Here is a 118,051-nt window from a genome sequence, read left to right as displayed (position 1 = left end):
TGTTACAAAAGATTGAGAGAGCAAACACCAGGTTGAGCAGAAATTAAAAAAGCCAGGGATGAGAAATATAAGGTTACGGCTTTGAACAAAAGCAGAGCCCCAGCATAAAAGGGGTTTTTGTAGGTGGATGGCATTCTGAAAGGCATCATTCAATATTTAGCTGCTTTTTACTGTAGTTTTAAATCCCATGCTTATGAGTTTATAGCGGGTGGCATGGTGGCACAGTGCTGAGTGCTGTTGCCTCACAGATCCAATTCTGGCCCCCAAGTTGTTGTCTGTGTGAAGTTTACACAGTTTCCCCATGTCTGTCGAATATTCTTTAAGATTCTCTGGCCTCCTTCTCTCAAAGACATGTAGGTTAGATGGAATGGTAAGTGCAAATTTGTGTGCATTTGTGTGGACTCTGGTCTCCCCAGACACTGAATATGGTCAGTCTTTGACATCCTCCCAAGCACAGTGAACCACTTTTGCTGAGGAAAGATTAAATCACCAGCTTGTCAAATGTGCCAGGGAACAAGATTGCTGGAACACATTCTCAGCTGCTGTTTAAAGGCCCTGGGAGAAGGGAGTTATTGCTGGTGCCACAAGCAGGTGTTTAGAAGAGTAGCTGACACTATTTGTAGTGCCTTAATCCAGAGAAGTATCTCCTCCATGCTGAACAACCATGTCCTTCGTTAAAGCAGGTCAAAAGGCACAAAATCACCAATGGAAGCAGTCCAGGGACTGGCAGCTTATGGTCTGCCTGGGGACAAAGCTCAAATTTCCTGAGATCATCTCTGTGAATCTCGATGATCATGCTTAGGTCAGCCAAAATTCTGCATCAGTGTCATCCAGGCTCCATGTACTTTTTGGTATTTGAAATTTAATTTTAGAAGCAAAAACGAAAAAACGTAAATGAAAGGAACATGGTGTGGAAACAAATAGCAGTCATAAACTTAAAATTACAAATACTTTTCTGGATTTATTTGTGATTCAAATAATAAAAGTGTAAATGCTCAAAAACAACAAAACAGACACATTTTCGTTGTCTGAAACCAGAAGTACTTTTTCTTCTGCACGATTTTTGACAACATGTGCGAACAGTCCTCCTCACAACACAATGATTAACGGTCTTGAAGTTACACTGGCATCAGCAGAGGATGGACCATTGCGTTGTCTTTCAGGACAGTAAAATAGTGTCACTCCGGGACGAGGATATGACTACAGAGAAACATCTTTCAGGTAAAAATGCAAGCTTTGCAAACTTTGCTTCATTAATGTAGCAGTTCTTTTATGGACGTTATTGTTGTTACTTACTGTACACACTACTGGGTGTTTTCTCGTTCTCGTTTCTTGCATTTTTCTTTTCTGATGTGTGAAAGAACAAAAGAAAAAAGTTATTGTTTTGCATTTTTCATTTGTTCCTTTTAAGTATAAAATCAAATAAGTGTCTCTTTTTCTTTTTTAAATATTTTCTGAAACGAAATTTCAAATATCATACAGTACATGGACCATCCAGACAGGTGGTCATGCTTAAACTGACAATTCCCTGAGAACTCAGGATGGAACTATCATGGACTGGCCGAGGAGTGCCACAGCAAGGGGTGTGTGCCCATAGAGGTAGGATGTAGTGAATTTGCTGAACAATCCCTCTGCATGGTCCTTAATCAAGCAGGCACAATAGGTGTCCTTAAGGGGATAGCCATTAGAAACATCACACAGGAGGCTGAGAAGGCTTTGTGATGGCTGTGAATAAAGCGGAGTGCACCATGGCAGAAAGCTGCTTAGACACAAGTTGGGGCCTGATCAGCCTCAGCTGGGTTGCCAAGGCAAGTGTGTACAGTATGTTGTTCAAAAGACCCAAAACACACAATGAGCCCCCTGGGTAACATTTAACATAATAGTTTTATTTTGTTACACAATAAATTCCTTGAAATACAGTCCTGTGAGTCCCAATTTATGAGTAGGTTGAAAACAAAAGCAGCCCTGATTAGTCACATTTGTTCACTTTCCCACAGGTCTGATGGCTCTAAGATCAATTGGAAAAATAGTGAAGACGCTTGACATGCAAGCCATTGCCTTCATGGTGACATTACTTTAGTTATCTGCATGTCTTTCATGGAGCATGCTTGTGAAGACCAAGTGATCCTGGTGTAATGTGTTCATGTCACATTCAGCGTTTTCTCCTAAAACATCTTTTTCTTGGTATTAATGGGTTGTCACAAAGATGAGTCACAGACATCATAAAGGTTTCGGGCAGCCACCCATATATTGTTTCCCAGCTGCGAAACTGAAATACAGTAATCCCTCGCTATATCGCGCTTCAACTTTCGCGGCTTCACTCTATCGCGGATTTTATATGTAAGCATATCTAAATATATAACGTGGAATTTTCACTGCTTCGCGGGTTCTGCGGACAATGGGTGACTGTGACTTTTCAATTGGTTTGTCCAGTTGATTTCATACAAGGAATGCTATTGGCGGATGGCTGAGAAGCTAACCAGTCAGAGCATGCAGTTAAGTCCCTGTGTGCTGATTGGCCAGCGATGGAGCGACAAATTTGATTCTGCGGCGTTAACCAGGAAGTCTTGTCTCGCTCATTCAGCATCAATGTGTTTCGCTGTGTAAAGAGTTAACTTTTGAGCTCTTTTGTGTTTATCTTTGTGTATAGTCAAGCCCTTCATTATGGCTCCAAAACGATCTGCTCCTGCTACTGCTTCAGGGTCCGTGCCCAAGCGCCAACGGAAGATGTTAACAATTGCCAAAAAGGTAAACGTTTTGGATTTGTTGAAGGAAGAGAAAAGCTACACCGCTGTAGAACGCCATTAGGCATCAATGAGTCCACGATTCTTTTTATTTAAAAAGGAGGAAAATAATGTAAGATCTACGGCCGCAGTGTCCTTTTAACCAGGGTGCAAAACTAGTTGTAAGTGGACGTAATAAGGCAGTAGTACGGATTGGATTCTGCTTTAGGGATTTAGATTGAAGACTGCTGGAAGAAAAACAACGGCGGTGCTACACGATCGCCTGAAGAGGTTCCTTTAGAAGGGCTGTAACGCTCTCCTTTGTTGTGCAGTAAAATTAAACTCATTGTTATCGGACAAGTCGTCGTGTCATTGTTGGTGAGTAACCATAATTAATTTTCTACTTACAGTACTTAGTACATGTATGTACGTTTAGTGTCACTGTACACACATTTACTGTATACAATTTTTCTTGCATTGTATGTATTTATTGCTGGTGGCCTGTCTGTCGTAATGTCTGTAACATATGTGATATCGGAGACACTCAATATCTTTAAAATAATATTTAGGTTTTACTGTATATAAACAGTGTGTTTACATACATAATTTCAATGAATCTTACCTAATATCTAAGAGAATACAAAGGGTTTATGCTGTATAACTGTGCGGGGAATATTTATAAACAGTGTGGGAGAGTTTATAAGGGCTTAAAATATATAGAAATAACCATACAAACATATGGTTTCTAGTTCGCGGATTTTCACCTATCGCGGGGGGGTCTGGAACGCAACCCCCGCGATCGAGGAGGGATTACTGTAAATTGAACAGAGATGTTCACAGGTTTGAGTCCAAAATAGTACTGAAATTATGGATGTAAGATGACTGCTTTAAAGGCTGGTAAAGGAATTGGCATTATATGGGCCAGAACCGGAAGTGACATTGTTGGGACAGGAAGTGGCAGCATCATTGGCACCAGAACTGGAAGTCATCGGGACTAGAAGTGACGTCGCCATTGGCACCAGAACCCTACGGGATTTTCCATGAATGGTCTGCAAGAGATTGAGAGAGACAGTCAGCGCACCCCGCCACCTGCTGGTCTGGCGTGGAATTACTATCATTTAGGCCCTTGTCTCCCAATCGCACGTATGTGACAGGGTGTACACCAATTTTATGGTAATCTTCTTTTTTAGATGGATTTTTTAGAAAAAATCTTATTTTTAATGTATCAGACTGTCTCATCTGGTACTTGTAAGCGCTAAATACTGCAGAATACTGGCAGGTAATAAGAGGAAGAGGCATAGTGGGGAGGGTGACAGGGGCAGCTCATCGAATGTTGCATTAATACAGCAATATGGGAAAGTGTGAAATATCTGAAGACAAGGTACCAAGGAAATAAATTAATGGATGCTCAGTCAAGCAAAGCCAGTAGGCTTGAAGCGACTAAGGTGAAAGAAACAACTGTCAACACAAGAAAGGCCATGCAGGGACAAAAAAAGTGGTGAGTGAGGGGGGTTCAAGAGGCACTGACATTTAATCTGTAAGAGAAGGTGTAGTAAATTAATAAATTAATTCTGTATAATCAGCCATTGTCTGATATTACCAAGATGGTCCAAGGTGTTGGAATGATTATACCAGAGTTAAGAAAATTACATTAAAAAGAGCCAACCAGGCAAACATGGGCAGAGGCTTAAGACACCTTTTAATCTGAGACTGTTTATAGACAGACATGAAAAAGAAGCCATTTTAATTAGCTTTAGTCAGTGGCAGAAATGCAAAGAAGTTTAAAAGAGATGAGAAATTAGAATTGTTAGAAGTAGCAAGGCTCGATACTGAAAAATGAATGAGGGTGTTGCAATTGGTGATTTTTTTTGTGTATTCATTATTGTTTTTTTTAAGGTTTTGTTCATTGGCTATTACATAGATATAATCATAATATTGCTATTAAGTTTCTGGAATTACATAAATATTTTCATTATTATATTTTCATTTAACTGCAAAACCATTTTGTTTTCCCTCTTTGGTGGCACTATTTTGTCTAACCTGTGCTATGGTGCATGGTGTGGTTGTTGAATGCATTATTCCAGATGTCATGCATTGTGATATCATCAGTGCAACACTTTAAGTAGCTTGTGTCGCATTTCTTATGCATTTGAGACTGTGAAAATAAATAAGAGAAATCACATCCATACTACTACACTTTCATTTAAAAGTGTCAACATACCGTAAGTCTCCATTTTCACCTTTCATCCACACTGCCCTGGTATTTTAAAACGGAGACTTTTGAAAGTGCTCTCCAGACCCGTATACTTCTGAAAATGGCGCCTCGGGGTTAGAGACAAACACTTTTGAAAATCCAGACTGTAATAATGCTCATGCTTATGATTGTTTATGCTCATCACAAAGTCCCATTCCCTGACTGGTTATCCTTCATGGAGGAAAACCATATTCCATTGTTGAAAGTTGCTTTCCATGTCACTTGATGTGTTGCTCACCAGAAAGGCGAGGCTCAGTCTCAGTCTTCAGAATGACCAACTTTATTGATCAGCTTAAAACAGGAACAGCAAGCATATTTATTGAAATGGGAGCTACCACTCCATGACACACAGACACAGCAAACAAGCAGTGACTTCATTAGTCATTCTGCTTTGGCTCCCTCCTTCAGTTCAGGCAGAGATAACCCTCCTTGTCAGGTTGGTTCCGCGGCTGTGGATCTGCAACTGGGATCAGATCGTCCTGGAGAAAAGGGGACAAAAAAAAAGTGGTTCAGGAAATCGGCCGACTTCAAGTACCCCCGGATTGGCGATAGGTCTATGGCCAACGGGCGCATTGTGTGGGGGCTGCAGACTCGGCATTGAGGCAGTGAGCCTGCCGCTGTCTAGCAGGCGTGTCACAATCTAAATCGTGTTTTATACAATTTGAATGCTGCACACATAAACAAAAGGACAGTAATTTACAGATGGATACAGTTCTGCGATAAATCCAAAAACCGGTGGTGCTACCGCTCCTTGAAGAATTTTTCCTCCAATGCATACATGCCCAGTGTAGGCGAACATCTACATCTTATACGGTTTTGATTGTTTTAGTGTGGACAGAGGTAATTTCAGAAACGATGTGAAAAGTATGGTGTGGACAAAGATAATTTTTTATTTGAAAACTCTGTTATTAAATGGAAATGTAGCAGTGGGGACATAGCCTAGGAGTGTGTTTGGTATGGTCTTCCTGCTGTTCTTGCAGCTTTTAATCTTCTAAATAATGTAACTTACAGTAAATAAATATCCACAGGATGAACAGTTAGCATTTGCACCTTTCAGCAGTCAGGTCTAAACCTAGGTTTCATTTTTTTTGTCATATGTTTGATTTAATGTTTCACAGTAGGAATCGTGTTCACTGGCTGTATTTATTTGTTCTACTGTATGTTTACGTTTGATGGATGTGTTTTTATGTTAATGTGTTTTTAATGTTGTGTTTTTAATGTTATGTCACAATCGCTCTGTAAAACCTGTTGACAAGCCAAATTAACATCTTGGGACAATACATTTCAAATGAATTGAAATGAATTATTCTTCAATTAGATTATGAATTTGGGTTAGAGTTTAGGTTTTGGCAGCAGAGTTATCTATTTCCTGCTTTTGACTTTCAAACTTCTAAATTAATTCTTTCTCTAGCAATTTGATTGCTAGTTTTACTTACTGTAGCTGAGTGTTCCCTTATTATTTCAGAGCTGGACAGCACAGCCGTGTTTTACAGCGGTAGCTTGTTGATGTCACCTGATTTCAGCATCACATATAGCAACATTACTGTTGTCATAAACAAGATGCTGGCTTTCACAAAAATCTTTACATAAAATTGGGGAACCCATTAAATAAAAAGGTGACACAAAAATTAGTATTAAACATTATAATTCAATAGAACTGTCATAATAACAGGTTATTATACACACAGTTGTGTGTGTTTCATGGTTATTTCACATAAAGATTTGGTTTATATGGTTTACTTTTTATTTTAATCCATTTTGACAAAATTTATTTTGGATCACATCTTGTTTTCTTTGTTTACATGATGCTATTTGGAGGTGTCATGTGACCGCTGTCATCTCATGGTTGACGTCATTGAAGTGACATTTAAAAATGACATTCACAGCCTGCATTATCCCTTGGTAGATATACAATGAACAATACCAAACTGAAACATAGTTAGTTTCTTTCAACTAACCCTCAATTCTAGTTTTGTGTTTCTGCTTTGAATTTCATTTTCCTCCTTGCTTAAAGTTAACATCTGCCATGCATATGCAGGCATCCGTGTCCCTGTGCGATCTCTGGGCAAAAAGAATAGCAAAATGTTCCCTTCCCTTGCCAGAGAATTGATAAAACATGCTAATTCACAGGAAGGTATGTTGGCTTCCTGGCAAAGATGGACTGAAGCCCTTACCTGGCCGGCAGAAGTAGGATAGAACGACAGGGAGAAACAACCCAGCACAGCTACTTACTCCCCAGACATGCTAGTTGGCAATCTCCCTGGACTATGCTACATGTGCAAACAACCACAAAGCATGCTAGGAACTGGAGTCCCATAGAGCAGCTATGTCTGGGTCCTTGGGTGCCTCCAGGGGGAGCTGCTGGGATTAATGATCCCTACTTTGTCTGACCCAGAAGTGCTTCTAACAGGCTATACCCTAGAACCGGAAGTACTCGTAAGTCCAAGATAAAAGACTCATCTAGGTAAGTTCAAGTCGGGTGTGAAAGACGGACAAAGCTTGCCTGGGAGGAGTGGAAGGAGAGAGAAAATGATAAACAGAAGAATTGTATGTGATGTTTGTGATGTATTTGTTCAAATAAACCTTTCTGTTTTACCGGGACATGTACCTGTGAGGTTGTGTCTGGGATTTCGAGTGCTGCAATGCCCCCTAGTGGTCACACATTGTTACTCCTTTTTCGATTTTGATTGCTATTTTTAACTTCTTACTCCTTGCTCTGCTTGGCCATGTCTCTGTTTCGGTTTTTCTGGATTATTTATTCTCACAATAATCCTGTGTTTTAAAATGTATTATTATTATTATTATTTTTATTATTTTAACAACAATAAAAACAAATGACACAAAACTAAGCATGAGGCTGACTAAACAAAAGTAATATTCCGAAAAAATAGTAAAAAACAATTTAGTCCAAACATTTAAAATATTCTGAAAAAACAGGAAAAAACTATTTGCCCCAAACAATTATACGTCCAATGCAATGCAAGTTTTGGTTTATGTTTAGATTTACAGAAGCTCATTTTCTGTCACACTAATTTTTTTTAGACAGCTGATAAATCAATTTGAGACTGGTGCTTTTAAACCTGAAAGAGGCAGCTGGCCTTGGGTGCAGTAAATAATTGTTAGGATGCAAACGGATATTCTTTAACGACAATGTGTGAACTCCAAGTGTGGCCTGAGATTAGTCTCCAGTCCAGACAATGTGAAGCAGGTGAGAAACTGGTGGAATAAACACAAGGAAAGAGATCCATACACATCCTCCCCAAGTGAGAGTTTTCCAACCATTTATGAATACTATTGTATATTTAGATGACATCTTCATCTAGGTCAAGATCATTATACAGTAGAATTATTGACATACATTTTTACCAACTGGAGCTTAGGCCAACAAAATGAGCTGCTCAAATTCACACAGTCATGGGAATTCAACTGGCAACTTTGTGGTTAAACTCCAGTGCCTTACCCATTTATTACTGATTGCCCCATTGACCATCTGGCAAAGCTTCAAAGAGATTCTCATACCTCTCGGGTCGGAGGCAGGATTGAGGAACATCAACATCGAGTCGATACCAAGCTAGATGAACTTGCAGAGAAACTGGAATCTATTGAGTCATTAAAGTTGGACTTGGACACCATTCAGGCTTGGGCAGATTTGTGGTAGATGAAATGCAAGCAAATGTAAAGTATTACAGGTAGGAAGTTAAAATTTTAGTTTTGAATACACAATGAGAAGTCTGAAACTTAAAAGCACACCGTATAAGAAGGACCTTGGAGCCATAGTGGATTTATCACTATCAACATCCAGACAGTAGACAGAAGTAATCGAGAAGGCTAATATGATATCAAGGAGGTTATGCTGAAGCTTTATAACACACTGATTGGACCTCACCTAGAGTACTGTGTCCAGTTTTGGTCTTCAGGCTAAAAAAAGACATAGAAGGAGCGCTAGAAAAAGTCCAGAGAAGAGCAACTAGGCTGATTCCATGACTGTAGTGGATACATTATGAGAAAAGATTATAGGAGGTGAACATTTCCAATCGGAGAAAATGAAGATTAAAATGAGACTCGACTGAAGTGTTTAATATTATGAAAGGAATTAGTGGCGAGAATCGAGACTGTTTTTTACAATTAGTTCACCAAGAACTTTGGGGCACAACTGGAAACGTTCAAAGGGTAAATTTTGCAGAAATATTAGGAAGTTTTTCTTCACACAGAGAATTATAGACCCATGACACAAATAACCAAGTAGGGCAGTAAACAGTATGTTTTTAGGGACTTGACGTTGTTGGAACACAGGACAGGCATGACAAGCTTTGTTAGGCTGAATGGCATGTACTTGTCAAAAATTTTCTAATGTTCTAAAGTTGTGATGATGGAACACTTTATTGTCTGAGGGATTAATATGGAGGTTGGCAGCAGCAAAAGAAATTCTTGTGTGATTTGTTGCCTACATGGTGTACATTTGTGGATTCAGTTTGATGAAACGGTAAGAGCTAGAACAGATGGATGTTAGGATAAATTGTATCTGTTCAGTACCTTGCTTTTTTTGCCCCTACCCAGCAAAGTGGTCCCACTCCAGTGTGGTACGATTCCAACATCAGCAGGTTTATAGTGTAGCTTACTGTAAATCTTGATGTAAGACAAATGAGAAGGGTAGGTGAGGTCTGCAAAAAGCTGGAAGCTTATAGCAGGCCAAGCTTAACAGATCAGATATGGCATTACATAGTAATTGAGTGAATGTATACAAACATGGAAATGGTGATGAAACAAACTATATCTACAACAAACAATAACATTAAAAAACTCTCCTGCGGTGACATACAGCTTTACATTAAATTAATTCTTCTTTTGGCTTTTCCCGTTAGGGGTTGCCACAGTGGATCATCTTCTTCCATATCATACTGTCTTCTGCATCTTGCTCCGTCACACACACCACCAGCATGTCCTCTCACACAACATCCATAAACCTTCTCTTAGGTCATCCTCTTTTCCTCTTTCCTGGCAGCTCTATCTTTAACATCCTTCTCCCAATATGCCCAGCATCTCTCCTCTGCACATGTCCAAACTAATGCAATCTCGCCTCTCTGACTTTGTCTCCCAACCATTCAATTTGAGCTGCCCCTCTAGTGTACTCATTTCTAATCCTATCCAATCTCATCACACCCAATGCAAATCTTAACATCTTTAACTCTGCCACCTCCAGCTCTGTCTCCTGGTCTCCTGGTCAGTGCCACCGTCTCCAACCCATATTACATAGCTGGTCTTACTACCGTCCTGTAGACCTTCCTTTCACACTTGCTGATACCCGTCTGTCACAAATCACTCCTGACACTCTTCTACACCCAGTCCACCCTGCCTGCACTCTCTTTTTCACCTCTCTTCCACAATCCCTGTTACTCTGAATTGTTCATCCCAAATATTTAAACTGATCCACCTTCACCAACTCTACTCCCTGCATCCTCACCCTCTGACCTCCCTCTCATTCATACACATAATGGTCTGAAAATCGTTTTATTAAAGCAAGAATTATCTATATACTGTAAGTATAAGATAGAATGTCTGTCTGTCTGTCTGTTTGTTCTCTATACCATTATACACATTTTGAGCAAGTTTTGCATAGTTACTCTCTACAACTATACAGACAAAATAGACTACTTTGGAACCGGAAATCTTGACTCTGGGGGTTCCAGTTTTTTTATTTTCCTGTGTTCTACAGTGTTCACACCAATGTCACCTGCTGGCTCAGAACAAGTGAAACATCTGAACAGATTAAAGTCAGAATAGCAGACAGAATGACCAGAGCTTAACATTACTTACCTTGGGAGGACCACAGGTCTATCTGCTGTCGTATAAAATGGAGTATTGAGCACTTTGTATGGGAGTGTTAGGTGAGGCTTGATTGAGAGTGGAAGTACAGTGCAATACAAATGAAAATCAAAGAGTTGTTGTTTAACTCAGGTCTTGCCTGCTTTTCTTCATAATTGAAGCACCATGAGTCAAATATGACAGCTTTTATGCAAGGAGTTACCACAATTCTGAAAACTAATTGGACCCAAAAACAACAAATTCTTGACTCACAAGAGCAGAGACATTGATAGAAGGAACTGTGGATAATGGACAGAACAGCTAGCAATAACAACAGGATCACCATTAAAAAGAAACCACAGAAGTCTTTGCTTTCTTTCCTTAACCCATTCTACAAATATACTCAGGTAATGCCAGGCACTTTGGCGAGTCTAAAATATAAAAATGAACTGGAATTGTATATAGACAAAAACATATGATTCTATAGCTGTAATAAAAATCTGACTAAAATATGAAAATGTGTATGCAAGTAATATAAGGAAGTTGTTTTGAATGGTAGGTATGTGAGTCCCAAAAGCACATAAGTCCCAATACTTTCAAAATTGCCCACTAGGGGGGATTACCATCTAAACCCAGGCTAGAAACAATAAAGGCCTTGTAAAATCGTTAAAAAATAAAAGATTTGTTTTTAACAAAAGCTCTTTACAACACAAAAGGAATTGCCAGAGAAGGCAAGGCAATCCATAGTAAACACAGCCTCAATAAAGAATCTCAAGGCAATGTCAAAAACAGAGCACAGGTTTAGAAATCCAGGACATCACAATTAGCACAAGAGAAACACTAGTAAACACTCCACTCCCTAGTGCACAGGTGTCGAACTCCAGGCCTGGAGGGCCGCAGCGGCTACAGGTTTTTATTCTAACCCTTTTCCTAATCAGTGACCTGTTTTCACTGCTAATTCACATTTTAATAGCCCTGTTAGAAGGATTCAGTCCTCTGAATTGATTCGTTTCCTCATTAAAATGCAGCCAAACAAAAATGAGATGTGAAACGAGCCATCAGATGACCGGCTAAACTGGGGCTTCAAACTCCAACCAGTTTCTTAACGAGAAGCCAATTCTTGCTGTTAATTAAACTCGTTATTTAATTCCACGGCTTGTTGTTGCTCTCATTCTGCCACAGCTCACATTTCCAAAACTGTTGACTTTCTGTTTTTCAGAAGCAATCAGCAGCAACAACTGGTCACTAATTAAGAAGATGGTTAGAATGAAAACCTGCAGCCACTGCGGCCCTTCAGGACTGGAGTTTTACACCCCTGCCCTAGTGCAATCGAAATGAACCGTCAGGAACTATGGGAGAGCCTTGAGATTTATAGATGGAAGGCATTTCTTTTGGAGACCACCCACACAACACAAAGAACATAACACAGGCATTTTATAGTCACAGACAAAAACAAAGAATAATGCACATAATAAACAAAGAAACATTAACAATGATAAATGGCACAAAAATGAACAAAACAGACAAGAAACACAACTTTGAACCCAAGCCAGGGAAGAACTATAAAAACTTCTGGCCAAAAAGATGAAAAATAATAATAATGATCAAATTTATTAACACAATCATTCAAAGAGGAGACAAACACAGACTTGATTACAAATAAATTTAACCAATAACTTTCATAATGATCTGGACTTTCTTTTTTTTTTCTTTTTAATTTATTTATTTTTGTAAGAGAAATAATGAAAGTAGCATTTGGGAAGTTTTAGAGGTCAAGGAGTTTAATGGTCTGGTCTGCATTTATGAAGTCATTAGTTTAAAAATATATCTTCCCAAGGTATCAGTTTGGTTTTAGTACCAAGGATTTCATTTGTTTGCTGTTTGTAATGCAGAATTACTAGGATGTTGCTAGAGAGTGTCCCAGAGTGTGTGACGTGTGATGTAATTACCACAATGGTATACAGATCAATTTCACACACTGAAACCTGGAGGTTGGCAGCAGAATTGGCACTCCAGCCACCATAAAAACTTCCCATTGGTTCCATTCCATCTGAACTTGTGTGGTGCTGTGGTGTCACCAATTGCATGTTTGCGCTCAGGTTCTAATCTGGGATCCTGAGTTGGTTTATCGTGTGGTGGGTGTGGTAATGCACTCTATAAGTGTGTGCTCCTAAACTCTCCTCTCCTCTCTCTCCTTTACTGGCCAAAGTTTGTAACAAATTCATTAGATTAACCTCTATTCTCATCATTGTTAAAGAACTTTCTGAATATGAAATGTTTTCCGTTCTTCAGCTTTGATTTTCTTCTTGCTGTTTAGCTTAGGCTACGTGACATATTCTGGTTTTGGACTCTCTCGCTATGTCCCTCGATTTACAATTTTGTCTCACTTTCTGGCTGTTGTTTATTTGATTTTTGTCCTCCTGGTTTTAACCTTGACTCTTTAATACTATTACATTCCATCTTCTCATTTGATCCTACAGTGCAGTCATAACAAAAAAAACAAAAAGGAAACAAAACCAAAGTCTGCAAAAACAATTTTTAAAGTAAAAAAGCAAGAGGAAATTTTTCACAAGCCAAAAGATCAAACACAAGAGCACTTAGAGACAAAAATTGATCTAATTTTGTTCCAGTAATGGTTATGTGCGGAAAACTTGGATCTTTGACAAGACGTCAAAAGTTTGTTCATTGAGAGGATAAAACCTCATAGATTGTGTTCAACAGACTTTGACTTCTAGTTTAGTTTCTTAATAGCTGCTTTGGCATTAAGATTTTCTGTGTTCTGACCATAACTATGATAGACTATTTTATCGTTAAGGGAAATAACGTTTGTCTCTGCCAAGCTCCAAAGAAAATTCAGTTTGGCTGGATCACTCCTTTAATCCAATCATCCTTAATAGAAAGATGTTAGTTTTACGTGACTAAAGAATCAGCACAGAGCCTAGAGACATTAAGAAAAACATTAGCACATTTTTGTTTAGTTTTAGATAGCTTTTAGTGCTTGAGCTGCGACATATCATTCAGAATTAAATGGACATACTGAATGTTGACACAAGGATTTGGAGTGCTAATTACATTATCACGTTTCAACATTATTGGAGTAAGTTACTCCCTTGAGACAGATTTAAGATCTCTCAACATGTTCTTCACAAGGTCTCCACTCATTTGTCAAACTTATCCTTATCTCCAACGTGCTCACTGATCTTTTCCAGCCCTTCACCAATAATGAGTCAGGAATCTGAATAGAAGCTCCCTTTTCATTTTTAAATTAATTATTTACTGGTATTTCTTGCTATTGTAATGATTTGTGTCTTTGCACTGTATGATGTTGAGTTTTCATTTAACTATATGACAACTAATAGAACTTAATTGAAATAATTACTGTAAAAGAAAGATTAACCAGGATTGGATGCTGAGGATTTTGCATATTTGCCATTTGTTGCAGTTTAACTTTCACATCACAAAAATGTGCAGGATAGGCTCTAAATTAGGATTGTATGAGGGACAATACTTTTTCTACATGGTCCCCAATTTCGGGCACCACAATGTTTGGGACAATTGGCATCATAGGTGTTTGTGATTTCTCAGGTGTGTTTCATTGTTTCATTAGATACCTCGGCCTGCTGATACCCTTCAAAGTCTGTAGTTGCCATTGTTCAACATGAGGACAAGAGCTGTGCCAATGAAAATTAAAGAAGCCATTATGAAACTGAAAAACAAGAAAAAAAACATTACAGACACTGGTAACACCTTAGGATTAGCTAAATCAACTGTGCGAAATATCATTGAGGTAAAAGAATGCACTGGTGGGCTCAGTAATTGCGAAAAGGCTGGCATACCAAGGAAGACATCCACTGCTGATGACAGAAGAATCCTCAATATAGTAAAGTAAAAGCCCAAAAAGCCTCTCCTTCAAATCAGAAACAATCTTCAGGAGGCCGATGTAGATTTGGCAGAGATGACTATCAGCAGAAGACTTCATAAACAGAAATCCAGAGGTCACACAGCAAGATGTAAAGCACGCAGTTAGCAACAAAAACAGGGTGGCAAGGTTACAGTTTGTGAAAATGTCCTAAAAAGACCTGCAGAATTCTGGAGAAAGGTCCTGTGGACAAAAAAGTCAAAGATGGCAAGAACAAAGTTTGGAGATAAAAAGGAACTGCCAAAGGACCAAAGTAGACCACCTCATCTGCTGGTGAGGGTGTATGGTTTCTACAGGTACTACTTCTCTTTTTGGTGATGGAACTGCTGAGAGCAGTAGCACAATTAACTCTGAAGTGTATAGAAACATCTGATCTGTTCAAGTTCCAGTAGATGCCTCCAAACTCATTGGACGACTCCTCATCCTATAATAAGATAATGATCCAAACATCATGCTAAGGCAACACAGGAGTTATTCAAAGCAACAAAACAAAACAATTCTTGAATGGCCAAGCCAGTGACCCGATTTAAATCTAATTGAGCAGGTCTTCCATATGATGAAGAGAAGATTTAAGGGGACAAGCCCCCAAAACAAGCAGAAGCTTGGCAGAGGACCATTAGAGAAGATCCTCAGCACCTGGTGATGTCTATGAATCACAGACTTCAAGCAGTCATAGCATACAAGGGATATGTGCAACAAAGTGCTAAATATGGAAACTTGTTAAGGGTAAATTTCACACAAACATTAGGAAGTTTTTCTTTACACAAAAAATGATAGACACTTGGAATAAACTACCAAGTAGTGTGGTAAACAGTTAAACCTTAGGGACTTTTAAACTCAACTTAATACTTTTTTGGAAGAAATAAGTTCATAGGCCATTGGGCTGAATGGCTCGTTCTCGTCTAGTGTGTTCTAATGTTCTAATGATGGCTTTAATAGAACTGCCACTGCTGTGTGCCAAACATTATTGAGCCCTGAAATAAGGGGTGCTATGTACAAAGTGTAATTTCTATGTGGGGTGACCAAAACATATGTACTGTATATACCCTTATACTGAAGTCTGCAATGTACACTTTTATCATGCCTGAAGTGTTTGACTTCTAATTTTAAACTGTGGAACAGAGGGGCAAATCAAGGGGAAATGTGTCTTTGTCCTAAGCATTATAGAGGGCACTGTATATGTGATTTGTTTGCTATGTTTATGGACACATACTGTCTATATTTATAGTCACATACATCCCTATATTTATAGACACACACTGTATATAAGTAATGTATGCCCATATGAACTACAAAACAACTTTCGAAATCTGAGTATCCAGAGAGAAACTAGAAGACAAAGCTATATCTTAAGGATAAGAACGTCCCTGAATATTCCCGATGACATTGGAAGTATGGTCCTGTATGGAATTGCATTGTTTTTGTAAATGTTGTAAATTATATTGGATTAAGGCGTTCAAATGGGGGCAGCTACCACACACTGCTGCTGCTGTCTGTTTGTCACAATGATTTATGATCCGAGTACTCTCTTGCCCAAAGTCATTGACCCATGATGCCTAAGATCTTTTTCTCCAAACTAAGCCACCTGGATACAGCTGTACAGCCAAAAAACTCAATGACTAAAAAATGATGTTTTTCTTGCACCAAATACTATTATTATGATAATAATATGCTCCTTTATCTCTACAGCAGATTGCATGCTTCAAGTTAAACCACCCTTAAAAGCCAAGCTAAGTGTTATTTTTTTCTCTGATGTTTGTCCTCTGCTACCTGTTTTGGTGTGTGGGTGTTTTTGGGCCAGTATTAGGCTGGGAGATAAAATAACCCATTTTTTTTTCGGGGAGTGTGTGTTAAAATACCCTCTTAAAAGCCACTTATCATTTTTGTGAACAAAATTGGACGGAGTGGCTCAAAGTCAGAAATCATCCCCTTTTGTCTCTTTTTCATTGTGCTGTTCCCATAAAGACATGGGGATAACATGTTTCCTGCTTCTCATAAATAATCCACAGATGCTGTTATCATAAGTACAAGCGCTAAGATAAGTGGCTTTTTACGCACGCCAGGATAATGTCTGCCTTCTCAGATCCATAAAGGTTTAAAGGCACATAATGGTTGTGCAGCTGTTTTGAGGCATTATAATTTTCAATGCAATAATAACACTTGTGTTTATGGCACATTTCTGCCAGCTTGCACTTGCATGTGATTAGAGCGATCATGTCTTGATGTTCATACTGCATGGGATCAAGAACAATGATTAAAACATGGGGACACAATTGGACATCAACATCTTTGAACTTATTAGGAGAAATAGCACTGACAATGGCATGCATTGCTAAGTTTTAGGATGTTACAGCTGCAACTTGGAAAGTGAGTTTTGAAAAATCACCCATCCATCCATTTTCCAACCCTCTGAATCCGAACACAGGGTCAAAGGGTTGTGCTGGAGCCAATCCCAGCCAACACTGGAACCAATCACGGGCAGGGTGCCAACCTACCACAGGACACACACAAACACACCCAAACACCAAGCACACACTAGGGCCAATTTAGAACCGCCAATCCACCTAATCTGCACGTCTTTGGACTGTGGGAGGAAACCATGCAGACACAGGGAAAACATGCAAACTCCACGCAGGGTGGACCTGGGAAACGAACCCGGGTCTCCTAACTGCGAGGCAGCAGCGCTACCACTGCATCACCGTGACGCCCTCTTGAAAAATCCTTCTATATAAAAGCAATTGGGATTGTCCTTCCGTCCCGTGAGTGCTACGCAGGCGCGGATTTTCACACACGCCCCGTCCATTTTACAATGCACGATGGGATTTGTAGTGTCAATTTTCCAGGTAAAAGATGATTTTCTACTCCAGACTGTGCGATATCTTCTTCTTCTTTCTTACTATATAAAAGCGGTCGGGATTGTCCTTCCGTCTCGTCAGTGGAAAGCGTAGCAGTATTCCGCTTATCACAGACTTACTACTTGCAGCTTGCGGTACGAAGCAACATGATGTGAGCAGAGTTCTGGTGCTCCCATCTTTCACTTGCTTTTATACGCGATGCGCTGCAAAAATAGACAAAATGATGTCTCTGGAAATAATTAATGTTGATGGAGTACAAATGCCTCACCGCGTAGTAAATATCAGGGGGGTTCAAAAGGGCGACCTCAATATAGAAAAAAAGTTTAAATTTCATCACAAAAATAACAGAAACTACGAGTATTAAAGTAATAACGCTCAAATGCAATATAACCAAATTAATGAGTTTGTATAAAATATCAAATTGATCTACATATTGAATTGCCTTAAGAAGTGGTCAACTTAAAAGTCTGTCGCCTTAAAAGGCGGGTCAGCCTAGTAATATGATAATAAAATAATTTTATATGTTCGTGTTTAATCTGAAATGTTCAAGAATTGGGTCGTCTACATATTAATTTGACTTGACAGTTACTCCAATGATGTTTATTAAGAAAGGCAATTGCCTTTATCGCTGCCTGTAGTTGGGAAATGACCAAGCCATTGGCATGAATGTGGAGAATACAGAGATGCGGTGAGTGTTTTTACCCACCAAAAGATTTCCCCAGTGAAAATGTATGTGACGACAAAAGCAAGGTTTATGTACAGATCCTTGAAGAACATCATGTAGACCTAAATATGGTGACTCCGAAGAGCAAATGGCAAAAAATTTAAAGGCGTGTTGCGTACAATTAAACAAAGAAACGCCCACACTTAAGGTGATGTGCACATTCAAACGAGGTGATGCATAGAATTAAATGTGATGCCGCACAATTAAAAAAGGTGACATGCACAATTAAAGAAGGTGACGTGCACAATTAAATGTGGCGTGCACAATTAAACAAGGAGGTGCGCACTTTCAAATTAGTTGACGCATAGAATTAAATGTGGTGCCGCAAAATTAAAAAAGGTGATGAGCACATTCAAATGGGCTAATGCGCAAAATTAAATATGGTGCTACGCAAAATTAGAAATGACGCGCTCACGTTCATATGGGTGACGATAAGTAAAAGTGTACGGAAAGGGTAGGTACCTTGGCAAAACAAAATTAAAACACTGATTGGTGGCAACGTTTGCATGTCAGTCCAGAGGGGAACTTTCCAGTTAAGTTGTGTGTTAAGTGCTCTCCATTCTCGTTGAGTGAGGTAAAGTCAATATAGCATTCTTTTTTCAATTAAATTATTGGCGATCATAGATCCTGATGAATTTAATGATGGTGTACATTAATAGGCGGACAACCATTTATTTTTTTTCCCATTCCCGTACTACCAGCAGGGCAAAAAGGTGGCAGCTATGGCAGTGACTAAAGTGTTGGGAAATCAAGGCATTTTCTAAATAAGCAAGATTCTGAGAAATTAATTCATGCATTTATTTCTAGTAGGATTGACTACTGCAATGCGGTGTTCACTGGATGTTCAAACTGTTCTTTATACAGCCTCCAGTTAATCCAAAATGCTGCTGCAAGAAATATTACAAGAACAAGAAAATCCGAACATATAACTCCAGTTCTTAAATTCTTACACTGGCTCCTGTTTAAGTTTAGGGCAGATTTTAAAATCCTCCTTTTAACATATAAAGCCAAGGTACGACTTACTTGTCTGAAATTATCAAGATTTACAAAGCAGAACGTCCATTAAGTTCTTAAGATGCCGGTCTGCTTATGAATCCAAAGAATAATTAAATAACAGTGGGAGGTCAAGCTTTTAGTTGCAGGACCCTAAACTGTGGAATGGTCTGCCTGGTACTATAAGAGATGCCCCTTTGGTCTCAGCTTTCAAATCCTGGTTGAAGACTCACTACTTCAGTTTAGCATATCCTGACTAGAGCTTCTGATTAACTGTACAGACTGCATCTCTGTTGTCAGTCATTAGCATTAAAACATAAGTAACATGATAGTTATAATTTGTTACTAACCCTCACCTATTCTGTTTCTCTTCTCAATACTTAAATGGGCACTTGGTGCCACGGCACACCTGCCAAGTTGTTTTGCCAGCCTAAGGTAAAGTCATCTCTGATGGAGGATCGCAGGAATCATCGGGTAGAGGGGTCCTTTCATTGAATTGGCTGGACCAGTACTGACTCAGCTGTGGAATGGCCAATAGAAGGAGGCAGCCAATGTCTCCAGGACTCTGAACAAATCCAAATCATATTATGTGATATCATCTACTGTTGAATTCTGCTCTGTAATGTAATATTTCTATTATATTGTACTTAGGATTACTTGTGTTCTGTTCTGAGCATTGTATTGTATTTACCCCCTTTTTCTGACACCCACTGCATGCCCAACCTACCTGGAAAGGGGTCTCTCTCTGAACTGCCTTTCCCAAAGTTTCTTCCATTTTATTTCCCTACAAGGGTTTTTTTGGGAGTTTTTCCTTGTCCTCTTAGAAAGTCAAGGCTGGGGGGCTGTCAAGAGGCAGGGGCTGTTAAAGCCCATTCCGGCACTCCTTGTATGATTTTGGGCTATGCAAAAATAAATTGTATTGTATTGTATTGTAAAGGGCTATGTATGGATTAAGTTTGTTGAGGCAATGAAGAATGAAACCTTTTGATAACTCTGGAAGGTACTGTAGGTGGAATGTTTCCCAGTTTTTTCTCCGCATGTGAGGGGATGTGGGGGATATTGTCGAGCGGCTAAAAGACCACTTTGAGGAACACCTTAATCCTGTGAATATGGTCCTCCAGTGAACAGGCAGTGCCATTGACTGGGTTTGGCCCATCTCTGTTGCTGAAAATTTGTCACTGGTAAGATTGCTACAGTGGATAATATCCAACTGGCAATGCTGAAAGCAGAGGATATTGTGAGGGTGTTATAGTGGACTTGCCTCTTCAATATTGTGTGGAAGGTGGGGACAGTGCCTCAGGACTGCCAGGCTACGGTGATAAATCGGAACAAGAAGATGTGTTCTTGTTAGTGAGGAATCAAACTTCTTAGTCTCCCAGAGAAAGTCTATTCTTCAGTACTAGAAAGGAGACAGCCCAAGAGCCGAAACTCAGATTCAGGAGTAACATTTCAAATTCCATCTTGAGAGTTTGAAATTCCTGTTGTAAAGAAAAAAAGCAAGACAAAGTCAAAGATTTGGGTTGTGTTTCTGGACTCCATTTCCAATGGAACTCTGGAGGTGTTCTAATCGGGTTTAGCTATTAGGAACACTGCCACCTGCCGTGTGGGGGAATGAACTGCTCCTGGTGAGTCAATTTTCCTGGTCCTTCCATCATGGCCTCATGGCCGGGTATGAAACCTTCTTTTATCTCAACCAGGATTCCTGCCCTCTCTCTAGGGCACCCACAGTGTGCATGAAAGGTACTGTCATACCTATGCACATATGGGGACAGAGTAAGGACTCTAGTTATTGTAATTCCTCACTTCTCCATGGGTTTTCACTGTGTCCTAATGCCCTTTCTCTTCTCTCCTCTGCAGATCAGAAGACTGAAGGCTATAACACCACTTATGTAACTTCCAGTATCTGCCTGTCTGGAACTGCCTTTTCCTGTCAGAGGGACTTGACCGGAACATCCAACATCTTGAGATAGTTCAGTTGTGATTGTTTCAATTCCATTATACAGAGTCGCAAGGGTGGTGTCCCAACTCTTTATTGTAGTCTGTCTGTTCTCTTACAGTACCAACTAACCTCTTAGGTTCTTCATTTAATGGAGGATAGGAAGAAATGTCAAGACCATCTCTACAGTTGCTACCTGTAGCCTCTTACCTGTTTCACTGTCCTTATTGTACCCTGTGTATTCAACCCTAGGAACCTCTAATGACAGGCTGCTTCATTGACTGAAGCTGCATTTACGTGCACTCCTTTACTTCTGCCCAGTTTTATCACCAATAAAGGGTTTCACAAGACTCTCCTCTCCTGCTAAGGGTCTGTAGCTAGACAAGGAGTCAGCAATCTTAACTTCTTAGCCACACCAATAGTTTTGGATGGAGTCATTGATTCAGGCTTTCGCTCAAAAATTTTTTTTTTGGATTAAAACCAATAGCAACAAACATGAGTGATACAAAGTACCATACAATCTAGGTGAGTTCATGCAGTCTTCATGCAGTCCCAAATGACAAACGTCAAATGGCCTCTTTACTTTAGGTGCAAATTATATATCCTTAATCAAAACTGAAGAGAAAAAGATTTCTTGCTGATGACAGACATCCTTGGAAAGTGTCCAGTGGCAAAACAGGTAGAAAACTCCATGAAAGTATCTGAGCCTCAACTCATTGCGTCCATTTTTGCAACTGAGTTGACCTCCTTAAAAAAGTGTCAGCAACTGAACTGGGAGAAAGCTTCATTTCTGTAACAAGAAGCAACCGAACTAAAAAAAGGTCTAATAAAAGGCAGCTGCTCTCTTATTGCCCACAATGAGCTCCTGGGTTACTTGCTTTCATCCCCGTTTGCTAAGAGTTTACAACAACAACATTTATTTCTATAGCACATTTTAACACACAGGATATAGCTCAAAGTGCTTTACAAGATATTAAAGAAGTAGTTACAGGCAAAGAAAAAGCAATTTAAAATTAGATAAGAATAGTAATGCATAAATAATGTTTAAAAAAGATAAGATAGATATACTGTATAATTAAAAGAAATAGATTCCTTAAATTTAGAATTATTTTTTAAAATATCAAAATGACAGTCCATTGGTGAAGGCAGTTGGCCAGGACAGAGGGAAAAAAAACACCAATATGCTCCAGTTAGCTGGTGAAAAAAAAATTGGAATGGTTTCCAGGTAATAAGACAGATGATGGATCAGAAAGTCCTGAGCATCAGGGTCATCTAATGCCCTATAAATGTAAAGGTTTTTCAGAACACAAAAAATGTTTATGAATCCTTATCAAAAACTCAAGGTTATTTTACAATGGCAATCAAAAGCTGCACTTCTAATTAAGCAAAATATTTTGAATCCTACTTTGCCTTCCTGGAATGCATTGCACTCCAGATCATTTTGATAAGACTTTGATGCTTAAGATCTATCACAGTGGTCCTCAATCACGGTCCTGGAGGGCTGCAGTGGCTACGGGTTTTCATTCCAGCCAGTGTCCTAATTAGAACTCAGTCCTTGCTGATAATGAAAGCTGGTGTTTAACTCTATGCCTTGTTAGTACTTTCATTCATCAAATACAAATTTTAATTACTTTGTAGATCAGAGGTCCTCACTTACAGCCCTGGAGGTCTGCTATGGCTGCAGCTTTTCACTTTAACCAAATTCTTAATTAGAACCCTTTTATTTACTATTAAAGCAATATGTTTGTTGGGTTTAATTTTAGTTCTCTTGCCTGTTACCTTTCAGAACACTTAATTTCTTATTTTAGATTTTATCAGCTGCATTTAAGTTTTAATTGTTGTCTGTTTTCTTAATCAGACATTAGTTAATAATGACATGCAGATTATCAATAAACCAGCAGCTCTCCAGCTAACATGCTTATAATGAAGTATCTTTGATACAAAATGTTTAGAAATTAATAAGAGGGGGATTGAAGGGACCATTAAGTTTAAATCTATACTGGTCCACAAAACCCATGGATAACGTTCTCACAGAAGGAAACTCAACAGTGCAATTCAAATTGCTCTTGGATGAATGCAAGCATTAACTAGCCAAAAGGTTCAGTACCAAGTTTTATTAGCAGCATTGACTGCTTTCTAATTAGAAAACTACTTGAAATAAAAACCTGAAGTCACTGCGGCCCTCCAGGACCATGATTGAAGACCCCTCGTCTATCACCTGAGGTCTGCGGGCTGAAAAGGCTAAAGCATCACCCATACACAAGGTACGTCAGCATTTGTGTCCATTTCTTTCACCATTCACTTTGATAGTTTTCTTTTAATTTGATTTATAAACATATATAAATGGCGTTGTATTACTTGATTTTTTAAAAGACTATATTTACATAATGTTTCCTAGTAAAGATATGCCCACTAAAGTGTTAAGGACTCTTCAATCATAAGCCAAGCCTTGTGGTTCGCAGTATTAGGTTTTTGGTTGCAAGCGTGAGAAAAGCCTAAATGTAAATTCTCAAATTAATCTTATAATCAAATTTCAATTCATGAGGCAAGCTGTGTCAGGTACAATGCAGTAATCAAGCCTAGATGGGCACAAGTCCATTGCAAAGACCCCTCTCTTCTTGCTACTCAAAGAATCAAAGAAACATGGGAACTAAAAACTTTTCAGATACATAAACCTGTTTGGAAGAAAACTGGAGTAACAGGAGAAAAACTTCACACATACTTCTGGGACACAGGGAAACTCCACACAGACTCATTTGGATTTAGGAGACCAAGATCCTTGAGGCTGTAGTACAAGCCACTGCGTCACCATTCTGCCTTTGACACAGTTGCCTGTTGCAACATAATGTTGTATCCACAGGACTTTTCAATTAATAATGAAAGTCAGGTTCAGCTTTAAGGAAGAAATCTAATGAATTGATCTGTTTGAAGTGTCAGAAGTCACATTTGTAGCTGAGAACTATAAAGTACCATACAACGGTCACTTGAAGAGTAGATGCAGAAAACATTGGCATTTGAAAGATTGGCATCTTTAAAGATGCCAAATAGGGTAATGAAACTTTTACCCTTGCCCTTTAGTCCTGCTGGTTTAATTGATTAAGTATGAAGGTATAATTTCTTTACAATGTGTGGTGGTTCTCCTATATTTGTATCTACTGGAGTGCCACAGGAGATCAGATCGGGCAAATGAAATGGCCTACACTTCCAGCTTCTATGGTCATCCCTACAACCAAGCCTACAGCTTATCCTCATCCTATATGTATGTCTTCTGCCATGACAGTCATTTTGCCTTATGGGTCTTCCAAGAATGATTGTGCCTTCAAAACTCAATTCAGACCTGATGAAGTCAAATGATCTGTTCTGTGTTGTGTCAAATACCTGTTTGATAGCAAATGTAGATTGAAGCCAGCTAGCCTAACAAGTTCAAAGTTTGTATTCATTGGTGTAAAATACTGTATATTCAAGCTCTACAATAACCCATATTCTAGTTTCTGAAGCAAAAGGCAACTGGTCTTGGTAATGGAGTTGCTTAAACTTTAATCTGACTGGGTATCTAGTTGATATCCTTAAGGTTAAATCAATCTTATTTATAGGATTCATTCTCCATTTATTACAAAAGAAATTCACAAGTTTGAGTTCTTGTAGAGAAAAATACTAAGCTATCCCTGAATGTAATTCTCATGGTTGCCTGGCTACAATCCACTTGGATTATTGGCATATTTTAAAATATGGTAAAAGGTAGATATTGAGGCCATGGCAATGCAAACTGCCTGTCAAAGGGAACATTTTCACTTTCAACACCTGCTTGTAAATTCCATGCTCTTAACTTGAGGCTACAGTGTTTTGAGTCAAGTTGGTTCCCTTTGTCCAGTTATAAATTCATACACGTAGAGATAGTTTTCTAGTCCAGAGGATGCAACTGAGGGTTTCCCCCTACAGGATAGTCTAGAGCAGAGGTTCTCAACGTCAGTCCAGGGATCCCCTGTGGCTGCAGGTTTTTTGTTTCAACCAGATTCCTAATCAGTGACAACAACTTATAGCACTGATCTCATTTAATTAGCTGGTATTTTTTTTTCCATTTTATACATTTTTACATTTATAAGACATTTATAAATATTTCTGCTTTTGCTATAGATTTAAATGCTTAACTCTCTTGTTGATTTCATTTTACTTTGCCCTTTCTCTGTACAGTTTTTTTTTTCCCCCTTCATTGTATCTTAATAATGACAATTTAAAAAGAGCAGAGCAAACACCCAGGCAAACAACACTGAATAATCAAAGGCTACAGCTAATTTAGAGTCAGACCCACTAATTAGTAAATAATGGATTAATTAAACAATTAGAACACCTGGAAAAGTGGAATGAAAATACTGTTAAAAAGAAAAAATTACATTATTCCTATATAACTGCTTGGTACATTTTATATAGATAAAAGTGTGCAAACTGACGACATGAAAAATCGTGTTTGCGCCGAACTGGAATCGTCCCCGCATAAATCAGTCATCCAGACAATCTGAATCTGCATAATTAGATCTTGACCACCCTATACATTAAAAACCTTGGTGTCCTCAAATCACTCATGTTTAATTTATCGTTAAAGCACTTGATATTTGGAGTCAATTAGTTGACTGACTGTCCAAGTGTTTCACTTTTGATCTTTCTCCAACAGGGAAAGTTAATTACTCATCTTTTCTGGTCGACAATCAAACACATAATCTAAGATCGTTTAAACTGGGCTCCCTGGATTGACCAAAAGATGCAGATGACATAGGCCTATTGCTTGGTTCCATTCTGATTGTGCTCTCTAGAGTATGGTGGATGCTACTATGAGGTCACCATGTTTAGAGCACAGGCCAGCACTGACCAAGGAACACAAAATCCTTATGTGAAAGGCCATTAGCCTTTTCTTCCAGATACAACAAAGGTTGGTGACTGTTCAGCAGGAGTCCAAGAGATGTGGTTACCACTTGATAGAAGCAGGAAAGAATTCCTTGTTGATCCACCTGTGATGTAAAGATTAAGGTGAACCTAGAACTCGGTGGCATTAAATCTGCATACAGTTGTAGTTTGCTCTGTGTTCCAGGACCACCGCTGTAGCCTAATACTGACTTACACACCAGTCACTCAGGGGTAAAGGCAAATTATTGTCAAATGACCAGTTATTGGAAAGTCACCATCTCCTCTTGAAGCAGGGGTGTCCTATCATGAAGACTGAGTATTGACCTTTTTTACTGGGCCTCTAGATCAATTGAAAATAGTGGGTAGGTTGTCTTTCCAAGGAAATGGTTATACTGAATGACTAGTACTAAAATTTAATGAATTTTAGAAGGTTAAGTAATGCAATTGCACTAACTTGTAATTGAGCATAGCTATATGCTGACTCTAACTTTAAAGTTCGTTGGTTATACCATACTCTTCTAAATTTGTCAGACATCGGTGATGGCTAAATTGGTTCAGAATTTGAACTGTGCTATTTGTAGTGGTGTACAATGCACATAAATTACTGTTTTGTAGAACTGCTTGGTCTGGCATGTTAAGGAGGGTATCTTGCTAGTCCATTTTCTTATCTGGGTTTTCTAACCATGTCCTTGATAGGTCAAAATGTTTCTTAACAATTGCTCCTACAGCTGTGGAACTTGATAGTGGACTGATGTTGCAGCCCAGGTTAACACTTTTTTAATGATCCTTTAGAATTTTGTTTTATGGAGTACATTACTAAAACAGTTTAGTATTCTTCCTCTGGTTAAGTCTAGTCTGACATTTGATGGTAGGACTAAAATTATACCCAAATTCAGAGGTCATGTTTGGATCTTTTTGGGATGTTGGTTTTTAATGTGACTAAATCTGGTCCTGTGCACTCTGAATTACAGTTATTGTGCCTATGCGCTAGATCCATGTTAATTCTCCACTGGGTTTTCTTGCCACACTTCTGCATTTATAGCAGTTATAGGCTTAGCAAAGCGCTGCCTGTTCTTTTTCTGTTCCAGACTTAAACTGCTTTTTTTTTTTTTTTGGTTCAAGTGCTGAACTGATATGCTGCCTCAAAAGGAATACGTGCCAAGGCACCAATTTGATTTAAGATTGGAATGTAGAATGTTACTGTTGTGATAATGACCATTTAATATTAATCCTGTCTTTCATAGATGAATATCACAGTACTGCAAACGTCAAGCAGTCTGTCCATTGTGGATACAATCTGTTGTAATAGGTAGCAAAATGGATCGTCACGTGGCAAGACTTGTCAGGTGTAGGGAAGCTCCAAGTAAGACTCAGTTTACAATTGGCATTAGGACATATAGTGGTCTAGACACTGAGATTTGGCTTTATTGTAGAATGGCAGACCTGTATACCAATTCTATGGGAACACGTGGAGAGGTGCAGCTGAAGTGTCTTGTTCCTGACCTGGTTTTCCATCAGGTCACAGATCTTACTTCACAATGGTTCTTGGAAGGACCGTCTAATAAATGGATTGGTTATGAAATCCTTTAAATTTGATAGGGTTTGTATTGCCCAGGAACAAGCAAGTCCAGTCTGGTGTAGCTGGCATAGCCCCAAGTGTTTGTCATTCTAAAGGTTGCTGTGCAGGTACTCAAGTCTCCCACTGTTTCTATCCTATGGACCGTAGGTTTCCATTTGGAAATGACTCATTTCAGACACGCAGCTGCTAAAGTTCATTCTCCTTTGCCTTCCTGATGTCTAGTTCATGGACACCTTGCAGTCTATCAAACATCCTCCATAAGCAGACGTGGACCCTGGCAGCCTGTATGTTTCTAACCACTTATATGGGCCTGTATTCCTGATTGATTTGTCAATGAATCTGGTGTCCATCTACATGCTCAATGCAGTAAAATGTTCCCAGGTGATTGGGGAGACTTCACTCCATTTGGCTGATGTGTTTGGGCAAATATACAAGTATCGTCAAGTGTCAGGCCAAATCCCGAGACATGCTCCTTCCAGTAAGCCTTATTGCTAATTACTTCTCCCATCATTCTGGCCCAAGTGATTTGGTTTTGGGCACTTACTAAATTCTCAATTCAGCTCCCAATATGCCGCTATTCAAAGGGACACATACCAGCATGGTGGAGAATAGTCCCACTGTACTATTTGTCATCTCTTCTGGGGCTGTGGGGAGTAGTTCAGACAATTGCAAAAGGTATGTGGTATTTTTGCCTAATCGATTGTGAAAGGATCCAGCACTGACTTGCATCTATTAGCCATTCTATCAAGGTGGGATGGATGGCCCTTCTACAGTAATTGCATTTAAGCAACTGTGTACTATATAACCTTTTCAACCCAGAAAAATACCAGAATCGCAGTTAGTCTATGGATTTAGCAATAAGCGGTAAAAACAACTCTTGATTTTAATAAATTCCTATCTAATAATGTGGAAATAGGGGAGATGGAGAATTGTGTTGCATGCAGGCGTGGCTTAAACTGGATGTGTGGTGTAATGCTATTGTAGGTGACGGCTACACCACCTTCCTTGCGTACATGGAAAAGTCCCCCTCAGATATTTGTCGGGTAGCAAGATCTACCTGGAAGTGAAAATGGTAAACCGACCTACTCCAGAGGTGGTGCTGTTGGTGCACTACTGCATTGCATATCCTAGGTCTTCAGAGAATGTCTGGGTACTGATGTACAATGGGTAAGTGGGGTAGTTTTCCCTTAGCCTCCAATATCTAACTTTATAGAATTTTGATGTTATGCCAACAGCAAGTTTACATTCTGATATGGAACTGTCTTGCTGACAGCTTTCCTAATGCCCTGGATTATGGTACTGGCCTTCAGGTGGAGGATCACAACTGGAAGCCTGTGCCAAAGCATATTAGATGCTTTAATATAACCGCAGTTTGCTTTATTGATGGCAAATCTTCTAGTTGAGGACTGTGGAGGGCAAAACGATACCCTTGTATCCTTTTCTCTCTTCAGATTTACTTCATGTGCTCAACGGAGATTTGTTAACACCAATCATCCACTTTTGTAGACTGCTTGTCTGGGGTTGGGCCACAAATGTTGCAGCTGTGTAACTGGCCTCTGTACTGTTTGGCAGTTTCCCAGTCAGAATGGGGAAGATGTTGTGCTGGTCTACATTTTCTAGGCAGACTCGTGTGAAACAAACCATAGCAGGCAGTGGAAACATTTTGAGAGCTGCGAGTTCCAGGTCTCTTGTGCCCTTAACTTCCATTCTGATCTGAAGACGGAAAAGTAATTGAGTCTTTCTCTCTTTCAGAAAACTTCAACTGTGGTAACAGCTGATTGTCTAATCTCTTCAGCGGATTGTCTCATATCTTCAAAATCAAACTAAAACTGTGCAACAAACTTCTGTGGTAGTGAATGTTCTTTAGCCTTGAAGCACTGGTGGAAAAATATCACAGGAAGCCTTAATCTATTGAAATTAAATGGCAACATTTTTCTGATTAAGCAAGCCATTTTGTTACCTTAATCATAAACCAGCAGCCAAATGTCATATGAAACATGTAGCGTTAGCTAAACTGTGTATTTAGGACAGGTGTTTACCAAAGTTATCTAGTTGTGGGTACATGAGAGAACACACAACCGCTCTGCACTCTAATGTGGGATTGCAAGAGTAAACCTCTAAGGTTCACAAGCCTTTGCTTTTCTTTCGGTCACAGTCCCACTTTAGTTTGGGGATGAGAATCCTGCCAGCCCTGTCCACATTCAAGATCAGCTTGGCTCCTTGTATTAAAGGATGAAAATAATTCATCTGATGAACCTGCAGGAAAGTTTGAAGGGGAATACATCCATGACCTCCTCTCTAAAGTCCTTAAATCTGGCTCTTCCCATAAATTGGACTTCTCAGACTTTACATTTTGCTTTCTGCCAAATTTGAACTAAACCGGAGCATTCTTGAGATGTTTGCCTCATGGTCTTTGATATGTTTGTCAAATTCAACCCCATTCAATTGATCCAATTAAATATCCAGTATTAAATTGCTTTTGCTGTTTGTGTATATTGAAGTTTATGGAAAATGATTACAGAAAACCAACTCTTGACCTATGATATTTGAGTAATCACATCTGAAATTAATGTAGTCTATAAACCACTTGCAACCTCCTGGTATCTGAAAGCTGCCTTGTTATCATCACCAATGTGCTGTAAGATGTAAATCTTCTATTCCTAAATGTCCCTCCAACAACTGTCATCAATTGATGGAACAGAAGCTAGAGGTCCCTGAGCTGAGCACTAACTAGATCCATTGTTTCTTTAGTGGTAGATTTCACTGGTGGACTTGAAGAAATCTGTGCCTCACCATCCAAAATCTAGAGCTGTAAGACCTGTGCCACTTTTCTGGTAATAAAATTAATTTTAGCTGCTGTCAAGAGAACTGCTTGAGGTGAAGACAGCCAAGGTTATCATACCCACAAACATTAAGCCATTAAACTGTGGCAGTGCTTCCCAAACTTGGTCTTGGGGAACACCTGTAGCTGCTGGATTTTGTTCCAATCAGATTCACAATAAGTGATGATAATTAATAACAACTGATCTCATTTACAGTAATTAGCTGGGTTTTTTTTTCTCTGCTCTTATTCTGCATTCAGAAAAGCACAGCAGTATTTTTTTTTTTTTACATTTATAAAACATTTAGAAATTGTTTTTTTTAAAGCTTTAAACGCTGAACTCTTTTGTTTTCCCTATTTTCCTCTTTTTCTGTGTAGTTTTCTTCATTTGACCCTAAATAGTGACAATTAGTTGCAGCTTTCATCATCCCAGATGTGTGGTCTGCTTTTTGCTATTTTGGAGTAAGACCCACTAATTACTAAATAATGAATTAAATAACCAAAACACCTGGATAAATAAAATGAAAATACTGTTAAGTTAAAAAAAAACTTCATATTCCCCATATAACTGCTTAGTTAATTTTAATTAAATTGCCAAACTTGGTTTTATAATTTTTACATTGACTGAAAACCAATAATGACTTGTCTAATTGGGACATGAGTCTAATGAAAAATGGAGATTGGTTGCAACAAAAACCTGCAGCCACAGGTATTAGGGAAGTGGTTTTGGGTTGTTACTCTAAAGTGAGTACTTCATTGTTTTTTTGTGGTCAAATTCTCTATCTAGAAGGCTCAGTGGACCACCTTCTTTGAGAAAGCAATGGAATGTCCTCCTAACTCCCATCTGACTAGTACAGATATGTACAATGGGGGAGCAAAGTGAGCATACACCTCACTCAGTATGTCAAATGTATTATGGTAGACTTAAGCAGATTGGCATTTAAAGAATGCCAGGTGTGATGCCATACTTTCATTAATGTGTTGTGTAGTGTCCACCCGCACCTTATTTCCACCCCACCACCCCCAACTTATTCAAGGTCAAAAGCATGCCAGTGATCTATATGTCAAGTCCTATTAAAATTGCTTCTCATGGATTTTTGTGAGAAAGATATATCTATGTGCCTACAGCGATTTAGTGGCTGTAAAAGGTTAATAGTTGATATTATGAATACGTTAATAAAATGCCTGAATGGTTTTAGAAAAGCACCTCCATTAATATATGGAATGCTCTAATTAATTAGCTTTAAATCCCTAGTTTATGGCTGGTTCTTTGCTAATGCTGTATTTTGGAGAACCTACTGTAAATAGGTTACATCATTTTTAAGATACCCTCAAAAAATACTTCCATCTCTACAATTTTCTATTTATTTCTCTAATTTGGACTTTCCATCTTTTTATTGATTTGATTGGGCATATCAATGATAATACAGAACTACAGCTCAAAAACCTGACATTGTGACAGTCTAGTAAAAGGTCACATTACAGTAATAGGAAAATCATGCACTCTATTGGGGTCAAAATTTTGGATAATAGGAAGAAGGTTAAAAGGTGTTGCAGTAAAATGTTGGGCCTTGCTGACAATCTGTGACATTGTGAAACATGCTCTCTACCCGTAAGAATGCGGTTAAAATGTGACTGCATTGCCTGTGTTTTACATTACCATTTTAAACAATTAAATCAGCTAGGTGGCACCAAGTCCATCTAATTATCTAGTATTTAACTTACAACTTCCTCTTCGTCTTTCCCACTTCTTTGTGGGGTCAATGTGCTTGATCAGCTTTCAAACAGCTCGGTCCTGCACCTCCGCCCGCATCAGACCCGTTTCCTTCAGATCTTATTTTTCTTTATTCATACACCTCTGCTTTGACCTTCCTTGCTTTCTCTTCCTCTGCACTTCCATTCCTATCACTCTTTTGCCCTCGTATTCATTATCTGTCCTCATCACACATACATACCACTTCAGCCTCATTTCCTGCACATACTTAACCTACTTTTGTTGTACCTCTGGTCTCGTGTTATTCTATCCCTTTTTTTGTACCTTCACTCCTCCATCTCAACATTTTCATTTCTGCCTCATCTAACTTCTTCTCCTGAGCTCCCTTTATTGCCCATGTCTCAGCTCTATACATAGTTGCTGGTCTTAACACTGTCTTAAAAGCCTTACCTTTTAAACTCCACCTTAATTCTTCAATCACAAAATACTCCTGATGTCTTCTTCCAGTTGTTCCATTCACACTGCACTCTATGGGTTCTCTCTGCACCTAGTTATCTACCACTGATCCGAGGTATTTAAAAGTATCCTTTCTTTTGAATTGCTTGCCCTGCAGGCTAATTTCTGAATCCTGAACATCATTAAACCTCTAATATTCTGGCTTCTTCCTATTTATCTGCAACCCTTTGAAATCCCTTCTCTATTCTTCCATCTTCATCTCCTTTTCTTTTCTGCTAGTGTTGGGGCTCATTTATACTTCACGCGACGCATGCTGCAGCGGACGCTCCTGCTATGCAAGCGTTGAAGTGTTTATACTTGCACGCATACTTTACGTAAATCTGGAGGAGTCCACCAGGTGGCAGTGTGAGATATTATCACGGTGAGAACATGTTTGGCTTCTCTGTGTTGTGAATTGCCTAAAACACCTATTAAATTCCGATAACACCTTACCGCAATATCTGTGAAAAGGATGTGTATTGATTAAATCCATCAATCCAGGGATGTGTCCATTCCAACAAGCATTGGGCACGACTGAGAAACAATCCCTGGACGAGGTCTCCGCTCATCGCAAGGTGAATACAAGCACACACACACACTAGCGTCATTTTAGCGGCACCAAATCTGCTTATCTTTGGAAGGAAACCGGAGCACAGTGTGGAATACAAGCAGGAAATACCAGCAACGTAACTCCCTGCGAGACAGCAGTGCTATTGCTCCGCCACCGTGTCACCCCCATGTGTGTAATTATTAACAGTATTCATTATTTAAATGAAATTATATGTAAAATGTAACATACACACTTGATATCACTTTCATGATGAAATGCATTAAAGTATGAATCTAAAGATTCTAAATGTGCAGAGAGTTAGGATATCATACATTTAATTTGTTCTGTGTGGTGATCTATTGCTGCTTGCCGCAGCTGTCAGGTCCAAGAAGCTCGTAGCGATTAAAAACTGGGATGACGTTTACGACGGTCTGCTTTAAAGATAAAGTAAACTACGAGGTTAAAGTGGACAATTCGAGATTAAAGCCGAAATTTCCACTTTAATCACAAAATAAACGTTTTCAACGTAGTTTTTTTCTCAGTGGTTCAAATATAACGCTATACATGTTGCTGTTAAGTTGCAAAAATAAAAAAATTAAAAAAGACGACACAAAAGATGGTATGTGAGACTTTTAAAATGTATCGTGTCATTACATTCGGGAACTATCTACATGTGACAAAGCCTCTATGCCGATCCTACGGGATGGATGCTTCGATTTGGTGAAGCAAAATGCCGACATACAAATGCATTTGTGGTGCTTTTATACTCAAGCGTTGCATATTCCCGATCGTAATGACACGATACATTTTAAAAGTCTCAGTGCCGTCTATTTTTTTTTTGCAACTTCACATCGGCAACATAATGTATAGCACTGTATTTGAGCCACTGAGAAAAAAATAAGACACGGTGAAAACGTGTATTTTGTGATTAAAGTGGAAATTTCGGCTTTAATCTCAATGTCCACTTTAACCTCGTAGTTTACTTTATCTTTAAAGCAGACCGTCGTAAACGTCATCCCAGTTTTTAATCGCTACAAGCTTCTTGGACCTGACAGCAGGTAAAATAAAAAATAGATGGCACAAAAGATGGTATGTGAGACTTTTAAAATGCATCGTGTCATTACGATCGGGAATATGCGACGCTTGAATATAAAAGCACCACGAACGCATCTGTATGTCGGCATTTTGCTTCAACACTTTGAACCATTCATCAAACAGCAAAGCGCGCACATCGATCCCCGAAGGATCTCCATAGAGGCTTGCTGTCACATGTAGATAGTAAACAGAGACTCTGACGTCACGTTCTGACTTTTAGCACACTGCGCCCCCAGACTTTTTGCTGGTACTGCAACTCGCGCAAGCGTCGCGTTAATTTCTGAGGACCTGCTCAGAGGACGCGTGAAATGAACGCTGGGAACGCGTGGCAGCCATGATTCGGACGCGTACGCGTTCTGAGCGTGAAGTATAAATGAGCCCTTACACAACACAATGTCATCAGCAAAAAGCATGCACCAGGGGGGATTTTTTTTTAAATCCCATGACTCAACACATCAATAACCAGATTAAAGAGATAAGGACTTAACACTAGAATTACCAGAGCCTATGAAAACACTCGTAGATCCGGCCCACCTTAAATCCATTTGCACCTCTCCACCAGCGTCTTTTGTCCTGTAACTGTGCCGATAAAGACAAGCAGCAAGCAGCCGGCTATTCCATCCCCCTACCGACTTAGAACGTGCACAAACTTCTCCCAGCTCATGTCTTGATTAACAGAGTTTTACAGTGGAAATAATAGATCATTATTCGGAACACACGCATTTCATGTGTGTTCCATTTCTACAATCTGTGTAAACACATTTTTAAAACAAACGCTTTTTTCATATTTTAGTAGTAAATGACAAAATGTAGGCATAAACTGTATAATGTATGAAGCCTGAAGTCCAAGATCAAATAAACACTTTCACAAAAGGTTCAAGGAAAAGACAACAGCGTCCGTGGCGTAGCAGTAACATTTGATGACTTGTAATCAAGGGGCTACTGGTTTGATCCCCACTGTCTCCTGTATTTGCTGTTTTCAGTAGTGAGCTTCTCTTATTGTTAATATTATACAGTACACAAATAGTATCTATCTATCTACACTTGGTTTGCATCTGTAACACACGGTGTAGGACTTGTAAAAGTTTTTTTTTTTTTACTTTTATTCTCTCTAAATCGGCTGCAGCAGTGATCTTCTTTAACTAGGATCTTGTCTTTACCCCAACACTGCTTTTAACCGGAGTCTTCACTCTCTCCTTCATATCCTAGACAATCCTTGCCTACTGCTCTGGTTCTCCTTTCTCTCTCTCTCATGCACCTCTAGACCTCTTTATGACATACTTTATTATAAGTCTTCTCCAAATCAATAAATAATTGGTTTGTCATTAAGAAATTTGATTGGGGAAAAAACATATTTTTGCAAAGATTGACTTTACAGACGCAATGTCCAAATGATGTGCTCTTCCTCACCAATAAAGTCTACCACTCAATTGATGATACCAGAACTATACAGATCAGTCAAGGTTACCTTCCTTGATGCGTTTACAGCCATATGAACACATTGTCTGCACTAGATCTTCTTACGAATGTAATTTTTTTTTTTCCTAAAATAGTTTCAAGTCATTTCTCCGCTTTTTTTTTTTTTTTTTTAGCAGATTTTTTTTTATTTCATGCTTTAGGAAGAGTCTGCACATACAACAGCAGCATAGGAGACAACCAGCCCAAGGTGAAATGAATGGGCTTTGCTAGGCATTTAGAAAATCCTACTTTAATTCTCAGTCATTCATTATCATAACTTACAAATCATTGGGATTGGGTGGAAATCAGAGTACGCAGAGAGAAACCACAGGCAGAAACTGCAAACTCTGCACAGTCAGTGAGAGGCCTAGTAATTGAATCCACAGAGCTCTGCAACAGCTTTGTTAACTACTAAGCCAATGTACTGCCCAAACAAGACTTGTTTTTGTTTTAGATCTGGAAAATATTAAGGAGGCTGTTTTAAATTCTTCACCTTAGAAATTTTTTTCTGAAATTGATGAATATTTATACTTTTGAAGTTTAACATTGTAGATGAATTTCCTATGAAGGTAAAAAACTGTGATCACTTAGTAAATTGGGGAAAATTAATTGCTTTTCATATTTGTAACTTAAAAAATGGTACAACTCTATACTTTCATTTTTTTTGTTGCAGTGCATTTTATATAATCAGCCACAGGGGATGCACAAACCAGTGTGTTTCTTCATCAGGAAGGGCATCTGGTGTAAAGTTTGCCCAATCAATATGCGGACAACAATACAGATTGTTAACAATGGCTGCCACCAGTACTGTTAGCCAACATTGCGCTGGGAGAAACTGGGCTACTGTTGGCCAAAGGAGAAGAGGGGGGAAGGTGTGTCTGGAAAGTAGAATTTAGGGTAGGAATTTTGAATGTTGGCAGCATGACTGGTAAAGGGATAGAGTTAGCCGATATGATGGGGAGAAGAAAGGTTAATGTATTGTGTGTACAAAAGACCAGATAGAAGGAGAGTAAGGCCAGGTGGATTGGAAGTGTTTTCAAATTGTTCTATCATGGTGTGGATGGGAGGAGAAATGGGGTAGAGGTTATTCTAAAGGAACAGTATATCAAGAGTGTTTTGGAGGTCAAAAGAGTGTCCGACAGAGTAATGATAATGAAGCTGGAAATTGGGCATGCGATGGATGAGAGAGAATACTTCTGGAGTGAGTTAAATGAAGTGGTGGAGAATGTACCCAAGAGGGAGAAAATAGTGATTAATTTCAATGGACACCTTTGTGAAGGGAACAGAGGGGATGAGGATGTATTGGGTAGGTATGGTGTCAAAGAGAGAAATGCAGAAGGTCTGATGGTAGTGGGTTTTGCAAAAAGGATGGACATTGTTGTGGTGAATACATATTTTAAGAAGAGGGAGGAACACCGGGTGATGTACAATTGTGGAGGAAGATGCACACAGATGAATTATATCTTATGCAGGAGGGCCGGTCTAAAGGAAATTGGAGACTGCAAAATTGTGGCAGGGTAAAGTGGTTTTAGGCAGTGTAGGATGCTGGTCAGTAGGATGACTCTGGATATAAAGAAAAAGAGGAGAAAAGGTTGGATGAAGACTGTGAACCAGGAAGTGCAATAGATTAGCAACGATGAAGAAAGGACAGCTATGAAGAGGATGAAGAATGGGAAGGCTGTTTGTACAGATGACATATCTATGGAAGCATGGAGGTGTTTAGGAGAGATGGCAGTGTAGTTTTTAACCAGATTGTTTAATGCAGTCTTGGAAAGTGAGAGGATGCCTGAGGAATGGAAAAATGTAATGGTACTGATTTTTATGAAAAAGGGGGATGTGCAGAAGTGTAGTAGCTACAGAGGGATAAATTTGATGAGCCACAGAATGAAGTTATGGGAAAGAGTAGTGCAAGTTAGGTTAAGAAGGGAGGTGATTAGTGAGCAGCAGAATGGTTTCATACCAGGAAAGAGTGCTACAGGTATGATGTTTACTCAGAGGGTGTTGTTGAAGAAGTATAAGAAGGCCAGAAGGAGTTGCTTTGTGTCATTGTGGACCTAGACAAAACATATGATAGGGTTTCTAGAGAGGAGTTATGGTATTGTATGAGGAAGTCCAGAGTGGCAGAGAAGTATGCAAGAGTGGTACAGGATATGTACAAGAGATGTGTGACAGTGGTGGTGTCTGCAGTAGAAGTGATAGATGCGTTTAAGGTGGAGGTTAAGACCTGACTTATTTGCAATGGTGATGGACAGGTTGACAAAGCAGATTAAACTGGGATATCCATGGACTATCATGCTTCTGGATGACATTGTAATTTGATTTTAAATCATTCCTCATTATTTCCTGGCTTTGATCCAGAGGATACAACTCAGTCAGTCCCATGGACAGCTGGGGCAACTGCCTTCATTCAAGCATGACTGTACAGTTCCTCAGTCAGTTGGCTACAAATGCTACCACAGAAGAACCAGAAAAGAAAGCAGAGAGAGAGAATAAAGATTTAAACATCCCTGAAGAATATGACAATTCTATGCATTTATAGTCTATTAAGAGTACAACTAAAATGTAGCTAAGATAAAGACAAATTAAAAAAAGTGGGTTTTTAGTAGTTTTTCGAGAGGTTCTACAGTATTAACTTGGTGTATTTATATTGGTAAAGTATTCCAGATTTTTGGTGCATAACAACATAAGACCACTTGACCACTTTTTTTATACTTGGCTATTGGGATTAAATGCAAACCAGTATTGGATGATCTAAGGTTACAACTTGAGTGTAGGGGGACAGGCACACTGCAAAAAATGATCTAAGCAAGTGAAGCATGTTAATATGACATTTATGTCTTGTTTTCCTTATGAGAATTGTTGACTTATGAAAAAATTTGTATTTATGATTTTTTTAGCGTGTTTTACGAAATCTTGTCAAGTACATTTTGCTCACCCCATTGGCAGATATTTTTGCTAAATAAAGGCAAAACAACTCCCATGTAAAGTTTTTATTTTGTGTCGTTTTGTATATTCATTTTTTGTTGAACATTCCCAGATGTAGAAATGAGCAGAGTATTTAGCTTTATACACTATTAGAAATATTTTAATTGTCAATTCTAATCGACACGTGTAACCAATGTAACTATGCTAAAGTTGCTTAGATCTCCTTTTTTCTAGTTAAGATTACTTGCTGCTGCATTAATGGCAACAAACTGATACTTTTCTTAGGCAGGAATATAGTAATCTAGTTGACTAAAACCACAAATGTGAATTAATTTCTCAGCATCTTGCAGTGTTACAAGTGATTAAATTTTGCAATGCTGTTTTAGTAAACAAATGCAGTTCTAGTAATATGGTTAATATGTGACTTAAAGTTTGAGCTGGAGTCCATGATTACACCTAAATTCTTCACTTAAAAATGGAAGTAATTATGGTATTTGAAACAAAGAAATTTTAGTGGTTGGCAATGGTAAGGGATCAAGTTTATTTTCTCTTATTTAGCTTGAGAAAGTAACAAGCGTTGAATGTCCCTGTGGTGAGCCCACCCAAACAATGGACCGCATTCTCCATGAATGTTCCTGAGGCTCTACGTGTACCGATGAAGATCTTAAGGATGCTAATGACACTGCTCTTACCTGGATACGGCCTTGGTGTGATAAGATATGATGATGAGCTTGAGAAAGTTTACTACTCATCTATTTGGAAATACAAATAAGACATTGGGACCGAGAGCCCAGAGTATCAGGGTCATCAGGCACTATTGATAAATAAAGCTGTGTGTCATCTGAAAGGCTGTGGCAGCTCACTCTATCTGGCCCAATTTCAGTATGTAGAATGAAAAAGCAGCGGGCCCAGAATAGATCCTTGTGGTACACCGTATACAATATCATGGACCTCCAAACTACAATCACCACAACTGTTAAATAAGACTGAAATCAGATTAAGACCCTGCCAGAGAGGCCCACCCATTGTCTAAGGTGATTTATAAGAATACGGTGGTCTGTGTTAAATGCTGCACCCAAGTCTAGGAAAACAAGAATAGATATGTTGCCTGTGTCTGCATTAACCTAAAAGTTATTTAATACTTTAATCTCTGTAGTTGTGAAAGAAAGGTGCTAAAATGAAAACCGTAAGTCACTGCAGTCCTTCAGGATGTCAGTCTGACACCCCTCAATTAGTGTGTGTATAAGACTATTTCATGCACATGTTTATCTCCTTCCTGCCTAGAAGAGTATTATGAGATTTTTACTGGCTGACTGCTCTTGCTAAAATCTGTCCCGGGTTCAACCAACCAAATATATATATATATATATTTTTTTTTCTCCTATTCGTTATGCCATTTGTCATAAGGAACGTCTGTGAGCTGTGCTAACCCTGACCTTTGAATGCCAACAACAAATTCTATATCACAAATGTAATTTATTTGAACAGAAATGAGGGGTGATTCTGAAACAGAGAAATGTTATTCATTTGCATCACCTTCTGATGGTGACTAGTAGTGCGGGAAAAATAAGTATGCAGCTGAATGGCATAATGGGCATTTCAGACAAATTTGAGTTGAATCACAGCCCAGTATTCTGTAAACTGTAAGTCATGGAGATGATTTGTATATGAAAGTTAAACAATCCCTTGGTGTGTTTATTCTGTTTCTAGACTATATATCACTCTCTTGTTTGAACCAAAAATCAATAAAGAGAAACTTTAAATCAATCGTTTTTATCAAATGTCTAGGCATTAATAATGTAAATCGCAGTGGAGGAGGTGCTCTGAATTAATAACTCATGATGGCATAATACCTGTCTCATACTGATCTTTAGCAGAGGTCTCAACAGAAAGTGTTGAATCTGGTAACTTAACAATTTATGTGAAAGTGCATTCTTTGGACCTACAGTGTAAATCTGAAAGTAGTCCAGTGTTCTCTGTCTTTAAGGTTCAGGCCTTAAAACATTACTCTCTAGAAATCTAAAAAAGTGCAACACACTATATATACTGTATGGCAGAATTCATACCATTACATAGTTATAGAATAAATATAATTTATGGCTCATAAACTATATACAGTTATACATATATAGCTACTAAAACAATTCATGGTACTGCTGCTTCTTGAATCCGGCCTCTTGAGTTTCAGTTCCATGCATGGCTGTCGTCTGGTGGAGTTTGCATATGGATTTCCTCCACATACTTGAACTTCTCCTCCCACAGCTCAAAAACATGCATTCTAAGTGCATTAGAGACTCTAATTTTTCCAGGTGGAGCTGTGATGAACTGCTGTGCCATGTAAAACTGGCTCCTCTTTTGCCACTAAAGTTGGGATGTAAATTTCTTAAAAATGCACTTATTTAGTGTAAAATATAGGGATCTAAAGAAATCCTTCACAGATATAGGAAGACCATGCAAACTTCAAACAGTAACTGGAGATCCAACTTGAAATTGTGAGACAGTCGTGCTGACCGCTGTACCACCTTATAATAATGATAATGACAATAAATAAAATGTATAACAACTATAATCGTCAAACTCAGTACCAAATGCTAAGGGATGCAACTGTCTGTCACGTGAATATTTGCAAATCACTAGGGCTAGAACTTCAACTTAACTTCATCTTAAATGGAAGATTTTGACTTGATATAAGTGCAGGTAAAGCCAAAAAACTAGATAGCGGCAATTACCACAAAGTTATCAGTTATTTACAGCAAACTGCTGGAGAGGGCGACAGAGAAGAACGGAAACAGCATCTGTCCAGTGTGAAGTACATTGCTGATGCACTTCATGGGAAGTAGAAGAACAGAAATATCATCTGCTGAGCGGAACACAAACGTGACAGACAGACAACTGCCTGCGCACAGTGACCTACGATGTTGCACACCATGATGGTGTGGAAATGAACTCCAGTAGCAACCTCATCCAAGCATCAATTCAAAAACAGGAGGTGCTTTAGGGACAAAGAATGATGAGAGGTAAGCCTGGAAACGGAGCAATTGAGCAGCTGGCTAACTCTATGGTTCACTGAAATGCTACACACTACAGCATGCAAGAACAACAAATGGATGGAAAAATGCATGCCAACAAATGAGGAAATAGTCAAATACAAATTTTTCTGTCCATATGTAAACATTACTTTTACATCCATTAGCCCATGTTTCAATATTTACTTTAAAGTAACGGCAGGGATCTACTGTAATGATTCATTTCATAATTTTAAACACTGCCATCACTTCATCTCTGTTCTATGTGAACTGAAATGGCTCATATCCTCCAGGCTTCCTCATAGCTCATATCTCTTATTCCCAGAATAAGCCTAGTAACTCTTCTCTGGACATTCCCTAGTGCTGCAATGTCTTTTTTGTAATAGGGTGACCAAAACTGTACCCAGTACCCCAGGCGATTCCTTAATAGTACATTATAGAGATAAACCATAGCCTCTCTTGACTTAAATGACACACATAATGATATCAAACCTATTATACTCCACCACCAACTCTTCCAGCTCTTTTGTCTTGCTGATTTTGAGCTGTACGAAGAAGTCCTCCATAAGCCTCCTGATGGAGGAGTCATTCGAGAATGTCTGTAAATGGCAAGTACTCTTACTGTACTAGAAGTCTGTAGTGTACAAAGTAAACAGCGAGGGAGACCGGAGAGGTGCCTGAGGTGTTCCAGTATTACACACCAACATTTCTGACACACAGTCCCTCAGCCTCATAAGCTGATGTCTTTTGGTCAGGTAGTCCATTAAGCAGGAGATTGTGGGGGCATCAAGATGCAAAGCCTTCAGCTTTTTCCTCAGTCAATGAGGTGGAATGGTGCTAAAGGCCTAGAAAAATCAAAGAGGTAGGGAGTAAGGAGAATACTTTGTGGAACATCTTGCCCACACTTATCTTTTATGCCACAATAATTAGTCCAGACCAGTTGGCGGACATTTACCTTACCCTCAGGGATCTCGGAAGACCACATTACCATTATATATTCCACTCAAGACTATTCAGTTTCTCCATTTCTCATTTTCTTCAATGAGTTCATAGAAGTTCCCAAACATGTCCACATGTTGAGGTGAAGCGAAATCAGCAGGGTCGTTCATTACAATTTATGAGCTGTATATTCTATTCCTTTCTATTTTTATTTTACTTTTGAAAAGCGGAACATTACAATAGCATATTACTCGATCAACGAAAAAATAACATAACTGATAAAATTTACTTCAAGATGAATCCAGAGAAAACAAAAAGAAAAATAGAAATACAAAGAAAAAAAAGAGCATACAGTACCAAGATTCAGCCTCAACCCAAGATAAACTGTACTTTACATAACTATGGCAAATTTGTGTTTTGCCCTTCTTTAACACTAATAGACTTTGTACAGTAATTTTCACTTTTTTCAATGCTATGCCTAAAGTTGAAATATACATATCCACTGTAAAGGTTTTTACTGAAAATTATTATAAAGCATTAACAAACGTTTGTTTTTCAGCTCTAATTTATATTTTAGTTCTAATTTTTGTGTAATCGTTTTATAAAATGTACAGTTTTAGCATTATAATTCTATAATGTTTGCCTGTAATGTACATATTTAAAGTAATATGATCGTGATGCCACCTATCAGTTTTTATTTAAGTCTCAAATTACCGCAGCACAGTCAAATAGCAGATATTTCCCATGGGAATACTGAAGCAGAGAGCCATGCTTCTTTTGAATGCCATAAAACCGGAAAGTCTCCTAAGGCAAAAATAGATAAAATGAAATTATGGGACTCTTCTCTGTAAACCAGCACAATTGAATTATATTGTGATCATCTGTTTTTAGCCTGCTAAATGTTTTTTCCTTTCTGTAATTTTCAATGCTGTTTACTCTACCATCTTTCTGTTTTTTATTTTTAAATAAACCCTTTTTTAAATGTAGACTCCATGTCACTAATGTCACCTTAATTTCATAAATTACCACAAAAAAGCAAAGCCCAACAATCATTGTAGATGACCCAAATGAATATATTTATTACCACATTAGGTACTGAAGCATGGGGGTATCAGTGCAAGTAAGGGAGTCATTGGCTGCATTATAAGAAAACAAAACACACTGTGCTGGAAGTACAGTCGAAAAGAGAAGCAAGGAATTAGATTTAAAGATATGTATTATTTCCAATGTGTGCTGTATAACACATACCTAGAAATAGATAGAAAGGAAGATTATACCATGTCACAGTAATGCCTGGGTTTCTTGCAGCTGACATATGCCTATTGACCCTGTGCCATAAACAGAGGATGGACTGGGCAAATGAGGACACAGAACAGTAAGATTGGTGCAAATGTGAAAATGTATTTTCAATTTCAGACAAAATCAAACCAATGTGCAAAACTGCTGTGCAGTCTTTTAAATAAATAAATAAACACTACAATAAAAGAATCTGTTCGTGGAGGACAAAATTGAATAAATGAATAAATAAAGAAATAATTTAAATTGTTAAAATCAAAGGTTACGACAAAGTCAGGATGTATCCATTAAAAGAATTTTATGCCTCAGTGCATCCACCAAAAATGACTCCTCTGCTCACCCTCTACGGTCTGCTCAACGAGAGAAGGGACCCTCCAGCAAGCGCACTCAACCATCAACTGGCTTGTGTCCCTGCCACCATCCTGCTTCCTTCTCTCACCAGCATTCTCCTGGAGCAGTTAGTCGCTCATACTCCCTACTCTCATATAAAGCATTGTCCCTGACCGTTGTAACCAGAAATGAAATATTACTGATTGTGAAATCAGATGCAAACGACAAAAGAAACCAGCATTTCTTCATTTCGCTTCTTACCACTTATGCCTATATGAATTTAACGAGCACTATTTGGTTTAGTTAAATACTTGGAAGGAAAGTGAAGAGAAAAAAGTGAAGAATTGAGAATTACTCATCTGTTTTAGAATGTTTTAGATGCTATCCTTAGAAAGGAAAAAAAATAAATCTAGGATATGAGAATGACTTGACATGGCAAAGTTAAAGCACTAACAAGCCATGAAATTAAATAATTGACAAGGATTGTTTTTTTTAATTAAGCAACTGGGTTGGAACAAAAACCCGCAGCCACTGCCCTCCAGGACTGAGTTTGCCTACCTCTGGCCTAATTTAAAAGCAAATAATTCACTTGGTTGTTATCCATACCTGGTATTAATTACAAATAGCTTACTAAATATTTTAAATGTGTAGGTGTTTAAGACCCCTCAACATGGAAGTCCACAGCACAGACATCTACTGTGTGTCAAGAACAATTCCTTCTGTGCTCCACCAAATGGAACTTCAGTCATCAGTGACTCCCCCAAAGAAGTGGCTTCTCTTAAGCTGTTTTTGTACATTATGTATTAGGATCATACTGTAATGAATATTAGGAGTGAAACTGCATTTTAATACAAGATGAATAGATATCCTTTATATTGTACCATATTTCTCTTGTTTTAATATTTCCATCATGGTTACTGAAGGGGTATATATACAGGTTCAAGCCACTTACCTCCTACTCTCTCACTGCCAGGAACCGTTCTCGGTCTTCTAAATTCAGAAGGTCTTTTACAGTTACTGGTGGTTCATTGTAAATGCACTCTGAAGTTGGTGAGTTATTTTGCTTTGCTGTGCTTATGCCTTTTGTATATTTTGAAATTTTAACCCTTTTCTGGTTCTTTCCGTCACTCTGTTTGGATTTAGTATTGGGATTTTGTTCAACTTGGATTGCCTTTGTTACAAGCAATTCCATTTTTGCATTTATGCTCCACAGAGCTTCATTGTGATTGGAATATCTTTTGTAATAAATTAATCTTTGATTTTATAAAGATTTGGTGCTTTCCCTTATTACTAGCTAGGGTTTGACAGTGATATCCCCCTCTAGTGGGCATTATTGGACTGCATGCATTGGAGTCTGTGCTTGGGACTCCTAGTTCACGACATCTGGTATACCATAGAAGAAAGCCAAAGAAGCCCAAGACATATTGGTTATAAGCAAGGAATACAGTACAGGTGCAGTTTCATTCCTACCAGCATTCATTACCTAATTTTTTATGTAAGTTGAATTCTGTACAGGAAATGTCAATTAAAAGAAATAGGCAAAGAATGTATAATGCTTTATTACTTATTTTATGGAAATGCATTTCAAACTTAATAATAAAATGACATTGAAGGAATACTACTGTGATTTAAATCATAAGACACATAATTTAAAGTAAAATGAACCACTGGTATGTATGGTATGTTTAAGAATCCAATAGTTTTTGATAATAATTTTAGTACCTTTATATAGCTGAAAAAGGTATAGTGATGGCATAAAAAGTCAATACCCACTGACGATTCATCCCTCAGCAGAGATGTCCTGTCTTTGCTTAGAAATCACTAAGAGCCCCCTCTCTGCGGTAGTACTCTCCTAGATAAGCACCGCTTGCTTCACATCTTTCACATTTTGTGCCAAAATTGTTTCATTTATTTTTTATAATATTTTTTTATAATATTTTTTCTCTCATTACACAACACTTAATACTCAAGACTGACAAAGTAAAAACAGGCTTTTATGATTTTTTGCAAAGTTATTTAAAATAAAAAACAAAAATATCACAAATAAGTCAATTATTCAGACCATTTGTTTTGATATTTGAAATCTGGCTCTGTTGCATCTCATTCTATTGATCACATCAAGATGTTTCTACATGTGGTTTGGAGTCCGCCGGTGGTCAATTGAATTGATTGGCTGTGATCAAGAAAGGCACATACATGTCTCACAGCTGATAGTGTGTATCAGAGCAAAAATCAAGTCATAAGGTTGAAGGAATTGCTTGCACGGCTTACAAAAAAGACTGTGAGAAGGTACAGATCTGAGGAAAGTTACAAAAAAAATCCTGCAACATTAAAGGTCTATGGTGGGCTGGCGCCCTGCCCAGGGTTTGTTTTCTGCCTTGCGCCCAGTGTTGGCTGGATTGGCTCCAGCAGACTCCCATGACCCTGTAGTTAGGATATAGTGTGTTGGATAATGGATGGATGGAATATTAAAGGTTCCCAAGAGCACATTGGCTTCCATAATTCCTAAATGAAATAAGTTTGGAATAATGGCAACTTTTCCTAGAGCTTGTTTGCTGGTCAAACTGAACAATCGAGATAAGAAAGGCCTTGATAAGATTAGTGGCCAAGAGATTACAGAAACATCCAGAAGGACAACCACCATTGCAACACTCCATTAATCTCTTCTTTATGGCAGAGTGGCCAGACGATGCATGACAGTCTGCCTTGTGTGGGCATAAAGGCACTTAAATGACTCTGAGACTATAAGAAACAAGATTCTCTGGACTGATGAAACCAAGACTGAACTGTTTGGCCTTCGTTTCAAGCATCATATCTGGATGAAACCAGGCACCACTTATCACCTGTACAAAGCCATGCAATGGTGAAGCATGGTAGTGGCAGAATTATGTTGTGGAGCTGTTTTTCTTAAGAACCACTTCCGGTTGTTGGAACTGGCCCAAAAGTTGATAGGATTCCTTATTTTTGATATAAAGCAGGTGTACAAAATCTCATTGACTTAGGTCAAAACGTTTTCAAATTATCATGTTAACACACAGACACACAGACGGACATAATTTCAAAAATGGTATTTTCGAACTCAGAAAAGTCTAACATGTCAAGATTCATCAAAACCTCGAGGTCAAATTTATATATTCTATATACCATGTATACGAGAAAGTAAAAACATATACTCTCAAATACAATCAGCGCTTATTTTCCATCCTGAGACTCAGACGTTTTAAAGTGGACAAGGACCTTATGTTGTCCTTTTTTTGTAGTGTAATCCAGTCTGTTATCTTTTTCGGCTTCATTGCCTGGTTTAGCAGACCGACAAACCAACATTTTACAAAGCTCCACTAGATTACCAAAGGTGCAGATAAAGTTATTGGGGCTGACTTCAATGATTTGACAAATGTGTAGACATCCACTACACAGAGAACTTAACCTCAATAAATCAGGGATATTAGTTGCTCTGAAAACCCATACACATCGCTCCAAATTTCCTTACTCCCCCAGTGCCATGTGTCTTTTTAATAAGGAATACCAGAGATAATACAGACATAACGTCCAGAAGGACAGATTTTTTTCTTATGTCTCATATACCCATTTTAGGTTTAATGTATGTTTAACAGATGTTTTTCAAAAGATGTTTTGAATTATTTAGAATTTCATGTGTAAATTTTAACCTAATGTTTGTTTTATTTCATTTCTGTCTCTTATTGAATGCATTATAGGAGGAAAATTTCATGTTTTCTTGTGTAAGTGCCCAAGAGAAAAGACAGGCATCCTGGATGGGGTGTAGGATGATTTCTTGCCCAGATGGCAGACCACACTAGCTGGCTGAGGAAACACCTTCTTGACTGGCTGTAGTCATATAAAAGATGGTCCAGCACCAGGAGCAGCTCCATTCCCAATATGATAGGTGGAAGTTATTTCCCCATGCCATCCCTGTTTTGGACACCAGGAGGGTTACATGGGAATTTGAGCCCAGAAGAACAACCCTGTCTGAGCCCCAGGATGTCGTTATAGGGCACTGTAGGATCAGGGACCTACCTGGTTTCCATATGACCCTGAAGTGCTTCCAAGGGGACATACTGTGGCACCAGACACATTCCCAGCCCCAGCTTAAAATTAACCCAATGCCTCATCTGGAGGGGTTAGAGTGGGAAGGCAGCAGGTGACACTGACTTGGAGGAAGGAAGGAGAGAGTGAAATTAATACTTTTTTGTACTTGTGTATTTTGGCTGTGTTCTTTAGGAAACTGAGTGGTGTCAAATAAAATCTTTTATTTGATCCTGGGACTGTGTTGGGTGATACTGTGCCTTTGCCTGAGGCTCAGTGGCACCCCCTATTGGTCACAAATGACTACATTAAAACCTTAAACATGGAGATTCAGACATGCATATTGTACAGTAAGTTTTTCAAAAAAGTTAAGTATGTTTTTATATTGTGATATTTACTTTTATGCTCTTCAGGAATATGTTTTAACACCGTTCATAAGTACATACTAACTAAGTACACTCTGTTAGAACCAGGGAAAGAGGACAGAAGACAACATGGCATACCCTCTTTTTAGTTAGTTTTACCTTATTGTAACTAAACGAGAAGAGCTGAGAAGCTGCATAATGTGATGGACTGTCCTGAACATAAAATACAGCAGCAGGTAGCCTTTGAGAGGCTGAATACAAGTGAAGATTGATTTTAGTCAGAAGGAGAACAGACAGTAACGGCAGAAGTAGCAAAAAAGAAATTGAGCTGGCATGAACCAATACCCTTAATTTAGATTAATATTAAATAGGACAATTTTACATTTGCAGATTGGATGGTATTCTAAGGCACAGGCTTATGAAAAGAGACATGCAGTTCTTTTTTTTTTTCACATGGAAGGAAAATTAAATGACCTGTGGGAATCCACAGAGACTTGCATCATTTATGCAAATCATCAGAGTCCCGAATGCACCTGGGAGGTGAAGAACTGGCAGAGAATGTTGAGTGACAATCAGTGTGGATTGAACTTACTCATCTATCATCATTACAGCTACACAGTTATAGGAATTACGGTGCATTACTGTAGTGATTCCGAGGCTGAGGGCAGTGATGGGAAACTCTTCAAACTTTCTAAAGCATAATGTGTGTTAGGTTTCCTTTTATCTGGTATTCCTGAAATTATCATAATTGCTTAAAAAAATCGGTACATTAAATTCATTTTCGTAGTGAGAAAATGATTCAGGCTTTTAAAATTCCTATTAATTCCAAATTCCTTGAAAAACTTGTAAAACCATTAAAGTAGAATTTATATTAGAGAAGGTTAGTATCTTAGGGCCATTTTCACATTGTACTGTTTTATTGTGTCAGATCCAAGCAACATATTAAATAATATAAATAGAGTTTAACTCTAAATAAAATGTAACATCCTCCAGGACACTACATTTACAAAGTAAGCTGTGAATTATTTATAATAGTTTAAGTCTAAATGAAGGAGAATGAATGGGAACAATGGCAGCCTGTTCTGTATCTGAGAGCGGACATTTTAACTAGATTTCTGTGTTAGTCATTAACTGTCCGTATCCTGTTTTTAAACACAAAATTGTTCCTAAGTGTATTTATAGCATTTTATATGTACTTTATTAAATAATGGCTTACTCTTTTCGACCTCAAGATTTTATCATAAATATTTAACAAGATATTGTTGCATTTTATAGAAATATAAATAACTTGGCGGCATGGTGGAACAGTGGTAGCGCTGCTGCCTTGCAGTTAGGAGACCCTGGTACGCTTCCTGGGTCCTCCCTGCGTGGAGTTTGCATGTTCTCCCAGTGTCTGCGTGGGTTTCCTCCCACAATCCAAAGACATGCAGGTTAGGTGCATTGGTGATCCTAAATTGTCCCTAGTGTGTGTGTGTGCCTTGTGGTGGGCTGGTGCCCTGCCCCGTGGTTTGTTCCTGTCTTGCGTCCTGTGTTGGCTGGGATTGGCTCCAGCAGACCCCCGGAACCCTGTGTTAGGATATAGCGAGTTGGATAATGACTGACTGATATGAAATAACTTGACATTCTCAAACCAATAAATGTACTTTACTTTTTATTCTACACTCTCAATCCTAATTCTTCAATTGTTGCAGGCGCCTATGTGGTCACTGTGTCATGCCACCATGGGGGTTTCGTCACTTTACTTCAGTGGCCCAATACACCCAGTCATTTTCTGCCATTTTTTCATCCAGCCATTTTCTGCTTATCTTAGTCCAGTTTGCAGGGCCAGTAGTTTTAGCAAATTTGCTCAGACATCTCTTTTCCCCTCCACCACCTCCAGCTCCTCTGGGGGGGATACTGAGGCATTCCCAGGCCAGCTGAAATATACAATCTCTCCAGTGTGTCTCCTCCTGGTTGGTCATGCTTGAAACAGTTACCGAGGGAAGCACCCTAACCACCTCAAATGGCTCTATCTGTTGCGGAGGAGCAATGTCTTCACTTTGAGATCCTCCCCGATATCTGTACTTCTGAGCCAAGACACCCTACAAAGGGAGCTCATCTCTGCCACTTGTATCCGTAATCTGTTTTTTGGTAATAACCCAAAGGTTGTGGCCATAGCTGAGGGCGGGATCGTAGATTATCCTGTAAATTGAAAGCTTGCCTTTAGGCTCAACTCTCTCTTCACCATGACTAACTGGTACAAAGTCTGATTATCGATCACCTGCTCCCTTCTTCCCTTACTCGTGAACAAGAGCCCGAGATACTCAAACTCCTCTACTTGAGGTAGTACCTTCCTTCCCAACCTTTAGAAGGCACGCTACCATTTTCAGTTGAAGAACTATGACCTCCGACATTGGAGGTGATGATCTTTATTTCAGCCGCTGTCAACAACAGTCCTGGTACTCCATACTCCTGAAGCATCCCCCATAGGTCATCCTGAAGAATGTGGTTGTATGTCCGTGAAACTGGTTTAGAATACTGCCATAAACCCTCCTTATTAGAATAAAAAGCTGGTCCTGTATTATGGAACCAGAATGAACTCCACATTGTTCCACAAGAATCTGAGGTTTGACCAACAGCTGGACCCTTTTTTTCTGAATACTGCCATAGGCCTTCCCTGTTGAAGCTAAAGAGTGTGATCCCCCTTTCTTAAAGTTGGGAACTCCTACCCCAGTTTACCAATCCAGAGTCACTGGCTCAGTGATCCACGCAACGTTGAAGAGATGTGTCTGCCAAGACAGCCCAACAACATTCAGAACTTTCAGGAATTCATTGTGAATACTGAATACTGACATCCACCACCAGAGCCTCACCACCTTTTTTTAACTACCTCAGTGACCTCAGCTCCAGTGATGAGTGAGTCCTCCACTGAGTCCCTTGACTCCACTTCTTCAAAGATTTCGGAGACCCTCAAAGTGCTCCTTTCACCCTCTGACTATATCTCCAGGTGAGGTCAATGGCCATTTACATTATTCAGAATAGCTCTGGAGGAGTAGTGAGATCAACCCTTTGGTAATTAATAAAGCAAATCAAATCAAAATCTAATCATATCTAATCTTTGAGTCTTTTTGGAATTGCCAGACGGTATCCTTTTTAAATTTTGGATCATTTTGCCCCCTTTGTTTGTGTTTTTGCTCAACATTTCAATTACTATTTCGAGCACATTTTGTTGTTTTAGAGCCTCTTCTCTTTTTTTCTGCACTGTGGTGTTTATTTGAGTTTTTTCTCTCTTGGGTGCAAGTTTATTTTCAGGTGGGCTCCCTTAGGAGCAGGTGAGCATAGCAAATCATTTCAAATTTTACCATAAAGCTTTCATGTAAAGAAGACAAGCAAAATCTATAAGATGGAGGGCTTGCTATTTATGTAAATGAGAGTATGAATGTGCCTCTGCTTTAAATGGATGAAACAAGATTATTTGGGAATAGTACAGTTCTAGAGGACTTCAGTTAGCCAAATATTAAGTGGAATAACTGCAGAGCAGAAGAACAGAAAGTTTTAAATGTCACCATGGAGTTTTATCTTTAAAGGTTGTATGCTAAAACACCAACAACAGACTCCCGTTCTAAATTAGGATTGGCCATCTTTTTTGGGCTGGATGGCATGTTCTCATCTGATGTTCTAATCCAGGTTAGTCTTGTCAGGTTATTACTAGAACCCATCAGAGCGTTTGGCACCATGTACTGTTTTTTTATATTTTGTGTTACTCTGATTGCTGTAATATTTTTAGTTCAGATGAATGCATTGAGCTTTTCAATACTTTAACTATATGTACATGAATATTGCTTTTGACAGAAAATTTCATTTTACTTTAACCATTTCATTTTGATTTATGGTTGGTTCAATTGGGGGTATTGCTGATGCCTTATGGGTCCATTATTCTAAGTCAGGGGTCCTCAAGCACAGTCCTGGAGGTTTTTGTTCTAACCCGGTTGTTTAATTAGAAAGCAATTCTTGCCAATAATTCAATTTCATGGCTTGTTAGTGCTTTATCCTCTTTCTAAGGATATCATCCAAATGACTTGAAGGCTAAATGGATGAGTAATTCCCAGTCCCTCACTTTTTTCTCTTCACTTTCCTTCCAAGTATTTAATTAAACCCAATAGTGCATGATAAATACACACAGGTATGAATGGTAACAAGCTAAATGGAGAAATGCTGGTCTCTTTAGTCATTTGCATGTTATTGATAATTAGGAGCAAATAAAAACCAAGAATGTAGCTGTTTAAGAATAAAATAAGCAATAAGGGTTCAAAATCTTAACGAGCGAGACAGCTAAAGCGTTGGAGCAAAAACCTTCTGCCACTGTGGCCCTCCAGGACCGTGATTGAGGACCCCTGTTCTAGGTATTGTAAATGCCCCAGAGGATGGATGGGCATCCCGTCCAGGATGGAAGTGGATTCCTTACCTGGCCAAGACGCCATTATGGAAGGATGGAATAAGTGGGGGGAATACCTGGCTGGGACACTTTACTGTTCCTGCCCTGATCAAGATGCCCAAAGACTGCAGAAACCGACAGGGGAGCAGTTCATCCCCCACATTCTAGGTGGCAGTATCCCTCTTATGAAGTCCCAATCTGGACACCCGCAGGACTGCATGGGAACTGGAGTCCAGAAGTTCAGCCCTGTAGGGATCCCTGGGGGAACAATAGAGGGAGCTCCCAGGGGAGAACCTCCATTGCTTAGATATAACCTGGAAAAACTTCCAGCAGGCCACATTACATCACCACAAGTGCTCCCGGGTTCTCTTTAAATAGATCTCACTTCAATGGCTCGGGGAGTCAGAGTCGAAAGGCAGAGGGAAAAACTCAGCGGAGGTGGAGAAGGGAGAGGAATTGTAAAGTATTGAATATTTCTTATATATTACTGTTTTCTTATAGAGGAAGGAGTGAGATAAAGTGCCTGGAAGAAGAATAAAAATCTATCATTTTATTCTATTAAAGTGTGTTGTATTGATGGTACAGTGGTTTAAGGCTCTCTGGCGCCCTCTTGTCGTCACAGTATGCACCCTGCATCTCGAGGTTATCTATGTGGAGCTTGCAGTTTCTTGATGTGTATGCATGGGTTTTCCTCAAGGTCCTCTAATTTTCCTCCTGTATCCCCATAAAATGTGCATGTTAGCAGCATTGGCCATTTTAAACTGGCCCTATATGGGGGAGTGTATGAATGGGCCCTTGTGTTGCCAGGTTAGGCCGCCAAAATTGGAATAAGTGGGTTTGAGATTGTCATGTTATTTGTATTTCTGTAGAATGTAACAATGTGTCATTACATATTTATCATAAAGCTTTGAAATTTGAAAGAGAAAAAAACTGTTATCCAATAATTCCATTGCCTATAAAATGTAGTCACCCCCTTGGAGGTTTTCACATTTTGTTGTTATACAGCATTCAACCACAGTGGACTTAACTTGACCTTTTTAACCCTGATCAACAGGATGATTGATTAACGTCAAAGTGAAAACAGATCTCTGCACAGTAATCTAAATTAATTATAATTATAAAACACAAAATAATTGATTGCACAAGTATTGCCCCCTTCAAGTCAGTACTTACTGCAGTAGATGGCAACCAAGGCAGCTTTGTGCAAAGATCTCTCTGTCAGCTGCAGTACATTTGGACACTGCCATTTTTGAAAAACTGCTTAGGGTCTCTCAGGTTGCATGGAAATCATAAGTGAATGGCCTTTTCCAAGTCTGGATACAAATTCTCAGTTGGATTGAAATTTGGACTCTGACTTGGTCACTCTAGAATATTGGCATTGCTGTTTTGAAGACATTCCTGTGTAGCTTTGGCTTTATGCTTGAAATTGTTGTCTTGCTAGTAAACAAATCTTCTTCCAAGGTGACAGGTTTCTTGCAGACTACATCAGATTTTCCTCCAGGCGTTCCCTGTTTTACTGTATTCATTTTCTCCTCACAAGCCTTCCAGGACCTGCTGCAGAAAAGCATCCCCACAGTATGATGCTGCTACCCCTCGTTTCATGGTGGGGATAGTGTATTTTTGATAATGTACAGTATTGAGCCCAAAAAAACTAATTTTTGGTCTCATCAGATCATAGATCCTATTTTCAGATAAAGCTCTTTTTGCCTTCTGGCAAACTCTGCCTTTTTCAACAGTGGCTTTCTCGGTCAATCTCCCCTAAAGCTGTGTTTGGTGAAGCACCCATGTTGCCTGCACATTTTCTCAAGTCTTAGCCGCTGTGGTCTGAAATGCCTTCAGAGTTCTTAAAGCTCGCCCTCACTAGTCCTCTTCCTGCATGATCACTCACTTTTTGTGGACGGTCTGCTCTAAGTAGAGATCAAGCTATGTTATACTCTTTTCATTTCTTTATGATTGATTTAAATGAATACCATGGGATAATTAATGATTTGGAGAGTTTCTTCAAAAAACAAACAAAAACCTCCTATTCAAATTTTCTTTTGTCTTTATTGTGTAGGTTAGGCCACCATAGTGACAAGCTGGACTTTTTAAATAAGGAGCATTGCTACGCCCATCAACTGAAACCCCAGACCGGTGATCTCCACTTGAACTAATTCTGTGACTTCTAAAACTAATTGGGTGCACCTGTGATGATTTAGGGGGGACATTTTAAAGGTGATGAATGCTTTTAAGATTTATTATTTTGTGCTTTATAACTGTACTTCATTTAAACCACATCGCAAAAACCTAGCTTTACTCTGCCATTAAAGTCTTTTTCTGTTGATCAGTATCAGTATAATAACAAAATAGAAAAACTTCCATTAGAACAATCCAGGTGAGAACTGACAGTTCAGCTACACAAACTTCGCCAGTCCTATGTACTTAATGCTTCCACAATAACATCAAGTCTAGTTTTGAAAAACCCTACAGTCCAACTGTCTACCGTGCTATTTTGTAGCTTATTCCAAGTGTTTATGGTTCTCTGTTGTCATTATAATGAACCAGAGACATCAAATGGGTTTGGGGCAGACACCTGTATGTTATGCCCTGCCTGCAAATGGGTAATTTCTTGTGAGTTGTTCACAGGTCACAGTCCAAAACAGAACTGATTTAAGGCTGTAAAGATGGTGGCTTTAAAGGCCAACCATCGGGACCGGAAGTGGAAGTGATATCATCTGGACCGGAAGTGACATCATCATCTTGGTTAGAACCAGAAGTGATGTCATCATTGGTGCCGGAACCGTGGGGGATTTAACATGCACGATCTGCAGAGGATTGAGAGAGAAAGTCAGTGCACCTCACCACCCCCTGGTCTGGCATGAAACTACTATGATTCAGGCCCTTTAGCTGCCTCCCAGTGGCATGTGTGTGACACTGAATGAAGTAAAACCTCCTAATATTTGTGTGAAATTTACCCTTAACAAGTTTCCAACTATGTTCTTGTTAAACACATTTAAAGTCTCAATCCTCTGTTCTAATTTCCTTCATAATTTTAAACACATAAATCATGTGTGACCACTAGTGAGGGGTTCCAGCACCCCAAATCTCAGACACAACCTCACAGACCCAAGTCCCAGTATAAACAAAAGGTTTCTTTGCGTAAAATACCCTGCAAAAAGGCCTCAAAAGTGAAATAAACCAACATAATTCTTCTTCACTCTCCTTTGTTCTCCTCCACTACTCCCAGGTGAGCAGCTTCTTTTATATTGGACCTGGGAGTACTTCCGGTGCTAAGGCTTAAAGTTCCATAAGTAGGAGCTGTGAATCCCATTGGCTTCCCCTGGCGGCGCCCACAGATCCCAACAGAGCTGCCACATGGGGCCACAGGACCTACATGCCCTACGGGCATCTGTGTAGGAATCTTTACCCATGTGGGCTGCCGTCTAACATACTGGGGAGAAAATATTCATCAATGATCATCTTCAACCTGTCCTATTGCGCTGGCATCCCTGCCAGATAAGAAGTCTTGTTCAAACCTGTCCGGGATGCCAGTTTCTGCATGCCATCCTTTACACATGTCATCTCTTAATCCCCTTTAGTTTAAACTGAAGAGGCTGAAGTCTTTTAATTTTTCCTCACAATTTTTCCCCTCCAGTAATAAGCCTAGTTGCTCTTCTTCAGACTTTTTCTAGTGCTGCTATGTCCTTTTTGTAGCCTGGAGACCAATACTACACACAAAACTCCAGATGAGGCCTCTCCAGTGTGTTACAAAGCTTAAGCAGGACCTCCTTGATTTTGTATTCATCAGGATGCTGTAGAACCTGACATTCTGTTAGCCTTCTGTCTTGTATTTGATAGTGCTGAGTCCACTATGACTCCTAAATCCTTCTCATAAGGTGTTATTTTGATTTTAAGACCTCCCTTTGTGTATTTGAAACAAAATATTATTACTTACTGTATTATGTGTAATACGTCCTCCTGTGGACCCATCACCTGCAGGAGGAATAGGAGCCAGCGGCAATGTGACCTGGGAGGTGATCAAAGGCAGAGGCCTTGGCAGACTGGAACCCAGACACATAACAACATTAACATCAGGACATGAAATACTATCTATCTTAGGGTGAAGGAGCTGGAGTTGGTGGGTGAGGCGGAGACATACCAACTACTGTAGATACAGTATAGCTAGGCTCACATCCAGTTATTCGCTTGGTTTTATAACCAAACACCTTGAATTAGGCTGTTCAGGGGTAAAATGTCATGTCAGGAGCGAGCGTCTTATTGAGTCCCTGCCTCGTCAATGTCATTTTGGAGTTTGTTCTGGAGAATGAGAGTGTTGCCTCTGTAAGGCAAAAGGTTGTGGAGGGGAGGACTCTGAGTGCCTTATGTACTTATGTACCAAATGTCAGTTGGGACTACCAGGCTGTCTTGGAGTTACAGAGCTGGGGACTCTATGGTTCTGGTAGAAGACGCCCATGTGGGTCATGATGGAGACACCTGGAGAGGTGTGAGGAACCTCATCAGAATTGGCTGATGTTAAGAGTGGTGTACCACAGGGGTCAGTAATCTATACCTGAGCAGTGTTTTATAATACTTTTTGCACTAGACATGGTTTTTCCATAAGAAACACCATGTTTGAATATAACTTGGCTCATAAGTGTACTTGGCACAAGAGTGCCTTAGGGCAAAGATTTATGATTAATTTCATAATCATATCATCGGATTTGTGGCTATATATTCTGAACACTCGGGATAAAAGAAAGGCAGAGCTGTCGACTGATCACCACCTGGTGGTGAGTTAGCTCAGATGGCGAGGGAGGTGCATAGAGAGACATATAAAGCCCAAATGAGTTGTGACAGTTGCCTGGGAATGTTTAGGGGAGGCCCCTGCCCAGAAGACTTTCAACTACAAGGGCTTTCCCTGCATCCCAGAAGCCTTTATTGTGGAAGTGACTGCAACAAGCTGCATCCTGAAGGCCACAGGGGCCTCTCGAGGTGGCAATCCAAGGACCCAATGGTAGACACCAGGGGAGAGGGATGCCATCAGGCTGAAAAGGAGGCGTTCCACGTATAGTTAGCACAGGAAACTCCTGAAGCAGCAGGGCAGAGTGGTGGCTTTGAGGCTAGGGATCTGCACTGGCAATCGAAAGGTTGCTGGTTCAAATCTGGTAAACGCCAGGAGTGACTCCACTCTAATGGACCCTTGAGCAAGGCCCTTAACCTTGTTCTGTCCTGGGTATGATGTTAACCAGCATCCAGCCCTTTCAGGTAGGCTATCCAACCTGCAGGGAAAACTTTGGGGCTGGTGGCAAGATTGGCACTCCAGCCATCATAAGAAAACCTCACACTTTTCCGTCCCATCTGAACTAGTGTGTGACTGAGGCTGCACTCATGTTCTAATCTGGGATTCTGAGGTGGTTTGTCAAGCAGCAGGGATGAGAATCAGCACCTCCAAATCTGAGAACATGGTCTTAACATATGGGCACAATGGGCCCTGGCTGTGGGCCCAGTATGTTTCTGACACCTATGTATGTTTCTGTTTTGCTGTCAAAATAGGGGCCCCAGCGCAATACTTTTGCCCAGGGGCCTATGATGCTTGTAAGATGGCCCTGAGCCCTCATTAGGAAAAAGGTGGACTGTCCTCTCTGAGTGGGAGATGAGTTTCTTTGTCAAGTGAAGGAGTTTAATTACCTCAGGGTCTTGTTCACAAGTGAGGGGAAAAGGGAGAGTGAGATCAACAGATGGATTGGGGTGGCGAGTCTAGTTATGTGGTCGCTATAAAAATATGTAGTGGGGAAGAAGAAGTTGAGTCAGAAGGTGAAGCTCTCGAGTTACCAGTCGATCTATGTCCCTACCCTCACCTAGGTTCATGAGCTTTAGGTAATGACCGAAAGAATAAGATTGCAGGTGCAAGTGGACAAATTAAGCTTTCACCACAGGCTGACTGGGCTCACCCTTAGAGATAGGGAAGAGAAGAGCTAACATTTGGGAAATGCCATTGACCTTTCACATCAAGAGGAGCCAATTGAGATGGTTCAGACATCTGATATGGATGCCTCCCTATGGAAGATTTAAGGGTACTACCAGCTAGTAGGAGACCATGGAGATGACCTAGGGCTCCCTGAAAGGATTATATCTCTCAGGTGGACTGGGAACACCTTGGGAAGCCACAGTATGGGTTGGCAAATTTGCTTGGGAAAAAGGTTGTTTGGGCCTCACTGCTACAACTGTTGCCCCTGCGACCCAACTTTGGATAAGCAGTAGAAAATGAATGAATGAATATGTAATACTTTACGTTTAGTTACATTAAATTTAATTTGCCACAAATCGCAATGCGCAATCCTGTATGCTGTCCAAGTCCATCTGTAATGATTCAATGGATTTCAAATTATCTGCCAATCCACCTATCTTGGTATCATCTGCAAATTTAACCAGCTTGTTAATTAAATTCCTATCCAAATAATTTATATATATAGCAGTGGCTCTAGCAGTGACCCCTGTGGAACACCACTCTTAACATCAGCAAATTCTAAAGAGGTTCCTTGCACCATCACCCTCTGCTTCCTGTGTCTGAGTCAATTCTGCACCCATCTACAAACATCACCCTGAATTGCCACTTCTTTTAGTTTGATGCCCAACCTCTCATGTCTCACCTGATCATAAGCTTTCTGAAATTCAAGATACATAATATCATATGTTACACTTTGATCATATCCTTTTGTTGTTTGCTCTTTTTTAGTGTCATAAGATTCTATTATCTTGTGAATCAGAAATTTCAAGATATCTCCACTCTAAATGAACTTTATTAGGAATGAGGAACAGTTTGTCTTGGTTAATGTTTAGTATCTTCCCATAGTGATATCATCATCATTATCAACATCAGAAGTGGTTTAACACCTCTCTCCCTTGCTATCACTGTGGTGCCCACACCTCTTTCTGCACTTAACATGTCACCTAAGCAACAGCTCTTCACCATTTTCTCCAAACCAACTCTATTGCTGATATCTAAATTTACAATTACTACATCAGCATTCTGCAGCGCTCTCTCTCACATTTTCAATAAGGATAAGGGCCAAAAAATATTAACATTAAAAAAAAACAAACCTAATATACAGCATGTGGCACATATTAAATCTGGGGGCAATTTCTCTCAAAAAATGCTGCATTTTACCACTGATATGAATGGAGACATACCTTATTGGAATAATCTGCATACAGCTGGTTGTTTTTATTATTGAATGTGTCAAGCAGTCTTGCATCTGAATATGGGGAAATAAATTACAGTATAAACTGAATCTGTCATATCTACTTAGATTTCATATGCTAGGCACCACTTTAGCCTTTGCTGATAATCTGAAATTCTGTGTCAAGTGAACAAGATGCAAATAGTAATTTGTCCACTGAATATGACTTCTAAAGAGGAGAACAACTCCACAGCATCCATTTCCTTTGGCTTTGGTTCCATGAAAATAGTACGTTACTCCAGTTACAGTTTCTGGTGAGGTTATTTCTATTTCTCACATTTATTGCTTTTTTAATTGTAACAACTTCTGTTGGGCTATTACCAAATGTTGTCCATTTTTGCCTCCTCTTCATGTCCATTAAGGCACACATTGCCTGTCCAGATGAAACTGTCATTGTTTGCCTATGGATTAATACTTTTCAGAATGCAGTTGAACTTAGAGAGTAGCAATTTGATATAAAAGTATACAATTAGTATGCAACGGTCAATGATGAATTAAATTAAGCTGCTAACAATAAAAAATACTATTGAAAAAAACAGTTTAATATCAAGGAATTGTAATGAATTTGTGTATGCATAAACGGATATTGTATATGTAGTGATGAGCTAAAAAACTTGTACAAAATTAAACTAGTAGCAAAATTTGTACCATTAGCAAATATGTTTTCATCTTATTTGCAACCGTTTTCTCCATACACAGAAGCCTTGCAAAATGCATTGAGGTGCAGATCATGAAAAGTTTACCCAGCTAGATAGCACCTCACTGAAGCCAGATATATAATATTATAACGTCCTTATCAGGCTGAAGGCCTATTTGGAATGATCGTTGTGTCCGATTGAGGGAGCGCGGGGTACTATGCGGAGGACGGACAGTGGGGTTGGGGTGGGGTGTATTATTGACGAGGAAAGGGGGGCGGTACCCAGGATGGAGGCGACAGGAGGAGAGTTCAAATTCTCCAGGTAGAAGGGGCTAGAACAGGGGTCCTCAATCATGGTCCTGCAGGTTTTTGCTCCAACCCAATGGCTTAATAAGAAGCATTTATTGCTCAAGTAACACTACTGCTTCACTTTAGTTGACTCACTTGTTAAGACTTTGAACCCTTATTGCTTATTTTAGTCTAAAACAGCCGCATTCTTCATTTTAATTGCTCCTTATTAGCAATAACATGCAAATGACAAAAGAGACCAGCATTTCTCCATTTAGCTTGTTACCATTTACACCCGTGTGTATTTATCATAGGGCGGCACGGTGGCGCAGTGGTAGCGCTGCTGCCTCACAGTTAGGAGACCCGGGTTCGCTTCCCGGGTCCTCCCTGCGTGGAGTTTGCATGTTCTCCCGTGTCTGCGTGGGTTTCCTCCGGTCGCTCTGGTTTCCTCCCACAATCCAAAGACATGCAGGTTAGGTGGATTGGTGATTCCAAATTGGCCCTAGTGTGTGCTTGGTGTGTGGGTGTGTTTGTGTGTGTCCTGCGGTGGGTTGGCACCTGCCCAGGATTGGTTCCTGTGTTGGCTGGGATTGGCTCCGGCAGACCCCCGTGACCCTATTCGGATTCAGTGGGTTAGACAATGGATGGATGGATGGATGTATTTATCATGCACTATTGGGTTTAATAAAATACTTGGAAGGAAAGTGAAGAGAAAAAAGGGAAGGACTGAGAATTACTCCTCCATTTCAGCCTTCAAATCATTTGGATGATATCCTTAGAAAGGGGAAGAAAATCTAGGATATGAGAATTACCTGACATCGCAGAGTTAAAGTAACTTACAAGCTAATTAAGCAACTGGGTTAGAACAAAAACCTGCAGCCACTGCAGCCCTCCAGGACTGTGATTGAGGACCCCTAGGCTAGAAGGTTATGTCGTGGGGTTATGAAGTCTACGTTTTTCTTTTTCTGTTTTGCTTTTCTTTAATGTCGCCCCTCAGGGCCACAAATATGAGAGAAGTATAGGAGATTGTAAATATTAAGTCAAAGATGTTCATTTTTTTTGGTGTTACAACCCTGTGACCGAAAGAACGAGATCGCGAATACAAACGGCTGAAAAGAATTTCCTCCGCAGGGTGTCTGGGCTTTCCCTTAAAGATAGGGTGAGAAGCTCAGAGTAGAACCACTGATCCTCCGCATCGAGAGGAATTAGATGAGGTGGCTCGGGCATCTGATCAGGATGCCTCCTGGACACCTCCCTGGTGAGGTGTTCCGGGCATGTCCAATGGGAGGAGGTCCCGGGGAAGACCCAGGACACGCTGGAGGGACTATGTCTCCCGGCTGGCCTGGGAACGCCTCAGGATTCTCTCGGAAGAGCTAGAAGAAGTAGCCGGGGAGAGGGAAGTCTGGGCCTCTCTGCTCAAGCTGCTGCCCTCGCGACCCGACCTCGGATAAGCGGAAGAGGATGGATGTATGAACCCTGTGGTTTTTTTCTTCTTTACTGTTCAACTAAACTTTTTTCTGAACTTTACGTCTATTTTTTTTTTCATCCTGAACCTGATGCAGAGGTCATTACAACATGAATGATATTTGCTTTAAGTTGAATGGGAACAAGTAGATGTCTCACTGAGTGTCACATTTCTAAACCAATCCAATGCCTCATGAAGGCGGCGCTCAAAGTACGGACAGTGGTTTTGGACTGCAAAGAGAAGCGGTGCTCTTGTTAATCTGGTTTGACAGCTTGCAAGCTTCTAATTATAATGAACAGTCGAAACATCTCCTCAAAATAAAGAAAATCCTATTGGACATATAAACGTGTGCTGTGTGTGCAAAGAGCACATCGCACATACTAAAAATAAACATAACCTGATGCAAGTGAAAAACCTTTCTGTAGCATCATATTATACATTCGCACTCGAAGGCATCAATGGATGAGTGGCAAACGTGAACGATATGTTGTCGCAGGTGCTGTGCGTACTCTCTGATGTTCACTGTTATGACAATAATGCAGGGTTCAACGTAAGCTTGCAAGAATTTTCAGCTATATATATGAAAATATTTATGAAAATTATTAACTGCACAATATACATTTGAAATAAACGGTGTGTCACACACCATTGAAAGGAATGCAGTTAAAAGAGCTGATAAAGAAGAGCCACAGGAGATGTATATTTCAGTATTGAGAGTGTTATGTACCACATCAGTGGCTGCTCATTTTGGCTTTCCTGACTGAAATGTAAGGCCATTAAGATCTTATTCAGCTCATCCCATCCTGCCCACTCTCTGTGTACTACCTTTATTTTTGATAAACGGCCAGTCAGGAGCAGGACTACCAGATTTCTTAACAGTATTTAGGAGCAAGATGTGAGAAGCATAAACTTGCCATCTCAATCCTTAAGAATCTTTTCTGCAATAATTTGACGAATGTGTAAGTTACTGAGTTTTTGTTGCTTTGCATTGTAAGCTAACCAAAAAATATGTGGACGCCTCTCTGAATTATTGATTTCTGGTGTTTCAACCAAACCCACTCTTTTGGTATAATGTCAAGTAGATAGCCAAACGATCTCCATTGAGGAACATTGGCAGTGGAATGAATTGAAGTGAAGAGCTCAATGATATTAAATGTGGCACTTGTCAAGCACGTGCACAAGGGAGGGAGTCAAAGGTCATGAATGAGGATAATTCCATGCTGGACCAGAGGGTGGCGGTGTGCACTACCTCTTTCTCATTTTCTGCTACAGAGCAATATAGTAGATAGATATACTGTAGATATAAAGTGATATCACGGTATATTGTGCCTGGCCCCGATGATATCACTTCCGGTTCTGGTCTTGATGACCTCATTTCCAGTTCTGGCACCAATGACATCAGTTCCAGTTTTCACCTCTGATGGCCCCAATGACTTAATTTCCTATGCCAGACTTTAATCCATTTTGTCCCATATGCATTAGTTCTGTATTGAACTCAGTTTTGAAATTCAATTTCTTTGTTTCATACAGTGATCAAACTACAACATACGGGATGGCTACCCCAAACCTTTTTGGGGCCTTTTTGTCCTTCGTTCTGACACATTGTCATAGAATACCACCTTTGACACAAGCCAGTATATAATATTTCTGCTCTGCTAGATCTGCTCTAGTCAATCGCAAATGCCATTATTATTATGTAGAAGCATCTAGGAGCAACAACAGCTCAGTCATGAAATGGTAGACCATGCCAAGGAGCTGCTGAGTGTTGAAGCACATAGTGTGTAAAAATCTTCTGTCCTGTATTGCTTCACTCATAACCGCGTTCCAAACCACCTCTGGAAGCAACATCAGCACAAGAACTGTGCATCAGGAGTGTCATGAAAAGGGTTTCCATGTCTGGGCAGTTCCACACAAGCCTAAGATCTCAATGTGCAATGCCATGCATTGGCTGAAGTGGTGTAAAGCACGCAGCCATTGGACTTTGGAGCAGTTGAAACAAACGTGTTCTCTGAAGTGACCAATCATGTTTTACTATCTACCATTCTCATGGACAAACCGTGGTTTGGCAGATGCTGGAAGAACTCTACTTCCTGGACTGCATAGCAGCTCCTGTAAAGTTTGGTAGAGAAGGCATAATGGTCTGGGGCAGTTCTTAAGGTTTGGACAAGGCCCCTTGGTTCCAGTGAAAGGTGCTCTTAATGCTACAGCATACAAAGACATTTTACACAATTGTGGGCTTCCAACTTTGTGGCATAGCTTTTGGACAGGCTCCTTGTCTGTTCCTGTATGACTGCACCACTGTGCACAAAGCCAAGTCTATAAAGAAATGGAGAAACTCAATTGGACAGCACAGATCCCTGACCTCAACCCTATTGAATGTTTTTGGGATAAATTGGAATACCGATTTTGAGGCACATCTTCTCGTCCAACATCAGTACCTCACCTCAAGTGCTCTTTTGTCTTGATGTGCTCAAATTTGAATAGACACACTACCAAATCTTGTGGAAAGAGAGGCCAGCTCTGTATCAGTACTAATGGTCGTGTCCAACAAACTCATATAGGTCCAGGGTCTACAAACATTTTATTTTATGTTTTATTTTATTAAATCAAATTCCATACGACTGCCATGGTTAATGTCAATAAAGTAAAGTACCTGGAGTAGTTTTTGTCAATGGTTTGTATGCTCATCAAAAGTGCAGAAGGGTTTCTTCTGTGGATTGACTTATAGTAAGTTCTTCCCTCTGACCAAAAAGCCTAGTTAATTATTGTCTCTAAATTGGCTCATTAATATGAGTTTGAAAGCGTGTGACTACATGACTGAGCCCAGAGATGAAAACATGCCCATCTAGAGCTTCCCTGTCCCTATTTTTGGGTTCTTTCTGATATCCTTGATTCATCAGGGGAAAACTGGATGACACTGAACAAGATAAATATTTTCCCACAAGGGACTTTTTAATACTAAAAACATTCTGTTATGCTACTATATTAAGATTACAATTAACGCTAGTTTGCTAAATTTAGGAGCTGTTATTCTTACTTTATAGGATTTTAACTTTAGTGTCAATCAGCTAATTCTAAAAAGAAAATTTACAGATTTTTAAATTATACTTTATTTTATTGAAGGTACAAAATATAACATTTAATGCTTAGACTTTGGGTTGGGTTCCATGAGTACCTTAGAGAAAAATATGCTGGAATACTTTCTGTACATATTTACAAGGAAATAAATTCAAATGTATATAGAAAGAGTTAGAAATGTTCGCACTGGATTAACTAATCTAGTAGACCCCCTCATTTCAATTCTTTTCAGTGCTGTTTCTATAGCTTACACATACACATAACCCCTGTTCTCGAGTCTTTACACTGGCTCCCAGTTAAGTTTAGGACAGATTTCCAAATACCCCTTTTAACATAAAAGCCTTACAGGGCCAAGGCCGTGCTAACTTATCAGTGATATTTCAGTTCTGATATTAATTGTAGTTTTAGTTTTTATTTTATTTTATAAAATAAATTTTTGTTTTTATTTCAGTGGAGTCAACGATTTTTATTTAATTCTGCCTTTAAAATTTTTGCTTTTATTTTATTTAATTCTGGCCTTTTTACATAATATTAGTACAATTTTAGTTTTTTTTTCTGTTGCAAGACCACAAATGCTGGCCTGCACAAATTTCAATGCAAGTTATGTTTATGTCAATAACATACACTCACAGTTTATAATGCCGTTAAACACAGCTTGACTATCAATGATTATACAGATTAAGTGGCCTTAATGAGTACAGTCAGCAAGACCAAATGTTTCAACTCAAGAAGCCAGTTTGTGTAAGCATATTGCTGTTAAGCTTTAAACAAGTGCGCATTTCAAGAGATGTGTTCATGTCGCAACAATGTCCGTTGCAGAGATGGCCACACAGTGAAAATATTCGCTTGAGGAACACCTGTGATGCAGGTGCACAGACGAGGTCCTCAGCTACTGGCACCAGCAGACTGTATACTGATGATTTCTGCTGCCAGTACTGAAGTGCAGTCATGGTGCCAGAGAAGTGCTAGACTTCCACTAAGTACTGATACAGCTGGTCCTGCACTGAAACTCCAAGACTCTTTTTCTTCATCTCGCACACCTATATTTGCTTTTATTACCATCTGCACTGTAATTAAAGTATTTCCATACATTACTTTCTCGCTTTCTATCCGCAAACATCTGTGCAAAACTCGCCATCGTCAACCACACATGCTTACTGCTTCAACCCGATGAACCAAATGTGCTCAACAAACAAACAACGGTCCTTTACAGAAGTTGCTCCACGTGAGCCCAAGGTACAAGATCTCTGCACGACTGAACTTAGTTGAACGAAAATGCTATTGCTGTTTTGTTGTTTTTCCTCAATTTTTGTTCTCATTTTAGTTTGTTCACATATCACTAATTTTTATTTTTATTTAATTTTAGTTTCTCTGTTTGGTTTAATTTCAGTTCTTGTGCTTATAAAATGAAAAACAAAATTTTTAATTCTAGTTCTCATTTTTGTTATGAAAATATCACTCTTACTTATCTGAACTTATTATTACTTATAAACCAAAGCACCCATTAAATCCCAAAATGGCGGCCTACTTATGATTTTAAAGATTAATAAAATAACAATGGGAGGTCAAGTTTCAAGGGCGCAAAGCTGTGGAATGCCATTTATGCATGACTAAAGAAACTTTGTCCTCTGTCCTCCTCAAACCCTGTGTATAATTTAACAGGCAGCCTAAAACATACCAGAGAAATTCAGTCAGCTTGTTTAATGAAGCAATTGGAGAAACTGGGAAAAGACAAAAGTGAAACAGAAAGCAACACTGTATTTACTGTAAGTGTTAATCTTAGAGAAGACATAAACTAGCTGATGGTGTCTTTTACTGCCAGATAGCTTACAGCACATATCAGAGTTAAACTATAATTACTACTCTAAATATGCAATCTAAATTCCCTTTATTCTCAGATGCTTTTACTATGAGAAGAAATGCTGTCTCACAACCTTTATTACAAATATCACATTTTTTGATACAATGTTATCTGATATGTTATGGGGTTTCTATATGTTCTGCAAACTCTGTTTTAATTTGAAATCTCCTCAGTGAAAAAATAATGTAACGATTCTTCCTGAGTTGCTTTAAATTCTGTGGTTTCTTCTGAAATATACTGTGCTTATACAGCATACAGTACATCCTGTTTTAATTCCCAAAGTATTATAAATTTTAAATTGGATATTTTGTTTGTTTAGGTACTTATGAAAATACCTTTAGTTTTATTGACTTCCTGTCACAGTTTGGATCACAATATCTACATTGCACAGAAAGTGCACAGGAAGCATAAACTCACAGGGCTTTGTTTTAGTCGATGATGTTCAAAAATGTGTGAGTATGTATTGTTGTTTGAATTTTGTGCCATTTTTTATATTGATTTGCATTGTTTAGAAATGTTTCTTTAGAAGCAAATGTCCCTGTTGTCTCATGATTGCCTCTGGCTTTTGTTACCATGCACAGAAGAACATATGGGGCAGCTACGGAACTGCAGCCTTCATTGTCTAAGATCAACGAGGGAATGTGAACACAAAGACGAGAGGCAGATGACAGAGGGTTGGGGACACCGTTTAATGTCGAGTAAATCAAGAAAACTTAAAATTCCAACAAAAATGATTACGGACAATGCTGTGCTTCATGCCTCTCCCACACTGTCTTTGAGAAAAATTTTGGTTTAAAAAAATCTCTCTAGCAAAGTTTTCATCGGAATCGATTCCAGAAATAAGTGATAATGCCCAGCAGTGGCATTCTGTAACCAGTTATGCATGAGGTGTCTAGCCGGTGGGACACAGCCATATTTCAAAGTTGTTTGTTTGTTGCAATTAACCCACAACTCCATCAAAAACAATAATAATATTTTTACATACAAAAGAGTGTCTTCTTTTAATAAATCATATGTCATCATGTTGTCCGCTCTCTTTCATTAGCAAAATATGCAATTCAAATACGTATATGATGAAGAGAGCAAAGCCTGACCATACTATTCTCAAAGATCTTGCCAACATCGAGGCACATAAAATAAAAATCTCAGTACCATTAGATAGCTGAGCTTCAGAGCAATTCAATCATGCATAGTTGTCTTTGATTGGTCATTCAATATTTGTGTATCAGCTCCATGTTAACGTCACATAATAAATGCAGTGTGCACATTATGCTTTTGAGCAGTGTACCACTGAGATTGCCATGAGTGTTTGCTCAAAGGGGAATAAGACTTATTATTCTAGAGCAGGGGTGTCGAACTCCGGTCCTGGTGGGCCACAGAGGCTACAGGTTTTCATTCTAACCCTTTTACTAATCAGTGACCAGTTTTCATTGCTTATTATCTTCTTCATTTCAATAGCCTTGTTTTTACAGATTCAGTCCTCTGAATTTATTCTTTTCTTAATTAAATGACAGCCAAACAGAAGTGAGACATGAAACAAGCCAACAGATGACCAACTAAACTGGGATTTCAAACTCCAACCAATTTCACTCCAAACAATCTCTTAATGAGAAGTCAATTCTTGCTTTTAACTAAACTCATAATTTACAGTTGTGCTTTAAAGTTTGTGAACCCTTTAGAATTTTCGATATTTCTGCATAAATATGACCTAAAACATCATCAGATTTTCACTCAATTCCTAAAAGTAGATAAAGAGAAACTAGAAAAATATTATACTTGGTCATTTATTTATTAAGGAAAGTGATCGAATATTACATATTTGTGAGTGGCAAAAGTATGTGAACCTTTGCTTTCAGTATCTGGTGTGACCCCTCCAATAACTGCAACCAAACGTTTCCGGTAACATTTGATCATTCCTGCACACCGGCTTGGAGGAATTTGAGCCTATTCCTCGGTATAGAACAGCTTCAACTCTGGGATGTTGGTGGATTTCCTCACATTAACTGCTCGCTTCAGGTCCTTCCACAACATTTCGATTGAATTAAGGTCAGGACTTTGACTTGGCCATTCCAAAACATTAACTTTATTCTTCTTTAACTATTCTTTGGTAGAACGACTTGTGTGCTTAGGGCCGTTGTCTTGCTGCATGACCCACCTTCTCTTGAGATTCAGTTCATGGACAGATGTCCTGACATTTTCCTTTAAATTTTCTCTGATATCATTCAGAATTCATTGTTCCATCAATGAGGGCAAGCTCTCCTGGCCTAGATGCAGCAAAACAGGCCCAAACCATGATACTACCACCACCATGTTTCACAGATGGGATAAGGTTCTTATGCTGGAATGCAGTGTTTTCCTTTCTCCAAACATAACGCTTTTCATTTAAACCAGAAGGTTCTATTTTGGTCTCATCCGTCCACAAAACCTTCTTCCAATGGCCTTCTGGTCTGTCCACGTGATCTTTAACAAACTGTAGACGAGCAGCAATGTTTTTTTTGGAGAGCAGTGGCTTTCTCCTTGCAACCCTGCCATTCACACCATTGTTGTTCAGTGTTCTCCTGATGGTGGACTCATGAACATGAACATTAGCCAATGTGAGAGAGGCCTTCAGTTGTTTAGAAGTTACCCTGGGGTCCTTTGTGACCTCGCCGACTATTAGACGCCTTGCTCTTGGAGTGATCTTTGTTGGTCGACCACTCCTGGGGAGGGTAAAAATGGTCTTGAATTTCCTCCATTTGTACACAATCTGTCTGACTGTGGATTGGTGGAGTCCAAACTCTTTAGAGATGGTTTTGTAACCTTTACCAGCCTGATGAGCATCAACAACTCTTTTTCTGAAGTCCTCAGAAATCTCCTTTGCTCGTGCCATGTTACACTTCCACAAACATGTGTTGTGAAGAGCAGACTTTGATAGATCCTGTTCTTTAAATAACACAGGGTGCCCACTCACACCTGATTGGCATCCCACTGATTGAAAACACCGGACTTGAATTTCACCTTCAAACTAACTGATCATCCTAGAGGTTCACATACTTTTGCCACTCACAAATATGTAATATTCGATCATTTTCCTCAATAAATAAATGACCAAGTATAATATTATTGTCTCATTTGTTTAACTGTTTTCTCTTTATTTACTTTTAGGACTTGAGTAAAAATCTGATGATGTTTTAGGTCATATTTATGCAGAAATATCGAAAATTCTAAAGAGTTCACAAACTTTCAAGCAGAACTATAGTTCCATGGCTTGTTGCTGCTCTCATTTCCAAAACTGTTGATTTTTCTGTTTTTTCTAAGAACACCATCAAAACGTGTTGGTGACCTGAGAGATCAGCCTTACTGAGACCTTCATCTTTCTTTATTTTCAGATATTGTGTGATGGGCACAAGTGAGCTGGCCATGTGGCAACTTGTTTTGTGTCTCATTTGTCTGCTAATTAAGGAAAAAGAGACAACTAAGGAGCCTGAGTTAAGTTAATTAAAACTAATGCAAAAGAAGTTAATTAGCAGCAAAAACTGGTGCTTATTAAGAAGATGATTAGAATGAAAACCTGCAGCCACTGCGGCCCTCCAGGACTGGAGTTTGACACCCGTGTTCTAGAGAGATGTTCTCTTCAACAAAAAGAAAACATACGATCAAGGAAGTCTTGGGAAAGCTGCAGAAAACCCGTGATAGAGAATATGAAGAAAGTCAGTCTGAGTCAGTTAACGGTTTCGACTCTACTAAGGATGATGACAAAATGGTTGATTGGTAATAATTGTGGTTTTACTTTTTCCTTTTTTTGATTGTTTGTGAACAATTACTCATAAACAATGTTTCCCAAAACAGAAATCGCATGACATTGCAAAATTATGGAATATCAAGTATAAACATTTTCCAGAGATGGGTCAAACGCTGGGACACAAGGCAAAACTGATTTTAGAGATCGGAATGATAGAATTTCTTAGATGTATACAGTTTAGGTACAAGTTTAGGTACAAAAAGAGACACCTTGTGCCAAATAGTGTAACTTTGCAGTGCTATGAGTTATAAAAGCAAGACTTGTGTGGTGGATGGCTTTGATTCAAGCCCAGTTGGGACGCCTGGAAGATGGAAGGACCGGGAGAGGAGCAGTACCTCCCATGGAACATGAGAAGGCAGCCACCCTGGTGGGTGCTGGGGCCATGGGAACAGAGCTTGGAAGCTCAACCTTGTGGGGACCCGTGACCACTGCCAGCAGGCGCATGGATGGTTCAAAAGCCATTGTATGCACCACTTCTGCCATACCAGAAAGTGCTGTAGGACCAGGAAGCAGGTACACCCAGAGTGCTTCCGTGTGCCCATACAGCATTTCCATCACACCAGGAGGTGCTGCAGGAAGGTCATCAGGGAGCACCTGAAGCACATCTGGGTGGATTAAAAAAGGGGCTGCCTAACTCTATTCAGAGAGCCGGAGTCGGGAGGCAGAGGACAAATCTTGCGAGGAGAAGAGTGGAGGCAGCAGAAGAGTAAAAGAAGGAGAAAGAAAAGGACTGAGCTTTATTTGTGGTGATTTGTGCACTGTGTTGCTGTGTTGAATTGGAAAAGAAGAAAATTATAAGTGTGAACTTGTGTAAGTGTGCCTCTTGTTTCTGTCTGTGCGAAGTAAAGCACTGGTATAGCACCATCTATTGTCACACTCGGTACAGAGATGGCTAACAGGTTGGAAAACAAAACAAAACTGATTCTAGGGTACTGTGTCATGAAATGTCATAGATATATATTATAAAATCCAGTATCTCTTTCTTTTAAATCATGGGCTCAATATTGTCAAAAAAAGTTACTTTATTTTTTTCTGACATGTAAAAATTTTTTTGTTTTTTGTTTTTTGCTTGTTTAACTTGTAGAAATTACTACTCATCCAATTTGTAATGATAACAAGACACTAGTTCAGAGGGCAAAGAGCCTCAGGGTCATAAGATGTTATAGTTATAAGTTAAGTTGTATGCCATCTGCATAGTTTTGGTAGTTCACCATGTATCTGCACAATGGCTGACCCTGTGCTCTAACCCCCAAAAATCATTCAAAAACACAATTTCCCCTTGAGGATTAATATAGTGTACCAAATACCAAGTAAACAAATTCTGAAATAGTTTCTCCCAATAGAAGCATGTGGATTTAGAATAACAATGGGTCTAGAATTGAGTCCTGCAGTATACCATATACAGTATATTATCATGGATCGCTTATATTCAGTCACAACTTATGAAGAATTTTCAACCTGTTGTGTAAGACTAAAACCAGTTTAAAGCAGTGCCAGAGAAACTCATTGACTAACAAGGGCCGTTAATGAGAATACTGTGGTCTATGGCTTCCAAGTCTAAAAGAACAACAACAAATAGTTTGTTTGCATCAGCATTATAATTTTACTACTTTTTTCTTTAAAGATTTTCACTTACAAAGGTGAGTTATAGATAGTGTCACACACGTGCGCATGGGAGGCAGCTAAAGGGCTCGAGTGAAGGCAGTTCGGAGGCATGCCGGGGTGTGGCAGAGTCCACTGACTCTTTTTCTCCCTTGCCTGTAGACCATCCCCGGGGGATTTCACCTGGCTCTCCTGACATCACTTCCGGGACTGAGCCAATGGAAGTCGGCCACACCAGCTCCAGTCCCTCTGATGTCACGTCCGGCTATGAACCAATGGTGGAAGACCACGTGCCAGATCCATATGACCTCACTTCCTGTCTCCCCCTTTGAAACCTGCCCCTTTTCCTTTGTTTCCTCAGTCTTGTTCTGGACTCAGTTGAATGCACTTCAGTGCTGATTGTTTGATAAAACGACCTTTTGCAGCCAGGATACCACATTATACGGGTGGCTGCCCCAACTCTTTATCTGTTCATGTCTCGTTCTTGTGACAATAGATTTAAAATTCCTGAAAGACAGATGTGTCAATATTGTTTTTCTTAAGCATGGGTTAAACTACCTAAAACTTAAAAGAGTCCTGCATCAAACAAACAGTTAAATATTTATAATACAGAAATTTCTTTGAAAAAGCCTGTTGGGTCCTAAAAAAGGAGCTTAATTCACAATCGTTAGCACACTGAGGCTCATCAAGCTTTGCTTTTAACAGATGTGTTACATTACATTTTACATTATTTTTTCTTTAAAATTACTTTAAAAGCCTTACTTTTATCTGCCAAAGCTTTCAGGATCCATTTCATTGTTGGAAGTGAGTTTAATAGACAATCAGTAGTTGAAAATGGATTTCCTGTATTTTCTTTTATAATTGTAATAATCTCTGAGCTTTTTGTAGCTCAGAGACCAAAACTGCACAGTGTATTGCAGGTCAGGCCTCATTAATGCGTTACATAACTTAAGCATAACCTTCCTTAACTTATACTCCACTTATCGTGATATATAATCTAACATTCTCTTAGCCTTCTTAATCGCTTCTGTTCACTGTCTTAATGTAGATAGTGACAAGACCAGTATGTCTTTTTATAAGATGTACTTTCAAGTTTTACACCTCCGCATTGTGTATTAAAATGTAACATATTTACCTCTTATTTATTAACTTTAAATTTCATCTGCCACAAATCTGCCTTTGCTAGTATTTTGAACTATCCCCCCATCCTTCAGAAATACTTCATCTGACACTAGGCCACCTACCATTTCACCTATATTCATATCAACGGATGCATGTGTACTCACTAAATCCCTTAAAATTTCTATGATAAATATATTCTGTGGAAGACAGCCCCCCATATACAGACAGACAGACACCAAATGTCCAAAACACACATGTTTATTGCTGTTCTCTCTATATACAAAACCATACAATGCTCTATTAACAAAACTCAGTTCCTTCTTTCTTTCTCTATCTTGGAATCCTTCTGCTGCCTCTATTCCTCTCCCCACAAGCTCCGTCTTCCTCCTCCCGGCTCCGGCTCCTCAACTGGAGTGAGGCGGCCCCTTTTATGCAGTACTCAGATGTGCTCCAGGTGGTCTTTGACGGCACTTCCCGGTGTAGCAGAAATGCCACATGAGCACCTGGAAGCACTCTGGGTGTCCCTGGAATTCCTTCTGACAGCACCTCCAAGTGTGGCGGAAGTGCTGCCATCCAGGTTTCCATAATTGTCCGGGCGCCCCCTGGCAGTGGCCACGGGCCCCAACACGCATGAGCTTCCCAGCTCTGGTCTGGTGGCCCCCATGCAGACCAGGATGGCTGCCCTCTCGTGGACCTTCCAGGTGTCCCGGCTGGGTAGGGTCCCCAGTCGTCTGCCACAATTCCCATTTTAGCAGTTTGTTTGATTTCAGACTTTTTAATCCAAGTAACACTTTTCACTGTACAGTTTTCAAATCTCCCAGCACCCTTTTGATAGTCCTTTTCACTGCTCGGAGGTTGTCATCTCTTTCACAAGAGTAAACTTCACAAAATTGAACTATACATATATCCCTGAAGCCTGTTAAAATCATTTAAATGCATTTTCCCCTACTCTGACAACACTCAATAATCCCAGAATGACAAGGTTTTAGGATTTTTAACATGTTTATTGAGAATAAAAAACTGACCTTGACACAAATATTCAAACCTTTTACTCTGAACTAAGTTGAAGCATCTTTGACGGTGATTCCACTCTGGAGTCTTCCTGGGTATAATGTAACAAGCCTCTCACACTTGGATTTGGGGATTTCCTGCCATTCTTCTCTGCAGATCCTCTCAAACTCCATCAGGATGGATGGAGAAGGTCAGTGTAAATTTATTGTCAGGTGTCTCCAGAGACATTTGACTCAGTTCAAGTATGGGCTGTGGTAAGACCACTCAAAAACATTCACAGAGTTGACCCTAAGCCACTCCTGTGTTGTATCTGCTTTGTTCTTAGGGTCATTGTCCTATTGGAAGTTGAACCTTTGGACCAGTCTGAGGTTCAGAGTGCTCTGGAGGAGGTTTACATTAGAGATATCCCTGTACTCTGCTCCATTCAGCTTCCTCAGAACCCTGACTAATCTTTCAGTCACTGCCACTAAAAAATAACTCAATTCTACCACCACCATGCTTCACCATTGGAATGGTATTAGTGGAGTGGTAGTGGTCCACATAGGGTCTCTGTAGTTCAGTCAGAGTGACCATTAGATTCTTGGTCATATCTCTTACCAAGGCCCTTAACCCCTGCTCTTTAGAAACATTATGCTACAGAAATTCGTCTGCAGCTTTCTACAGATCTGTGCCTTGACACAATTCTGTCTGAAGCTCTTCATGCATTTCCTTAGACCTTTTGGATAGTTGTTTGCTCTGACACATATTGCTCAAATTTGGAAACTTATATAGACAGATGTGTGTGTTTCCTAATCATGTGCAATCAATTGAATTGACTACAGGTGGACTCCAAACATGATAAGAGACATCTCAAGAATTAACATCAGAATAGGATGCAACTGAGCCAAATTTCAATAGTCATCTTAGAGTGTCAGAATACTTGTGTGAATGTGTCATTTCAGGGGTTTTTTTTTCTACATTTTTAATAATTTCCAAAAAGTCACACATGTGCGATTGGGAGACAGCTAAAGAGCCTGAGTATTAGTAGTACCATGCTGACATCACATCTGGATCCGTCCCCACTGTTGACATTACTTCCAGTGCTGATGACATCACTTTGGGGTTCGGTGTAATCGATGATGCCACTTCCAGTTTCCGGCACAATTGGTGATGTCACTTCCAGTTTCGGGCAACATTGGTGACGCTACTTCCGGTCCAGATGACCTCATCTTCTGGTTCTGGTCCAGATTACGTCACTTTCTGTCTAGGCCTTTAAAGCCGCGATCTTTACAACCTTAAATTCAGTTCTGTTTTGGACTCAGACTTGTTAACAACTCACAAACAAATTACCCATTTGCAGTCAGGGCACAATGCATGGGTGGCTGTCCCAAACCTTTTGCGATGTCTTTTGACTATTATTGCTCTAACATAACAAAATGTGTAAAAGGAAGGGGTCTGAAGAGGTTTGAGACCAGGGCTTGTATCGGTTTCATGAAGCTTACTGCTTCAAAGTCGTGTATCGAAAGCTTGTTTCAGATCTTTGACTGATGACATTCAAAGCTTCAAAAGTCACTGAAACACCGGCAGCTCTGTTACTGCTTCGAAATTTTACGCTGTCCCATGTTCCATGAAAGTGGATGAGAAACTACCACTCGTATCTTATACACAGAAGATATTGAACTAAATTAGGAGTCCAGAAGTGTGCAACCTGTTATCTGACAATAAAGTAAATTCCATGCTGTACTATTCTTCTGTTTTGGAACATAATGGGGTGCCCTGGTAAGTTATCATAATTTTCTGCATGACAAAAGATTTGTATATACTAGGCTGACCCACCTTTTAAGGCGACCGACTTTTAAGTTGACCACTTCTTAAGGCAATTCAATATGTAGATCAATTTGATATTTTATACAAACTCATTAATTTGGTTATATTACATTTGAGCGGTATTACTTTTATACTCGTAGTTTCTGTTATTTTTGTGATGAAATTTAAACTTTTTTTCTATATTGAGGTCACCCTTTTGAACCCCCCTGATATTTACTACGCGGTGAGGCATTTGTACTCCATCAACATTAATTATTTCCAGAGACATAATTTTGTCTATTTTTCCAGCGCATCGCGCACAAAAGCAAAGGAACGATGGGAGCACCAGAACTCTGCTCACATCATGTCGCTTCGTACCGCAAGCTGCAAGTAGTAAGTCTGTAATAAGCAGAATAGCAATACGCTTTCCACTCATGGGACGGAAGGACAATCCCAACCGCTTTTATATAATAAGAAAGAAGAAGAAGATACCACACAGTCTGGAGTAGAAAATCATCTTTTACCTGGAAAAACGAAACTACAAATCCCATCGTGCACTGCAAAATGGACGGGGCGTGTGTGAAACTCCGCGCCTGCGTAGCACTCACGGGACGGAAGGACAATTTTGACCTCTTTTATATAGAAGGATATTTATCCATTCAGTATTTTAATGTGAACTCTTTTCTGTAGATATTTAAGTGAAGAAGAGTATCTCAAAAGGTAGTGTTTACTTAAGTATTTAAACCCTGTGCTTCAGAAGCTACTGGTTGACACAAATGACAAATTAATCAAAAATGACATAAAGGTGACAGTCCTTTTGCAGTCATAATTAAACATACTTAGGTACTACTTGTGAGTCCTTTATATCTCTCTGGGTATAGAAAGCCTCTTTGTAAGGGCCAGTGTCTTTGTTGGACAATCACTGCAAAAATGGAGACAAAGGAGCATTCTGCTGATATGTGTAACAAAGTCACCGAACTCTTACTAGAAGAAGAACATCTCTCTAAACTAAGCAGCAGAGCAAGACATCAACTGGTGAGAGATGCTAATAAAATTCCAACTGTCACTCTCAGAAGTCTGCAGTGCTCTTTGGCTGAAATTGGAGTGAAGGTCAATGAGTTCCCAATCTTAACTGCTCTCCAAAAAACAGGCCTCTGCAGGAAGGCACAAAGAAAGAAGCCATTCCTTAGGAAGGTCCACATAAAAGCATGTGTTGTATTTGCTAGAAAGCATGAGAAAGACCTAGTTAAGATCGGGGAGAAGTTTTTATGATTGACGTTTTGGTCAAACTTAAAGAGGTATATGTGGCATAAAACTAACACTGCCCATGCATCAAGAAACACCAAAATATGGTAGTAACAGCATTGTGCTATGAGAATGCTTTTCATGTGCTGAGACTGGGAATCTTGTGAGAGTTGAAGGGACAATGGATGGACACAAACACCACACAATATTGCGGGAGAACTTGTTCCAGTCTGCTATGAACTTACGGCTCAGGAGAAGGTTCATCTTTGAACATGACAATATGACCCTAAGCAAAAGGCCAAAGTGACACTGGACTAGCTCAAAAGAAGAAAGGTGAATGTTTTGGAATGGCCGAGTCAGAGCCCTGATCTTAGCCCTATTGAGAAACTGTGGCACTATTTGAAAACTGATATCCTGAGGCGCTTTCCAGCCATCCTAGGTGATTGAAATTCTGCCAGGAAGAATGGGGAAGAACCACTCCTGAATAAGGTGTCAAACCAGTACATACTTACCCCAAATGAATGAAGGCTGTTATTGCAACAAAAGGGATCTCATAAAAAGTATTAATGTGTAGGGCTTGAATACTTACACAAAGACTAACTTTGGAATTTGTCTTCTTCTTGTTTATTTTGACCTTCAAAATGTATTGTTAAAGAATCCGAATTCACATTGAAAATACTGAAGGGATAAATATGTGTTGAAAACTTTCAAAGTGAATTGAATTGTTTTGCACGTCACTGTAACATATTATTAATACTCTAGTGTACTGCAGGCACATTCGCTAAAAAAAAACCTGACAAAGTTGTCACATAATTAGGAATCAGCAGTGGTTTATTATGTATGGTACTATCTTGCCGATGCTTGCCAGGCTGTGAGTGCCAGTGCATTTTTGTTGTTTACATCGCTATAGTAATGGTGCTGTCAAGCTGCCTTAGCCTGGGCATGAGTCGCCAGCAGTATTAAGTGGTGTTCCATCATACAAATAAGAAGTTTAGTGCCAGTGGCAGGGGAGCTGAAAGAATCGACAAGAGGTAAATTCCAGTTAGTGCGGCAGTAAAAAGTGGTCTTTCTAAGGATAGTGAGCTACCTGAAAGATCCATGTGAAGAGGGAGAAGCCATTGTCACTTTGATCAGGTAATCACCCTGGCACCAGAAGTACTCCCGGGTCTGTAATAAAAGGGACTCCCTTATCCAGATGAGTCAGAGCTGGGTGGTAGAGAGGGAACACTTAAATGGAGGAGGGCAATGTGGTGGTGAGAGAGTTATTAGGGAGGAGATGAAGACTTGCAGGTTGTAGGCTTTTTGTACCATATTTGAAGGGAATTTGATTAATAAACAACAATTATTTGAACCCAAGACTGTGATTCTGTGTTCATGTCGAGGTTTGGGCTGACTGATGCCTGGGAGTCCATAATCTTTGCGTAAGTCTCTGTGTGTGTAATTGTGTAATTTAATTAGATGATTTCCTGACCTATTTTTTTGCTTTGCTAATAGTAATCTTGGAATTTGTTTACAAGCATAGATTTAATTTTGCAGGTATAGTAAAGGTCAAATGTAATTAATTTTTTTTTACATAAATAACTATTTTCTCTTTTTAAATTTTCTTTATACAGCATAAACACCAATGGAATTTATTACAAATATGACAGTGATGTAAATAAACTGTTTATCCATCCATCCATTATCCAACCCACTATATCCTAACTACAGGGTCACGGGGGTCTGCTGGAGCCAATCCCAGCCAACACAGGGTGCAAGGAAGGAAACAAACCCCAGGCAGGGCGCGCACTCACACACACACACACACTAGGGACAACTTAGGATCGCCGAAGCACCTACTCTGCATGTCTTTGTGTGGGTTTCCTCTGGGTGCTCCGGATTTCCTCCCACAGTTCAGACATGGGGAGAACATGCAAACTCCACACAGGGAGGACACAGGAAGTGAACCTGGGTCTCCTAACTGTGAGGCAGCAGCGCTACCCACTGTGCCACCCATTCTCCTTTCTTTAAAAATAAACAAATCCACCGCCTCTACCAACACATAAGCACATTACAAATAAAGTATGCACGCAGGGGTGCTGCAATTTAATAAGGATCCATCTAGGCTGTCTATTGGAAGGTCACTCACCTGCATTTGATTTGAGAATATGCTGTCTCTAAGCAGAGGGAGAGTTGTGCTTTGCCAGACGTGCCAAGGGAACATGTTTTTCAGCTAAAGTTTCTAAAGAATCCTGATTGGTGGAAGCAATTATCCATATTGGTATTATATGCTGGATGCTGGAGACACAAATCAGAGGAATATTGTGCTACTTGACAGATATTTGGTTTGTGGAATTAAAATAAACTCCTTTTTACAATCAAAACAAGAACTAATTCCATTGTTTATCTTGGCACATTATAGTGATCAAGTTTAGGCAACAATAGAATAAATAAGCTGTTATTGTAAACAGAAGACATTATGCAGTTTGCATTGAAAAATCAGATTCCAATGGGTGGCCAGATGCCAAAATGAATTCACTATGATACAGAAATATTCAAATTGGACTATCTTTGCAAGTAAAAAAAAGAAAATGAAATAAATAAATACCTCCTTTCACTAGAAACACATTTTATAGCACAAAATGCAACGAACAGAATAATAAATTATTCTGAGATTTATTGATGTGCCTTAGAGTGTGAAAAATGCACATGATATTTTTTTGAATGTATAAATCATTTCTCGAATGGTTTTCTTTGGCTGTGTTTTAAAGCAATAATAAATAGAACATTTATCAATCAGAGCCATAAAATTATTTTATAGACCAGCAGAACAAATATCTTCTAAATGTAGAAAACTTTCAATATTATGTGCCTTTTTATCTGAATTTTACAAATCGAACAGCTAGGGCATCTCAAAATATAACTAAATAACAATTCAGGCCTTATTTTTATTATTCTTACTTTCTCTTAAAAGACTTCTAGTTAAGAAAGTGTTTGTAACCAGCTGCTAATTTACTGTTTCAATTTATACTATGTGATATTTGGCTGGCTTGTCATCCTGGCCAATACCCCCAGGCCGCCAGATGGAGCCCTCCCTGCAGTATGGAGGTGCCCCGAAGACCAGCAAGGAGTCATGGACTTTGTAGTTTTTAGCCTCAGCCCTGCTGGATACCACAGGGGCCGCAAGAGGGAGCTGCAGGGAGGACCAAAGACTTCTTTGTGCCCTATAACCCGGATGTTCGTCAAAGGAAGAGCGACAGGCTTCTGGGGTGAAGAAAAGAACTTTTTACCTGACCCGGAAGTGATACAGGATCACACGGACTGGGGATTGGGGACACTTCTGGATCAGGGAATATAAAAGGACTAAGGGAGCTCCCAGACGGTGAGCTGAGCTGGGTAGGAAGGGTGGCAACGCGTCTGGGAGTTGGAGGATTGGATTATTGTATTTGTTATTGGTTTATTTATGAGTATAGTGGAGGAGAGGGTGCTTTGTGCACTGTGGCTTATGAATAAAGTCAATATTTGGACTTTTATCTGGTGTTTGGCGTATTGGACAAGGGTTCAAGGGAGCGATACTGCCCCCTATCTGTCAAAACTAGTAAAGTCTAAGTACTAAGCCTTAGAACTAGATAAAATAGTATTTATAAATCCCAATATAAGGGTTATAAATCCTTCTAAACTAAACATCATCAATTAAAGGAATAATCAAAGTTTTTTTAATAATGGATAAGCCTACAACAGGGTATTCCTCTTCATGAGAGGGTCTTCAAGAAGGGAAGGTCAGGGCTGAAGCTGTTAAGAGCACACATTCAAGTCAAAGCTCCTCTTTTACACCAACAAGCCTTTGCAAATATTAGGCTGATGGTTTTTTCTTTGTATTCTTCTAATTGATTTTAATTAAAAACAAACAACAATCCATATAATCAAGTCAAACTTAACATACCAAAATTCAACCCTCCACCCAAAAGAGAGGAGAGCCAACCAACAAAGCAGATCTTTAAAAGCAGCAAGGAAGGAAGAGTATCTTTTTCCCCCGATATAGAAGCTCATTCTAAAATGTAATTGATTAGATCCTGCCATAGTTTAAAACGTTTTGAACAGATCCTATGAGTGAGAATTAGATTTTTTTCCCATTTCAAATAGTATAGGACATCATTTACCCACTGACAGTTACCCAAAGAGGTGGGTGGGATTCTTTCAGCTGAGCAAGATAAGTCTATGTGCTAGTAGCATAAAAAAGGCAATTATAGTTTGTTTGTCCTTCACCACTTTAAGCCCATCTGGGAGTACACCAGACACAGCTCTTAATGGGTTAGGAGAGATTGTGATACCAAGGCTATCTGATAAGCATTTTTGTCCAAAATGATATGAGGCTGGAGCTCGATTGCAAAGTTCACAGGTTGAATTTTGCATTGGAAGCATTTTGGATAGTTTTAAACAAGATAAATGTAGCTGAATATTTGAGTGCTTTATGCGAATGGAACTAGAACGTATTCTATGTATGGCTGCCTTCCATTCTTTTTCTGAACTATTAAGTGAAAGATTCTTTCCCCATTGTACCCTGGGATCTTTGAAAGAAAATGACTTTAAAACGTTAATAAATTGTAGAGATGTTATCTGAGTCTTCAAGACTGATCAATACTTCTTGTGGAAGAGAAGCAGGTATAAGGTGAGGAAAATTGGGCAGGTGCCATTTAGCAAAGTTTCAAGTTTGAAAGTAGCGGACAAATTGATGAGAAGTTAAATTTGAAGCTTAGTTGCTTGTTGGATGCAAAGACATTATTAATGTACAAGTCTCTAAAAGTTTAAATCCCAGACATTTTCCAAACATAAAATACTGTGTATGTTAGAAAGAGTGGAAAAAGTGGTTGTCATGTAGATGTGCAACAAATGAGAGCTTCTCTGTCTTAATGTGCTTCTTACATAGGTTCCATATTCTGAGTGAATGTGAATTTAGGGCAATTGGATTATTAATGTAGTAATAATAATTTTTATTTATTGTGGCACAGAGCAGGGAAAATGAACTACTGCAAGATTTTAATTCTATTGTAGACCAGGCTTGTATATAGTCATTGGTTTGTGTCAGTGTCCATGGGGGCCTTATGCATAATGCTGTGTGTAGAATTCACACTAAAACTTGGCGTACAGATAAAAACGGAAATGTGTGTACGCACAGATTTATGCATCTTCCACTTCATAAATCCCGGTTACCGTGAAAACTAATGTGTGTGCATGCGCCTGTTACCCCACCCCAACTCCTTCCAGAATTACACCTCTTTGAATATGCAAATCAATATAAATAGCCCCTTATGTTTTGCGTTCTGTGAAAAGACAATGGCAAAAGCATGGGGAAAAAGAAGAATTTCAGTCAATACCAAGTAAAGGTATCAAAGTCGCCCTGAAAAGGCGAGTTGCACCCCACTGTCTGAGTGTCATATGGAAGCCTATTAGGGTACAGAGAAAAGAAAAAAAATTGGGACACAGTGGAAAAAAAAAGCTTGAAATGTCAACTTTAATCACATAGTTTATTTTGTCATTACAGTAGAACGTCATAAACTTCATCTTAAAGTCGTTAAATTTAATAGTGTTTCAAACCCCATCGTAACTCCAGTAGCTAGTTAAATGCTCTTATGTGTGTGAATCAGTATGTACTTCTTAAAGAGGCTTTTTCTTACGCTGACAGGACACAGAATACATTACATTCATGATGTTAAAACTCTCTGAACAATTTAAATACTAAGATGTATACTTAATATCATTTTCATGATGACAGAATTTAAAGCATGTATAAAACATTGAGGCATGCTGATGCAGTGGTAGCGATGAGCTGACGCCCCTTCCAGAGATTGTTCCTGCGTCCCGCAAGATACTTGCTGACTCTCAATAAAATAATTTATTGCAGCAGTACTGTCTCTTTCAAACCTTCTAACCCCCAATTCCTATCTTTCCTTTTCTTTCTCCAAATAACCAATCACCACGCAATCAGCTCTTTAATAAATGTAAAGCCTTCTGTAAGCTTAGAATGCTGATTCTTCAAAACTTTTAAGGAACTTGGAAATATCTTCATGGTACATGTTTAATTATTCCATCCATCTATCCATCCAGGGTTGCGCCAGTCCCAGCATGCATACAGCGCGAGGCAGGAACAATCCCTGAATGGGGTGCCTGCTCATCGCTGATGCTGCGCAACCGTGTCCTTGCATATTTAATCATTAATAATATACATTATGTAAATGAACTTAAAAATGTATCTGTATAATGTAATATATATACTTTATTGCATTTCATCTTAAAAATGATATGAAGAGCGCCACAAAGATAGCGCCTGGAAATCTAAATTGAATTAGAAGCCAGTCGTCGTCATATGTAAAAACAGTACACTCATTCTTCTATTGAATTGAATTGAATTCCTTTATTGTTATTGTTTGGTACAATAAGATTCAATATGCAAATCCTCCATAAACTTATTTTCCTACAAAATGGTAAAATAACAACAATAACAATAATAATAATAATGGAAAAAAACAGTGAAAATATACAATATGAAAGCATAAGTGGCTCAAGTTGTACAATATTACAACTGTAATGCAAATTTGCAGTGAGGCAATTGTACTTATACAATAAGTACAAACAGTTCCACCTGGAGCACTTGATGGACTGATTGAGTGCATTTAGAGCTCTTGGGATGAAACTGTTTCTGAGCCGCGAGGTCTGTACAAGAAAAGCTTTGAATTGTTTGCCGAATGGCAGAAGTTCAAATAGACTGTGCCCATGGCTGAGGCAGCATGTGCTATAAACTGTTTCCAGATATTTCTCCCCGCTCTTGACACAATCTGTACTAGAGCTTTCAGATCAGCTGCTGTAGAGCTGTGGTTCCACACTCAGATGCAGTGGGTTAAAATATTCTGAGTGGTGAACTGATAGTAACAACGCTAAAGTGGCTATGATATTTGGAATAGTTTGGCTATTTGTGCACCATTATATGGCTACAGGTTGATTACAATCAGATGCCTTGAACTTAAAAACACTATGTGGTCAATTTCAGTGTATTTGATAAAACCGTGTCAGGGAAGTGAATCTAAAAAATAAAGGGAAACCACACAAGAACACTAGCACTGCTTTGGCGCTTGGTGCCGGCATTTTTCAAAACCGAGGAGAGAACTTATGTACGCAAGGAATTGAGCTGGAGTGAGAATGTGTGTGGCTTTATGCCAAGTTTTGGTTTTATACATGACGATGTGAGCATGAAAATGGGCATACGCAACATTTTTGTGCATATGTACCATTCATACATGAGGCACCAGGTTCTTATAGCCTGTATATTTTACGCCTAGTAATAAAAGATAGTGCCAGTCCCCTTTTTTGCTTTAGGTTGTTGGACCCTTTGGATGCATGGATGTTTGAAAACCTCATTTATTTGGAATTTGAAACGGTAGGCAACACTCACCCAAGTTTGGCAAGAGAGGGCCTTGGGGAGGATAATATTTTTAAATAAAATCAATTTCAGCTGCAAAGATTGTCTTTACTCTAATGCAGCATTTTGATTCACCTGAATGTTTTTTTTTTTTGAAAACCAGGCAATTTAACCTTTCATCAACCTATTTGTAGACTAGAGCAGTGGTCCTCAAACTGTGTGGTCAACAAACAGCTATCTGGTGATACATAAGGAAACCAAAAAAATTAAGGTTAAAAAAGGAGACTTAAATGGAGCATGGGTTACACAGTGGCTGAACTCGAGTTTCAATGGTCAGTTGCACTGCCCTGTTTCACGGCAGTCCTAATGTGTCTCGCCGTTTCTCTTTATCCTCTTCCTGTCTCCACCACCTGCACCACATCAAAGTCTCCAACTGCTCACATTAGATCCAAAGTAACAACTGTCTCGCTCTCCCTCCATCTCTTTGAGACAGCAGGTTGGAAACTGCCCAGGAACCATGCACCAAAAGGTAAGAGAGCGCGTCAGAGGAGTGTGGTCTTTCTCACCTGCATGAGCAGTTGACAACACACATCCATGCCGATGGTACAAGATGTTTCTTATTTGTCTTATTTGTTGTACCATTATTTTTAGAACAGTTTCATGAAGTTGGCAGATTAAGGCAGAAAAATATATCGCAAAGAAGAAAAACAAATGTTAATAATAAAATACACATAACATTATTTTAGTATCATTAATATAATTAACACTACAAAGCTATTATTCTGGAAAGAGCGAACAATGTTCAATACCCCTTTTTGACCTAAAAGTCATATGTAACTTGAGTTATTTTTGTTTCTTTTGTTGCGGTTTCATGTGTAATTGGATAATTTTTCTGAAATGAAAGTATGGAGATGTTTGGCTTTCTAATTTGTATTTAGAACATTAGAAAAATCAGTATTTCTTATTAAACCATATAACTGTTCTTAGATTAAAAAATGTACAGTAATCCCTCGCTATATTGCGTTTCGACTTTCGTGGCTTCACTCTATCGCGGATTTTATATGAAAGCATAACTAAATATGGATTTTTCGCTGCTTCGTGGGTTCTGCGGACAATGTGTCTTTTTACTTCCTGTACATGCTTCCTCAGATGGTTTGCCCAGTTGATTTCATACAAGGGACGCTATTGGCGGATGACTGAGAAGCTAACCAATCAGAGCACGCAGTTAAGTTCTCCTGACTGAGAAGCTAACCAATCAGACCACGCAGTTAAGTTCTTGCCTGCTGAATGCAGTGTTAACCAGGAAGTCTCGTCTCGCTCATTCAGCATCAACGTGTTTCGCTGTGTAAAGAGTTGTGCTATTTTGTTTTTATCTTTGTGCATAGTCAAGCCCTTCATTATGGCTCCAAAACGATCTGCTACTGCTTCAGGGGCCGTGCCCAAGTGCAAACGGAAGATGTTAACGATTGCCAAAAAGGTAAATGTTTTGGATTTGTTGGAGGCTACGATTCTTTTTATTTAAAAAGTAGGAAAGGAATATAAGATCTACGGCCGCAGTGTCCTTTTAACCAGGGTGCAAAACGAGTTGTAAGTGGATGTAATAAGGCAGTAGTCTGGATGGAATCTGCTTTAGGGTTTGCATTGAAGAAGAACAACGGCAGTGCTTCACAATCGCCTGAAGTGGCTCCTTTGGAAGAGCTGTAACGCTCTCCTTTGTTGTGCAGTAAAATTAAACTCATTGTTATCAGACAAGTCATCGTGTCATTGTTGGTGAGTAACCATAATAGTTTTCTACTTACAGTACTTAGTACATGTACGTACGTTTAGTGTCACTGTTTTCTTGCCTTGTACGTATTTATTGCTGTTGGCCTGTCTATCGTAATGGCTGTAACATATGTGATATCGGAGACACTCAATATCTTTAAAATAATATTTAGGTTTTACTGTATATAAACAGTGTGTTTATATACATAATTTCAATGAATCTTACCTAATATCTAAGAGAATACAAAGGGATTATGCTGTATAACTCTGCGGGAAATGTTTATAATCAGTGTGGGAGAGTTTATAATGGCTTAAAATATATAAAAATAACCATACAAACATATGGTTTCTACTTCGCGGATTTTCACCTATCGCGGGGGGTCTGGAACGCAACCCCCGCGATCTTCGGAGGGATTACTGTACTTCAAAATTTGGCCTACATTTGTAAACTGAAAATACAAACACCACACAAACTCTCTGTAATAACTTATTAGTCACGTGTTTTTGGAGACATGGGTTTGAATCCCATCATTGACACCAAACAGAATAGCCTGTGTTCTTGAGCAGTTTACCTCTGGAAATCTTGTAGTTTGTAACTGCCCAGAAGCCATGAGTGAGAGACACAGACGCTTTCTGAAATCCTTAAAACAATAGCTGTCTTTTAATGCTTTTGGATCTGCGAGCGGAAGCAGAGAGCAGCGGCGTCTCCCACAGGCACATAGCCCTTCGCAAGTTCACCTGAGGTAAAGCCGGCATCTGACCAGTAGAAATAAATGGCAGTGAGAAATTAAAGTCGATCACTCAGCAGGTGGTGGAAACTTAAAGCCGACGGTCTCTTAGTGATTCAGCTGAACACGGAAAGTGCCGAAGCACCTATAAAAACGGCAAAGATGACTTCAACACTTAATGTAAGTTCTATCTGTTCTCTGCCCGTAAAGGGCACATTTATATGATGTGTGTCCTGCAGTATGTACAGTTCAGGTTGTCCGGCCAACAGTGTAGATAGCTTCACCTGCCATTGGACCGTGTCGCCGACAATGAAGTATCTACCTTATTGCTGCATGTCAGCACTAATGATATTTATTTACAGCAATCTGAGGTATTAAAGTGGAACTTCATCTCTCTATGCACCAAAGCTAATAGAAAATATCGGAATTTAGTTGTATCTGGTCCCTAACCAAAAATTATATAGAGGGGATGTGATTTATAGCAGATTGTATTCCTTTCACTGCTGGCTAGAAACCTGAGGGCTGTTCCACGAAGCGAGCTAACCTCAAAATCCAGGCTTATTTCGATAATCCCGGTTTAATTTCTCGAAATTCGGTTCCACGAATGAGGCTAACCTGAAGCTCCGCTTAATTACTATGTCAACATATGCTCTTGGACAAGCCTGCTCCGTGGCAGGTTAGTTGTGAAGCTTAGCTTAGCTTGATGAATATGATTGGACAAGCCATGTGATGTCACAGCACGACATTCTGCGGAGCTGGGATTATTCTGCTGCTGTTCACTCCCTCTTTCTCACACATCGACCCTCCAATATAAAATTATTACAGATTACATGCAGGCGATTCTAATGACTTAGAAAGTATAAAATGACAAGGAGTGCATTGAAGGCTTTTACATGAATAACCATGGCGTGCCCATTTATTCATAATCCAGTTGATGAGGGAGCGAGGCTCATTCGTAAAGCTTTAAGGCAACAGGTTCCACAATTACTTCGGCCCAGGATAGATCCGTTGCATTTTGCGGATGATTATTTATCTGGCTATAGATTTAGTAGACACAGTATTGCATATTTGTGTCAGTTATTGGAACCTTACATTTCTAAAAACACACGTCGCTCTAAAGCCCTTACGGTTGCACAGTCTTTGTGTATCGCTTTGCGTTATTTTGCCAGTGGTTCATTTCTGTACTGTGTGGGGGATGCTGAACATTTAAGCAAAGCTACAGTGTGCCGTGAAATCAGGAAGGTTTGCGTTGCATTAAAGTCCTTTTTAAATATATTCATTACCTTTCCTGTCCACCGAGGAATTCTTGCCATTAAGGAAACTTTCTTTGGAATTAATGGTGCTTAATCTTTAAACATCTACTCATTTACAGCACATAAATTATTACCTGATAAGTAACTGAATTTAATTTGTCAGGCTTTCCTAACGTCATTGGAGCCATTGACTGTACACACGTGAGGATAAAGGCTCCAGCAGGTCCAACAGAGCCTGATTACATAAACCGCAAATCATATCACAGTATTAATGTACAGGTAAGTACTGATAATATCTCACATTTATATACAAGAGGTGAAAGTGTAGTCGTCCAACATTAGCAATGTATGTCATTACCATTTCCTAAAATGTTTCAGATGGTATGCACTGCTGAACATCTAATTTCAAACATTGTGGCAAAATGGCCAGGATCAGTACATGATGCCAGAATTTTTTCGAGTCTTCACTGGCTCAAAGCCTCAGACAAGGCAAGTCAACTAAAATTCACAAATATACTATAGTTTATTATACTACAGTCTAATGTGTCTACTTTCCATTATAGGAATTTTTCCTGGTGTGCTGCTTGGTGACAAAGGATACCCATGTCTACCGTTTCTTCTCACACCATATACAGATCCTGCAACACAAGCAGAAAGACATTTCAACCATGCCCATTGTAAGACAAGGGCACGCATTGAAATGACATTTGGACAGTTAAAATCCAGGTTTAACTGCCTGCGGCATCTCCGAGTTACACCAGACAGAGCGTGTGACATTGTAGTAGCCTGTTCAGTTTTGCATAATGTGGCAATACTGCAGCAGGAGCGTATGCCATTAATGACGCATTCTTCACTTGCTGCCAGGACCTTTTCGTTCCACTCATGTTGCTCCTGAAACCAAGCATTATTAATAATTATATTAATAATTACAATTATATATCACTTTTTATCCAAGATGAACCCATATAATTAACATGCTGTCCTGTTTATCAATGTGTTAAAATAACCTTAAAGTACCTTAAAACTGGTAACAAAATGCATATGTAAAAGGAAATTTTAATGACTATACATTTTGAAGGCTTGAAACTGTTCTCATTTAGTTGTTAAATAGTTTGACATCCTTAACACAAAAGTTACTAAAATCATGTTCTTACGCATTTAACTTGTCAGCTATTTTCTGCCATGCAGCCTCACGAGCTTTGATAATACAGCTCGTGTTCCCCTTTCTAGTTATTATAGCTTTGTAGTCCTCATAGGCTTGTAATAATAATTCTTGCTCCGCCTGCAAAAAAAACGCAGCTCTTTCCTTAGTTTCCATTCTTACTTATCCAGCATCGATTAACAAGGCTGCCTTTTATATCGCGTGGACGCACACGAGCCTCGCTTATCAAACTTGGCTTGAATTAGCGGAGATTAAATACACCTGAATTTTGTTCGTGGAACTCAATGAGCCTGAAGTGAACTGTTAGGCTAACTCAAACGAGGCTATTACAAATAATCCTCGATTTTATAAGCTCGCTTCGTGGAACAGCACTCTGGTGTGCAAATAAAAGCATAGCGTTTGTGAACAATTGGGTTGATTTTTGGGAAAGGCCTGGATTTTTCAGAAGAGATGGTCTTCATCCTGACTGGAGGGGATCTTATGTATTATCCCAAAATATGGCAACAAAACTGCCTGGTTGACTGATTAGAGCACCATCCAGGCCGCATTCATGTGATCTTAAATCACAGGCTGTTGTTTATCCCACCTGTTATTTTCCTGAAGCTGTTACCCATAAACACAAGAGAGGAGTGCAGCTAGGTTTTAGAAGGAATGTGTAACCTCAGGTAACTGGATCAAGATGCAAGCACAAGTTACAGGACAGTTCTTTTGTCCATCACATACATGTAGAGTTCACTTTGCAGGCACCAGGCTCAAAGGGGAGTCTATTTGGGTGCTTTTCTTTGAAAGCATCTCTGCAAGTATCAGCTCATCTCAGATTTAGAGCTTTGCTAATTAGCTGAAGTACCATGCTTAACAGTTTGGTAGAAGATGCAATTGAACCATTTCATCAGAGGTGGGAAGGTGGACAGAGCTGCATTTTGGCACCACTGTTAAGCCTGTGGTCTTAATCGAGCCTTGCTTGCCACCCAAAAACATGCAAAAACCACCCCCAAAAAAAAAAACACCACACCACACCATTCTCTCCTAACTTGACAAGGGTGGAGAGAAGCAACATTTTTGACTCCCCCTCCAGCCAATCCCCCACTGTTCCTGTTGCAAGAATGAAATGTTTTAGTTTGTTTTAGTTGCTGCCACTACTGTATTGTGATCATGGATTTAAAAAAAAAAAAAACAAACACACAAACCACACAGCAGACTGTCATGGAGCTTGCAAGTTTTACATGCAGAACTCTTTCCAAGGACCTCCATCTCCAGCAAGATATCACATTCACCCCGACATAAGCCATGTGGGAATGATAGTGTGTCACAAATCATGCTGCATGAACTCAGTCTGGAAGGGGAATTAAGACTTACATACTAGTTTTTAATGCAACTTCAGTACTAACGGCTATCCAATTGTTATTGTAGCAGAGAGCAGTGCGACACCCCAGGTAAGGACCCTGTTGTACAACTCAACCAACTTGTTTACTCAGGCTTGTCTGACTTCCTAAGGGATGGAGCGAGACTCAGATGCTGATTTTTGAATAGTATTTTTTTTATATAGTCTGTTATTCCAGCAGTGTCCAAACAATTTTTGTTTAAAAGTCCAATGCAAAGACCAGACAGACATATCCAATACTCCAATAAATCAGTAGCACAGATCTACATTAAAGCTTGAAGACTTAGTCAATAGACGACCTCTGGCATTCAGACCCTGGTTTTATATCCCGAGCACTTTTGACTATCCGATCTCCCCTTATGTTTCGCAAAGACTCCCAATAATCATACCCGTCGGGACATGCACAATTCAACACCAACTGCTCCTGTACAGTCCACCCTATTTAAAATGTTCTTGCTCTCTCAATCGTGCGTGCCCATCTGTCTTAGAGATTTGCGGTCTTCACATTCAGAATGTTAAGTACTTTTACTTTCTTCCGCTTTCAGCTCTATACTTTGTGAATTTCCCCGGCTACTTTTTTTTTTGCCTTGGCAAGTTTAAGCCCCATGGCTTGCTTTCGGAACAGCTGTAGGCCTCCAGGCAGCCCTTTCGAGCAAGCCAGTGCTCAAAGCGCCACTACAACTTTGTACCGCTGCTGTGTTAATGTGTGGGGACGCTGAAACAGGTAAATGAAAACTTTACATTTCCACCTGCAAATGTCCAGGATAAGCCAATCTGCTCCCTCTTTATTTGCATTTACGGCCTCTGAACTTGCCTTATCACAATCAATCTTTGTGTTGTGGAAGAACTTGCTCGAACTAGAAAGTTCCTTAGCCTTCAAGTACTGGTGCCAAAAAAAAAAATTCACTCCCTCCAATTTCATGTAATCATTTATTTTGGGTACCTTTAGCACATTCCATTTCATAAAAGGTTTAACAGAAGAGTTGAGGAATTCTGGATCAATTATGAAAGACAGGTACAGTAATTACAATTTCACCTCTTGAACAGAAGTCACACTGACAACAGATCTGGCACTTGCCTCTTGGCTGGATGGCAAAGAGACAACTAGGTTACAGGAGCAGCCACCACACACTGAAGGGGTCCCCTTTTTCCTCACCTCCTCATCTACAAGATTCTCTTTGGCATCCATAAACTGTCTGTGTCTGGTATGCTTTGGCACGGGCTGCCAGTTGTGATCCTTCAGATGAAGTCCAGTGCCATAATCCAAGGCATTTGGACAGCTGTCAGCAAGACAGTTGCAGGTCTGAATACAACTTGCAAATCTGCTTAATGTAGATATTCATGCTGATAGCATTAGAAGCAGAGGAAAGCACCCCACTTACCCATTGTACATCAGAACCCAGACATTCTCTGAAGACCTGGGATATGCAATGCAGTAGTGCACCAACAGCACCACCTCTGGAGTAGGTGGGTTTACTATTTTCACTTCCAAGTAGATCTTGCTACCCAGCAAATATCTGAGGGGAACTTGGGTGTCCGGAAAGAAGGTGGTGTAGCCGTCATCTGAAATAGAATTAGGCCACCCAATCAAATTCAAATGCATTGCAATCCCCTCCTGTAAGCAACAGTCTCAGCCACTGCTTCAATATATTATAGCAAATTAAATTCCAATTAACAATATTTGGTTCCACCACTGCAGGAGAAATTTCAGCCCAGAAAATGGATTCACATGGTTGACAGACCAGTTGCTTAAAATTAAAATTAGTTGGGCAATGCATTCTTTAGCTCTAACACATCTGCTCTTTCCTTCCAAGCAGCCCAAAGACACCACATACCTTTAGCAATTCTCAGAACAACTCCCAATGCTCCAGAAGAGACAAGATCTGGTAGAGCTGGGCTATTCACCACCATGTAGGCAGTGCTGGCATGTGTGCCATTTGAATAGCGACATTCAATTTGGGAACTGAAATAGAGGTTGATTAGTGCCTAAATCCAAAAATAAACCACGTGTGCCAGAAAACTGGCAGAAGTAGGTAGCAAAAAGACCTACTTAGTAAGGAGCATGTCTCAGAATTTGGCCATACATTTGACGATTCTAGTACCTTTGGTCAAACACGTCAGTCAAGTAGACTGAAGTCTCCCCAATCACCTGCGAACATTTTACTCCACTCAGCACATGGAGCCACCAGATTCTTTGAATCAATCCATAAAGTCACTACTTACAAATCTGAGTTCCACACCCAGTCAGAGGAATCTTGACGACAGCAAAGTCTGGGGTGAGTGATCTGAAACATAAAAGCTGCCAGGGTCCATGTCTGGTTTGGAGGAGGTTCGATAGACAGCAAACACAAAGTGCCCATCACTGGTACATGCTGTTAGGTAAGCAAAGGAGAAGGAACTTAAGCAATTCTATTATTAATAATAGTTATTAGTACTTCTATTTGGAAACCTACTGTCCATTGGCTAAAAGCAGTGGGAGGTTTTGGGATCCACACAGCAATCTTTGGAATGACAAACACTTGGGGCGATGCCAGCTGGACCACATTGGACTTGTATTTTCCTGTGCAAGTTACATCCTAACAAAATGGAAAAAGGATATTGTAACCAATCAATTGATCAAAAACGGCCATTCAGGAACTTCTGTTCATGATCTTGCCTTTCATCAGGGTATTGCTTTTATTTCACAGAACACTTCAGCTGCACCTCTCCATGCGTTCCCACAGAGGTGGTATTGAGGACTGTCAGAACATGGTGGCCATTCTACAAGAAAAGCCAAATCTCAGTATGTAGACCAGCAGAAGTCCTAGTGGTAGTTGTAAACTGTCAGCTTACTTGGATCTTCACATGGCAAGCCTTGTAATAGGCCGAGAAATGGAGCTTCCCCACACCAGAAGACCGATTGTATCCACAATGGACAGACTGCTTGACTGTTACAGCATTGTGATATTCATCTATTGATGACAGGAAAGGTTATTGCTACAATAGACATTCCATTCTTTAAATATTCATATGGCATGGATGTACAATAGTGTATAGACTGGTGCCCTCTACCAAGAGTTCATAGTGAACATTGGTCACAGGTAACCTCAATACTCTGGAAAGCCTTTAAAGAGAAAGTTCAGACAATAAGTAGAATTGTGCTGCTTGTGAATCTTCCTTTTGCAAAGCTAGTCTTGTGTAGAAGTAGCTTGACCTCCTGGCTTAAGTTTACGCATTCCTTCTCTAATATGCACAGACTTTGGTTGTTACATATCCCCAGCCAAAAGGGGCAAAAGAACTGATGCAACTCTGGGACAGGCAGGTGTTAGCTTTGAAACAGCTAAGGTTGCAAAGTGCAGTATCTGGGATGTAGAAGGTTGAATCTATGCCTAGGGTTTCATAATTTAGGTCACAAGACCAAATCTACATTAAAAGGCAAACGTTTGTGCAGATTAGAACCTCTAACTTGGTTGAAGCTTTTTGGTCAAGTAAGGAGTAACAAACCCAAAAAAACTAAGGATATTTTAGGAATTTAAAATAAAATTTCACTTGGAAACCAAATTTCCCCACTTGTGGATGCACACATTTGAGCAACAGGTTAGAAAAACAAAAGACCAGCTTAAAATGCAAAGCCAGACAAACCAAAAAATGCAGTACTTGGGTGAAAAACCACTTCAAAACAAAAAAAGACCACGCAAACCTACATGATAAAATTTGGACATTGCAAAATGAGCCATTAGGGTTCACCATAAATGAACCTAGTTCAATTACCAACACCTGGCAAAGCCAATTTATAGTGTAGATCAATACTGCATTCCTTCATACAACTTGGGTCCACTACAACAAAAATGATTTACCTTCAAAGCATGCCAAACCTACCAGTCTCTTACTGGGTTGGAGGGCCCAAATAAGTGCACATAGTATACATTCATCCCAATAGTACAAAAGGTTTGTATGTTCACTACACACCAAGATCCACTCCCAGAAAAACCTACCCACAAAAACTACCCACTACTTTCACTTGATCCAAAGGCCCAGTAGGAAGGTCAATACTCATGCAGTCTTCATTACAAGATATCCCAGCTTCAAGAGGAGATGGCTTTCCAATAACCGGGCATTTGACAATAATCTGCCTTTGTCCTCCATTGGTTGAGGTGTAAGCAACTAACAGGCTATAGTGGTGGTCCTAGAACAAAGCAAAATGACACGAGTCCACTACAGCAGTATGCAGATTTAATGTCACTTAGTTCTTGACTCACCATAACCTTCACATCACAGGCTTTATAGGGGATTAACAAAGTGATCTTTTTGGCTTCTGCCAGGAGGTAACCACATTTTTTGGAAGCCTGCTGAACCACCATCATCCTCCCCATTTTATTTGGGGAAGAGAAAACAAAAAAACAAAACACAAAAGTTCAGAATAACTGTAGCCCTTTGCCAATCATGAAACCAATACTAATGATCAGAGGTGACCATTTTCATATAATACATCTCAAATAGAACTAAGCAATATGCTGAAGTAATCTGTATCTTGCTCTGGTCAATACAGGAAACCCGTTAAACCATCCTAGACAGCAATTGGCAACTTTATCCAGAATGGAAGACCTAACTAGTTTTTGGTTTAACCTTGTGGAAAGACTGGTTTTTAAAACCATTAGAGTGCTTGTAGGTAAGGGTGTTAATAGTAACCAATGAAGAGCTATCCCATATTGCTTTGACTTTTCAGGGTCCAACCCCTAGACTAGCAGAAAATCTCAGGTCAGCTAATGTACTTTAATCCTAAAGTAATCAATAGGAACAAAAACCTCCCAGCTTACTGCACAAGTAGAGTGCAAGGCTAAACATGTTCAATTCGTCATAGCTATTCATGGTGGCTCTAAAATCCGTACTGACCCCTACTCTCTCGTTTCTTTTTTCTACTCAAAGCATCATGATGCTCCAACATTGGACTAAAAGCCAGAAGTCTACGTGACCATCATCAAGTCCTTCCGCAGGAACCCTAAATACAAAGGTAGAACGCCCAGAGGGGACTGGGCGGTCTCATGGTCTGGAATCCCTGCAGATTTTTTTTCTCCAGCTGTCTGGAGTTTTTTTTTTTTTCTTCTGTCCACCCTGGCCATCGGACCTACTCTTATTCTATGTTAATTAATGTTGACTTATTTTCTTACTGTGCCTTTTATTTTTCTATTCTTCATTGTGTAAAGCACTTTGAGCTACATTTTTTTCAGTCATACTGGTAGGTTGACACACAACCCTGGGATCAGCAGACTCTGTAGGTGAAGATCTAGGAGGTGTTGGGTGAACATGGAAAGCTGGGCATTTCATCTGCACAGCTACTGGGTGGCCAACAATTGGATAATAGTAAAGATTCAGCACAAACAAGTTCTCCTAGAGAAGTAGAGGGGAACCCAATCACACCTGGTACTATGTTCTCAGATGTATTATGCCACAAACCCCTGCACACTGAAGGCAAACCAATAAAGGCAGCAGGTCAAACCCAGAACCGGCTTTAATCTTGATTTATTAAAGGGCTTCACAACTCCAATAAAACCCTACCACTTTCTGAACTCCACAGGATGTAAACAGTCAAGGAGATCTTCCCCATGGATTTTACTACTGTATAGCCACATTCTTTGGGGGCATAACTCAGCACCTTCTCATCACCATGTAAGTCTACAACAAAAGCAATGCGTTTCTAGAATGAAGGCTCCAACCTAGCACCCTTCCCTGCTTCCACCATACTCACCAAGGATGTGGACTTGTTCAGAGAACTCCATAGGTAGCACTGCACTCATGCTTGAGGGTTTGCAGGACACTAAAGATGGGGAACGGGTGGAAGTGGCAAGAGTAGGAGGTAACTCCTTGGGACTTGGCATTTCATGGTGAAAGAAAGAATGACTCTTCTCCCTTCTAGATTTGTACAACACCTCAAGCACATAATGGCCATGCTAAGAACATGTCAAATACATTTACTTTCACTTAATGGCTGGGGGTAAGAATTAGACACCAAGTTCTAACTACAAAAGGTTAGAAGAGAAAACTAGAGCTATTTGACGACTAACCTGCAAACACAATGAATAAAGGGGCCAAGATATCCATTCATCAAGTGCAAGGATCAGACCATGCAGAATTAACTAGCATAGTGTCCAGAAGAGTCTGACCTTCAATACTATACTAGTTTCCTTAAACATGTCATTATCTAAAAGGTATCCTTTGAACCCCAGGAAACCTGGTTAGGATGTCCCTCCCATTTCCTTCCACCACCCCATCACTGAAGTGCTGGTTGCTTCTACAGCTTTTAGTGGCAGATCTAGTAGTGGATGGTTCAACAAGCCCCAGGCAGCAGAAACTGGAGGCCATAACATTCATTAACTGCATGGGTCTTGCGACAGAAGACAGATTTACCGTGCATCTGGAAAGTATTCAAAGCGCATCACTTTTTCCACATTGTTGGTACAGCCTTATTCCAAAATGAATTCATTTTTCCCCTCAGAATTCTAAACACACACACAACACCCCATAATGACAACGTGAAAAAAAAAAGTTTTTGCAAATTTATTAAAAAATAAATTGAGAAAGCACAAGTACATAAGTATTCAAAGCCTTTGCTCAATACTTTGTCGATGCACATTTGGCAGCAATTACAGCCTCAAGTCTTTTTGAATATGATGCCACAAGCTTGGCACACCTATCCTTGGCCAGTTTCGCCCATTCCTCTTTGCAGCACCTCTCAAGCTCCATCAGGTTGGATGGGAAGCGTCGATGCACAGCCATTTTAAGATCTCTCCAGAGATGTTCAATTGGATTCAAGTCTGGGCTCTGGCTGGGCCACTCAAGGACATTCACAGAGTTGTCCTGAAGCCACTCCTTTGATATCTTGGCTCTGTGCCAAGGGTTGTTGTCCTGCTGAAAGATGAACCGTCGCCTCATTCTGAGGTCAAGAGCGCTGTGGAGCAGGTTTTCATCCAGGATGTCTTTGTACATTGCTGCAGTCATCTTTCCCTTTATCCTGACTAGTCTCCCAGTTCCTGCCACTGAAAAACATCCTCACAGCATGATGCTGCCACCACCATGCTTCACTGTAGGGATGTTATTAGCCTGGTGATGAGCGGTGCCTGGTTTCCTCCAAACGTGACACCTGGCATTCACACAAAAGAGTTCAATCTTTGCCTCAGACTAGAGAATTTTGTTTCTCATGGTCTGAGAGTCCTTTAGGTGCCTTTTGGCAAATTCCAGGCGGGTTGCCATGTGCCTTTTATGATGGAGTGGCTTCCTTCTGGCCACTCTACCATACAGGCCTGATTGGTGGATTGCTGCAGAGATGGTTGTCCTTCTGAAAGATTCTCCTCTCTCCACAGAGGACCTCAGTCAGGGAGGTGACCAAGAACCCGATGGTCACTCTGTCAAAGGCCCTTCTCCCCTGATCGCTCAGTTTAGATGGCCGGCCAGCTCTAGGAAGAATCCTGGTGGTTTTGAATTTCTTCCACTAAGGATGATGGAGGCCACTGTGCTCATTGGGACCTTCAAAAGCAGCAGAGAAGTTTCTATAACCTTCTCCAGATTTGTGCCTCGAGACAATGCTGTCTAGGAGGTCTACAGACAATTCCATTGATTTCATGCTTGGTTTGTGCTCCGACATGAGCTGTCAACTGTAGGACCTTATATAGACAGGTGTGTGCCTTTCCAAATCATGTCCAATAAACTGAATTTACCACAGGTGGACTCCAATTAAGCTGCAGAAACATCTTAAGGATGATCAGGGGAAACAGGAAGCACCTGAGCTCAATTTTCAGCTTAATGGCAAAGGCTGTGAATGCTTATGTACATGTGCTTTCTCAATTTTTTTTATTATTACTAAAATTTGTAAAAACCTCAAGTAAACTCTTTTCACATTGTCATTATGGAGTGTTGTGTGTAGAATTCTGAGGAAAAAAATGAATTTAATCCATTTTGGAATAAGGCTGTAACAACGTCGAAAAAGTGATGCATTGAATACTATCCAGATGCACTATAGACCCTGCATAAATTGATCTGGCAAATTCTAGTCACCCATGTAGGTGTTGAAATACTATTCACAGTTGCCAAGTACAACTCTGAAGGTTACCAGAATCTCATGCTCATGGAAATGCCTCAATGATTCCCCATTTAAAAAAGGTTTTAGCAGTGACCCAAAAGGGCAGAGGAATCCCCAGTAAAGGTGCACCATTAAGCTCCTTTTCCAGACAATGTAGTAAATGCCCAACACCAGACTCACCTCTCTCTTAACATAGCAGCCTTTGTATGAAACAGTAAAAAAAATCCTTCCAAAACCATCTTTCAAAAATACATATTTGCATCTCCTAGCAAGGGGACGTGCAGGGACCCAATGGAGGTGATCTGTTGGAAAGGTGGTACAGTTAAGATCCATTTTAATTTAATTCTTCAAAGGTGTTCACTGAAAGTCAGTTTCAGACACTGAACTGTAGATTGAAAAAAAAAGGAGATGGAAATTACCATTATCTACATAATTGACAGTTGCAGAAGTAAATTTGGTATGGAAGAAGCAACAAAACTCTTGACTGGCTACCAGAGCTACACTCTCTCTTTGTACATTTTGCTTAAAGCAAATTCTTGAAGCCTTGGATGTAAAAAGTTTGGAAATAGAGGTCTCCCTCTAGAAACAAGAGGGGTCAATCTGCTAGTTACTGCAGTGTTTTGGCATTAGCATCCCTACTTCATATTTGAAGCAAAAATGTCCTGCTTGCTTATGGCACCTTCAAGTTTTAATACCCCTTCAAATACTTTTAAATAAGACATCCAATCCTATGTAGGACATAGCAGCTATTGCCCAATGACTAGTGTCAGGGATGCCAGGGGCGACGACCTGGCCGGGACAACTTGAGGGACCGGAAGAGGGTCAATGCCCACCCTGGATCACGTGGGGGCTGCCTTACTGGTTGTTTTGGGGGCCACGGGTAGAGGGCTTGGAAGCCAAACCTTGTAGGGACCCGTGGTCACCACCAGGGGGCACCCCAATGCCTTGGGGACCCTGGACCTCAGCACTTCCGCCACACCAGGAAGTGCTGGGGGGGATCAAGAGAAGGGACACCCGAAGAGCTTCCGGGAGAACAGCCGGCACTTCTGTCACACTGGGGCGTGTCCAGGGAGGAGCGCCGGGATACACCTGGAGCTCATCCGGGATGAAATAAAAGGGGCCATCTCCCTTCTTTTGAGGCTGGAGTCGGGTGGAAGCAGGAGAGAGAGAGAGAGAGAGAGAGAGAGAGAGAGAGTGTGAGTGTGAGGTGGCCCGAAGGAGAAGGCATTGTGTGGCCAGGACTGTGTTGGGGTTCGTGTGTGCACTTGAGTATTGTAAATATTATTGTAAATAAACGTGTGGTGGTGGATTACAACATATCTGCCTGTCTTTGTCCGGGCCACGTTCACACTAGCAACAGGTGAATGCCTTTTAGCATACTCTCAGATTAATTATAAAAGTAGAGTTGGTAAAATCCTACTATACAAAATTGGACGAAAACACCCACACACACTGCACTTAAGGGATAATCCAGCTCCTTACCTCTTTGGAAGAGCATGTCAAACCACAGGGTAACCTACTAAAAATATTAAACTAACCTGGACTTCAGTTCAACATTAAACACCCTAAAAGCTAGAACTGAGTAAGAAAAACAAAAAAGCCAGGAGAGTCCATTTGGAGATTGAGCTTGTGGTAGCTCCTGACAGGTTCAGGCCTTTTCACATCTCAGGTGCACAAATTGACAGTTTGGCAGTCAACAAGATGGCTCTGGAAAGATCTGTGTCAGGGGCAGTAATATCACCTTTTCAATTACCAATGGAGGGGCCACCCACGACTACACCCAAGACCATAGATGGGTCACAAACTCATGCAGGCAACTGGAAGCAAGTGGTTGCTCAGAGACTCACCTTTCACTTTTAGGTCATCAGGAGACCCTGAAGGGAGCCCAACAGTCATGCTGGTGTCCTTGCAGAGCACAGCCGGTGGAAGGCCAACAGAAACATCTCCTGCTGGACAGGCTAGGGACACCTTCTCATTTTGCCAAAGAAGAGTCAGGACATAGCATGCTTTCTACAATACACCAAAAAAAAAAAATAAAATAAAGTTACAGTACAACTTCTCTAGGGGGCAGCAAGTTACAGATGAACTAAAAATTCTTACTATTTTCTGCACATTACAGCCATCATTGTATGCTGTAAAAATGAAGGATCCAGTTCTATTCTCCATTTTGTACTTGCATTGGTGAGCAATTCTGGTTACTTGCACAAGGGAAGAATTCACTAGAAGGGGGAAAATAAAAATTAATTTACTCAACATTACTGTATCATAGACTTGGGTTTACACCATACTTACACATCACTTTCAGATCTTCAGGAGATCCAAAAAACTGAGCAGACATGGACATTTGACCACAACTGATTTCATATGGGAACACAGCCACTTCATGACAAACCTGCTTAGGAGAAGCACTAAGCTTCATTCGGTAAGACTCCAGCTCAGGACACCAAGCACCACTATGCTCACTGTCATGGGCCTCTCTGTCCCGCAGTAGTTCAAACTCCTCTAAATCAGCTCCATGGGGCGCATCAGCATTTACAACAGGATCACTCAATTCACCTCCAGCTATAGCTTTTTGATTATAATAAATGGCTTTCACAGCTTTAGCTACCTTCATATCATGACTTACCACACCAATAGTCAATTCATTCCGTTTCATTGGAACATTTACCTCTTTCACATCTAGTACTTCAAAACCCTGATATAATGGATCACCTGAACCATCTTTATCGCCACCTTCAAACCCATAACTTGTAACTACTTGTATTATCGTGGTATTTCCCTCCACTTGCCCTTTTACCTGTTTCCTCAAGGGTAAGGGTTCTCGTCAAGTTCGTTATCGGGTTGGTCTACTGTTGCACTTTAAGATGAACACACACATAGATAAACACACACACAGACCCTAAACACAACAGTGCTCCATGAATGACACACACACGCTGATTAACCCTTAGCACTTTAAACCACACAAGTGCTATAGGAATAACAGCCTGTCATTCAGCACTTCAAGAGACTTACTTATTTTCGGCACGAACAACAATACGATGTTTTAGTGATATCTCAGACCTAAATATTACTTTTGGTCTACAAGAATACATTTAAACATACAAAGACTCAGCACTCTTGACTATAGGCCATTTATCAGCCAAGAAAAAATCCTTCTTTATCGTATTGTCCCTTCTATTGAGTAGCGCTCTCACTCTCAGCCATATAAACCTCGCAGCACAGAAATAATGGCAAAAATCCGGATGTCACCAGGTGCTCAAAGAAATCTAACTTATTACTTCAATCACTCTAGACATTAAGGCAAAGCATTGAAAGTTAAAAGCAGCATGGTATTTATTACAAGAATAATAATAATACCACAAGAACAAAGAATACTAGAAAATAGGCAGTGATAGGAAAGTCTGAATATATATAGTGTGGTCCCCGGCCAGGCACCAGCCCCGGAGGTCGAGAGGAGGGTTTGTGACTCCTACAGACCGCGAGGGGGCGTCCGTCCAGGTTCTGTTGGGGACCACGGGTTGAGGGCATGGAAGCCCAGCCCTGTAGGGGCCCGTGGTCACTGCCAGGCGGCGCCCCGATGCCGGTTTATCCCGTGTGGTCGCCGGCCGGGACGCCTTGGAGGGCCAGAGGAGGGCGAGTGCCTCCTCCAGACCGAGTGGGGGCGTCCGTCCTGGTTAGGCAGGGGGCCTCGGGTACAGGGCATGGAAGCCCAGCTCTGTAGGGACCCGTGGCCACCGCCAGGCGGCGCCCCAGGGCCTAATTATCCCGGGGGGAAGACTTTATGTGGCGCCCGGAGAGCTGCCAGGAGGACAGCCGACACTTCCGCCACGTTGGGGCGTGGCCAAGGAGTGGATACTGGGAACACCTGGGGCTCATCCGGGAGCATTATATAAGGGGCCGCCTCCCTTCAGTCATTGGTGAATGTCGGGAGGAAGCAGACAGAGCTGGAGAGAGAGGACGGGAGGCGGCCAGGAAGGCAAAAGGACTGTGTGGCCTGGACTTGGGGAGATCGGTGCAAGAAGGCACTGGGGGTGCACGTGAGAGAACATTGTACATATTGTATATAATAAATGGTGTGTGGTGACAAAATGATGTCCGTCTGTCTGTGCCGGGGCCAGCGTTCACAATAGTCTTTAGAAAAAGGTTACGAAAAAGTTACAGATGAGAAGGATGAATGTCCCAGGGAGGCGTTTGATTTAGCAATCGATGTTCATGATGCCTTTCTGACGACCAGGGCCGCCTTTGTCCGTTCCTCTTCTTCTTCTCTTCTTCTCCCTTTGCTTCTCTCTTCTTGCTTTCCAAACCAAGGCATATGTATTATGAAATGTCAAGCCTTGGTTTCACAGCACATGCACCTGATTGGCTGGCTGTCCAAATGATTGATGAATTAATTCAATGTCTGTTTTCCCACACAACCAAACGTTTGATGTGCTCTGAGGTATCAGTAGTTCTTCCTGTCCCAGGATGTTCCAGATGTCCATCCATAAAGTAATCATTAGCCTGAGGTATCAGCTCAGCATCCTTTCCCAGGCTATAAAACCAAATTAGCACGAAGCTATGAACAAGTGTTATAAAAGTAAGGTGTAAGGGAAGAAAACCTGCTTTAATTTGTCTTAGTTCATCTGTTGTCATCTCTTGAACAAAATATAATGGAAACCAAAATGTACAGATTTTATACACCATAACACTACTTCGTCAGAAGACAAAACAGAAGAAATGAAAGAATCTTTCTTCGTTACAGCCAATAAATTGTCAGAGCTTATGTTTTGTACTGTTGGATTAGAATCCTCCTTCCAGACCGCTGTAAACCCTTCTACTCTAATCATACAGTTCATTCCAGAGAGCCATACTAATAGAAATAAAGGCAGCACTGCCTGCCCTTGTAACCACATCATCATGAACTCAAATCCCAAAGACAAACCCAAAAGCAGACCCTTTCAGGAACAATGAAACCTCATAAATGAGCCCCACCCACACAAAAAAATAACTTTATGTAAAAGTTTCAATCCCAAACTCAGCAGCCTTTCTATTTATAATGAGACACAAGTAACACCCGACATGCGATTGTCCTTAATGATACTCAATTAGAGTTTTTTTGATGGTGCCTTGTTAGAAAACTCCATGCAGATTATTTCAATGTCCAATCACCGGTGCAATTATGCTTTTTCATAAGGAGATCTAAATTACATACCATATGTAAAATCCAGCTTATCACGCGTATGATTCAGTTAACGAGGGTGGAGCTTTCAATTACATTCGTCAGTGTTTCTAATATTAAAAGTGGAGTTGATGACTTTATGCTTCATGAGTATCCAACTTAAAGAAAGAAGGTTAATTCAAACATCCGTTTCATTCATTTAGAAGATCTGGTATTTTCATGTCAGGGTTGTGTTGTACTTTTCTGTCCTTCCTCAGACACATCACTTGTGATCCTCCAACAGTACACATCATTATGTTTTTTCCGTGAAGCTGAAGTCCATTTTTTCAAAATCATTTCTTAAGTCATGTTGATACAACATTAGGTTATAACAAAAAATTGTGACCTAGGCAGTACGGTGGCACGGTTACTAGCACTGCTGCCTGAAGGATCCAGCATGCCGGGTCCAAATCCTGTGTCTGTGTGAAGCTTGAGTTTCTTCCACAGATATGCAGGAGGTTCTTCTCCTGTTCCTCCATTTTTTTCTGACAAGTGTCGGTATCTCTTTGGTTGATTGGCTGACATATCTCTGTCTGTGTGAGAATGGACCTTGTACCCATTTACGTTTGGTGACTTCATTGTACCTGACAATACTAGCATAGAGTTTGGAATCTCATGAATCCAATTTTTCAGTAGGTTTGAGAAAGTAATTTTGGGTTTATTGTTGCAAACCTCAGAACCGATATATTATTTAGAACAGGGGTCACCAACTCCAGTCTTAGTGGACCACCATGGCTGCAGGTTTTCATTTTAATCCTTTTCTTAATGAGTGACCTGTTTTTTGCTGCGAATTAACTTCTTTTGAACTCATTTTAATTGACTTACTCTGGAAGACTCAGACCCCTTAATTGTTTCTTTTTCCTTAATTAACAGACAAACAATAATGAGATACAAAACGAGCCAAAACAACTGTGGGTATTTTTCGTATGTGGATTACTCGTTTAACGGGATGTAATAGTTGACGATTTGGCCTGATCCTGGATCTGTCGGTTTTTCGAAACTCTTGCTGGATGTGTTGTCATAGCAGCACATCCAAATCCTCAAACCTGCTCGGAGCAGGTCTGTTCTACGTAAACAAGGATTAGCTCACACACCAAATCAGTGTACATGGATTCCGTACATGGATTTCATTCAGTCATAGCTACGCTGTTCATGAATGAGCGACCAATTGCTCTCGGTACGCAAATTATGAGAGAATTGGTCCCTAATTAAGCAACTGTTTGGACTGAAATTGTATGGTGTTGGAGGGCCTGACTTAATTGGACTTCTGTTGGTTCACTCACTTCACGTTTCATTTCTGTTTGGGTGCCATTTAAGGGAAGAAATGGAGCAATTCAGAGGAACAAAGAAGAAATTCAGGGGAACAAATCTTAAAAAGGCAATTTAATTAAAATGAATTAACAAGAAGTTAATTAGCATAAACTAGGCACTAATTTTAAAAAAAGGGTTAGAATGAAAACCTGCAGCCACAGTGGTCCACCAGGACCGGAGTTGGTGGCTCCTGCTTTAGGACCCAACATATAGTGAACATAAGTCTCCCAGTAGACATTAAGTAAATATGTTCTATCTGTTCAGCTTTATTTCATGTACTGAGCAGGCTTTATCTGCCTAGACTGTAATATCACTAACAGTTACCCTGAACTGTGGCTCATTACTTCATGCTGCCTGGATTCATTCTTCATATTTATTGTGTGCCCCGTCTCTTGGGGATCTGTGACGAGCAGAGATGGTGGAGGTATTGGGAGACAGAAGGGAAAGAGGACAAGTTTATTATCTCTGTAATGCTTTTGCCCACAGAGTTAAAAGTGTCAGTTTATGTGTAGCTAATTGTTTTTACCTAAGATCACAATTAGTTATAGCTCTCGTCACAACCTAAAGAAGAAAAAGTATTCAAAAGTATTCTCTCATCTTTCAGGCTTCAAGTCCAAGAAAATGTTTTTATAAGAGACTTGCCTAACTAGCAAAGACCAGCATGGACTGAAGAGAGACTGGATCGGTCAAATACTTCATTCCAGCTAAGACCTAGGTCAAGAACCGGTCTCTTATAATCAATCATGTGTTTACATACTCTTAAGGTGGAAAAAGTGAAATAGTATGTTGATTACATTAACTTGTATACAAATAATGGTGTCTGTTTTAGATCTTTTCATCAGCTTATGTCCAATTGAATTCTCATTAGCGTTACGTTTACCCCCAGGAAAACAAGCCACAAACAGACATTTTTCAAAAGAGAAAAATCTTGCGCAGCAGAAACACAAATACTAAAATGTCAACATAAATACACTAGGAAAGCTACATGGATTGATTGCTTTGTTTATATAATACATTTTGAACCCATTATCAACACACATTTTGCAATCGGCAAAAAAGAAGCCCGTTTCTTTGTGCTCTTTAATCGCCCGACTTTTCATGCTTTGATCAACAAACACATTTGTGTAGGGTTCTGCCTCTTCACTGTTCTCAGGCAGTGATGGATGAATGAATCATACATTGGGGATTCACCCATGGAGTTCCATGAACACTGATGGAGCTCCAGAATGCATTCCAGCACCTTCCACATGAAGTCTGCTTGACTGACATCTTTATCAACATTCTTGTTGTAGAAGATAAATGTTTTTCATAAGCACCATTTCTGTAGATGTCAAAGATTTGGCAATAGTATCTTGGGCATGATAAGGCAAAATTTTAGGGTTATGAAATTCCAATTTTGTTTGACATTGATACATATTGTTACAGGATTCTGAAGAGTACTTTGCCTTCTAATGCCTTTCTTGTCCTTCCACTTTATACCACGTTTCTCCGAAAATAAGCCCTAGCATGATTTTCAGGCTGCTCTGTAATATAAGCCCTACTCCAAAAATAAGCCCTAGTCAAGACCATCAGCTGAAAATTAAGACGCCTAAGGTAAGGTTTATACTTCACGCGATGTGACACGTGTGCCTGAAACATCCATTAAATTCCAAGGACACCCTCCTTGAAAAGGATGTTTAATGATTACATCCATCGATTCCGGGATGTACCCATTGCAGCAGCATCGGCGCAAGACAGAAATAAAATCCCTTGACGGGGCATCAGCTCATCGCAAGGTGAACACAAGCACACACATACACTGGCATCATTGTAGCTTCACCAATTCTTCATGTCTTTGGATGGAAAACTGAACACACTGTGGAAAACCACCAGGAAAAACATGCAAACTCCAGGCAGGAAACACAAGGGACGTGACTTCCTGTGAGAGAGCAGCACTACCACTCTGCCACCCCATTAGTGTAACTATTAACAGTATTCATTATTTTAACAAAGTTAATGATTTATCTGTAAATGTAACATACATATTTTAATGCACATCATCATTAAAGCAATATCAAGTATAAATCTAAGAATTCAAAATATGCAGAAAGCTGGAATATCATAAATGTAATGTGTTGTGTGGAGATCTATTGCTGCTTGTGTGGAAGACGAATGTTCTCTTCGTTCCCTTGTACTAATTCATGTCTGAGAAGTAAGTTTTGCAAAACCCTGTAAAAGCATGTTTTGTTTTAGCAAACAGAAAAGTATTTGTGCAAAGGACTCAAGCTCTATGCATTCCACACATGAGTCTGCCTTACCACATTGTTTCTTAGCTTACATCTGAATGCCATAACAAAAGGAGCCAAGAAATCAAGTTTTATAAGGGGCTCAAGGATTGTGTATAATAAATGTGTTGACTGTTGCATTTTATATTGATATTAAATCACGCATTCTAGGGGTATAAAACGGGACCCCACCCAACAAATGGGGTTCAGAAGAGCCCAGATGCTGTCATGTACATTTGATTGTCTGCTTTTCTGAAACTCTTCTCACCGTGAATCTGAAAAATAAAGCTGCTTTATAACCACACCTGCTGTCTGGTCTGAGTTTTCGTCCACAGTTTTGGCGCCCAACGTGGGGCAGGAGATGGCAGACGGATCCTCGTGCAGGATCGTCCAGAGGACCGTGGTGGAGCCGATTCTGGCCGGGTCGGGTCCAGCTTCGGTAAATGTAGGATTGGCCTGCCTTGGGCGTTTCCTGCGTGGGGAGTCCCTGACCTCCTCCTAGCCAATACGAGGCACGACTTGACGGGCATTTCCAGGCAGGTGGATGGAGTCACGGTGAGTAGATCAGGGGATTCCTGTTAGTTGAGTTTGACTGGTGTGCTATAAGTAATACGAATATAGAAAGAAAAAGAATAAAAGCATATGCAAAATAAAGAATAAGAGAGCATACTGTATTAGACCCATAGTAGGGTTCTAAGGACTCACGGAAGGTGACTTGGTACTCTACGGAAAACGGCACAGTGTGAATGTTAGCTAGTCATCTCTGTGAAGTGGATTAGAAAGGGGTGAGTGGCACACTCCTATAAAAATTTGAGGAATGGGGTGAAAGGGCGTATTTAGAGAATGTGTGTCTAAATAAACGGGAGGTCGAGTTTTTCATCCGCTGTCTGGTCATACTCTTGTCTCAAGAGTGCTAAGGTGACGGAGACTATACCCTGGCAGATTGACGCATACAAACCGTCTGATGAAGGGATGGGGTAAAATCCTCCATATCCTGGACTCCACGGGGCGTATTGATGTAGGATTCTGCTGATGCGAATAAACGGACACGAAGTCACCTGAAGCTGTAATCCGGGGATAGGAGCGGACGGCAGGTGGAACGGGGTTTATCGAGGGCTGAGTCATTTTCTGCTGAGATCCTGCCGCTTACTATGGGAAAAAACAATTAGCAAGCCAGTCAAACAGTCCCCCAGAGTCCAAAAAAACCTAATGTTAGAAGGATTATTTTCGGGGGATCGCCAGGCTCCTAGTGCGCTGTCGGGATCGAAAGGCGGGTCCCCTAGAAAGCTCATTGAAAAGAAGACAGGATTAGATATTAATAAAATCATGTAGAAAGTAGAATAAGGACAGTGCAGGTAGATGGTGTAGTGGAAGGAACCGGAGATATGAATGAGATACAGGACATTAGAAAAATACTGTGCAGAAATACACAGGGTTGTTGTAATGCAGGTCCTTATCGGATGGATATCTATGACAGATGGGAATTGGTTATTAAAGACCGTACGTTGGAAGCGGCCCAGAAATGGAATGAGCTTTAAGTTGCTGAACTTTAGAATAGAAAGGAGAAGGAAGAGCTGCTTATAGCTTTACAGAAAGTGCAGGCTGATACGGGACCCCAGTCTGAAGGAAGGAGGAAAAGGAGTGATAAAAAAAGACCTTTTATATCCCGTGCTCTCTTCCCCAACACTTTACCCACAACCCGTACCACGGCCATATTCAATCATTGCCCAAACGGCACCTGTGGTTACCGATGCCCCAGTTACTGATGATTTCTTTGATGAACAATATCAGTGCGACCCCTCCTCACTTACAGATCCAGGTGATGAGACTGACGGCCACTTGTTAGGGGCTATGGGAGGCTCTTCTAACTCACACAAAAGCCCTCCATTTCACAACGTACTAGAAGCAAGACCCTCAGAGATAAGTCCCCTGAAAACCTTACCCCGTTTAAGTCCCCTAAACCTTTATCACCCACATTTTATGCCCTTTAATTGAGGTCCCTAACCCCCGACACGATCCCACACTACCCTCAGGAAATGCTAACCCCACTACTGTAATGATACATCGTAACTGGGATATTCAAGAGCTGAAAGACGTAGTGTCCGAATTGCCTGATTCTAAGGTAATCGGTGGGGTGAAGTTTGTGGAACAGGTGCAGCAGCTAGATAATATGTACAAACCCAGTGCAGCCGAGTGGACCCAAGTGCTATGCAGAAAGTTGGGCTACTGTCAATCATGGGCAGCATAACGGAGAACAGTGGCAGTGGAATGAGGCATTGCCTCGTGGACAAAATAATGAGGGTCCTTTCCTTGCACAATGGGAACCCATGAAAACTGCAATAACTGCAAAATATAAAAAGGGCACCAACTGGTACCTTATTTCAGCTGCCAAACAAAAGAAAGATAAGACGGTAGATGAATGGGTACACTGCATTCAGGACTTGATGACAAACCATTCTGGCTTAGACAGCCCAGACGACTGTAACAAGGCAGCGGTTCCTCCTTTTGTGTCAGGACTCAGAAGTGATATTAAAAATAAAGTACGCACGTCCTGTATTTGGATGGGAAAGTGCCAGTTTTGATGAAGTTAAAAGACACGCGGAGCATGCTAAATGACAGACTAAACAAAAAGAGTTTAGACACTCAGACCAAGTTAATCGCGGCACAAATGAACTATTATGCAGGTGGAGCTGCGTCAGGCAGGGATCGAGGACGTGGAGGACGTGGATTTTTCCGAGGACAGGGGCGAGGCCGGGAGAGAGGTCATGGATTTTTACTCCCTAATCCGAATTCTTCGTCTGCTCAGCTGCCTCTCCCCTCAGATCAAGCACCTACATCTTGCCTGTTACGATGGGACACTTCTGCCGCAATTGCCCACATCAGCTTCCTCCCCCGCCTTCCTTACCTGAACCTGAGGATATTCCTTTCACAGGGACCCCCAGCCACTCTCTTCAGTTGCCTTTGCTCACTCGCCATGCGTACACAGATCCTTTATTGACTTTGCTGGTGAATGGCACTGAAACTGCTTTTCTAGTCTGCCTCGAACGATAAAGTGACTGTTCTTAGTGCTTCTGGACAACCTCATGTTTTGCTGGTGTCTAAACCTCTTCGAGTTCAGCTTCATTCCAGTGGTTCCACTTTGATGCACTGGTTTTTGTTAAATCAGCTCTGCCCTGTTAATCTGTTAGGAAGGGATCTGATGACTAAGCTCCCCCTCTCTATTTCTCTAACCGAACGAGGGTTTTACTGTTCCACTGCACTGCCCAGTACTTCCCTGCTGAAGTGGACACACCTTGGTCAGAATCTTTTCTCTCTTCAGGTAATAGCACAGAGACCCTCCATATCCCTTGCATTTTTTTTCTCATCCAACACAGCTGCTGCTGTCAGTTCACCTCACATATTCACAGTGTTTTCTATTTAGGAGATTCAGTTCCCCATGTTTTTTTTTTTTTAGCCAAATCTAGCACTGTTCACTGGATCGTAATTGTGGAATGGGTGGAACAATGTTTCGATAGGACGGACTGGCTGCACGTTGCTCTAGGTATTTTTGATACCTCAGATCATTTGATAACTAAAGTTCTGCTTAAAAATGATTTTTTTTAGTACATCATGCATTATGCCATCCTTCCCTTTCTGCTTTTTCATTGTAAACAACCTCTCCCTTTTGGCTTTCCTCATTTCCCGATGCACTGTGGTCCCAGGGGAAAAGTGATTATGGAAGGATAGCACACTGTGAGCCACTGGTGATTTACCCAAAATCGTCCTTCCGCCCGAATCGCGCCCAGTATCCTCTGTCTCCAGAAGCAGAGGCTGGCATCTCCGCCGTACATTCCGATCTCGTGAAACGTGGAGCAATCATTCAAATTAAATACTCTCCAGTCAATTCCCCCGTTTTACCTGTTTAAAAATCTGACGGTTCATGGCGTTTTTGTTCAAGATCTTCGACAAGTTAATTCTGCAGTTTTTCCTAGGGCACCTGTTGTTCCTAAATCCTTCCACTATTCTTTCTACGATACCCCTGTCCGCCCGTTATTTCTTTGTTATTGACTTTGCTAACGCTTATTTTTGTATTCCTTTGCACCCCGCCTCTCAATTCTGGTTTGCCTTTCCTTTCCAAAACCGCCGTTGGACAGGGACTGTTATGCCTCAGGGATATACTGCAGCCCTTGTGTATTGGATAAGCTCTTGCTCAAATTTAAAAGGCCAGATACAGACAGTGTATTAATACAGTATGTAAATGATATAATGTGTAGTACTACAGAAGAAGATTGTGCACGTGATACTCAGAAATTGTTATTATTTTTAGCAGCAAATGGCCATAAAGTTTCTAAAACAAAACTGCAGTTAAATCAAACAACTGTGAAATATTCAGGTCATGACATTTCTTGTGAAACAAGAGCTCTCTCTCTGTCTAGCGATCGTATAAACACCATTCAAAATCTTCCTAGACCTGTTACAAAGCAACAGGTTATGTCTGTATTAGACATTCTAGGATACTGCTGGCAATGGCTTTTAAACTTCACTGAAAGAGCACAGCTTTTGCAAACTTTAGCGGTCACCCCTGATCTCCCCCTTTCTGGTCAGGTGGCATGCAATGATCAAGCTGAGAAGGCTCTATGTGAGTTAAAAAAAAAGTGCCCTACTGTTTGCACATGCATTGGGACTGTTGACTATCTCATCCATTCACTCTGTTCGTGGACGAAGAAGGGGGGATATATGAATGCAGTTCTCACACAACTCCATGGAGAGAAAAAACAAAGGCTTAGCCTATTTTTCGAGAAAATTGGATCCAGTGGCTGCGGGACTTCCAACCTGTCTCAGAGCTGTAGCAGCCTCAACAGAGGCCATGCTAGCCAGTACAGATATAGTGCTCATGAGCCCCCTAGTGGTAAAAGTGCCTCACGCCGTACACTCCATTTTAGTACAGGCTAAAACCTCACATCTCACTACTGCTAGGGCAATACACTATCAAAATGTACTCTGTCTGTTGTCAAACGTTACCATCGAAAGGTGCTCCACCTTAAATCCAGCTATGCTGCTTCCAACTGAAAAAGGAAGGGGAGCCCCACAACTGTCATGATGAAATAACTAAGGTTATAAAACCTAGACCAGACAACCGATTTCTTCAAGTTTAAGCGCGCAGGCAGCTGAGTTGATAGCTCTCACCTGAGCTTGTCAGTTGTCAGAGGGAAAATTGTAACTATCTATACTGATTCTAGATATGCTTTTGGAGTCTGCCATGATCATGGGGCATTATGGAGACTCAGGGGATTCAAGACCAGTACTGGAAAGCCCATTCAGCATCAAAAACTAAAAGAATCCCTCTTAGAGGCCACAACGAAACCATCAAAGCTAGCGATCGTTAAATGTCAAGCTCACACAGGAAAGCAGGATCCTGTCAACAAAGGAAACGAATTAGCTTATCATGTTGCTAAACGGGCTGTGTATAATAACACACCAATCTCTTTATTCCAACAGAGAAATGACCAGGACACTGATAATCAAATTATTTCTTTACAGAGTGCAGCCACGGACACAGAGAAGAGAAAATGGTCCAAAGAAGGGTCCCTCTAGTCTGGACCCATAAGCAAACTAACAAACCTTTCCTCCCAAAGGCTTCTTTCCCAAGTATGGAAAAAAATCGTCCATGGCCTAAACCATGCTGGCAAAGATGCCATGGTTCAAGAAGTTGAAAAACATTGGGAAGCTGTAGGTTTCTCTGCATATGCAGAGCAGTTCTGCAGGCGCTGTGCATTATGTCAAAAATTTAATGTAGGAAAGGGCACCCAAGTAAGTCCCGCCGTTACACCTAACCTAATGGGTCCATTCGAACACCTTCAAATGGACTTCATTGAATTAACACCATCAAAGGGGTACCGATACTGTTTAGTAACTGTTGATGTGTTCTCCCGATGGGTGGAAGCTTTCCCTTCCAAACATGCAGATGCCAAACCTGTGGCAAATGCTTTGATAAATGAAATCATTCCTAGATGGGACATACCGCAGAAATTACAAACTGATAATGGCACCCACTTTGTAAATTCCGTTATAAATGAATTAACCACTGGCTCCAGATAAATGTGCATCATTATTGCAAATACCACCCCCAGAGTGGAGGTATTGTAGAACGATGCAATAGTACCTTGCAATCTAAATTTGCTAAACTCAGTGAGCAAACAAATTTAACTTAGCCTGATGCTCTGCCTCTGGCCTTGATGGGATTAAGGGGAAGAACACATCGGCAGTTAGGGCTGTCGCCATTCGAAATTCTGACCGGACGGGCCATGCCAGTTGGCATGGTCATAGGTAATGTTACACTGCATACTGTGGACAATGATCTTCTTTCCAGTCTTACAGGTCTCCGAGCTTCTCTGAAGGAAGTCCATGAGCAGGTGAATCAGTCCTGGAGAACTAGTCCTCCATCAAAGGACTCCCCAATTCCATTAGGAACCTGGATTCTGGCTAGAGATACGCGAAGGAAACATTGGCATCACCCTCAGTGGATAGGACTGTTCCAAGTTCTGCTGTCAACACCACATGCTGTTAAAGTTAAGGGACTGCCTGCTTGGATTCACATCTCACATTGCAAAAGATGGCACCCTTGATTGTGGTATCCTTGTTTACTGCCATATCCTAAAGATGTAAAAACTGGGTTAACTGGATAATTTACTTTTGCCTGGTGTTTCTTATGGACATGTGAACGAGTGTGCCCTGTGATAGGATGGCATCCAGTTCAAGGGCTCCAGTGCCCACAACTTTAATAGGTGCCAGATGACCATGACCCTGAACTGAAGTGGGTTAGAAAATGGATGGACTGATAAATGTATGAAAGACGCTATATAAAGCATGGCTTGAAAGAAAGCTGGCTTTTTGTTCTTCCTACAGACTATTTTCTAGAACATAATAGTAAAAATTATGAGTGTGTCCTTAGAATTCCAAGAACAAAGCATAAAAGAAGTGGTGAGGCGGCCTTCTACTACTATGCACCTAAAATCTGGAATAGCGTGTGGCTGGAGTAGCAACAAATTCAGGGTTTAAATGTGGAGAGTTATATTATTTCAGAAGATGGCATGACTAATTTGGATAAATGTTATTGTTGTACATGAAAAAGATCCACTAAAAATACGTGCTAGTGCATCTTTAGGAGCAAAGATAAATGAGACACAATCTTTTTTTGGGGAATTAGAGTAGCAATCATTTTGGCCAGAAGCCGTTTTTCCACAACACAGCTTCACTCAACAAAAGGCACCAGGCATAGAGCATATTATTAATACCATGCCATCAACATCACTTTTCCTTTATGATAAATTTTAAGGAGATTGAGAGAAGTGTAAACATTCTCTATTGTGGTACAGTAATTTTGATCAAGCTAAAATGTAGCAACACCATAATGGGTTTAATATGTCTGCCTGGGAAAGTTTCCATTTGTACTCAACCATTGCTTTGTACAGTATGTAGAAATATATTAATAATGTGGCAGTTTAGATACCATTACTGCCTCCAGGAGAGCCTTCAGTATAACCAAAGAAGATTTTTTTTTATTAATTTTATTGCAATCCATACAAAGCAATCAAGTTTTTACAAAAAGAAAAATTGAGTTAAGGACAGATTGATCCCCACCCCTGAGAGAGAGAGCAAGCCAAACGGCGTGAAATTTAAGGCTTGTAAACATACCAAAATTAATAAATTCTCTGTGCTTTATGAGCTTATTTTAAAATATTACTGATTAGATCCTGTCATGTTTTGAAAAAAGTCTGTATGAATCCTCTAACTGAGTATTTGATTTTTTCCAATTTCAAATACTATAACACATCAGTCCCACTGACTTAAAAGAGGAGAGTTTGGGTTCTTCCGGTTTATCAGAATAAGTCTGCGTGCCAAAGTGTAGTGAATGCAATCACAATTTGTTTGTCTTTCTCCACTTTAAACCCTCTGGAAGAACCCCAAACACAGCTGTTAATGGGTTAGGAGGGATTGTGAGTCCAAGGCTGTCTGAAAGGTAATTAAAATTTTTGTCCAGAATAATGTTAATTTGGTGCAGGCCCAGAACATGTGACCCAGTGAGGCTGGGACTTGGTTGCAGCGTTCGCAGGTTGGATCATGCCCTGGAAACATTTTGGAGAGTTTTAGTCGAGACAGATGTGCTCGATATATAATTTTGAGTTGTATAATTGTATGCTTTCGCATATGGAGCTCGAGTGAATTCTCTGCATTGCTACTTTCCACTCCTTTTCTGATATATTAATTGAGAGATCTTTTCCCAGTGTCCTCTTGGATCTTTGAAAGGAGGGATTGTAAAATGATTTTATATATTGTAGAGATGGAGTCTAATCCTTGAGATTGAGCAATATTTTTCCAGCATGGATGAGGGTGCAAGATGAGGAAAATCTGGAAGGTTCTGTTTAACAAAGTTCCTGATTTGAAGATAGTGAAAGAAATGTGTAGCTGGAATGTTAAATTTGGAATGTAATTGTTCATAGGATGCAAAGACGTTGTCTATATAAAGATCTCTAAGCAAGTTAATTCCAAATTTTTCCAGATATTAAAACTGCATATGTTTGTGAAGGTTGAAAGAGGTGGTTCTCTTGCAGAGGTGCCACAGATAAAAGCTTCTCTAAATTTTACATTTCTTCCAGATTCTAAGTGAGTGGAGCACAATTGGGTTATTAGTGTATTGCCGATAACGTGTGTTTATTGGAGCACAGAGCAAGGAATACAAAGAAGTACTGCAGGATTTTACTTCTATTGCGGTCCAAGCCTGTGTATGTTCTTCTATTTGTGTCCAGGTTCTTATCGCCTGTATATTTGCTGCCCAGTAATAAAACTGGAAGTTAGGTAGAGCCATGCCGCCTTCTGCCTTTTGTCTTTGTAGGGTCTCTCTTTTGATGCGTGGATGTTTTGAATTCCAAATAAATGAGGTTATTGTTGAATCTAATTGCTTAAAGAATGATTTATTAATGTATATTATGTTTTGAAATAAAAAAGCTTAGGAAGAATATTCATGTTAACAGTGTTAATTCTTCCAGCTAGTGTGAGATGAAGGGTTGACCATCTATGCAAGTCTTGTTTAATTTTTTCCATGCAGACGCAAATTTTGTTGATAAAGAGCTTTATGTTTACTTGTGATGTTTACCCCTAGGTATTTAAACTGTTCTGCAATGATAAAAGGTAGGGTATCTAATCTAATATTATATGCTTGAGAATTCACTGGAAAGAGTACACTTTTATTCAGATTAATTCTGAGACCAGAGATCTTTTGAAATTCTGTGAGTGCTGCTAAGACTGCAGGCA

The 118,051-nt window shown here is 40.0% G+C and overlaps 1 protein-coding gene across 1 annotated transcript; it reads right to left on the bottom strand.

Moving 5' to 3' along the window:
- Positions 1-5,381: 5,381 nt before the first annotated feature.
- Positions 5,382-93,843, bottom strand: LOC120524636 (zona pellucida sperm-binding protein 1-like). The gene is made up of 4 exons (XM_039746465.1): positions 93,768-93,843; positions 93,315-93,495; positions 93,089-93,212; positions 5,382-5,456 (listed from the first exon to the last, which is right to left on the bottom strand). Exons 1-4 carry the CDS (start codon positions 93,841-93,843, stop codon positions 5,382-5,384), a joined length of 456 nt encoding a protein of 151 aa, XP_039602399.1.
- Positions 93,844-118,051: the final 24,208 nt, after the last annotated feature.

The sequence above is a fragment of the Polypterus senegalus genome, chromosome 2 (genome assembly GCF_016835505.1).
Source record: "Polypterus senegalus isolate Bchr_013 chromosome 2, ASM1683550v1, whole genome shotgun sequence".
NCBI lineage: Eukaryota > Metazoa > Chordata > Cladistia > Polypteriformes > Polypteridae > Polypterus > Polypterus senegalus.
This window is presented reverse-complemented; position numbering and strand designations above follow the sequence as displayed.

Bases quoted from the DNA above. Each gene is read 5' to 3' on its own strand.
- LOC120524636 (XM_039746465.1), bottom strand. From the start codon at position 93,843: ATGGTGGTGAATAGCCCAGCTCTACCAGATCTTGTCTCTTCTGGAGCA. The intron at 93,496-93,767 runs GTATGTGGTGTC...ATTCTATTTCAG, and splicing joins TGTTCTGAGAATTGCTAAAG to ATGACGGCTACACCACCTTC. The intron at 5,457-93,088 runs GTGAGGAAAAAG...CCTTTTCTCCAG, and splicing joins AGAATCTTGTAGATGAGGAG to GACGATCTGATCCCAGTTGC.